Here is a 144,179-nt window from a genome sequence, read left to right as displayed (position 1 = left end):
AGTTGCTACTTTGCTGTTAATTTGTGGTTCTTGTGGTCTGTTAGACACAGGGGTGCAGAGAAGGAAACAGAGAGTTAAATTCCAATGAACTAGTGTCAGTCTGTTGTTCAACCATTCTATTCATTCCCTTGGGTCAGAGAGAAGTATATCCTGTTTGTGTCTGCATGAATAACCCCTTTCCAATTTCCTTCAGCTCACAGCCTGTTTTGAAAGTTATTTAAGAATGCCATGGTTCCTCACAGCTTAGTCATTTTTGTCTGAAAGCCACTAAACTGCCTTTACAATACAACTGGCTGACGCATTTAATGTTGACTTTTTTTGGAATTGCATGCATCCTTGCTGAAGATCTGGCTACATTAGAGTAGTAAAGAAGGGATGCTATATTGCCAAGAGTGCAGTCTTTAGGATGCGATTTAAACCAAAGTCCTGTTCAGCTCATACAAGTTGATTTAAAAGATTCCTTACCACTACTTTAAAGACAAGAAAAAAAATTACCCTCAAGTTTTGGCTATTACTTATTCTTAAACCACATCACTGCAAAAAGTTATTTTATTTGTCACCTTAGAGCAAAGAGTGAGACACACAGTAGCATTGCAGTTAACACGATGCTATTACAGCACCAGCGATCGGGGTTCGATTCCCGTCGCTGTCTGTAAGGAGTCTGTACGTTCTCCCGTGTCTGTGTGGGTTTCCTCCGGGTTCTCTGGTTTCCTCCCACATTGCAAAGACTTATGGGTAGGTTAATTGGATTTAAAATGGGCGGCGTGGACTAGTTGGGCTGGAAGGGCCTGTTACCACGCTGTAAATAAAATCTTTAAAAAATTTTTTAAAAATTAATTATCTGCACAGATGCTACAAGGTGTAAGTTGGTATTGGTATTGGTTTATTATTGTCACTTGCACCGAGGTACAGTGAAAAACTTGTCTTACAAACCGACTGTACAGGTCAATTCATTACACAGTGCAGTTACATTGAGTTAGTACATAGTGCATTGAGGTAGTACAGGTAAAAATAATAACAGTACAGAGTAAAGTGTCACAGCTACAAAGAAAGTGCAGTGCAATAAGGTGCAAGGTCACAACAAGATAGATTGTGAGGTCATAGTCCACCTCATTGTATAAGGGAACTGTTCAATAGTCTTATCACAGTGGGGTAGAAGCTGTCCTTAAGTCTGGTGGTAGGTGCCCTCAGGCACCTGTATCTTCTACCCGATGGAAGAGGAGAGAAGAGAGAATGTCCCGGGTGGGTGGGGTCTTTGATTATGATTAGTTTATTTTGATTTAGTTTGATTTGATTAGTTCCACAGTTTACTAAGATTAGCTAATGTGTTGGTCAGAAATTCTGGTGGGGTTATTTCTATTTTCAAGGTTAGGGTCTGCATGGAGGACAGTTGAAAGAATTCCATAAGCATGGTCTAACTCTTCATACCACAATCATTTCTACCAGCAGTGTACCTGTCAGGAATATCTAACTATTATTCAAGTGACCCAATTGAACTTGACACTGGACAAACTTCCAGTGCTGTTTGGATGCAGGACATAGCATCATGAAACTGGGATCTATTGCCCCCACTCATTGACCTTAAAAAAAAGGGAAGAGAGTATCCATATTTGTCCTTACATATGCTGCTCATACTTAATCACTTTTAGCTCTGTCTTGATAGTACGTTCTCCTGCGCCTCTGTGACCACAATCAAGGTCAAAATACTACTCATTACAAACATAAGGCTGTGAGCCATTGATGTTAAAGTAAATAATCGCCAAATTGATGTTCACGCATGTCAGAAGAAAACATGCGCAATCACGGTATGTTATCAGATATGACTGAAAGATATGGCTAGGTACATCTCCTGAGACCAGATGATGGAAATTATGATTCAATTTTAAATAAAAAGAATAAGCAAAATCAATTGGGTATTTCATCGAATCTTACTGATACCCAAGGATACATTATGATGCTCTTACCCAAGCTTAATTTACAAAGCAAAATTGCAACCACTTTTCTTTGTAAAAAGGAAGCAAATTTGCCTTTAATGATCTTAGGCTTATAATTTACAGTACAGGAGATGAAACGCAATTCTGAATCACAGTTTATCTTTCAAACAGCCTGATGGGTAAATGCAGGTTATCTGCACAATTAGGTGCTGAAATAATTTTAACATTAAATTAGAAATGAGGGAAGTTTATCCTCCAGATTGATATTAGATTCCTGTTATAAATCCAGTGAAAGGAAAATCAGTGATATAGTCATTCTAAATAAAGCAATTGAAAGCCATCATCTAAGGCCTGAGCAAGGAGTTTGCAGATAATTTGATCATAAAAATCCTCCAAGCTAGAGCTTATAAGCAAATGAAGTTCAGAAGAAATGATGATCAGCAAGCAAGGACAGCAACCAATCTGATCGTCTTTATTGCACAGAGGATTACAGTACAAGAGTAAAAACGTTTTACTGAAGTTATTTAGGGCCCTGATGAGAATTCATGTTTGATATTGTGTACTTAGAGCAAAAAGCAAACTGCTGGAGGAACTCAGCGGGTCGAGCAGCATCTGTGGTCGAGAAGGAATCGTAGACCTTTCAGGTCGAGACCCTGCATCAGCACTGAGAGTGGAGAGGGATGATAGCCACTATAAAGAGGGTGAGACAGGGGCCAGTAGGTGATGGGTGGACTGAGGTGAGGGATGATGGAGCCAGGTGGGGGAGGGGGAGACAGAGGCAGGTGGGTGGGAGATGGAAGCAGACAAGGATGGGGCAAGTGGTGGGAGGTGAGGGTGAAGGTGGAGACACCCGCTGGAGGGTGATCAGAGGAGACACAAGGCTTCCAGTGTTCCCACCACTTTGGAGGTTATTCACCACATTGCCGTGAGTGAGGAGTCACATAACGGCATGTTTAGGCAACAGCTGATTTCTTTTCCAGACACACATTAGTAGAAAATAGAAAATCAAAAAACTGTAGATGCTGGAAATCTGCAAGAAAAACAGAAAATACCGGAAAAACCTCAGCTGGTCGGGCAGCATCTGTGGAAAGAGACACAATCAACATTTCGTGTCTGTAACCCTTCATCGGCCAAGGGGTTGCGTTCTGATGAAGGGTCGCAGACCCAAAATATTGACTGTTTCTCCTACCACAGATGCTGCCTGACATAGTGTAGCAGTTAGCGTAACGCTTTACAGCACCAGCGACCCGGGTTCAATTCCAGCCACTGTCTGTAAGGAGTTTGTACGTTCTCCCTGTGTCTGCGTGGGTTTCCTCCAGGTGCTCTGGTTTCCTCCCACATTCCAAAGACGTACGGGTTAGGAAGTTGTGGGCATGCTATGTTGGCGCCGGAAGCGTGGTGACACTTGCGGGCTGCCCCCAGAACATGCTACGCAAAAGATGCATTTTACTGTGTGTTTCGATGTACTTGTAACTAATAAAGATATCTTATCTTATCTTCCAGTGTTTTCTGTTATAATTTCAGTAAACTGGGTGTATTTTTACAACATTCCAATAGCTTCGTTGTCATCATTAATTTTACCAGACTTTTTATAAGATTCTAAGTTATTTTTAACTGAATTTAAAATCAGTAGTTGCCCTGGTGGTATTTGAACTTATGCTTAGATCATTAAGCCAGGCTTTGAATGACTCACCGGGCTGCATTACCACCATGCTACCATTTCTATGCAAGTGAAGACCATCAAAGAGAGCTGATGTGGAAATGTGAATGCTTTCACTGTGTGTTTCGATGTACATGTGCTAATAAAGAAATCTTGTATCTTACTTTAGTTTATGTCTGGTTAACTTAGTTCAAATTTTTCAGAAGGATTTAATTTAGATGGTATTCCTTTTCCTTATTAGCTCCAAATGCTGGTATCAGAAGTTGCTTAGAAATGTCACAAAACATTTCCTTTTAAAGTTGATAATATTGAAAAGGAGAATCTATTTTCCAATTGAAATCACAATAAATACGTGTCAAATTTAAATTATTTTCAACTGGTGACGGATTATTCAATAGCAGCTATTAGTGTGACATTCAGTTTTCAATATAAAGAGTAATGCAATTGGCATGATTTCCATCTTGCATATGAAATAGCAGTTTGCAGCTGATTCAGATTTTTTCACATCCCCCTAATGAACAATAAAGTATTTAATTTGCAGGACGCTTTACCACATTCACATGCTGAAAGCCAACTTTTTTTTAACTACAGCAATAGGAAAATACAAGGTTCTGCTGGAAATGTTATTTTGAAAGTCATTAGCACTTCTCGTGAACAGCAGTCCTAACATTACACCATAACTTTTAATAAGATGGGGTTAATTTTGTCAACAGCATTATGCAGTGACAGTTCAGGGTGGCTCTGTTTTACATGGCAATTCTAATTCACCAAATGAGGCTGCAACTCTGTTGAAGATAACTCCCCTCGTCAACTCCTGTTTCTAGTTCTCTGTTTGATTCTTAGCTATCTTCTGTAGACATTTTGGTTTCTCTCTACCTTTAGGCTGATGGTTGTAAATTATTTTTTAATGTCCAACACCATTATTGGCACCAATGGATTTTTCAATGGTGATCCAGTTACCTTGAAGAAGAGAACAAATGATGGGTTGTTCACCTCTGGGCAGAAGGTTCTGTGTCCACCTGGGTATTTGTACACCCACATCTGCAGACAATGACAGACTTCCTCCAATATACTAGATTAAAATTAGTGCACTTGCTGAATGTTGATCTTTGCATATTGATGGGAGCAAACATACTGATTGAGGGAGGGGGCTTTGTTTTCATGAATGAAGTCAATAGAATTGAAAATTGTCCAAAACGCAGAGTAGGCAGCTGGATTGATATTGCCAGGTTTATAGTATCAACCGAGGTCAAGGTTATCTCCACACGAAACCATTCTTCTCATTCAAGTTATGCAGCTCAGAGGGATTAGTGATTTTCTGCCTTCAGATGTAAGTATGCAGAAAAGACTGGTTCAGCAAATCAGAGGCTTTGTGCCAAAATGCAAAAATGTAGAAAGGGTTAAAAAAAAGTGATGCAAAATACATGTTAAATGCAGAAGAAGATACTGTAAATAATTATGTGCAAAATTGACAATTTATTATTAGTTGAAACAACAGAAAGTGAGAAAGAAACCAAATTGCATTTATATACCATCTTACACATCTGAGATAATTACAGATGAAGAAGGCCATTCACCCCAATGTAATCCACCAACCCAGAAATGCCCACAGTCTCTGCATTGTCTCCCAATTTATTTATTTAATTCTTCTTTATTCTTCTACATTCTAATTTATTCTTCCCGGGTTTTGTGTATGCTGCATATGACTGTGAAGATCCTCTGATGCCCATGCCAAATTTGCTTTTAATTAGAGAATGCAATTCAGTTTCAGGCAATTCTGAGTCTGGCATTCGTTTTATCATTATTGCCTGGCTTCTGTGGCATTATCCATGCTGTCTGCACCCCATGGCTAAAGACAGTTTGCACATGGGAGTGACAGAGTTAACACTCAACACATCAAAACAGCAGTAAATACCTTGCAAGAAGTGTGTGATGAGCGAGAAGTCAGGACGTGCCTGTCTGTGTGAGTTGGAGGCTATCATTGCAAGACTCGGGAAGTTGCATCATGGTGCAAAGTAATTCCCATTCTCTGCCATTAGATGCATAAATTGTAATTTAAAATGGGCATCTACTGGTGGAAAATTCTTTCCAGGACTGAGTGCTCAACACATTTCACACCCAAAGAAAAGCTTGTGTCAGTAACGATAAAGGTGAGAAATGAAACTCCCAAATTGTTATAAAAATTTATTTGGTTCACTGATGGAAGTCTGTCATTGTTACTTGATCAGCCAAATGTGGCTCCAGACTCACCAATGTGGTTGACCCTTAATTGCCCTCTAAATTGGTGCAGGAAGCACTCAGTTCAAGACTATCTGAGGAAGGACAATAAATACAGGCCAAGCCAATGATTCCCACATCCCATAAAAGCAAAATAAATTAACAAAGAGCTTTATAGCCACAACTTGCCAGTTTAATTGAGAATTTAATGCCAAGTAGATTTTCACGTACATTTTCTCATTAAGATATTGGAGGGCAACATATTTTTAAAAGATTTATTTTGCATCATTTAGTCACAATAATAAGGTTTCTTTATTAGTCAAATGTATATCGAAACACACAGTGAAATGCATCTTTTGCATAGAGTGTTCTGGGGGCAGCCCATAAGTGTCACCATGCTTCCAGCGCCAACATAGCATGCCCACAACTTCCTAACCCGTACGTCTTTGGAATGTGGGAGGAAACCGGAACACCCGCAGGAAACCCACGCAGACACGGGGAGAACGTACAAACTCCTTACAGACAGCAGCAGGAATTGAACTCGGGTTGCTTGCACTGTAATGGCGTTATGCTTGGATTGTCTCAAAAAAAAGCATTATTTTGGGCAGATGTATTACTCTGTTTATGGTATGTGTTTGTGGTATAACTTACAGCATGTGAGCCTCATGCAGAGTCCAGACTAACTGGAATAAAGTTACTGGAAGTGCATGCAAATGATAACTCTTTAATGGTCAGCCTCCCCTAATTAAGATACAGGAGCCTGAGGGCACATACCACCAGCTTCTATCCCACTATGATAAGACTATTGAACGGTTCCCTTATATGATGAGATGGACTCTGACCTCACAATCTACCTTGTTTTGACCTTGCACCTTATTGTCTACCTGCACTGCACTTTCTCTGTAGCTGTGACACTTTACTCTGTACTGTTATTGTTTTTACCTGTACTACCTCAATGCACTCTGTACTAACTCAATGTAACTGCACTGTGTAATGAATTGACCTGTACGATCAGTATGCAAGACAAGTTTTTCACTGTACCTCGGTATGTGTGACAATAATAAACCAATAAACCAATAATAACAAAAACAGGTCAGGGAGACAGGTTGGGCAGGATAGGGAACAAGTGTGGTAGGAGAAACAGGTTTAACGTTTCAGGTTGAAGACCCTTCATCACGATTTGAAACATTCCACAGATGTTGCCTGACCTGCTGAGTATATCCAGCATTTTCTGGTTTTATTTCAGATCCACAGCATCTGCAGGTTTTTGAATTTTTATCCTCTTCTAACTGTTTTCCAGTCCCAAGCCTCCCCACCTTAATTGGTCCCTCCTAACTCTGTATTTTAACTTTATTGAACATAAATATTGATCCCACAATGTGGTGGATGAATGATCAGAATATACTGCATACTGTAAATGTCGTTTCGTTTGAACCCTCTGTAAAGGTATGCACCAGAAAAAGATGTTAACAATATGACACTATAGAATTTAGTAAATGCGGATGCTAATGAGCAAGAGCTTGCTGAGAAATCATCCCATTGATGTGGTTGGATGAATTATTATACATGAGATAACAGATTTTGTTGGGCTGTGTAAATTATGGTTGGCTTGACTGCTTTAATGTGGCAGATGTAACATCAGCTGTCAAGTCCTATTTCATTTATGCATAATAATATTTGCATTGCTCCTAATGAGTTACAAAATGACATTCCTATACAGAGCAATAATAAGATTTCATTAAGCATCAAACATTCCACATCACATTAATGAAAAATAAAAGGAAACCATACTACTATCATTCCCTTGTAAATCGGTCTTCAAAACATGTTGTTTTCTGCTTTGTGTATATACCTTAAATACAGGATATTGAACATTTAAATTCCCTTTGAGAAGAACATCTAACAGGCTAAAGGCAGCAGCTTCTGTAAGTCATGTCCTTGAGATAACTGACTGAGAAAGAGCCTTGTTAGGGAACTGGGCTGAAGGTGACTATTACTCAATTTGATGTGTCCCTGACATACCAATCAGTAAGTCTCAGTACGTCCACTCCTTTGCTACCTATTCCTATGTTCTCCGTGGGAGGCCAACTATTCCAGCTGGCCTCTCACATTCCGGCTTCTGTAAACTTGAGCTTACCCAAAATTGTGCAGCTCATAACAAGTCCTGATAACACATCACCTATATGATAGCTGACCTGTATTGATTCCCAGTCAAGCAGTTCTTTGATATTTAATATTTTCAAATCCCTCCAGAGTTCCACTCCTCTATCTCTCATATGTCCTCTGGCCTTACAGTCCTCCAAGATCACTGGCTCGTTGGATTCTGGTCTCACGTGTGCCTCGAATTTACTTCCTCCAATTTCAGCGGCCGTGTCTTCTGCTGTTCAAACACAAAGCTCTAGAATTTACTGTGATCTTACTGAATGTGGCACAGCTAGTAGAGCTTCTGCCTCATAGCTCTAGTGACCCAAGTTCAAGTCTGACCTCCAGTGCTGTCTGTGTGGAGTTTGCACATCCTCCCTGTGGCCACATGGGTTTCCTCTGGGTGCTCTGGTTTCCCCCAACATCCCAAAAATATGTAGGTTGGTAGGTTAATTGGCCACATTAAGACAAGATAAGATATCTTTATTGGTCACATGTACATCAAAACACACAGTGAAATGCATCTTTTGTGTAGAGTGTTCTGGGGGCAGCCCGCAAGTGTTGCCACACTTCTGGCGCCAACATAGCATGCCCACAACTTCCTAACCCGGACATCTTTGGAATGTGGGAGGTAACCGGAGCACCCGGAGGAAACCCATGCAGACACGGGGAGAATGTACAAACTCCTTACAGACAGTGGCCGGAATTGAACCCGGGTTGCCGGCGCTGTAAAGCGTTTCGCTAACTGCTACATAGAGTACCAAAGCAGGCTCTTCGACCCAACTCGTCCATGCCAACCAAGATGTCTATCTGAGCTAGTCAAATTTGCCTGCTCTGGCCTACTGTATATCCCTCTAGCCTTTTCTATACAGATTAAAGGCACAAATTAGAACTATCAAGCCCAGAATACCTGGGCACAGGATCATTCACATGTGTGATCAGTTACTTACCTATTATGACACAGAAGAAGGTCATTCAACCAATTGGGTCCACGTTGAGCCAATCAGGCTAACTCACCAGGAAAGCTTAATCAAGTTTTTATCAAAGGCTGTGTTTTAACAAATGTACTGCAGAAAATTTCAGGTCTCCCACTAGGGAATCTACTCCCACTCTCTCTCCCTCTCCCAGAACAAACATAACTTTCTGCCCTGCTTGATGGTCCAAAGCTTATTTGGCTTTGTTCTGATGCTGCTAATCATGCAGATTGAAAATCAGATGCCAAGGTCCAAAGTATTACATCCTTGCTTTTATATTCTAGTCCTCTTGAAATGAATGCTAACATTCAGTTTACTATTGTCACGTGTAACAAGATACCATGAAAATCTTTTGTTTGCATGCCATCCGGACAGATCATTCCATGCATAAGTACATTGAGGAAGTAAAAGGATAAACATAATGCAGAATATTGTGTTACAGTTTACAAAGAAAGTGTGAAGCACATGGGAATGCTTCACCATATTAAAGACGCTGTATGAATACAAATTGCTGTAATGTTACACCTTCTCCAGTCCTCCTCCCTGGCCCTCTAGGCTGAAGGTCTCCCTTCTCTTTATAAATGTTTGAGGTGAATAACCAGAGAGCTTCCCCTCAACCGACGTAAGGGATGAAGTGGATTCAGGTGCTTTTCATGGGGGGGGTTTGATAATCTGACTTCTGCAAATGTTGGCAAGCTGTTGTCCCTAACTCTTCTCATTCCTTTAGCCATGATAATTTAACGTTTTCTTATCTCTCAGCTTTCTTGCTCCACTCAAGCCCGCAAACACAGCACCTTGTGTCCTCCACTTCTGCACCCTCCTCTGAAAACAGTGCAAACAATGAATTATATTCAGGTGGCACCTCTTCACATCATTTCAATATCTCAAAGCACTTCACATATGAAGAATTGCTTTGAAATCAGGCAACAATTTTGATGCAGAAACCACCATGTGGATATTTTCTGTTGAATGTTTGTAAATTCCCTCTAGGGGGGAACTAAGTATCGCTCCCTTCTGATTATGTCAATGCTGTCAGATTATTTAAGAATGGAAATAAAAAGAATAGAGGATGAACTATAAACTTATCGCAGAAGTGATTACATGGTATTGCCTTATCTGCGCTTATTAGAAAGGCATTAACAAGTTTATCTTAAATCCATTAATGGCTCTATTAAAATGGAAACAATTTCACAGGAATTGCATTAATAATATCACATGACTTTACTACATTAATAGTAATACTGACAAACAAAGCTTAAAATTGATTTTTTGCTTGCCTGCAGTCATCCATTCTGTTATGGCTCACACAAATCAGTAATGGCCAATCACAGAGACAGCCACACAAAGAAAGGCAAATATCTCCATCAATCACATTAATGATAGGGGTGCTGTTGTTCTTCACCGGGTGGTCCATTAAATCTGCTTTTGTTTGCTATTAAAGCTGACACTGCTAATCACCATTAAACACAGTTTTCCTCAGAACTCCTTCTTCAGCCTTTTGTCACTTCCACCTATCACCCGCCAGCTCCTGCTCCACCCGTTCCCCCCACCCTTTTATACCAACTATCTCCCCTCTTTCTATCCAGTCCTGATGAAGAATCTTGACTGTCCATTTCCCTCCATAGATGCTGCTCGACCTACTGAGTTCCTCCAGCAGATTGTTTGTGGCTCCAGATTTCCAGTGTCTGCAGTCTCTTGTGTCTCCTGTGTTTCCTCAGAACTCAACTGTGATATCACTTGTCTGAACTGCAGAAAGAGAAACAAAGGACTGGAATATAGATGAAAAACACGATGACGCTGGAGGAACTCAGCAGGCCAGGCAGCGTCCGTGGAGAAAAGCAGGCGATCAACGTTTCAGGTCAGGACCCTTCTTCAGGACTGAAGATAGGAAAAGGGGAAGCCCAATGTATAGGAGGGAAAAGCAGAGCAGTGACAGGTGGACAAAAGAGGGGAGGTGGGTGGGCACGAGGTGGTGATAGGTAGACGCAGGTAATAGATAGTGATAGGCAGGTGCGGGGGAGGAGGGGAGAGCTGAAAGGAAATAAAAGGTAGGAAAAAGAGATACGGTAGGAAAGGGAAGAAGAGAAGAAGCATGGTGGTGGGGGGGGGGTTTGTGGGGAAGGGGGGTGGGGATGACTTAAAGTGGGAGAATTCAATATCCATGCTGTTAGGCTGCAAGCTTCCAAGACGGAAAACGAGGTGCTGTTCCTACAGCAAACTGAAGAAGGGTCCTGACCCGAAACATTGACCATCTGCTTTTCTCCATGGATGCTGCCTGGCCTGCTGAGTTCCTCCAGCATCACAGTGCTTTTCTCATGTCTGAACTACAGATGTATTTTATATTTCTTACCGCAGCAAAATTATTAGATTTCCACATTTCTGTATGACATTGAGTCCATGCCTGCTCACAGAATAATCCCATCAATCCCATTCCCCCACTCATTTTCCCTCCAAACTATTATCCCCACATTCTCATCAACTCCTCCCAATTTCCACCGCTCACTATCCACTAGGGGCCAACTAACCTATCAACTCGCAATTCTTTGACATGTGGGAGGAAACCAGACCGCCCAGAGGAAACCCATGCAGTCACAGGGAGAACGTGCAAACTCCACACAGAAAGCACCAGAGGTCAGGATCGAACCCAGGTCAGTTGAGCTGTTAGGCAGCAGCTCTACTGCCTGTGCCATTGTTCTGACAAAGGTTCTTTAACCTGAAATATTAACTCTGAATTTCTTTCCACAGATGCTGGCTGACCTGCGGAATGTTACCAGGATCTTCCGGTTTTTATTTGAGGGCCAAGTGTGTTTTTGTGACTTACTGAGTAGCACTTTTGCCTGTGGGATCAGAAGTTTCAGGACTTCAATTTAGATCATAGAACATAGAACAGTACAGCACAATACAGGCCCTTCGGCCCACAATGTTGCACCAACCTTTACACCTCGCCTAAGACTATCTAACCCCTTCCTCCCACGTATCCCTCTATTTTAAATTCCTCCATATGCTTATCTGGTAATCTCTTGAATTTGACCAATGTACCTGCCTCCACCACCGCCCCAAGCAGCGCATTCCATGCCCCAACAACTCTCTGGGTAATAAACCTTCCTCTGATTGCACTCCGTCTTCATGAGAACCAGAAGCTGGACTGACATTTCATTGTGGTGCTGAAGGAGTGCCACATTACTTGAGGTTCCATCATCCAGCTGAGATGTTAAACTGTGGTCCTGTTGGATATAAAGGACACTACATCAATGAAAATCAAGGGAGTTATTCCTGCAATCCCAGCCGTTAATTATCCCTCAATCAACAATACCAAAACAGATTTTCCGATTTTAGCAGACCTTTGAGAACTTGCTGTACACAAATTGACTACGATGTTTGCTGGATTAAAATAACAAGCCCACTTCAGAAGCACTTCACTTACTGTGGAGAGCACTGAAACAAAGTGAAAGGGATATAAAAGGTGCTAAAGAAATGCACACCTCATTTATTTCTTTCCAGTGTAATAGAAGGCTTGAACTTTCTTCAGCAAATAACAATTAATGCTGGGCTAGATATTAGTTTTAAATCTGAGACTCAGAATGGGATGAAAAGATATGGGAAATGGGTAGGAGACACAAGAGACTGCAAATGCTGGAATGTGGAGTAACAAACAAGGTGCTGGAGTAACTCAGTGATTCAGGCAACATCTGTGGGGGAGAAGTGGACAGTCAATGTTTCAGGTCGAGACCCTTTATCTGGACATCTTGAAGGGAGAGTGAGGGACTATGTGGACCACTTTGTGCACCACTTTAGTTCCTGTGGGTCTTTGTTCACTGTAAACACACTGCTGCTGCCTCATCTTTACCTCCCCTGTCTGCTTGACCTCAATCCCTGCCTGCCAGAAATGTTGTAATAATCCAACCAATTAAGCATCAGAAGCTACGATAAAGAAAAAAAATTTCAGAGGAAATTTCACTGCCACTCATTGATTTTTACCTTGTAAAGGGAACTTAACCTAAAAAGCTCTGACTTAGAAACAATCCACTTGGTCCAACTAGTCCATTCTGTTAGTTTACCTGTTCCATTAGTCCAAGCCTCATCTTTCCTGATCTAGAGCTATCAGCATAATCCTCTATTCCATTTCCCCAGCCCAGCCTCCACTTAAGTACATCTATACCATTTGCCTCAAAGTACTGCCAATGGTAGCGAGTTCCACGTTCTCACCACATTTTGGTAAAGACATGTTTCTGAATTCACTATTGGATTTCCTGTTGTACTGATGACTTCATACGCTTTCCCACAGCGGAAACACTCTCTCTGCGTCCACTCTACCAAACCCTTCTTAATTTTAAAGACTTCTATTACGCCACCCCTCACAGCCTTCGATCCTCAGGAAAAAAGAGATCCAGTCTGCTGGGGAAACATTGCTTGGGTTGTGACACACTGATTACATTAAAAGCAAATATGATTGCGATGTAACCAGCAAAGGCATTCTTTCCCCATGGTGAAGGAAATTTCATTAAGGAGCTTGAAAAGAAAGAATGTAAATGGAAAGACAGCCTATCATCCCAAGGGAGAATCAATGAGGTACGACTCACATCTGAGTTGACATAATCCTTCAGTTAGTATTTTCACAGAGCAGTTATTATATGTTATGTATGAACATGGAAACAATTCTGGTTAGTTACTGCTATGACACCTCAGAAGCTGGTTGTGTTAACTTAACTCATTGACTAGTTAATCTGCTGATCTCAAGTTTCCCACTCTTGGCAAGGATTTATTAGGATTTTTAAAAATGGATTTTTTTGCTCCCTTGAGGTTTCCATGAGTGACAGCATTGAGAGGGCCAGCAAATTCCCTGTGCTAAACCACTCGTGACAATACTCATGACCTCTCTCCAGTGGAGCTTTCATTTTCCTGGTCCAAGGTTTGATAATGTTCCTATCCATAGTACCACACGAGAGGTACCTCCAGTGAACTGTTTCTAAGAAGCAATCGGCAAATCAATGTGTAGAGGTGTGGTAGAATCTGGGGAGATCTGATGGGAATGTGGGCAGAATAGGTTACAGGGAAAATTAGTGGGGAATGGGATCGCTCTGTGAGCCGGCATGGACTTGATGGATTGAAATGGACTCCTTTTATGTCAGAAGGAAATATATAACCATATTGAAATCAATCCTCCATTTAACGGAGGATTGATTTTCAAAAGTTCGTTTAAACAAATCCTTTAAAGTAATGGGTGGGAAGTTCAAGGGAGATATCAGAGGGAGGTTTATTACCCAGAGAGTGGTTGGGGCATGGAATGCGCTGCCTGGGGTAGTGGTGGAGGCAGGTACGTTGGTCAAATTCAAGAGATTACTAGATAAGCATATGGAGGAATTTAAAATAGAGGGATATGTGGGAGGAAGGGGTTAGATAGTCTTAGGCGAGGTTTAAAGGTCGGCACAACATTGTGGACCGAAGGGCCTGTATTGTGCTGTACTGTTCTATGTTCTATGTTTATCTCCATAAAGCAAAATGATAACTTGATCCAACTGCTGCAAAGTGGTCTTTACTATTTATAATGAAGCTTGACTGTAGTTCTTTATTTTACACTAGAAAATAAAAGCAAAACAAGTCAACAGTGTATTGGTTTTAATCTCAACATATCACTGCTGATTACTCAGAGGTTTAATGCCAGCACAGGAGGAGATGTATACAGAAGGAGCAGATGTAAGCAATCACAAAAGCAACTCCTTTTATAATATAATAATGAGAATATTTTTCATAACAGCCTGTCTCCAGTTTCTTTTCACTGGGAGAGCAAAAGGGAAGGCAATTGTGATGGCAGTGCATATCACAGCAGTCAAATGGCAAGAAGTCGAAGCAGGAAACCTGACTGATTTTGTCTGTTATTCTTTTTGTGAAGGGGGCGGTAATTTTAAATGAATTTGCCACCCAACAGTTTTTAGCACCTTAATACAACTTTATCTGTGTTGATGTCAACTTCTGTATGTTCTTCACTAATCCAGACTATTCCAGATAATGCATGTCCAGTATAATTGGAAAATCAAGTGTTTAGTGTTGATATTTTTCAGTTTCAAAGTAATTATTGCCAAGGACTATTAAAATGACACTGCTTCTTACATTGTTTATGCATGATTTCCCTTTGAATTAACTGCAATATTACAGTGCACATGCAGTAGGACTTACCCTGCCCCACTGCTAAATTAACTTGGTCAAACCAACAGACTGAAGTGTACAGAATTGCCACCATGCAAGCTCTTAGGAGTCTGACAATCCAACTGGTTGTGCACTGTGGGTCCTTGGGATATTTAAGCATGGCAACAAATGATTAGTGTCTTATTGTGGAGGTAAAATACTACCTCCAGTATCAATGTTAATACTTACAATTTTATAATGTCCAGGGGTAGGGATGGAACTACAGATTGGTAACCACATAACAGTTTCATCAGAATCACGGTAGAAAGTGGTAAAGTAGCTGGCATTTTTTAGTATACAAAGTAAAAGAGCATAGAAATTTGATAGCACCTACTAGTCATTCCAATTTCAAATTACTACCAACATCTCGTCACTGAACTGCTCAAAGCCTTCTTTCTTATTTCAGTACCTCATACAGAGATGCCACAAACCTAATCAACAGCTACCATTTGTTATTTTTGCTGTTTCCACACTGTTTTTCTTCAACATCAATATTTATGACTTCAGAGTTTCATCAAACCTCAAAGAGAATACTCACATCTTCTGCCAAGTGTGTGCTTCTGTCCTGACAGAACTCATCCAAAATCTGCACCCACATTTTGACAGATTGCAAGGAAAAGTCTAGTAGTTAACTGAGAGATAACAACCTTAACTCAAGGATTCAAATCTGTCTCCGTCACTGTCTTTCTTGTCTTTATCTATTTTGTTTATGCTGTTATACTTGTACTTCTTCTTCCAATACTATCAAAATATTATCTTACATCCTTGTACAATCTCCTATTCTTTTCCAACCTTGCATTTCTGGCTGATTTTCAAAAATCATTTGTTATTCATTTGCTATCTTCTTCATCCTGTTTCATTCTTTGCAGAGTTGGTCATGTTTTAAATCATTAGTTTTGGGATCCCAATTTCAAAATACATAAATGGAGATACCTAATTGCAATTTATATATATTTGTGAAGATATTTATATATATCAGTTGATTATTAATTTGATTCATTGATCTGCCTCACTTAATTCTGCACACCCACCTTTCAATTTACATGTCACAGGAGTCTAGCTCACCTGTGATCCTCCCTTTCCCCTAAAAAAGTCAAACAAATAAGGCCCATCTGAATTGAAACATCAGGTGATACTTCAATTGATAAGATATCTTTATCAGTCACATGTACATTGAAACACACAGTGAAATGCATCTTTTGCGTAGAGTGTTCTGGGGGCAGCCCGCAAGTGTCACCATGCTTCCGGCACCAACGTAGCATGCCCACAACTTCCTAACCCGTACGTCTTTGGAATGTGGGTGGAAACCAGAGCACCCGGAGGAAACCTGCGCAGACATGGGGAGAACGTACAAATTCCTGACAGACAGCGGCCGGAATTGAACCCAGGTTGCTGCACTCTAAAAGCATTATGCTAACTGCTACACTACCGTGCCTGCCCTAAACGCTCAATTAATATTATTATAACTAACTACCACCAATTACTCATTGCTTCTTTGTCTGTTTTCCTACAACCTCAGATCTACGCATTGCCCTTTTCATTTGCCTGTTTCCCCACAGACTCATAGATTCATAGAGTTAAACAACACAGAAACAGGCCCTTCAGCCCAACTCAACCATGCCGACCAAGTTTCTACTTGAGCTTGTCCCATTTCCCCAGATCCCTCTAAACCTTTCCTATCCACACACCTGTCTAAATGTCTTTTAAACATTGGAATTGTACCCTCTTCTACCACTTCCTCTGGCAGCTCGTTCCATGTACCCACCACCCTCTGTGTGAAAAAATTGCCCCTCAGATCCCTTTTAAATCTTTTCCCTCTCACCTTAAACCTATGCCCTCTGGTTTTAGATTCCCCTACCCTGGGAGAAAGACTATGACCATTCACCTTATCAATGCCCCTCATGATTTTATATACCTCCATAAAGTTACCCCTCAGCCTCCTATGCTCCAGGGAAAAAAGCCCCAGCCTATCCAGCCTCTCCTTATAGCTCAAGTCCTCCAGTCCCAGTAACATCTTTGTGAATCTTTTCTGCATTCTTTATAGCTTAATGACATCCTTCCTATACACAGGTGACCAGAACTGCACACAGTATTCCAAGTGCGGTCTCACCAATGTCTTGTACAGTTGTGGCATGACATCCCAACTCAATGCCCTGACTGATGAAGGCCATCTATACAAGTCAGTCTTATTATGTATTAAGTTAGCCCACTTACAATCTAAGAGTCTTTTGAATGCAAGGTCATAATTTAAGTGCATTTCTAAAATCAATTCCTTTTTTGTTTTCTCCATACACCACACCTCAGTCAAGACATCGCACATGTGACCTGTCTATGTAACTAAAAAGTTTAAAGCAGGACCTTAGTGCATCAAAAACTGTTGGCCCTAATCTTTGTATTTCCCAATAATAGAAGGTTGCTCTGTGGGGAGCATAAGAAGCTTCAATGGACTCTTTTGCTATAACGTGTCCTGTGTGCATGTTCTAGTGTCCATATCTTAAAACGTTGTGCAATTTTTGGATGTGATGTTTACATTATGAGAATTGAGAAAAGAAAGTGGTCACAATGACAGCCCCACCACGGGCTTCATACAATTAGTTCTTTTTGACTGATACACTTAAGTACAAAGTACAAATAATACCATTGTAGCGGTTGCTACCGTGGAATGAACACAAGACACTAGTCGTAGAGTTTCAGAACAGAACTGGTTTATTTTCCTGTCTTGCGCCGGCCTTTTAAGAGAGCCTGTTCCCGCCCACTCAAAACGGCAATGACGTATACGCCACGCTATCAAACCTTTCCCGCGCGTGGGTTCTCCCTGTCGCTCGGGGAAGACGAAGGCCCACTGCCATCTTGGGCCTCGCCGCTTCAACGACGCGCGACCTGACCACCGAGCCAGTTCGCTTGCTCAGATGGTGAGTCGCTACACAACCCCCCAAAGAACCGGCGATACGGTCTCCAAGGTCCATGGGCTGTGTTAGCCGCTGCTTAGGAGGTCGGCCTCTGCATCGCGGCGCTGGAACCTCGACCGGTTGTTGTAGATCTAAACAGGCCGGTTTGAGGCGGTCCGTCATGAAGACCTGCTCCTTGCCCCCAATGTCCAAAATAAAGGGGGACCCATTATTCCTGATAACTCAGAACGGCCCCTCATATGGTCGTTGCAACGGTGCCCAAGCCCAAGGTGTGCCCCTGCGAACGAAAACAAACCTACAGTCTCGTAGTTCTTTGGGCTTACAGGACGGGGTTTGACCATGCCACGAAGTGGGAATCGGGGCCAAGTTGCCCAGACTCTCGCGCAGTCTTTGCAGGACTGCCGTGGGTTGTTCCCCTTGGTCCTGAAGGGAGGGTATGAAATCCCCTGGGACGACCAGGGGCGCTCCGTACACGAGTTCAGCTGACGAAGCGTGGAGGTCTTCTTTGGGGGCAGTGCGTATGCCGAGCAGGACCCAAGGCAGTTCGTCAACCCAGTTAAGACCCTGCAGGCGGGCCATCAGGACTGATTTCAGAAGGCGGTGGGAACGTTCCACTAACCCGTTTGATTGAGGGTGGTAGGCCGTGGTGGTGTGCAGCTGCGTCCCTAGCACGTTTGCTAATGCAGACCAGAGGCCGGAGGTAAATTGGGTGCCTCTGTCTGAAGTGATGTGGGCTGGAACACCAAAACGTGAGATCCAAGTTGTGAGCAGCGCCCGGGCACAGGAATCAGTCATGATGTCAGACAGAGGGGTTGTCTCTGGCCACCTCGTGAACCAGTCAACGATGACAAGCAGGTACCGGGCCCCTCTTGAAACCGGCAGAGGGCCTACGAGGTCGACGTGGATGTGGTTGAACCTTCTACGGGTAGACTCGAACTGCTGTGGCGGGACCTTGGTGTGTCGTTGGATTTTCAATGTCTGGCAGTGCTGACAAGTCCTGGCCCACTCCCTGACCTGTTTGCATAGGCCATGCCAGATGAACTTGCTGGCGACCAGCCGGACAGTTGATCTGATGGATGGGTGTGCCAACCCATGTATCGAATCGAAAACGCGTTTCCGCCAGGCTGCAGGAACTATAGGGCGGGTTTGACCTGTTGCGATGTCGCAAAGGAGGGTCTGCTGACCAGGACCAACTAAGAAATCTTGGAGCTGCAGGCCCGAGATTGCGGTTTTGTAGCTGGGCAGCTCGTCATCGGCTTGCTGTGCGTCAGCCAGGGCCTTGTAGTCGATACCCAGGGACAGGCTGTGGATGGTTGGTCTGGAAAGTGCGTCAGCAACAACATTGTCCTTCCCGGAGACATGTTGGACATCCATTGTGAATTCGGAAATGTAGGACAAATGTCTCTGCTGACGAGCTGACCAGGGATCAGAGGCTTTGGAGAAGGCTAAGGACAAAGGCTTATGGTCAGTGAAGGCGGTGAAAGACCTGCCTTCCAAAAAGTACCAGAAATGCCGGACCGCCAGGTACAGCGCTAGAAGTTCCCGATCAGAAGTGCTGTATTTCAGTTCGGGTGGTCTAAGGTGCCTGCTGAAAAATGCCAAGGGTTGCCAACGGCCTTCGATTAGTTGTTCCAGTACTCCACCAACCGTGGTGTTGGATGCGTCCACCGTGAGGGCGGTTGGGACATCTGTCCCAGGGTGTACAAGCATTGTGGCATTTGCCAGGGCGTCCTTGGCCTTAACGAAGGCAGCCGCAGCCTCATCATTCCAGGCGATGTCCTTGCCCTTACCAGCCATCAGCGCGAACGAAGGGCGCAGGATACGGGCTGCTGCAGGGATGAAACGATGGTAAAAGTTGACCATCCCCAGGAATTCCTGTAGGCCTTTGACCATGTCGGGGCGGGCAAAATGGCGGATAGTGTCCACCTTGGCAGGTAGGGGTGTTGCTCCATCGCTGGTGATTCTGTGGCCGAGGAAATCGATAGAGTCAAGCCCGAATTGGCACTTGGCCGGGTTGATCGTGAGGCCGAAATCATGGAGACGGGAATACAGTTGGCGGAGGTGGGAAAGGTGTTCTTGGCGGTCACGGCTGGTGATTAGTATGTCATCTAAATAAATGAACACGAAGTCCAGGTCTCGGCCTACCACGTCCATCAGCCGCTGGAACGTCTGCATGGCATTCTTAAGGCCGAACAGCATTCGAAGGAACTCAAAGAGGCCGAATGGGGTGGTAATCGCAGTTTTGGGGACGTCATCTGGGTGGACAGGGATCTGGTGGTATCCCCGAACGAGGTCCACCTTGGAGAAGATGCAGGCCCCATGTAGGTTGGCTGCGAAGTCTTGGATGTGAGGGATGGGATAGCGGTCTGGGGTGGTGGCATCATTCAGCCTGCGATAGTCGCCGCAGGGCCTCCACCCACCAGTGGCTTTGGGGACCATGTGCAGGGGGGAGGCCCAGGGGCTGTCTGACCTGCCAACAATCCCCAGCTCCTCCATGCGACGGAACTCTTCCTTTGCCAGGCAGATCTTGTCTGGAGGTAGTCGTCGTTCTCGGGCATGAAGGGGTGGCCCTGTGGTAATGATGTGGCGTTGCACCTCGTGTTTGGGCATAGAATTCGTAAACTGAGGTGCCAAAACTGATGGGAATTCGGCTAGGAGCTTGGTGAACTCATTGCCGGACAGGAAGATGGAGTCCAAGTGCGGGGCTGGTAGGCTGGTTTCTCCCAGGGGGTAGGTCTGGAAGGTTCTGGAGTGGACTAGCCGTTTCCTCCGCAGGTCGACTAACAGGTTGTGGGCCCGAAGGAAATCGGCTCCTAGGAGTGGTCGGGCGACGGTGGCAAGGGTGAAGGTCCAGGTGAAACAGCTGCCACCGAATTGTAACTGAGGTGTACGGGTACCAAAAGTCCGTATCGTTGTGCCGTTTGCGGCATTGAGTACCGGACCTTGTTGCCTGTTACGAGTGTCGTGGGCGGTCGGGAGCAAAATACTGACCTCTGCTCCAGTATCGACGAGGAAACACCGCCTGGACTGCTTGTCTCAAACGAATAGGAGGCTTTGTCGGTGGCCAGCCACCGTAGCTGTTAGCGGCGGCTGGCGCTGGCGTTTCCTTGACTTGCAGGATGGGCGGCATCGACGGGACTCCGCGCCCCACCTCTGATGGTAGAAACACAGTTGGTTGCCATTGTCGTCGTCTGTGTTTCTGGGGTGTGGTCACCCGGTTGCTGGGCCTGGTTTAGGCGGGCGTTGGGCTCGTGGCCTGGCGATTTGGCCAACGGACGAACTGTGCTCGCGTTTGGCCTTCCACAGGACGTCTGCCCGGGCAGCCACCTCATGCAGGTTGCTGAAATCAGCGTCGGCCAACAGCAGGTGAATGTCATCGGGTAGTTGTTTGAGGAAGGCCTGTTCGAACATTAGGCAGGGCTTGTGTCCCTCAGCCAATGCCAGCATCTCATCCATTAGGGCGGATGGGGATCTGTCCCCCAGGCCATCAAGATGAAGCAGGCGGGTGGCACGCTCACGACGGGAGAGGCCGAAGGTCCGAATCAGAAGGTCTTTGAAAGCCGGGTACTTATCCCCCTCCGGAGGAGACTGGATGAAGTCACTAACCTGGGCGGCTGTCTCCTGGTCCAGAGAGCTGACCACATGGTAGTACTTTGTGGAGTCGGAGGTCATACACCGAAGGTGGAGTTGCGCTTCGGCCTGGTGCAACCAGACGCTGAGACGAAGCATCCAAAAGGTGGGCAGCTTGAGTGCCACTGCATTGGATGCTGCGTTGTCGTCCATTGTGCAGGTCCAAAATCCATTTGGACCGTCGGGGTCACCAATGTAGCAGTTGCTACCGCGGAATGAACACAAGACGCTAGTCGTAGAGTTTCAGAACAGAACTGGTTTATTTTCCCGCCTTGCGCCGGCCTTTTAAGAGATCCTGTTCCCGCCCACTCAAAACGGCAATGACGTATACGCCACGTCATCAAACCTTTCCCGCGCGCGGGTTCTCCCTGTCACTCGGGGAAGACGAAGGCCCACTGAGGTATTGAGTGTAGGAGTCAAGAAGTTATGATGCATCTCTATAGAACTCTGGTTAAGCCGCATTTAGAATATTGCGTGCAATTCTGGTCACCTCACTGCAGGAAGGATGTTGAGGCTTTAGAGAGGGTGCAAAGGAGGTTTACTAGGATGCTGCCTGGATTAGAGGGCATGTGCTATCACGAGAGGCTGGACAAACTTGGGTTCTTTTCTCTGGAGCAGCGGAGGCTGAAGGGTGATCTGTTGGAAGTGTATAAAATTATGAGGCGCATAGACAGGGTAGACAAGCAATATCTTTTTCCCATTATTGAGCAATCCAGTACCAGAGGGTGTGCATTTAAGGTGAGAGGGGGTAGGTTCAGAACAGACGGGAGGGGTACATTTTTTACTGAGAGAGTGGTGGATGCCTGGAATGCATTGCCTGATAGGGTGGTGGAGGCAAATTCATTGGGGCTTTTAAGAGGGGCTTGGATGGGCACATGAATGAGAGGAAAATGGAGGGATATGGGCATTCTGTAGGTAGGAGGGAATAGCTATGTCGGCACAACATCGTGGGCCGAAGGGCCTGTTCTGTGCTGTACTATTCTATATTCTAAGGAGATAGACACAACTATTTTTTACCTATTGAGACAGACCTCATCTGCATCATTGTTGTCGAGTTCATTATAGATGACAGTGATGAATTCAACTCAGATATAATGATGAAGCAAATTTCTTATCGCTATTTTGGTGGGCTCCTCGATATTCTTCTGTGGAGATGGACCTAAACTATCTGATCCTCTGTTTCTTCTGGAACTGACAAGCAGGTGCCTCATTCTGCACTACTGACTACACCTCATGCTGCCCCACTACTTCCAGAAGTGGTTCCAGTTGATAACCACCACCAAGTGCTCCAGCAATCACGGGGCATAGCACAGGTTAGCTGGTGGTTCATACATGATTCCAGTAACCACATGAGATTAATGAGCACAGATTATCCAAAGACCTCAACCTGCACTGCTGGAATGCATTGCTCATTGTATGACATGCAGGCAACCAACAGAACTGCCATTCCTGCTCATGTTCTTAGAATATAGAACACAGAACACTACAGCACAGTACAGGGCCTTCAGCCCACTATACGAGGATAAATTTCTAAGTTCTAATCAATTCCACCAATTTTCCCTGATTTCATTGGAGAAGACTAGAACAGATCAGGAACAGAGCTGAATCACTGACAGTAACATTAATTGACTCATTCATCTATTCAGAATCTATTCAAAAATCTCAGTGTTACTGTCAGGTTCACAACCTGTTAACAAAGACCAGTAGTGGTTCATTACAAATTCAAAATCTAAGTCGATTTGCCCCAGGACTTGGTCACCTGACACAGATCTTTAATCAAAAATTCATAACTTATCATCATTAAAATAACATCAATCAAAGAATCTAGAGTGTGGTCTCAAATTGGCTGAAGAATCCTGAACATTAGTTAGCCATGTCAGTTGCAATTCCAAAAGCTAGATTCCAGTCAATAGGTTTCATTAACCACAGAACACACCTTAAACAGTTATAGGGACTTTCTGGATAAGTCCCTTTAATTTTGGGGGACAGTGTAAAATAAGGGACAATATATGATTTTTCATCTGTCCCAATTCAATTCCTATTGACTTCAGTCTGATTGAATGTCAGAAAAGATGTATAATGGGTGGCCATGCAGATAATCCCCATCTTACATCATGTTCAATGTCAAAATTATTCTTATCAGATATTGTTAATTACTGATGCATCTGTGATCTCCTAAAAGAAACTCAAACTCAAATAATCACAAATAATAACCTGGCCTAGTATCCATTTATTCAATAGTTTTGTACCGTTTCTACAGAACTGTGTGTGTAAATTCATTATTTATGAGTTTTAAAAGTGAACAAAATGCCCTGTGACGTCCACATCATGACTGAATAATTTAAGAATTTGTTTGTTTCAAACCATCCATCAAATAAAAACTGCAACGAAAGCAAGGCAACCAGATGCTGACACCTGTGCTGTGTGCATCAAAGCTTACAAACCCAATGATGTTGTTTGCATCTTGACTTGCAAGTAAGTAGATCATCATCATGCATCATCCTTTATTTTATCTTATAACCCTCAACAGCTGTTGCAGAATGTAAAGGAGTGAGGGCAGTGTGAGAAATGAGACTTCTGTAGAAATTCATGGTGCTCATATTAAACTCGGGTAAAATTATCCAATTTCCTGTAAAATGGAAACTTGTGCAAGAATTTGCACAAACGATGTGGGTTTACTATTGCAATGTTCCTCAGTGCCTTGCTTCATGCCCTTTTGTGCTTGTTGAAGTATGTTGTAAATACCAAGGAAAGGGTCAAAGCATGAGGAGTTCTGAAAGAGTGTTTCCCAGGACAGTTCCACCCAGGTCGTCAGGATGCAAGACTTGGTTCTCCCTCTTGTCATTGAGGTTTGCTCAGCGGTTCCTCTGATCTGGACCTTATGACATCCTGAGGTAATGAAGAGAAGTTCTGTGAACATGGATGCTTGGGAGAGATGTTGCCAGGACTCGAGAGACAGAGTTATGGAGAGAGGTTGAGCAGGTTGGGACTATTCTCATTGGAGCGCAGGAGAATGAGGGGTGATTTTATAGAGGTGTATAAAATTATGAGGGGCATAGATAGGGTGAATGCACACAGTCTTTATCACAAGGTTAGGGAATCTAGATCTCACGGGCATATGTTTAAGGTGAAAAGGGAGGGATTTAATAAGAACCCGAGGGGCAACGTTTTCATAGGCATCTTGGTTGGCATGGATGAGTTGGGCCGAATGGCCTGTTTCCGTGCTGTATGACTCTATAACTCTGTGAATGGTCATAGATCCAAATTAGCACTATTATCATTTGTAGTTTACTTGGAGTGGAAGTTCACCCTTTGTCCCAAGAACCAAACAGACATTACAATATCTGAAATAGACTTGCTGAATGTTTCCAGAATTTTCTGCTTTTATTTCAGGCATTATAATATCAGCTGCCTGTTGTACTGACCAATACAGGTCAATGGGATTGAACATTGGGAGAGGACTGTAATTGAAAGATGGTAACACCAACAAGCAAAGAAATTTCTCGTAGTTTTTTTGTTGGAAACCAGGGTCAGGAACCTAAGCAAATATAGTTGAAAGAAATATCAATTTCAGATTTTTATTCCTTTTGTGTTATGTGATGGGTAAATGGTTTTTCATATTTTCATTAATCATTCCATTAAAGTAGAACTATCTTAGTTCTCCATTCATGCAATAAAGAGAGGTGTTGATAAATGTAGGAGTGAACACTTTCAGGATTCAGCAGTATTTTTGGAATTAGATGGTGATTTGCAGACAGCCTTGCAGTCTCTTGTCAGTCAAATCTAACAGACTGTTCGGGTCACAGGGAATTCATGGATTGACTTCTCCGTGACCCGGATGATCAATTAGAGCTTCTGACAGTCTGCCTGGACCAGTGGGCAGGCAGAAGAGTAAATGATTGAAGTAAGTCACCTACCATATCTGTCAGCCTGCTGCAAATCATCAGACCATTTAATAAAGAGATTTTTTTGTGAAATATCAGATTTCTGCCTGGCTTACATCAATTTCCAATCAGTGATTGAAATGTAAAAGTGGAATTGATTAAAAAATTGATTTCAGGAGAAAAGTGGATTTATCCATCAGTCCAGATGCAATTTTAAGAATAGTTCCATCCCTGCAAAATGAAATGGCTTTGACCATTGTTACAAATGCTGGGAGGCTATTGAGGGAGGGTAGTCATGGAAGTACTGAGGTTAACAGGTCATTTCCATGTTGGGGATCTGTGACTAGTGCGGGGTGCTACAAAGTGCTGGGGCCCCACTGTTACAATCTACTTGCACATCCTACAACTTAGACTGCATCCAATACTCTCAATGTGGGCTCCACCATACAAGGGAAAGCAAATGCAAGTTGGGTGCTCATTTTACATTCTTTCAACCCAACGGGTGAACCCGAGCTTCCAATCGCCTGTCACATGAATGGTCCATCTCAGTCCCAACCTAACCACACTCTCTTTGACCTCCTATACTGTTCCGATGAAACTCTTTGTAAGTTCCAGGAACAGCACTCGTCTTCCAGCTGGGCCATCAGGACTCAACATTGGTTTCAACATTTGAGGGGACTCAGTGAATAGAATCAACTTTGCTAATGATGCAAAGCCGGGTGGCAGTGTGGGTTGTGAAGAGTTTGCAGAGAGGCTTCAGGAGGATATAGACAGGCTAAGTGAACAGGCGAGGACATGACAGATGGAATATAATGTGGAAAAATATGAAGTCATCCACTTTTAAATGGTGATGTGTTGATGGACAGAGGAATCTGGGTGGCTTTGCACACAAATCACTGAAGGTTAACAAGCAATTAGGAAGGCAACAATATTTTGGCCCTTATTGCAAGAGTAAAGTACAAGACTAAAAATGTCTTACCACAGTTATAGAGGACCCCGGAGAGACTGCACCTGGAAAAAGTTGTACTGGACTGGTCCCTAACCAAGGAAGAATATAGTTGCAACAGGGGGAGTGCAACAAATGTTCACTAGATCCATTCTTGGAAATTGAAAGTGCCCTCTAAGGAGAGATTAAGCAGATTGGGTCCATACTTGCAAGAGTTTCAAAGTATGAGAGGTGATCTATTTCAAACACATAAAATTCTAATACGGTTTGACAAAATAGATGCAAAGATGTTGTTTCCCTTGGCTGCATTGTCTCGATCCAGGGATCACAGTCTCAAAATAAGTGGTTGGCCATTCCACCAGAGATGAGAAGAATTTTCCTCACTCAGAGGCTAGTGAATATTTAGAATTCTCTACTCAAGAGGTGTTGTGTTGAGTCAGGAAAGTGATCAATGGATTTTTAGATATTGAGGAAATCAAGGAATATGGGGTTAGTACAATAGCACTAAGGCGGAAGATCAGCAATGATCTTATTAAAAGGCAGAGGAAGCATGAGGGATGAATAATCTACTCTTGCCTCTGCTTCTTATGTTTTTATTTAATGGGTAGAAGACATTGTAATGAGCACAGTTGCTAGAGCCATGCTTGTGCAAGTTGGTCGTTGGTGATTGGTTTATTGTTGTCACTTGTACTGAGATACAGTGAAAAGCTTTTGTTTGCATGCCATCCAGACAGATCTTTCCATACATAAGGACATCGAGATAGTACAAAAGGAAAAAAAAGAATGCAGAATATCTTACAAATGAGATTTAAGAGTAAAACGATTATAATAAATGTTACGAATAGATCTGTTGAAGGCATCTCGCAAAGCGTCACCACACTCTGGTGCTATCTTGGAATTCCAAGCCATCTTGCCATAATCATTCATCTTGGTAGGTAAGTATGCATGCAGCTGAGAAGGTTGTGGTGATAGAGGTGATACAGCAGCAGAGTTGCTGGTCCTGGTATGGATCCTGTGCATCATTGCTGAGTGGCATGCCCTCAGCAGTGGGCTGTGCCATGGCGAGGGACAGCAGAAGGCAGTGATCTTGGGTCAGTGCATTCTGCTGTGGGGAAAGGGTTTGGGGTGTGCAGGGATGGGGAGATAGCTTTCCTTCCGCTCTCAGTTTTTGGGCTCAGTTTCCATCAAGAATGCTTGCCGTGCTATCCTGTGCCCACACTTTGGCAAGGGACATTTAAGAGACTCTTAGATAGACATATGAATGATAGAAAAATAGGGGGCTATGTGGGAGGGAAGGGTTAGATAGATCTTAGAGCAGGATAAAATGTCGGCACAACATTGTGGGCCAAAGGGCCTGCACTGTGCTGTAGTGTTCTATGTTCTAAATCCAATCACCTGGCTGTACTTCTACTCCCGGCACATAGGCATAGACTGAGGACCGCAGCACCAGTGGCAAGGACAGTGAAGGTATGGTCAAGAGAGGTGGAGGAGCGTTCACAGGACTGCTTTGAATCAGTGGACTGGGCCATATTCAGGGATTCATCTTCAGATCTGAATGATTATGCCACAGTTCATCAAGACCTGCGTGGACAAGTGTGTGCCTTTGAGAACATGCCGAGTCTTCCCAAACCCAAAGCCCTGGATGAAGCAGGAGATTCTCAGTCTGCTGAGGCATAGATCTGTGGCATTCAAGACCGGTGATCCAGATTCCTACAAGATATCTTTATTCGTCATATGTACATCGAAACACACAGTGAAATACACCTTTTGCGTAGAGTGTTCTGGGGGCAGCCCGCAAGTGTCGCCACGTTTCCGGCACCAACACAGCATGCCCTACAAGAGCTTCACTTTCCTAGGAGTGAACATCAACAATAGCCTGTCCTGGTCCAACCATGTAGACCCTGCAGCCACAGATTCCAGCACCTGCAGTCTCTTGCTTCTCAACAGGTACCAAAACATCGCTGCAAGAAAATCAGTGGTGAAGGATCCCACCACAGCATCCTGACCATAGAACCATAGAACACTATAAGCACAGAAAACAGCCCATTCGGCCCTTCTAGTCTGTGCCAAAATGTTATTCCACTAGTCCCATTGACCTGCACTCAGTCCATAACCCTCCAGACCTCTCCCATCCATGTATCTATCCAATTTATGCTTAAAACTAAAGAGTGAGCCCGCATTTACCATGCTCGTTCCACACTCCCACCACTCTCTGAGTGAAGTTCCCTCTAATGTTCCCCCAAACCTTTCCCCTTTCACCCCAAAGCCATGCCCTCTCCTACTTATCTCTCCCAATCTAAGTGGAAAGAGCTTGATCGCATTTACTCTGACAGCCCTGAAGTCCATCACAACCAGCACCAGTGAGGAGACCCTTGGCTTCTCTGCCAGGGCTGCCTTGACGAGGGCGACCAGGGGGTCCAGGCGGGGCGGTGAGCAGTTGCTGCTCCTCCTGCCGTGAGGGCGCTCTAGCGGGCGCGGGCGGCGCCGTCCCCGCCGCGCCGGGCGCGTCCCCGTGGGCGGCGCGCCCGCCCGGGGTCGCGCCCGCGCTCTCAGCTGACGGAGAGCCCGGGTAAGATGGCGGAGGAAGCGGTGGCGAGCCCGGTGGGGTCCGGGGTGCTGCAGGAGATCTTCACTAGCCCGCTCAACGTCAGCCTCCTGTTCCTCTGCCTCTTCCTCCTCTACAAGATCGTGCGGGGCGACCGGCCTCCGGCGGACGACGAGGCGGACGAAGGGGAGAAGCTGCCCCGCCTGCGGAGGGACTTCACCCCGGCCGAGCTGCGGCAGTTCGACGGCAGGCAGGACCCGCGGATCCTCATCGCCGTCAGGGGCAAGGTCTTCGATGTGACCAGCGCCAAAAAGTTCTACGGAGAAGGTATCGCCTTCCCCCGATCCCCCTCCGTTCCCTCCCCCGATCCCCCTCCGTTCCCTCCCTCCGATCGCCCTCCGTTCCCTCCCTCCGATCCCCCTCCGTTCCCTCCCTCCGATCGCCCTCCGTTCCCTCCCTCCGATCGCCCTCCGTTCCCTCCCTCCGATCCCCCTCCGTTCCCTCCCCCGATCCCCCTCCGTTCCCTCCCTCCGATCGCCCTCCGTTCCCTCCCTCCGATCCCCCTCCGTTCCCTCCCTCCGATCCCCCTCCGTTCCCTCCCTCCGATCGCCCTCCGTTCCCTCCCTCCGATCGCCCTCCGTTCCCTCCCTCCGATCGCCCTCCGTTCCCTCCCCCGATCCCCCTCCGTTCCCTCCCTCCGATCCCCCTCCGTTCCCTCCCTCCGATCGCCCTCCGTTCCCTCCCTCCGATCGCCCTCCGTTCCCTCCCTCCGATCGCCCTCCGTTCCCTCCCTCCGATCGCCCTCCGTTCCCTCCCCCGATCCCCCTCCGTTCCCTCCCCGATCCCCCTCCGTTCCCTCCCTCCGATTCCCCCTCCGTTCCCTCCCTCCGATCCCCCTCCGTTCCCTCCCTCCGATCCCCATCCTTTCCTTTCTCAGATCCCCCTCCTTTCCTTTCTCAGATCCCCCTCCTTTCCTTTCTCAGATCCCCCTCCTTTCCTTTCTCAGATACTCCTCCTTTCCTTTCTCCGATCCCCTTCCTTTCCTCCCTCCGATCCCCTTCCTTTCCCTCCCCGATCCCCCTCCATTCCCTCTCTCCGTTCCCTCCCTCCGATCCCCTTCCTTTCCCTCCCTCCAATCCCTCCTTCCCTTCCTCTGATCCCCCTCCTTTCCCTCCCTCCAATCCCCTTACTTTCCCTCCCTCCAATCCCCCTCCTCACTCCCGATCGCCCTCCTTTCCCTCCCTCCAATCCCCTTCCTTTTTCTTCCTCCGATCCCCTTCCTTTCCCTCCCTCCAATCCCCCTCCTCACCCCCGATCCCCTCCTTTCCCTCCCTCCAATCCCCTTCCTTTCCCTCCCTCCGAACCCCCTTCTTTCCCTCCCTCCGATCCCACTCCTCACCCCTGATCCCCTCCTTTCCTTCCCTCAGATCCCCCTCCTTTCCTTCCCTCAGATCCCCCTCCTTTCCTTCCTCAGATCCCCCTCCTTTCCTCCCTCAGATCCCCTCCTTTCCTTCCCTCAGATCCCCCTCCTTTCCTTCCCTCAGATCCCCCTCCTTTCCTCCCTCCGATCCCCCTCCTTTCCTCCCTCCGATCCCCCTCCTTTCCTCCCTCCAATCCCCCTCCTTTCCTCCCTCCGATCCCCCTCCTTTCCTTCCCTCCAATCCCTCCTTCCCTTGCTCCGATCCCCCTCCTTTCCCTCCCTCCAATCCCTTCCTTTCCCTCTCTCCGATCCCCTTCCTTTCCCTCCCTCCAATCCCCCTCCTTTCCCTCCCTCCGATCCCCCTCCTCACCCCCGATCCCCTCCTTTCCCTCCCTCCAATCCCCTTCCTTTCCTCCGATCCCCCTCCTTTCCTTCCCCCGTTCTTTCCCACCCCCAATCCCCCTCCTTTACTGCCGCCCCAAACATCCCCCTTTACTCCCCCTATCCACCCTCCGGCTTTTGTCCCCCCAAATCCCTCCCTCCCTCCCCCCCCCCCCCCCGGGCTTTGCTCCCCCCAGTCCCTCCCCCCCCCCGCCCCCGGCTTTGCTCCACCCAGTCCTCCTCCATTTACTTCAGTCCCGAATCCCCTCCTGATCCCCCATCCCTGAACCCCCCTTTGCTCCCCCCTCCCCACCGGATCGACCCTCCCAGCTTTGCCTCTCCTGATTCGCTCTCCTGGCTTTGCCCCCCCCCAATGCAGCCTCCTCCCAGCTTTGCTCCCCCCCCCCAGTCCCTGTCCTCTGCTCCTCCTGCAACCCCCCCCCCACCATCCCTTTCTTTTGCTAACCCCCCCATCCCCCTCGACTTTGCTCTGTAACTTATGGATAGTGTGAGTCTCCTGTATCTAAAACACAAATGGCAGTGTTCCAAAGTAATTCTGCTGTAGGTCAATATGTTTTGTCCTGTAACATTACCCCTGTGGCCTTGAAGTTCTGATAGTTCTAAAGATTTTTCTCCTGTCTAACTTTTGTTTGTCAAGTTCCAAGCGCTGCTTTCAGGATCTGTTCTGTTAAATAACTACAGTGAGCTAAAAATGTGTTCTGCCTTGAACATTGCACAATACTAAAAAAAAATTCATTGGTTGTAATATGGAGTCTTCTGTCATGGAATTTTTTTTCTGGCATCTTTATGGTAATGAAGTATTTTGAACTATTCATATCTGAAATAACTTCAGACTGGAATCTTTCAGTCTGAATGTGGTATATAGGTATGCCAAAACTTGTACAATCTATTGAGATCAGTAGAATGAACTGATCTGTTCGTCATCTAACTTAGCAAAAATAATGTGTAGACATCCATTGTACTAACATGATAGGATCTCAAAATAGAACAATTATAGCAGTTACAGTGGAATAATAAAATCTTTTCATTGCACTATACACCAAATCCTCTATAGTTTGTTGGTGAATAAGCAAAGACGTCTTGAATACATGTTTATCCATTTACCTCAACCATTTAATTTCTTGTTTTTTTTTATTGTGGAGCTAGCAGGATGAATGAATATCATTGATCAATTTCATGAAAATTCAGAGCAAACTCTGCTTTCAGGTGAAGGTTCTGAATGGTCTAGGATCATATTAGGAGTCTCATTAAATTTTATGTTTCCTTGCATCCATTTGGAAAATTGCAAGTGATTTGGCCACTGCCTCAGAAATGCCACTGGAAATATGCAAGAGTAAAGGTGAAACACATCAAGGTAATGGAGGAGCAAAACACAAACAGCTGGAGGAAGTCAGCAGATCAGGCAGCATCTATAGAGGAAAATGATCAGTCGACGTTTCAGGTTGAGACCCTTCTGGATCTGATCTGAGTCCAGATGAAGGGTCGCAACCCAAAATGCCAACTGTCCATTTCCCTCTGCAGATGCTGCCTGACCTGCTGAGTTCCTCCAGCAGTGTGTTTTTTGCTCCACATTCCAGCATCTGCAGTCTTTTGTGTCTCGGAGGTAATGGAGGAGATTTAAGATAACTTTTAAAAGCAAGAGCTTCTCAAACTTTGAGTTTGCCTAACCTTCCTCGACGCCAAGAGATGGGTTAATACATTGAAGTGGATGAACCGATCCAATGTCATTCCTGATATTGGACCTGAAAGCAAAAATACTTGTTGTAAATAAAACTTTCCTAGAAAAATTTCAGAATTTGTTACATATAAATGGATCATCAATTTTATGTGGCTAAATCTAAAGGATTAACTTGACATGGAGCTATTCTCAGTGTTTCAATAGTGGTATTTGTATTGAATGTAATTTGTCCATATTGGGGAAGCATCTGTTTGTATGAAAAACACAAGAGGGCTGATCTCTTTGGGCATTGTTAATGAAAATGGTTTGGCCAAATAGCCCTCAGTGCTTTGCAGTTCGAATATCTATGAATACAAACTGATACATGATGGTAAATGGAACAGATATCACTTTAGAACTAATAGTCTCATTCTCAAAGCAAAAAAAAAACTGAATGGAAACAGAAAATGCTGGAAGTATTCAACATCACCTTTGGAAAGGGTTAATATTTTAGGTCAATGGCCATTCGTGAGGTGGTTTCATTTGGTGGTTTGCCTCATCAAGTATAAAAGACAATTTTTGCTATAAATGTGATGATAGGAATAGACCATTCAAACCTTTGAACTTATTCCATCATTCTATTAGATCATGTTTGCAACTAGAGCAGTTTGATTCTTGGATTGGGATTGGGTGATGCTAGGAGGGTGGAATTTTCCTAAGGGAAGATTAAACAGATTGGGCCTGTACTCTCTGGAGAGTTTAGAAGAATGAGGATGCAAAATTCTTATTCTTAAGGTTTTCGGATTTTAAGGGAATCATGGGTACAGAGTTAGTGGAGGTAAGTGGTACTGAGGTAAAAGATCAGCCATGGTCTTAGGGGAATGTCTTATTCTGTTTCTTATGCTCTTAAAATTCCACTCTCTTTGCCTGCCTTTGGTCTTTATCTTCTGCTTATACCAAAACAAGATCTCAAAAAGCAAAAAAAAACTACAGATCATGCAGCATCTGTGGAGAAACTATTTCTCGCTCTACAGATCCAAAAACACTGAAGAACAATGGTCTTTTGAAGTGGCAGATATATTCCACTTGGCTCTCAGTTTCACATCTTAGTTGATTTCCCTAAAAGAAATCCTCTTAAACTAGATAAGGAACTTGTGCTGTTTCCAGTTAGTGTAGTTATACTCATTTATTGCTAATGCATTGCTTTTGTTCTGAGGTTATTTCATTTGCTCTGTTGGTTTCATAGAGTGTGAAATATCTCTTGAAGGGAAAGACTGCACTAATACATTACATTTGTTTTGTTTAGGTGCTCCTTACGGTGTGTTTGCTGGAAGAGATGCGTCAAGGGGCCTTGCTACATTTTGTCTGGACAAAGAGGCACTGAGGGAAGAATATGATGACTTGTCTGATCTTAATGCTATGCAGTTGGAAAGTCTTCAAGAGTGGGAAATGCAGTTCAATCGTAAGTCTTGGGCATTGATGGGGGTCTGGCATTCCAGTTGTGTATTGCATCCCAGGACATCTGTCAAAACTCATTCAAGGCTGCTAGGTTGGAAGGAATGGGCCACCACACAGAATTAACTTCTGTTCCTTTTCCAACCCTGCAGATTGTCAGATTTTTTTAATGTTTGTCCATAACATTTCTGTGGCTTCAGTTATATGGAATCAGTGCTGTAAGCACTTGCTGAATTCTTCATTGAAATCTTTAAATTTTGATGTTTCAATGGCAGGTGTTGTGCCCTGAGATCTTACTGAGAGTGGCTTACTGCAATTTAACCGAGATAGCACAACCCTATTTATAGTTGGTGACTAACTGTGAGATTATGGGTTAACATTGTGGTGGAAGCAACTATATAAGTACAGTTACACATAGCAGAAATATGTATTTTGGATAGTCAAAACCAGTGTGGTGTATTGCTTCATGCACAATGATTTGATTTTTAATTCATTTGTAAGACTAAAAGTGCAGTTGGATAATAAGCCCGCACATGGAAGGAATAAAGATGCTTGTGCTACAGAGGAGATTATGATCAATGAGAATACTTCATTTTATCAGCTGATGCTTCTGCAATCCTCTGAAAAGTTAACTGACTTATTTTTCTGTTGACCCTAATTGACTAGATAATGTCTATGCAGCTGCCTTGGCTGCTATGTTTTCAAGTTAAAAACTAAATTTGCAGGTGTTGATCACATGCATGTAACTTTTTGATAGTGACACATTTTTAGCATCAGATTTATTATTGAAAATTAGAACTGATCTTTTAAATTTGCTAATATGGGACTGGAATAATATTGTGCTTTGGATTCCTACTCAGTCTTAATTTAAAAAGATACAACCATCTATCCACATGTACTTAAATATGCACATGGTTTTGATTTCAAGCACCAACTTCAGCCTGTTGGATCACACAGTTCAGCTGCAGTCAATCCCAGCCAGTGGAGGTCCATCTCTGACCTTCAGTGCCCCATATTGTAAGGATTACAGGAACCCAGAGAACCCTCTGATTAAAGCATGTCACCCATTTTGGCTGGTATACATATTAGAGACAACCAAGAAAAGGGTGCTTGTGTGGATCTTTCCATTCCTTCACACTGTTCCTCAAGGGAAGCTTGAAGATTTGAAACCTAAAACTAATCCTACTACTCATGAGACACAAGAAATTCTGCAGATGCTGGAATCTGGAGCAATACACAAAAAGTGCTGGAGGAATTTAGCAGATCAGGCAGCATCTATGGAGGGAAATCAACAGTCGACATTTCGGGTCGAGACCCTTCATCAGGACTTGGAAAGGAAGGGAGCAGAAGCCAGAATAAGAAGGTGGGGGGAGGGGGAGGAGCACACGCAGGCAGGTGATAGGCAGGCAGCTCATCTATTTTACCTGAACTCAGGTGGGATAGCTTTTTGGTTGGATTACATGCTGATTTACCAACAATATGCTTATGTGTATACTTAGGATAATCTGTGGATGGGGAGAGGAGGGATTGAATTCTCCCTCTCTTGCCAAGAGAAGACTGGATTAAGGACTGTCCATTCAGATTGCATCCTTTTTGGCCCAAGCAATGGGATTGTTAGTTAATTCTACCAAAAGCTTCTTTGCAGTCACATTTTTACTGATGTTTTTCAGAGAGGTACAACTACATTGGAAAACTCCTGAAGCCTGGAGAAGAGCCAACAGAATACACAGATGAAGAAGATACAAAAGAAGCTAAAGAATTGAAGAAGGAGTGAAGTTCTGCAGTTTAGAGAGATCTATTTTTGTAGAATCGATTACATGACAAGAACATTGAATTTTTGGAGTAAATTTCTTTGGGCCAGGGAGGGCATGATTTTCACAACAGTTCAGAACTCATCACATCGGCAAATGTTTTTTGTTCGGAGTAGCGAGTGAACGTTTGAAGAAGAATGTTAAGTTGTATGTAGGAGGTTTGTCATTCCAAATAACATTGAACCTGAAATATTGTAAAAGCATACTAACACTCGTCATCCCAGTCAAAATAGGGCAGCTCAGTCTAATAATCAAGCTGCTCAGTTCAGGTTTCTCTGAAATGTCTGAAATATTTGGCTCATTTCTTTAAAGTTAGAGGATTCAAGGCCTTTGCTACATTTTGGTAATTAAGTTCATGGAAGTCACTACATGGAAATGGACTACTTAGTCCATCCATTTGATATCAACAATTACCTTTCACGAGAGCTTTTTATGTTACTCACATTCCTGCAGAGCTAATCTATATTAGTTTGATGTTGAGCCTCTGCCTGTGTTGCCAGAGAAATGAGCAACATAAAGCCAAATTACTGTTGTATAGAGTCACTGTAAAACCAGCTGTTAATTTTGTTCAGTGGTGTAATTTTTCTTTTCTTTATGCAACACAGCCCTTCTAATCAGGTGTGGTGCCTCGGTGGCAGTTTGTAACAACTTAACACGATAAGACAGATAATTTCTAAGGGTTGATTTTGCAAGATCTGTCACGTAAGAGTCCATTGGTTAAAACCACGTTTTCTTTAAAATAATGAGCTTATGAACCAAATCATTTTAATATGCGTGCAAAATTATTCCAACAGGATGCTTAGTTACAGTATTTTTTTCCTAATTGAAGGAATAACGATTTTTTATCTGTGTTCTTATCTGATACATTACAGTCATCACATGTAGAAGACTGAAATGTGATTTGTTTAAGGGATTGACTTTTTTAAAAAAATTAAACACCCATGTATCTACTAACAAAATATTATTGAACCTGTTCAAACATATACCAGGTAATACTGGAAGCCTTTCTATCTATTTGTTGAAATAAAGAATGTCGCTTCTTGGAATTCAATTGTAGGTTGATTTCATTATGTAAAAATGGACATTTGGACAATTACTAGGATGCTGCCTGGTTTGGAAGACGTGCTATGAGGAAAGGTTGGACAAGCTGTGGCTGCTTACTATAGAGCAGTGGAGGCTGAGGGGAGATTTGATAGAATTGCGTGAGGCATACATAGAGTAGACAGCCAATATCTTTTTCCCAGGATTGAAATGTCTAGTGCTAGAGGGCATGTATTTAAGGTGAGAGAGGGGGAAAGAACAAAGGAGATGTGCAAGGCAAGTTTTTTTACACAGAGAGTGGGGGGGGGTCTGAAATGCACTGCCTGGGGTGATGGTAGAGAGCATTTAAGAGACTCTTAGATAGGCACATGAATATGCAGAGAAGGGGTAGGGTCAATGTGTAGGGGAAAGGAATTAGATTAATTAGGAGACATTGGTTCAATTACTTTGGCACAACGTTGTGGGCTGAAGGGCCTGTCCTGTGCCGTACTGTTCTATGTTGGAGTATTTTCTACAGAAAGTCCTATCTTTCAGGACTCTCCTTTGGCACAGTTAGTCAGTAAAGTTAATTATCTGGTAGCTGCAGTATTTAACTAAGAACCCAGAGGTAGAGAGTTCATATTCAACTAAGGCGGCTGAGAAAATTGAATTCAATGAGTCACAATAACTTATGAACCATGGGTAATTAACATCTCTCAGGGAAGGACGCCCTCCTCACCCACTCACACCTCCCCATCCACGTGACCTTGCAAACAAAGGTTAAGGATATTCAAATGGACCTTATTACTGATTGCAAACCTTTGTCTTAATGTGTTTTAATTTTAGTATTGAAAATCGGTATGTGCTTAAATCAGTAAATTTTATTTGGGGGAATTTGATTTTACTCCTGCCTATCCTTAAATTACTGTTGGAAAAAGCATATCTGCTAAATATCCTTAGTTGCAAATTATTGCCAAACTATTCATTGTTTTATATATTAGTAGTAGTGAACAGCTAGTGTGTCGACTACCAACTAAAACGAGCACATTTCATTTGCAATACTTTTAACATCTAGCTCAAAATTGCTGATGTCGTTTCATTTTGCAGTGTACTGTGAAAATTGCATTGGGACTGTTGAAGGTAGTGTATTCATTTTGTTATTAGCTTTAGTTATTGAACCTTTTCATATTGTAAATGCACGATGAAACTTGAACCTCTTCACAATTTTATTCCTCACCATTATAAGCCCAGAGTACCCATACTTTGCTTGCTCGGTTGCTGATCAATGGAGATGTTTGGATGCCCAATAATCAGTGTGCAAGCTTAATGGAGCATTGACTCTGAATACCACTCCATTTTTCTTTTTGTCACCACGGGTTTTGTAACAGCCTTTAACCTCAAAGTTGTGCTTAAAGAGCTTGGCTTGAATAACCTCAATTATAGATGGTGTTCTGGGATGTTACCATGTCACGTGGAAGATTAAGTTGCATCAGTGTGTTATGTAACAAGAATCCACTTAGAACATGGCTTGAAGATCAGGATTGGGTAGAAATTGTTTTTCCCCAATTTTAACCTTGCTATTTTGACAATCCAGAAGTTTATTTGGAAATTAAGGCCACAGTGATGGATTCTAATGCTCTGTGATGACTTAGTAAGTCACTCGGGTATTATGGACAGTTGATAGATTTTGCCTTTTGTTTTCATGCAGCCTTGAAGGGCAAGTGAAAGTAATTGCAAGTTTCCTAGTTTTTGGACAGTTTGGACTGTGGAGTTGAACAAGAGGAGTATTGGTGTCAAAATATATGAGGGTTTCAGGTTAACAGCTTTCATAATGGGGGCTTTGAAATGGCCAAAATATGAGGGTTTTAGCATGGGATGGGGCAAAAGTACAGGAGTAGAGGCAGGAAATGTGCAAGTAGGAATACGTGGAGTTTGTGTCAGAATGAATACCAGATTCAAACAGGAATCTGCATTTACTAAGTCTGGTTCAGCCTGAAACCAGATTTATGTTGGGTCTTCCCAATGTTGTAACAGAAGCAGAGAGATTTAGCCAAGACTGTTGGATAAACAATTTGTAAATGCAATCATGTCTAATGAGATTAAGCTGTTCAGGGGTACAAGTATGAAAGTTGACTTGATCAGATAGTGAAGGGTAGGTGTTATAGGGAAATTATAAGCTTGAGAGTTTGAGGAGAAGCTATTTTGAAAGCTGTTACATTTAGGTAACAGGTAACATCTGCACTCATCTCTTTGCCCTTCTGGGCCCCATACACTTTCCAAGTGAAACGATTATTTATTTGATGTATTTTCAGTTTAATGTACACCCTGCTTAGGTACAATGGGGAGATCAAATGCAGATTGGGTGACTGCCTTGTACCACACCTGTTCACTCTGTATGACCCTGGTTTCAGGTCACCTATCAGTTTAGTTTTCTGTCCCAAACTCACTCTGACTTCATTAGGAGTTTGAGGAGATTTGGTACGTCACCAAAGACTCTCATAAATTTCTATAGATGAACGGTGGAGAGCATTCTGACTCATTGCATCACAGTCTAGTATGGAGGCTCCAATGGACAGGATCACAAGAGGCTGCAGAGGGTTGTAGACTCAGCCAGCTCCATCAGAGGCACAACCCTCCCCACCATCGAGGACATTTTCAAGAGGCGGTGCCTCAAGAAGGTGGCACCCATCATTAAGGACCCTCACCACCCGGGATATGCTGTCTTCTCGTTACTACCATCAGGGAGGAGGTACAGGAGCCTGAAGACCCACCCTCAACGATTCAGGAACAGCTTCTTCCCCTCCGCCATCAGATTTCTGAATGGTCCATGAACCCATGAACACTACCTCGTTATTCCTTTTTTTGCACTATTCATTTATTTTTTGTCATTTATGGTAATTTTAGTTTGCACTGTACTGCTGCTGCAAAACAACAAATTTTACGTCATATGTCATTGATAATAAACCTAATTCTGAATTCTCTATCCTCAGCCTCCTGTTCCAATGAACATAAACTCAAAGAATAGCACCTCATTTTGCAGACTCAGTGCTGCGTTCAACGATTTCGAATGGTTTTACTGTCCCATTTACTCCTCTTGACCCATCTTTTATTTCTTGTCACCATAACCATGCTTTTTATTGTGTAATCCCCCGCCCCCCAATCCCTTCTTTGTACCTTAAAACTGGTTTACCTTTAACTTTATTGGCCCTGAAATGTAAACTGTTTTTCTTTCCATTGATAACTGCCTGATTGAGTCTTTACATTTCTATTTTAACTTTGGATAAATGACACTGAAGCCAACTCATTGAACTAGACAGCTGTAAGCAATTATTTTGGTGCATTGATAATTGTGCATTAATAAACAAAATTAATCATAATCAAATAACAGCAGATGCTGGAAATACAAAATGAAAACAAAGCATGCTGGAAACATTCAGCAGGTCAGACAGCATCAATGGAGAGAGAAACGGATAATGTTTCAGGCTCCTGATGTTCATCAGAACATTGAATAATGTTAACTGCATTGAACACAGTGAAGTATGTTCTGATTTGTGCCTCAATACTCAACAAACTCCCAAACTTGGCTGAACGGTGTGAAGTTGGATGAGTGAATCTGCCTTCTACTACTCTCTGGGATGCAGTGTAAGTACTAACATCATTGTTTTTTTTAAATTCATGGAAGATTAGATATAGAAGTAGAAACACTTAGCAAATTTCATTTGAGAAACTAGCTACATTTTGAGAGCTCAAAATATACTGTTACGAGTCAGGTTGCTATTTGGTGAATGTCCCTTTAAGGCACCTGGACAGTAGTGGTGCATGTGTGTGGTGTCATCAAGACAGCAAGATTATAGCAATGTGCTGACGGTTTTGCTCAAGTGAGTCAGAGGGTAGAGCGAGAGACACTGACCGCTGGTCTCTGTATCAATGGATGAAGAACAATAGCTGTGTCTGTCACTACAATCCATGTATGGATCTTTGGAGCAAACAAGTGGAGTCCACTTTGTCGTTAACCTGTAGTGGGAAACAGGTATTTCCGTGGGCGGCCATGTATCGAATGCCTTCGGGGTGGCAGATACTTCGGAACAAAGCAGTGGAGATCATCGGAGATTGAGGTATCGTATGGGTTCCATCAAGGAACATGTGGATTTTGTAATTTCCCTCTATATTCTCTCTACATTTTCTCTTCAGTCAACTGTGGTTTTGCAAAAGCCTTTGTTCACGTTTCACCTGATGACTTGCTGAACTGAACTTTGAGAACTATTCCTAAACTTGGAGTTTGGGAATTTGCCACACACACGCTTTGAGTTTAGTTTTGGGGATTATGTTTGATATCTAATGTTATACTTTTCTTATTATTACAAGTAGTTATTAATAAAATAGTTTTTAACGCTTGTACATGACTCGGTGTGTTTCTATTGTTGCTGGTACGTAACAATACCAGTAAACCAAGTTGGAGGGAAAGTTCTTAAACAAATCCAGTTTTATTTGTGCCTCAATCACTATCAATACACCTATTCCTCATTTGGTTGTTACCACTGTTGCACCATCACCTTTGGTTCATGTCTTGTCGATATCTGAAATAAAATTGGCCACAGCAAGTTATATATTTTTTAATGTTCTGTATCACAGTTCTCCAGCCTTAGTGCATTCAGGAGCTGCAGTAATTCAGTATTGGCATTTCACTGGTTCATTCCAATAGCTAATTGAGTGTGCTTCTTGTCTATCAACAACCCTGACCTAAATATCTTAACCAGAAATAATGAAAGTCATTCAGTGTTGTTTTCTGAATCCAAATTGCATCAGATATTTTGTAGCATGCTCATTGGATACTCATCATTTGAAAGGTAAATGACCAATAAACACTTGACACAGTTGTAAGCACTGTATATAATCTGTAAAAGGGACAGAGCAATGTAGTAGAGTTACCAGTCAACCAGGAGGCATGAGTGCAAATCCCACCATGGCAGCAGAGGAATTTAATTTCAAGTAATTACATAAATTTGGAATAAAAGGCTTTCATCAGGAATATTGACCATGAAACCTCTAGATTGCTGCACAAATGCCTTTTGAGGAACGAAATCTGTTGTACTTACATGATCTGGTTAATCTGTGACTAGTAGCAATGGGGTTGACTCTTAGCTGCCCTCTGAACTTCTGGCTTTGTAATTCGAGTATAATAGGGATGGACAATGTTTCCACCAAAACTAAGATATTGCAGATGCTATAAATCTGAAATAATCCCTTCATAGATATCACCTACTCTGCTAACTATTTCTGGCAATAGATACTAGCCCTTGCTAGAATCACCTACATCTCAAAAGCAAATAAAATTCATAAAAGAACCATATGAAATGTGTGATACTGACTGCTGGAGGATATCATCTTTCTGGTATGTTTCCCTCTGAATAGTCTGAAATAGCTACTTTAATTTTAAAAAATGGATTTGGGAACATTTTATCAGTGAATCTTTAGATGATTTGGAAAGAGCAACAAATGATTAAGTGTAAAATTAATCTTTTAATTATAAATTTTGAAACTTGACATTAATTACTACCTATTGTTTGGAATATAGAATTTTCCAGCTCCATTAACAGACGCAATCATCTCAGTGATTAATTGATTTTCTTTCCATCATCTATATGCCCTGAACCACTTATTTTAACGTCAAGCAACATCCAATGGAGAGTAACAGAGTCAACATTTCAGTGCAATGATCTTGGAAAAGCGAGAAACGGGTGTTGTTGAAATTGGAGAAAGGGAGATCATTGGAGAGAACAGAGGGAATGTATGTTATAGGGTGCAGAGCAAAGCTGTTAAGGTAACTATTATTTTAAGTACCAGCAATTAGAAACAGAAGAGATAAGAAAGAAAGGAATAACCTGAAACTTATAAATCCAGCAACACCAATGGAGAGATAAAAAACTTGTTACACTAAATTGTTGATTCAGTACATTATTGAGTCCAAAGGACAACAACATACCCAGATGGAAGACACAAGAGACTGCAGACAATGGAATCTTGTGCAACAAACAATCTGCTGGAGGAACTCAGGTTTCAACACAAAACGTGGACAATTCCTCTCCCTCCACCCCCCTCTCCCCACACATACGCAGATGCTGCTTGATCCATTGAGCTCTACCAGCAGCGAGAGCTGTACGTATATCCAGGTGGAGATTGGGGTGCTGATCCTTGAGCATATGTTGAGCATCACTGAAGAAGTACAATAGGCTAAAGACAGGTCAGGGTGGAAGTGGGATGGAGAGTTAAAGTGACAGGCAACAGCAAGCTCAGGATCACCCTTGCGGACGGAACAAGATGTCCTTCAAAACAATCATTCAATCTGTGTTTGATCTCTTCAATGTAGAGAAGGTCACTTGTGAGCACCAAATGCACCGCACTAGATTGGAAAAAGTGCAAGTGACCCAAACTGGCTTTCCAGATGAAGCAGTGAGTAAAAGCCAAGTCAAAGTAGACCTGCAGTGCCTTTCAGTCCACTTCAGGGTCTCCTAAAGGACTCTGGAACCAATTAAGTTATTTTGAAAAGTAATCACAAGCTTCCAAAAGCAATAACGTGGTAATGGCTAGATCTGTTTAGTGAGGTTGATTGAAGGGCACAAGCAATAACTCCTCAGTTCTTCTTAAAAATGAAGAAGCTGAGAGGACCATATTTTTATGTTTCATTCAAGTGCCAAACTAGATTTTCGTGGCAATATTTCTGGTGTGGGACTTTGAAGCTATAGGCTTTGGATTCACTGCTGAGACTGCTCCTGACTGTGCTAGAGCTGATGGCTTTAAGCTGCATCCAGTGGAGGGAATTCCACAAGAGAACGGCCAGTCTTAAATAATAATTGAACAATAAGCTGTCTTTAATTAGAATGCAGTAGGAACTACTTTCACATCATAAATCCTTGGAGTTTTGTCACTAATATCATTATCAGCAGTACAATGTTACATACAGGATGAACGGATAAAAGATTTTTTACAGGAAATAAACACAGTACCTCTTTCCCTTTACACTTAAGGAACAAACAGGAGATATTGCAAATGATAGCACATAAATACAGTCATAATCAGGTGGATCTCAAGGAACTTTTATCTTACATTACTTGTGGTACAAGTGCAACATATTTTTTTTGAAGTTCCCAAATATTATGTTTTCATGGTCTATTAGAAAACGTTATCAACCAGCAAGTAGGTCTTCAAATATTAGGCAGAATTCCACCTAAACATTGCAAGTCTGAATCATAGCTGGGCTTTGCTGATACCAACACAACAGAAGTATTTATCCGTTTATAATTCACAGTGAATGAAATCTACTTCGGGAAAAGTTTAACTTTAAATATTCTGAATTTGAATTTTAACCTCCCAAACAAATCAGAGTTTGAAGCTGGAATGTGATGTTCGAAAGCAGATTTCCTCTTGGACTTGTGAGTGGATTAAAATATATAATCTATATAAGTACTTACATTATTATAAATTCTAATTTTACCACAGCACCTGATTTGAATTTGGTGCTACTCTAGATTGCTGGGTGATTGGGGGTTGGGGGTGTTTACGGGTGAGTGGTATCAAATATTTGGTGTAAAACCTAATTGCACACTTGTTCTGGTTTTCATTGAGAGGTTTAAAAAGGGGAACCTTCAGCTTGAGCCTAATAGAACCTCTGGGCAATAACTCGCAGTGCCTAATGCAAATCACCATCCATTGTAGAAACAGAGAACAGATTAGAAATTAAATACCAGTCACTGTGGAGATTAGACAAATGTTCCAAATTCAAATCACTGTTACTTTAGCCAAAAGTGGACATAAGCTGTGAGTAATGCTCATGAAATGCTAGGATTCTGAGCCAAATCTCTACATTTCTATTTCTTCATCTGTTTGTCTCCGTTAGAAATGCTGCAGGATACTTATAAACATTTTACAGGAACAATTACATTTATTTGACAACCTAAAACTAAATTTTAAGCACAAAGATTCAAACAGTGCAGATTAACCTTTGAAAACTGAACATTATTTGAAACTTGTTAATGCTGAAGATGACATCTCTTACAAAATAGATTAATAAGAGATATTTTAACTGGAAAAAAATGACATGGGCTAAAGCAAAGAACAAACTAAGACTGGGAAAACAATGTTGCTAGGGATTGGAATTAAGGATAGGTCATGTTCATTCACTGACTCATCAGAGCTTATGTGGGAGACCAGAACATAATCGTAATTGAGGCTCTGACTTCGGTTTCAGCTTGCTGCATCTTTGACTTTGTTGCAGAAAGAACAAAACCAAATTTAAGTAGCACTTCCCACATCCTCACACTGCCATAAAATGCATTAGTCAATGAATTACCTTGTCATCGGTGTAATTCAGACCAACACGGCAGTCAATCTGTGCACAACACGATCCCGCGAACAGCAATGAGATGGCAGGCAGGTCTTGTTTTCTTCAGTCATACTGACTTGGGAAAGTGAAAGGAGAAGGCAGTTTACCATTTATTTAATGGAAACACTTGTAAAGTATTTCCTTTTTCCGACAGTTGCAAAAATTCTGGGAAGTACTTTTACTCTTGTGTGTTGACTCTCTAAAATATAGATTTGTTTTCTTAAATCAGTTCACCAAGAATGAAGATTGTGGGTCAGCCAGAGAGGTGATACTTTTGAATTTACTCAACCAATATTCATACCTAAGGTACGTTTAGTTTTCAAATCAGTTAATTCAAATATTTTGGCTTAGAAAAACACCATAGTATTTAACTGCATTTTCTTACCAGATCAGATGGAAATTTTTACAAAGTTAGGTATTTAGATGAAAGCTGATCATGTTACTAAATTATGGAGGATGTAATGCTGAGTGACATTCATTGTACTCAGAACTCCTAAATGACTTTAATTGTAATCCCCCTTTGTTCACTTGGAGTGATCAAATTTGCTCATATCAACTTCATACTTTTTCATCTTTTGATCACATACATTAACATCAAAAAGTCTGTGGTCACTAGCAAAATGCTTGTGAAAATATGTCTGGGTTCCATTTGCTCCTAAATTGAGCCCAAGGTCTCTTTCACCAGACCAATGATCTCCACGCAAAGCAGGATGAATAGCAAAACCTCTCTCAGAACTGCAATTGTTATCTAAACATTCATTCTTCATGTTTTTCCAATGAGTTTTCAAATCCCTGTTAGAATTCATAGGGCGGTGTATTTGTTTATTGTTCTTGTCTTCAGGAATTATTTTGGTCTTCGAGTTCTTTCTTTGCTTTTTGTGCTTTACTTCATCACTGAAGGCTTCACACAGTTGATTAGCCAAGACCAACTCTTTTCCCAGGATATCCCCTGAACCTTTCCCATTCCATAAATCTTTCCTCGGGTGCCCAATGCAAGGTTTGTTGGGATGGTTAAGTTCTTCTTTGAATTTGCTTTCGCTTTCTTTCCAAGAATATTTGAGGTCGCTCCTGGATCTAGATGGAACAGGCTTAACATCATTATTGTTTGTTTCAGACTTCTGGTCTGAGGCATCTTGGTGAAAACCTGACTTGCAGTTTGACCAATGGATGTCAGCACCAAACTCGCAAACACTTCCTTCATGCATACGCTTAACTTTTCTATTCGACCTACTCCGTTCATTCATGCTTTCTTTGTTGGAACAATCTGGTTCAGCCCTGCACTGGGAATTCAATTGACTGCTGTGGTGGTTACTTGCATCCTTGCATTGATTACTGTCCTTTAGTCTTGGCTGAACCAGGTCATTCTGAGAGTTTGTAATTGAAACTTTCCAGTTGGTAATGGGGTTTCTCCATGGTTCCTTGGAAGGTATCCATGGGTTCTTAATTTCTATTCTTGGACATTCAGGGTGGCTGATCAACTTCCCCTCTTTGCAACCCAAGACAGCACTATCTTTTAAGTGTAGTTGGTAGGCACTAGCAAAATCTTCCTCAAAATCCATTTGACTGCCTGAATCCTTCCAGTGCACCTGGAATTCTCTGTTGCATTCTTTCAGCTGATGGCTGGTGCTGCTGCAGAAGGCTCTTTGTTGCACCCCAGACTCACTAACTGTGATTGTCCATCTATAGTTGCAGTCACGGTCATAACCTGACCACCTGTTGTGCCTTGCGGTGCTGGTCCCGATACAGAGGGGGCTCGACTTGTTCCTCAAATCTATTCGAAAGCTTTTCCCATTGTCAGAGACCGTCCTACGCCAGTCTGAGTGGTCCTCAGGGTTGCTGGCACTGTGGAAGATACTTGCATGGTTGGAATCTAAAGGGCAAACATGCTGACGGTAATTCAGCAAACAACTGAGAAAATCCTCATACGCGTAAAGGCGATGGCGGATCTGGTGGTCTACAGTGGTAACCTTCCGTGAATATCCATTGCACAAGCAGTTATCGTGGCCAACTGCATGCAAGTTATGCAGGTGTGCACTGCAGTCTTGTGTCACAGTAATTTGCAGTGACTCCGATTCATAAGGTGTTGAGACTTTTTCCCCGGCTGGGTTCAGACTGGGAAGTCTATGCTCTTCCATCAATCCAATGGGAGGCAGGGAGGAAGTGGCAGGAAAGTTGGGGTCTTGGGAAGACAAAGGCTCCATTGATCCAGTCAGTGATTTGCGCACCTTCCCATCAATGTCTTCAACAGGCACCTTAATCTGCCTCCACATTTCTGACTTCACCCTTTGAGAACCCTTATTCCCGGTTGTATTTTCATCAGGTTTCTTCAGTTCACTGTCCCCTGCACGCTCACACCCCCCCCTCTTCTGGTCACACTTCACTGTCTCTCTCTCAGGAAGGTGGCTCCTCTGGACCTTTATTTCCTTTTGCAAACAAACACAAATAGTAAATAATTATACAGCTGAAAGATCATGATGAATTGTCCACCCACCGTTGAGTTAGCTTCCCAACCTCAGAATGTAGGCAGCTTTGGCAAACCCAGTGTTCATTGCCCTCTCCTGATTTCCCTTGAGAAGTGCTTATTGAGCCTCCTAGAGCCAGCACAGTCTATGTGGTGAAACTACTTCCAGCAATAGACAGGATTTTGACTGTAACAATAAAAGAAAACCAATATATGTCCAAATCATTATGGTTTGTAGACACAAGACACTGCAGATGCTGGACTCTAGAGTGACAGACAAGACGCTGAAGGAACTCAGTGGGTCAGGCAGCATTTATGGAGAAAAATGGACAGTCGATGTTTTGGGTCGAAACCCTTCATCTGGACTGAAAGGTAGAAAGGAGCTAGCCGGTAAAAAAAGGTGGAGGGAAGGGATGGAACAAGAGCTGGCAGGTGATAGGTGGATCCAGGTGAGGAGGGGTGATGGGCAGATGGAGGAGGGGAAGACTGGAAAGAGCGCCAGATGCTGGGTGGTGATAGGTGGAAGTGACAAAGGGCTGAAGGTGATGGAATCTGATTGGGCAGGAAGGTGGAGCATGGAACCAAGGAAGGTCTGGGCCTTGCGATTTGGAAGTACATGTGTTCCCATGTACTTACTGCCCCTCTGACGGAGGAGTTGTTCAAGAAGCCTTGCTGAGTTGTTTCAGAGAACTCCAAGGACAAAGTGAAATTGGGGACGCAGGGACAAACGACCAGGTTCCTAGATGGTAGGTATCAAGCGGGCTTATTTTAAAGAATCTCAGAAATCTGCAACACAGGTCAGTTAAGTCCATTATCTCCATGTTTTATCTCCACATGTTTCAGGAACAGCTTCTTCCCCTCCACCATCAGATTTCTGAACGGTCCATGAACCCATGAACACTACCTCATTATTCCTCTTTTGCATTATTTAGTTTTGTAACTTATAGTAATTTTTCTGTCTTGCACTGTACTGCTACCATAAAACAACAAATTTCACGACATGTCAGTGATAATAAACCTGATTCTGATCCTTTCCCCTTCTTCCTCCGTAGCTTGTAAGTTATACCACTTCAAGTGCATGTTGTACGAATATGTCCATGAGGTATAATCTTGCAACTATAAAATGGAGACAGTTGAGAAGAGTGCTGGGAAAAGCAGCTGACATAGAAGCTACATCTGAAATGCTGACACATTTGTGCTGCAGTTTATGGGGAAAATAATTCTTAATAACTAATGTTAATATTTTCATAGACGGAGAGTCAGTTTGCAGGAACATCACATCTTTCACAGAAACAGTGAGAATGAAATAATTTTTAAGGTCAGCTCTGAAGGGGAAAGGAAGTATAAATTTAAGGGAGAAATGCAGCTGTTTAAACAGCTAAGAGCCAAGCAATGATCTATGTCCGAGAGAGATCCTTGCATGCTGGGGTCTAACCTCATGACCAGACTAAAAAAGAGACCCTCCCTTCAGCTTGCCAGACACACGGGAAAATTCAATCCTGATAAATACTGTCATCAGGTAACACGGTTGAAAATACATCTCAATGCTGATAACTGTGCCTTTAACATTCATGCGTTTTAACCTAATGTGGACAAATAAAATTAACTATTCTGCCTTAGGGATCATTCATTGAATGTCACATAATGTCAAATCTAACAACATCCAATAGCTTTTTAAATGCAATGAGTGTTTCTGCCTTGAATACTCGTTTAGTCAGTCAATTCCAGATCCCCATTTCTTTTTGGATGAAAGAAATTTCTCCAAACCACCTCTAATTGTTCTACCAATTATGTTGGATCAGTTCCATCCGTTATTGACTGTTGGTTAAGGAAAACTGATTTTACCCATTTACTCTGAACCCATTATGAACTCGTGCATCTTGATTAAATCTTCGATGTTTAAAAGAAAACAACCCAACCCAGGCAATTCTTGTCCAATTCTGGCAACTTCCATATTAAACTCCTCTGCACCCTCTCTAGTGACATCACATCTTTCCATTACTGGGGGAGCCAGAACTGTACACAATGGTCTAACGAGAGTTCTGTATCGTTGAAGCATAACCTCCCTGCTTTTATATTCTTGGCCCTTATATTCTATGCCTCAGATGGCACCAGATTTCTTGAATGTTTTTAGTTGCACCCATCAGAGCAACTGTCACAATCCTTTCACATTCCAGGTCTTAGAAGGTCACGAGTAAGCTACCGTGACATCGAACACCTATCCTCTGACCTGCTTTGGTAGCCATGACATCCTTGTGGTTGGGCCAGTTGAGTATCTGATAGGATAGCCACTCTTTGGAAGTTGTTAGCTGGGTGAGTTGGCAATGGTGATACAGGTGGTCACAGCACAGCACTGTGCAAAATGAACAATTTCAATTTATTTTTTGGGATCTGGGTTTTGCTGGAAGACCTAGCATTTACTGCCCATACCCAACTGCCATTGTAAAGTTGGTGGTGAACTGCCTTCTTCAACCACTGTAATTCTGGTGAAGGTACACTCCCAGTGCTGTTGGGTACAGAATATAGACCCAGCAACGATAAAGGGATAGCAATAAGTTTCCAAATCAGGCTAGTATCCGACTTACAGTGTCCTGCAGAAAGTACACTCTGCAGCCAACAGTGTGGCAGTGCCGGGAGGAACGCATGTTGAGGGTGTGGATGGGGTGCAAAGTAAATGGGTTGCTTCATCCTGGATGGTGCCAAACTTCGAGTGTTGGAGCTGTACTCATCCGGGCCCTTGGAGATTATTCTGTCACAGTCCTGACTTGTGCCTTATAGATATTAGAAAGGCTTTGGAAAGTTAGGAGGCGAGTCCCTCACTGCAAGACATCCAGCCTTGGAACTACTTGTGTTGTCACAGTTCTGATGAAGCTGGAATAGCAGGTTGCCAGAGTGGAAGGTTTACCAGACCGATTCTTGGGATGGCTGCCCTGTAATGAGGAGAGATTGGGTCGACTACACCTGCATTCACTGGAGTTTAGAAGAACTAGATGAGATCACGTTGAAGCATACAACATTCTGACAGGGCTCAACACACTGGAGGATGTTTCCACTGACTGGGGAGCCTGGAATGAGGGATCACAGTCTCGGGATATGGGGCAAGACATTTAGGACTGAGATGAGTAGAGGAAGGCCAACCAGTGGAACTCTCTACCACAGAAGGCAATGAACGCCAAACTGCTGAATATGCTTAAGGAGAAGGTAGACAGATCTCTCAACACAAAAGGTATCAAGTGGGATTGGGAACTGAGACAAAGGATCAGTCATGATCATATTGAATGGCAGAGCAGCTTTGAGGGCCAAATGGCTTTCTCCTGCTCCTATTTTCTACATTTCTTTCTATGAAAATGCTGGAAGTACTAAGTACATCAGGTGGCATTTGTCATGAGAGACCATCGACACTAATGTTCGCTCTGCTTCTCTCTCCGCAGATACAGACTGACATGCTAAGTGCCTCCAGCATTTTCTATTTTTATTTCAGATTTCCAGCATCTGTAGTATTTTGCTTTTAGATTTATGTAGCTGTTTTAAGTTCCAATGGTGACATCCCAGGACATTAATGGTGCAGGAATCAGTGACAGTAATGTCATTGAAAATCAAGGTAGTCAGCTGGACTCTCTTTTATCAGACCATTGTCTAAGATCTTTGCTGCTTGCAGATATGGGCCACTTCATTTGCTGAGGAGTTGCTGAAAATTGTTCTGAGATTTTTTTTTAAGAACACGATAATGAGCCAATGTATTTTAGCAGGTTACAGTGGCAGTTCAAACAGCCAGGCTATTCTCAGTGATGTTGTCCAATGCAGAATGTAAAGTATGAGGCAGAGCTCTGGATTGGAAAGGCTTTATGCGTCCATTTGTACAAGGCTTTCATAACATAGCAACAACTCAACATTCCACAAAGGTGAATCATATGATATCTGCTCTCATGGTAACACAGGCAAACATTTACCTCTCTCGAAGTGGATCTGCATGAGAGCTGACGGAAAGAAAGGACTAATAGGAGATTCTTAAGATAATTCTTTGAATTGTCCTCTGAATAAAGCAAGACACGTATCACAGACTCTTCTGTGATGCTAGATCGTGATTTAATTTCTTTGATTTCATTTTTCTTCAGTAAGGTTCACTCAGAATTTTAACAAATATCAACCATCATGTTTGTAAGGCCAATTTGCATCAGGCAATTGGAGACACACAGGAGACTGCAGATGCTACAATCTGGAGTCAAAAACAAACTGCTGGAGGAACTCAGCGGGTCAAGCAGCATCTTTGGAGGGAAGGGGACGGTCGATGTTTCAGGTCAAGACTCTGCATCAGGCCTGACGTCTCAAGTTGAGACGTCAACCATCCCTCTGCCTCCACAGCTGCTGCCTGACCCACTGAGTTCCTCTCGCAGCTTGTTGTTTGTTACACAAGACGATAACACGTCTTATAAAACTGGGCAGGGAGATAAATCACATTAGCGTAGTTAAATATCATCGGTGACTCTGAGAGAAAATATTGCAAGATATTTCTGGCTCACTGGCAGGGAACATGACAGATGGGAGGACACTTTGATGCTAATTTCAGAGCACAAGGACAATAGCAGAATGAGGTGAGCTGCCCTTGCAAGCTTCAACATGATTCCCAAATAGGGTAACCTGGCACAGGTCGAGAACCTACAGAGCACACTCCAGATAATGTGCTGCTCCTACAGTCGCACAACACCACTCAATTCCAGTGAGAGAGACTTAAAACCAAAGAGGAGCGAGGTGGTTACTGACCAAGTGACAGAGAGATAAGATAAAATATCTTCATTAGTCACATGTACATCGAAACACAAAGTGAAATGCATCTTTTGCGTAGAGTGTTCTGGGGGCAGCCTGCAAGTGTCACCACGCTTCCGGCGCCAACATAGCATGCCCACAACTTCCTAACCCATATGTCTTTGGAATGTGGGAGGAAACCGGAGCACCCGGAGGAAACCCACACAGACACGGGGAGAACGTACAAATTCCTTACAGACAGCAGACGGAATTGAACCCGGGTCGCTGGCGCTGTAATAGTGTTACGCTAACTGCTACACTACTGTGCTTGCCCACCATGCTGAGGTTCCATTACACAGCACCTCACAGGATGCCTTATGCTCTGTGTTCACACAGCACTCTTATCTCCACCTGCGGCTTCCACATTTTAGTGTTTTTATGCATAAACATTTCACCTTTTCTGGAGAAAACTCAGCAGAAGGTTGCCCTTCCGCACTGCTCTACTGCAGTCATGTGTTTAGTCATGTGCTCTACTGCAGTCATTAGTACCATCTGCTCCACAGTATTCAGGAAGTGGTGGTGTCCCGGTAGTGTAGCAGTTAGCGTAACGCTATTACAGCGCCAGCGACCCGGGTTCAATTCCCGCCGCTGTCTGTAAGGAGTTTGTACATTCTCCCCATGACTGCGTGGGTTTCCTCCGGGTGCTCTGGCTTCCTCCCTCATTCCAAAGACGTACAGGTTAGGAAGTTGTGGGCATGCTATTTTGGCGCTGGAAGCGTGGCGACACTTGCGGGCTGTCCCCAGAACACTCTACGCAAAAGATGTATTTCACTGTGTGTTTCGATGTACATGTGACTAATAAAGAAATCTGATCTTGTTTTATTAGGAAGCCCATGGGGGGCCATCACCCATCTTTCCCTGGCTCCACTTAGTACCTTGGCATTTCCTTCAGTGTCCGCTCCTCCTCATCTTCCGTTCCCCCCCCCCACCAAGGGACCCGACTTGGGCTGCCTCAGCCACCACATCAGGGGAAGGTGTGGAGACAACCTCCACACGGTAACAACACTTGTCCCACTGCACTCACCCGGGCATTTGCTGAGCCCAGCATCAAGAACTGGATCAGACAGCACCTCCTGCAACACAGGATCTCACTTTCTGTCTGACACCAGTGTACAGGCACATCTTTTCTCTCGCATCCCATTAACCCACTGCCACTCAACAGCCCTCATCCCACCCACCCCAAGCTCCTACCCCGGGGTAGTCAGTCGGACGTTTGTCAGTGGCAGAGTGTTGACCGATCAGCAGACCTTGTCCTGGCTGGGGGTGTGGTTCCCTGGCATTGGTTTAAACTTGCCTCAGTACCACGGTCAAAGGGTGACACCCACCCAGTGAGGGGTGGACAATTCCCTTCACTGGGACTCAGAGTGGGCTGAAGGGCCTATTTCCATGTTGTTTGATCCTATAACAGGCAGGAAAGCAAGTTGTGAGTGGACAGAGAGTCTGCAAAGGAGTGCAGGTGGGTGGACAAGGATTTGGCAGTTGGAATATATTGTGGGGAAATGTGGAATTATCCAGTAACGTAGGAAGGAATGGAGACTACAGAATGCTACAGAGGGTCTGCGTGTCTTAGTACCTGAAACATAGAAAGTTAGTCTACAGATTCACCAGTTAGTTAGAAAGGCACTTGGAAGAATGACCTTAAATGTAAGGAGGATGGAATAGAGTCATGGAGTCAATTGATCATCAAGCACCCACTTATACCAATCCTGCACTAATCCCATTTTATTCTCTCCACATTCCCATCAACACCCCTAGATTCTACCCCTCACCTACACAGTAGGGGCAATTCACCGTGTCCAATTAACCTACCAACCTGCTCATCTTTGACGACGTGGGAGGAAACTGGAGCACCCGGAGGAAACCCAAGTAGTCACAAGGAGAACATGCAAACTCCACACGGATAGCACCCCTGGTCAGGATTCAGTCCAGATAGCTGGAGCTGTGAGGCAGCAACTCTACAACCGCACCACTGTCCAGCCCAGTACAATACAATAAAAAAGGGACTCTTGCTACAACTGTACAGGGCGTTGGTGAGACCACACAGACAAAATGCTGTAGGAACTCAGCAGGTCAGACAGCATCTATGGAGGGAAATGAACAGTCAAAACTGGGACTGGACTCCTCGGGACTAATGAAGGGACTCAGCCCGAAATGTTAACTGTTCATTTCCCCCCGTAGATGCTGCCTGACCTGCTGAGTTCCTCCAGTATTTTGTGTGCGTTGCTCCAGATTCCAGCAACTACAGTCTCTCTTGTGTCTCCACAGGTGAGACCACACCTGGGATACCGCGTAAAGTTTTGGTCATCTTGCCCAAGGAAGGATGTCCTTACGTTTGTGCTATTTCATAAAGAGTTCACAGGTTTCCTTCTTGGGTCGATATGTACTATGAGGGAAGGTTGAGCTGTTTGGGACTATACTCCTTGGAGATTGGAAGAATGAGAGACGATCTTATTGCTGCTTATCTGATGCTATGTGCCTGTGATGCTGCTGCAAGTAAGTTTTTCATTGCACCTGTGCATGCATGTGACAATAAACTCGACTTTGACTCTGAACTTGAAAAGTTCTGAGGGTTCCGGACAGAGGGTGAGGAAGTGTTTCTCCTCATGGGAGAATCAAGAACTAGGGAGCAGCCTAAGACAGAGATGATGAGTGCATTTCTTCTCCCAGGTCGTGAATCCTTTGGAATCCTCTCATTGACCTGTGTAGGTGGAGTCATTTCCACTAGTCCTACATTAATCTTATACGATGAGATGGACTCTGACCTCACGATCTACCTTGTTGTGACCTTGCACCTTACTGCACTGCACTTTCTCTGCAGCTGTGACACTTTACTCTGTACTGTTATTGTTTTTACCCGTACTACCTCAATGCACTCTGTACTAACTCAATGTTACTGCACTGCATAATGAATTGATCTGTACGATCGGTATGCAAGACAAGTTTTTCACTGTACCTCAGTACAAGTGACAATAATAAACCAATACCAATACCCCCAGAACCTACCACTCACCTACACACTAGGGGCACTTTACAATGGCCAATTAAGCTGCCAGCCTGCCCGTCTTTGGGATGTGGGAGGAAACTGGAATTCCCAGAGGAAACCCACACGGTCACGGAGAGAACGTGCAGACTCCACACAGGCAGCACCAGAGGTCAGGATTGAACCTGGGTCTCTGCAGTGTAAGGCAAAGGATTTTGGACGACAGGGATTTTCGGGTCATGGCAGCAGACAGGAAAGTGGAGCCAAGGCCAAGATCACCCTGGATCTTACTGAATGACAGGCAGGCTCACAGGGCTGAATGGCCTCCTCTTGTTCCTATTTCATTTGTTCTTATTTTAGCAAAAGATTTTCAACGGCAGCTGGAATGCTCCACCTTGTGGCCTAGCAGAGAACTGTTATTATGCATTAAATCCAAATGCAACAAGGTATCAAAGTTTAGAGGGAAAAAGGGCAGACTTGCATTTATGTAGCACCTTCCACAACCTTTTCAGGAACACTTCAGAGACAAAGAGGACTTCTGTTTTTAAAGGCTGGTCAGTGTTGTAACGTAGGAAACAGGGCACCTGATTAGAACACAGGAAGCTCTTACAAACAACAAATGTGACAGTGACCAGTTAAGTCTCACTTAGCAATGATGTGTAAGAGGTAAATAATCAGTCAGGGTACTGGACATGACTCCCCTGTTCTTCAAAAATAATGTCTTTTATTATATCTGTCTGAGGGTGTTTAACTTCTCATTTTAAAGATAGTGCAAAAGACAGTCAATATTTCACTGGAGTGTCAGCTTGGATTTTTGTGCTCAAGGTTCTGGAGTGGCATTTGAACCCACCACCCTCTGATTCAGAATTGGGAGTGTAACTGACTATACCACCAGATGGAAGGCCATAAAATACTTAATTCTGGTGCTATTCTGCCTCTATCCTCCTAGGTCTGTGCCATCTCCACTGATGCAGTAATAGGTGCGCTGCTTCAGGAAGACTAATAGCATCATCAAGGATGCCCGCCACCCTGGACATTCCCTCTTCTCCCTTCTACCTTTGGGGAGAAGGTACAGGAGCTTGAAAGCCCGGGCATCCACATTTAAGAACAGCTTCTTCCCCACTGCGATCAGAATGCTGAACCAATCGCCTCTTTCACACTCCTTTCCATGATCTCGGACTCTTAACTCTACCTCACTTGGTTATTCTGTTCTGTCACTTTAGCATTTCTTTTTGCACTACTTTAGAGTGCACTACAATCTTTGTACCATTCTACTGTGACTGTCTTCGTTGTATTACTACCATGTATCCTGTTCACTCTGTGAGCTTCATGCGAACAAGGAATTTCATTGCACCCTGGTGTATGTGACAATAAACTAGTCGAGGTTACTTTACACTTGGTCAGCTCCATTGGACAGGCCACATCATTCGCATGCCCCATACCAGGCTTCTGAAACGCACACTCTATTCCGAGCTCTCTCGTGGGGAGAGAGAACCAGGTGGTCAGAGGGAAATGAACTGAATCCGAATCTGAATTTGAACAACCCCACAGTCACCTGGGAACCTCTGGCTCATAGAACATAGAACAATACAGTACAGCACAATACAGGCCCTTTGGCCCACAATGTTGTACCAACATTTAAACCTCGCCTAAGACTATCTAACCCCTTCCTCCCGCATATCCCTCTATTTTAAATTCCTCCATATGCTTATCTAGTAATCTCTTGAATTTGACCAACGTACCTGCCTCCACCATCGCCCCAGGCAGCGCATTCCATGCCCCAACCACTCTCTGAGTAAAATACCTTCCTCTGATATCTCCCATGAACTTCCCTCCCATTAAAGCCATGCCCTCTTGTGTTGAGATCATGATCCCTCTTGTATCACGACAGCTCAAAGTGAAGAAGGAACATTTGGGATGATACTGAGAACCGTGTCCTTGTATCGGGAGCACACAGAAACCCTGCGTGTGGTAGAAGGAGTGGACCATCTCATGAACTACTCACCCATCTGTCCCGTCACCCACCTCCTGCTCCATCCATGGGGCAATCTGCAGTTCCCACACTGGTCACCTCAGGGCCACAGAACCGGAGGGAGAACAAGTCAAGATGCCAAGAGACTGCCTCAGAAGTAGCTGTGATTCTGAGCTGTACATTCTGGGATGTTCACTCTGCCACCGCTCCCTCTCCTGACTGCTAATCAAATTATCCCTCACCAAAGAAAGAAAAACATGCAAGTGCAGACACTGGTTGTGTAACAGGATCCACAGCTGACAGCTCAGTGTGGGGAAAGGCAAGGCGCGGTAGTGTAGCAGTTAGCGTAACGCTATTACAGCGCCAGTGACCCGGGTTCAATTCCCGCCACTGTCTGTAAGGAGTTTGTACGTTCTCCCCGTGTCTGCGTGGGTTTCCTCCGGGTGCTCCGGTTTCCTCCCACATTCCAAAGACGTACGGGTTAGGAAGTTGTGGGCATGCTCTGTTGGCGCCAGAAGCGTGGCGACACTTGCGGGCTGCCCCCAGAACACTCTATGCAAAAGGTGCATTTCACTGCGTGTTTTGATGTACATGTGACTCATAAAGATATCTTATATCTTAGAAGGGAGGATCAGAACCTGGCAAGGGTCTGACCCTTTCGGAGAACCAAAGGGAAGGAAATGGAGGGAGGTCGGTGGTGCACTTCACTTAAAGAAATACTTACTTTTGCACCATTTAAAAGAACGGTGAGCAGCCTGTAGGAATCCAGCTTTCTCTGTGCCAGCACCAGTTTTCTCGCCTCCCATGCACTGGCCTCTCTCTTCTCCTTTTCACTCTCCACTTCTACCTTCCACAGCTTACGCAGACGACGTCTGTCTTCACACTCTTTCTGCCTGTGCTCCCTCCTCCTCAGCCTCTCTTTCCGCCTCCTCTCCCTTTCCCGCTCTCCTTCCCTGCGTTTTCTAAAGACGACAGTTCAGGAAACGGATGTCAGTTTACACCACTTCTGGCCGTTCTGGCTTTATTTAAAACTTATCACATCACCAAGTTAAAATTCACAAGGCTCCCTCTCAGTGAAATTACAATTATACAAGGCTGTTTTAATTTGCTTCCAAACACATCACACGTGAGATAACGTAGCAATTATAGTTGTCATTTAACCAGCAATGTGGAGGAAAATGGAATTGTTGCTATACCAAGCATCTCTATTACTCCACATCTGAATGTTGTCAGGGAACACAGCGACTTACTTGTACACAGAAAGATCCCACAGACAGTAAATCAGATAGTGAATGTTTAGCCAGAGGGTGGTGAATTTGTGGAACTCCTTGCCACGTACAGCAGTGGAGGCCAGATCAGTGTGGGCGTTCAAGGAGGAGATAGATAGATATCTAAATAGTCAGGATATCAAGGGATATGGGGATAAGGCCGGTAATTGGGATTAGAATAGTTTTTTTTCTTCTTCTTCTTTCCCCATTCCCCATTTCTCATTTCTATTTCCCTTTCCTTGGAGCAGACTCGACGGGCTGAATGGCCTGCTTCTGCTCCCTTGTCTTGTGATCTAGTGATGAATGTAATGACCTCCGGCCAAATATACTCTACTTTCAGTCTGACTTGCTGCTGATTTTTTCCGTTAAAAATTAGCAGAACATGTTATGGAAAATTGACATCATTTCTGTATAAACATGTTCACCATACTTTAATATATTCATTAATACACATTTCATAGATTTAGCCATGAAATTTAGACACAATTAAGGTAGTTATTAGCAGCGTTGGTAACCTAGTGAACTTATGTTCAGAAGAATAGGCCACAAACATTTATTATTCACTGTCCTCAAATGTACTACAAAATGTTGGACATTGTAGTCATCCACAGGAAGTGTTATGTTCAAAAGTGATTCAGGGATGGTTCCCAAATTTGGCCTGAAAGTGTCAGGCACCAGAAATATAAGTGATATGAACAACTAATCAACTCAGCTATTGCCTGAAAATTACAGCAATTTGGATTCTGCAACATCTTATTATAATTCAATGCCGAAATCAGTAAAATCACCATAACTACACTGTCAAATATTAATGAGAAGGATTCAGCATTAATGTTACCCAGGAGCTGAATGATTAAACTAACAGAGGTAATAAATGTTAAGGTACAAGAGCCCAAGATTCTGGCAGGCAGCAGGAGGGACTCCTGACCCACTCAATAATCCCAATCCTTTCGACCATCCTCTTAAAAGAACTATTCTCTAACACAATCCAATTATACCACCCAGTTCAACCACCTTCACTGGGACAGCAAACTATTCCTGCAGAATCCATACCCGCAGGGCATGCATTTAAGGTGAGAGGGAGTAGGTTCAGAACAGACAGGAGGGGTACGTTTTTTTACTCAGAGAGTGGTGGATGCCTGGAATGCGTTGCCTGATAGGGTGGTGGAGGCAAATTCATTGGGCGCTTTGAAGAGGGGCTTGGATGGGCGCATGAATGAGAGGAAAATGGAAGAATATGGGCATTCTGTAGGTAGGAGGGATTAACTATGTCGGCACAACATTGTGGGCCGAAGGGCCTGTTCTGTGCTGTACTGTACTATGTTCTTAATCCTCTCCTCACTAATTTCCAAACTTCTAATCTTGATTCAGCAGGTTAATGGCCTGGAATATCCTGCTGGAAACAGTTGCCTGTGCTTGCTGCTGACCTACCTGACAAGTCCAAACTGACACAAGAACCCGTGAAACACGTTCGTCATACTTTAATCGGAAGTTAGCCTCCACGCCTAATACACAGATCATAATCCTACATCCCCTGATTCCCTTACATAAAAAGTTTTTTTCTTAAATATACACACAGTGACTGAGCCCCCACAGCCCCTCTAAGGTAGATAACCCTCTGGGTGAAGAAAGCTCTTCTCTCCGTCCTGAATGGCTGACCCCTTACTTTGAGACTGTGATCCCCAATTGTAGACGAGCCCAGCTAGGAGGAACATCAGCCCCACATCTACCACATCAAGCCTTGTAACAATGTTATACATTTCACTAAGATCATGCCCCATTAGACAAGTACAGGCCTAGTCTATTTAAATTCTTCTCACATAGAATCAGTCTGACAAACCTTCACTGCATCCCCTCTGTTGCAAGTACATCCTTCTGTGCACAATGTTCCAGATGAGGATTGCCCAGGTCTCTACATTTACAGCAAGATGTGTCTACTCCTGTACATGAATCCCTTTGCAATAAAGGCCAACAAATTGTTTGTCTTCCTAACTGCTTGCTGAACCTGCATATTCTAGCAACTTTGCTGATCTGTTTTTATCAACCTGCATTCTCAAGACAGCCCAGTCCTCAACGACAAGGCTCTGATCCCACCATATGGAGACCAGGGCACATCAAGACCTGAGTATGAAATAAGCAGAAGTATTCTGACAGCCAGCTAAGTCACGTCCATTGCAGAAAACATTTAATGTTTCTGAACAAGTTCAAAAACATGCAAAAATTATTTCTAAAAATAAATATATTAAAATTATAAATCTTTAAAAAATAAACACCAGAGTCATTTTAAACAAGGGAAAATATTTAGCAGTTCAATTAATTCAAAAAAATATATAAATTACCTATTACTTACCTTGTTCCCATGTGGCCTCTCCTCTCTTTGCACAGTTCCTCTATATTCAAGTGAGCAGAGATGTTTTTGGGTGCTGGGTCTACACAAGTCCATGAGAAACAGTGACCAAAATGCTTTAGACAGGTTAAGTGATTCCCCCTTTCCCCTTACCCCAGCCATTGGTTTGGTAGGAAGCTCTGTAATCCCAGAACATGGTGAATGATCAAACAACTGATGGTGACAAAACAAAACACATCCTCAACAATAGTGGACCCCAAAAACACAAGGGAAGTGCCAGAGACAAGGTTGAAGCACTGCAACCATCTTCACCCAGTAGCTCTGAGCAGATCCAAATTAATAGGTAATTTATATTTTTTTGAATTGATCAAGCTGCTAAATGTTTTCACTTGTTTAAAAGTATTCTGAAGTGTTTTAAAATGTTTATTTTTTTAAAGATTAATAATTTTAATGTATTTATTTTTGTAAATAATATTTGCATTGATTGTGGACTTCAGGAAGGGGAAGTCGGGAGAACACACATCAGTATTCATTGAGGGGTCAACAGTGGAAAGGGTGAGCAGCTTTAACTTCCTGGGTGTCAACATCTCAGAGGATCTATCCTGGGCCCAACTCACTGATGCAATCACAAAGGAGGCACAGCAGTGGCTCTACTTCATTAGGAGTTTGACGAGATTTGGTATATCACCAAAGACTCTTGCAAAATTCTATAGATGTACGGTGGAGAGCATTCTGACTGGTTGCATCACCACCCGGTATGGAGGCTCCAATGCACAGGATTGAAAGAGGCTGCAGAGGGTTGTAGACTCAGCCAGCTCCATCACGGTCACAACCCTCCCCACCATCAAGGACATCTTCAAGAGGTAGTGCCTCAAGAAGGCAGCATCCATCACTAAGGACCCTCACCATCTGGGACATGCCCTCTTCTCATTACTACCATCAGGGAGGAGGTACAGGAGCCTGAAGACCCATACTCAACGTTTTAAGAACAGCTTCTTCCCCTCCACCATCAGATTTCTGATAAGTTATTCCTCTTTTGCACTATTTTATTTATTTTTTGGTAATTTACAGTAATTTTTATGTCTTGCACTGTACTGCTGCTGCAAAACAACAAATTTCACAACATACGTCAGTGATAATAAACCTGCTTCTGATTCTCAGCCTCCTCCCGAGAGCTCCACTATTACAGGAGCCAGTCTTCAACCAATTCAATTCTCTCCAAGTGACCTGCCTGAGAGCAGTAGCTGTGGCAAAGGTGACCAGACCAGACAACATTCTGGCTGCAGTGCTGAAGACCTGTGCTCCAGCCATGCCTCCAACCAAGCAGATGCTGTCCTGCTAAAGACCAGTGCATGGGAGCACTTCCACATCACATACCATCCCGACTTGGAAATATCTCAGCAGTCATTCTTAACCACTGGGTCTACCTGCCACCCCAACAGCACTGTGGGGGTACCTTCACCTGAAGGACTGTAGTGGTCCAAGGAGGCAGCTCACCATCACCTCTTCAAGGGCAATCAGGATTGGGCAATAAATGCTAACCTTGCCAGTGGCGCCCCATCCCGTAGGGCAGGCACAGTAGTGTAGCGGTTAGCGTAACGCTTTACAGCACCAGCTACCTGGGTTCAATTCCGGCCGCTGTCTGTAAGGAGTTTGTACATTCTCCCCGTGTCTGTGTGGGTTTCCTCCGGGTGCTCCAGTTTCCTCCCACATTCCAAAGACGTACGGGTCAGGAAGCTGTGGGCGTGCTATGTTGGCGCCGGAAGCGTGGCAACACTTGCGGGCTGCCCCCAGAACACTCTACACAAAAGATGCATTTCACTGTGTGTTTCGATGTACATGTGACTAATAAAGAAATCTTATCTTATCTTAAACAAATAAAGAAGAAACTTCTCCAGCATCTTGCAGGGAAGCAGACTGCAAACATGGCACTTTGTTATTGTGGGATAGTTTCCTAGTTTTGGAATACTCTGAAACCAGTAAGCCTGACGTCTCAAGTTTATCAGAAGCAGATTCAGTGTAGCTGCCGGTCTTTGTGAAGCAGTCTGTCTGCAGAACACACATTTTCACCAACGCTGTCAACAGAAAGCAACAAAAAAAATACTTGGCCTCAGCTACCCAGTAATTAAGCAGTTACGCACCAGCGCACCAAAGCTGGACAACATTGGGGGTCAGTCCGACATTGTACAGCTGCCTGATATATATTTCTTTGTAGCTCCAATGCTACAACAGTTAAACTCTGAGTACCCTACTGCAGCAGGCAAAACAGATCACTCCGCACTAGAATCTATTACTAGAGAAACTAGTAGCCTCCTTTACATTGGTGAGACCAAACGCAGACTAGGTGACCGTTTCGCAGAACACCTGCGCTCCGTCTGTAACCGCGATCTGCACCTCCCCGTTACCAGTCACTTCAACTCCCCCTCCCACACTATCGCTGGTATGACGGTCCTCAGCCTCCTCTGCTGCCAGGAGAATTGCAAGCGCAAACTGGAGGAACAGCCCTCATTTTCCATCTTGGAACCTTGCAGCCTAACGGCATGAACATTGAATTCTCCCACTTTAAGTAATCCCCACCCCCCCTTCCCCACAACACCCCCCCCCCCCCCCACAATGCTTCTTCTCTTCTTCCCTTTCCGAGCCTCTCTCTCTTTTTTCTACCCTTTTTCCCCTCTCTCTCCACACCTTTGACCCAACCCCCAGTGGATCTGCTCGCCCCTCCTCCCCCGCACCTGCCTATCACTATCTCTTACCTGCATCTCCCTATCACCACCCTGTGCCCACCCCGCCTCCCCTCTTTTGTCCACCTATCACTGCTCTGCTTTTCCATCCCATACAGTATATTGGGCTTCCCCTTTTCCTAGCATCAGTCCTGAACCGAAACATTGACCACCTGCTTTTCTCCACGGATGCTGCCTGGCCTGTTGAGTTCATTGTGTTTTCATGTAGAAACTATTACTGTTGGGTTGGATTCCTATTGTCGAGGAAATAAGGCAGATGTTAATTTTCTCCTGTGTGGTTTACCTTCTGGTTATGTTTTAAAATTATTATTTCTATCTCTGACATGTAAAATTAAAAGGGATTTATTGTGAATCTCCAGTGGCTGTCTAAACCCAGCCAGCGAACTGGGAAAGAGGGGTGCAGTATTACCGTTCAACTTCCTTCGAATGCTCTTCCTCGTCCCGCCGCTTCTGCTCCTCTCGCTGTCTCTCCAGCTCCTGCAGCTTCAGTCTTTCAAGGTGCCGCTTTTCAATGGCGGAGTCACTCAGATGCTTGGTTGTGTCAAAAGTCACCTGAAAGAAAAGGACAGAAGGAAGATTGCATGCAAGAGCTGCAACACCTTCAAAACAGCACATGTTAGGGATGTTCATCGTTAGGTGACACCAAGATATCAGCCAATTAACATGGAGTCAAATTGATCATGTCCCTTGATATACAATGTACAGAAAAAACAAATTAATGCAATTAAAGGAAACCACAGCCATTTGCAGGGATTGTGAAGCTGACGTTCCTTTCCTCTGGCTAAGGATTAATTAGCCTCTGCCATGCAGATGAGAGCATTGGAAAGTTCTTTCTAAGCAAAAAAACAAACTGCTGGAGGAACTCAGCAAGTTAAGCAGCATCTGTGAAGGCAAAGGGATAATCGACAGGGTGCTGCTCGACCCGCTGAGTTCCTCCAGCAGTTTGTTTCTTGTTCCAGATTCCAGTATCTGCAGTCTCTTGTGTTGGGAAGGGTTTTTTTTAAATATATACACCGATGCTGGCTATTTATTCAAGAGCAGGTCAGTGAAACAGGAGGATGGTCTACACTAACCACCTGTAACAGTTTACGTTCTACTTGCCTTTCTGTAGCACCTTTCATATCCCTTCCTGGTCACCCAAAAGCATTTTGCAGTCAGTGAAACACAGTAAAGCTCCAAAAATCTGACCCCCCTCGGGACTTTTGGTGGTGCCTGACCGGAAGATTTTCTGAACTTTTGGATATCAGCACAACACGCTTTTTCCAAGTATGTTACTCAACAGCACAACAAATTTTCCAGTGAACCAGGTGAGTTTAAAGGGAGCTCAGGAAACAAAGCCCAGTGATCTTAAAAGGAACGTAGAAACGGACCCAGTGCGTTTCGAGGGAGCGTAGAATCCTTCAAGGGAGCGCAGGATCCTTCAAGGGAGCGCGGGCAAGAGGTTCCCGGTGAGTTTAAAAGGAGTATGGAAAGAGGGCCCCACTAAAATTCAAGAGATCATGGGAAACAGAGGTCTGATGAGTATTTAGAGCGCAGAAAACAGGGCCTTGGTGAACTTGTGTAGTGTAGTGTAGCGGTTAGTGTAACGCTATTACAGCACCAGTGACCCGGCTTCAATTCCCTCCGCTGTCTGTAAGGAGTTTGTACGTTCTCCCTGTGTCTGCGTGGGTTTCCTCCAGGTGCTCCAGTTTCCTCCCACATTCCAAAGACGTACGGGTTAGGATGCTGTGGGCATGCCATGTTGGCGCCAGAAGCGTGGCCATACTTGCGGGCTGCCCCCAGAACACTCGATGCAAAAGATTCATTTCACTGTGTGTTTCGATGTACATGTGACTAATAAAGAATTCTTAATCTTAGTTGTAATCTTAAATGTGGAAACAGAGCCTCAGTGAGTTTAAGGGGAGTTCAGAACGAGGCCCCCTTAAGTTTAAAAGGAGTGTGGAAATGAGGCTCCGACAAGTTTAAAGGCAGTGAGTTTGTAGGGAGTGTGTGAAACAGAACCAGATGAACCAGATAACAGAGCATCGGGATTTCCAAAAGATTGGATATTGGATTACTGGAGTTTTACTGTCATTTCAGTGTGTAATGTAGGGACCATGGCACATAGTGAGCTCCACAAGCAGTAACATTAATGAGCAAATAATCTACTCGTAAGCTATTAGTTGAGAGAGAGATATTGGCCAAGAGGCTGAGATAATTCCCTTTAAGTAGTGTTGTGGGATATTTCACATCCAGCTGAAACCGCAGGCAGGGCCTCAGTGGCACACTAGAGTGTCAGCTTACATTTCTTTTATCTAGAATGGGACCTGAATCTGTGGGCTTCTGGCTCAGATATATGGCTGCTACCCACAGGCAGTCTCAGCTGAAGCATCCGTATTCCTATGCATCAGATCCAAGTATTTTAAGATCATACCTTTATGTTACATGCCAGAGCTTTTCCGTCATCTCCTTTGTGCACCAACTTCATTCCCCGCAAAGATGCCATAGCTCTCTCAAAGCCGGCACACTCCTGGTACTGGATATAAGCCTCAAAGGTAGGAAGGCCACCAGTGCTAAATGTATTGAACTTCTTTCCAGTCATCTCCTCTCTATAGGGATCCAACATGGGAATGTCTATGTTTCGAATCTCTCCGAATCTTCCAAATACCCTTTGAAGGATCTCTTCCATGGGCTTTTCTTTGTTGAGCTGCTTCGAAGAAAGCCACTTGCAGGGCAGCCCTTCCATGTGAATGGTGTCTGGCCTTTCACCGGGAACAGCGTCGTTCATGGTCTCAGCAGTCTTGAAAAAGGACTCCCAGTCAGATGGGCTTGGAAAGTTGACTTGGCTCACAGCTGCCAGAACCCTTACCATCTCATTGACTCCATTCACCTTGATGCTCTTGTTGTTAAACTTTTCCCACACAGTTTGCACCAGGTTCTTATTCTCAACCTCCGCCTCAAAGCGTATGAATTCCATTGTGCTTCGCGAGACTCTGAGTGATGTAATCTGCTCCGGGTATGCCATTTTCTTCAGGGTTTCCATCAATTCCCAGTTTGAAATGAGCTTTGGGGAGACCTTGGAATCGGGGAGCATCACACTGATGGTCAGCCTGGCAATCGGCTTCAAGTATAGACACTGAGGGGCAGAGAGCTCCACGGCATCTGAAGTATCAAACAGCCTTGTAACAGCCATGGCAACCTGAGGCTCTGGAGTGGAAGAAAAAGGTTAGAAATAGAATTACGCATCTCTGATATAAATTAGAATTACTAAACTTGCCCAGAAGTGATGAAATAATAAAGGAGTAAGAATAGAAAATGCTAGATACACTCAGCAGGTCAGGCAACATCTGTGGAAAAATAGTTAACGTTTCAGGTCCAGGACTCTCCATCAGGGATCGTTCGATTTTCAAGTAACAAAGGAGATTCTGTTGCCCAGTGAAAGAAAATCAAGTCGGCAGAGACCAGAAATTTGAAATGGGAACACAAAATGCTGGAAACACTCAGCAGGTCAAGCAGAATCCGTGGAAAGAGAAACAGTTAACGTTTCTGATATCTCTTTCCCAGTTCTGAAGAAGGACCTGAAACATTAACTGTTTCTTTTTATACATCTGCTGCCTGATTCAATTGGCTCTGTGTCTAGAGATTGTATAGGCATAAAACCTCTTCTGTAATAACTGTAGATTTTGAACCAGCATTTTGCCTTCTTTCATGCTTGAAAATGTCCAACCTGGATGTGATGGCTGAACAGCCTCCCTCCACGTCCACAGGTTTATAGGAAACATTGTTATTGAGCTTCCCCATCCGAAGCAGCCAGTGATGTGTAAAGCATCACATTGCAAAAGATGTCTGTCATCTTATTCCTCCAGGAACAATGTTCAACTCAAGGCATTTTAATCGCCAATGCTGGCTGTGCAGAGGTCAACCCCAGGGCAGAAGCAAGTCAACCCATGCATGTGTTAAAAGAATACAATGGTATGATCTAGATTTCTGCACACACTCTAGTCAAAGGATTCAACGTGTGAGCAACTCTTAAACTTGCGCAACAAAAAGATGGAGAACAAATGAAGGAATTTTGAAATAAATACTTGAAACACACAGCACATACAAAAGGCAAAAAGGAGGTTCAAATTTAGGGTTTGGGTCATTCATTAGAATTCACCTGAGGCTTACAAATGGCAATAGAAACAGAAGATGCTGGAAACACTTAACAGGTCAGGCAGCATTGTGGAAAGAGAGACAGTTAACATTTCAGATCTGGGATCCTTCAGTAGAACTGGGAAAGAGAGAAAACAAGGTAGTTTTAGGTAGCAAAGAAGATGGGGGAAGAGGGATGGGTAGAACAAAGGGATTATCTCTGATAGGGTGAGACCAGATGACTTAATGTGACAGTTAAGTAGCAGATTAATTGTCTTTGTCTGTGTGACGTGTTGGTGATAGTAACGCTGTGGGACATACTCAGTAGGTCCCACCCTTTGCCTTTACAAATGGCAAAGTAAGTTTTCCATTCGCCAGCCTTGCACCATCCCATAACCCGTGACACTGACCCTACCTGCAACTGGTCACCCGGGTCAGTATTCCTCCCCCCACTGCAGGGAAGTGTTTGCCTTTCAGCCGATACCTCCCTCAAGAACGCCAAGCTGATGCCAGAGTTCAGGTAATCCCATCGAGCTTTCTCCAGCCTTCCTCTGCCTGCTGTTGTACATCAAGCGTCTGCTTCATGAGTCGTTATCAAACCTTTAAACTAAAATCTCGAGATTTAATTTTCTTCCTATTCAATCTGCCATGTAACAAAACACATAAACAAATCCGTAAGGGAATTGAGGAGAAACAGTAACCTAACCAAGTGGAAGTAAAGTACACTGACAAATTTAGGGGAAGTGAGATAACAGAACAGAATGGTATGCTAATAAGGTGAGATAAAGAAGGGTGGGCGGAGGGTGAATGCCAGCATTGATTGATTGGGCTGAATGGCCTATCTCCATGCTGCAAATTTTAGTAGACGGGTATCTGTATACCATATTGCTACAACAAAACTATTCAACATTGGTCAGCATATGTTATATGAACACACGAGTTAGGAGTAGGATTAGGCTACCCTGACACTTTGAGCCTGCTCCACGATTCGTGGCTGATCTTCTACCTCAATGCTGTTTTCCTATACAGACAGTTCTGCTATAACACAATAGTCATGTTCCTAAGAAACCTCATGTTATAGCAGAACAGGCTGCAGCTGCCTTCAAAGCATAGAATTTAACAAGTTTTCCCTACCGTACTATAACCCGTGCAGCCTCAGTAATGCAAATAGTGTTCCCCAATCCATCAATTGCGTTATAACCTATTCATATTACAGTAACATGTGTTAAAGCAGAACTACCTGTACTATAACCTTTGATTCCCCTAATATCCAGGGGATCGTTGCTTGGAATGAACTCAGTGACCAAGTCTCCACAGTCCTGTCAGGTAGCGAATTCCACAGATTCACCAGCCTCTATGAGTGAGAAATTTCTCCATAACTCAGTCCTAGTTCTGAGACTGTGATCCCTGGTTCTAGCCTCCTCACTTGAGATGAGTAAGATCGTTGCTTGGAATGAACTCAGTGACCAAGTCTCCACAGTCCTGTCAGGTAGCGAATTCCACAGATTCACCAGCCTCTATGAGTGAGAAATTTCTCCATAACTCAGTCCTAGTTCTGAGACTGTGATCCCTGGTTCTAGCCTCCTCACTTGAGATGAGTAAAGGCTTTCCAAGTTTCAATGAAATCACCTCTCGTTCTTCTAAACTCCAGAGAATACAGACCTTGTCTACTCTCCTTGTACGGAAAACCCACCATCCCAGGAACTACTCTGGTGAACCTTCACTGAACTCCCCCTATGGCAAGTACATCCCTTTTCGGATAAAGAGACCAAAACTGTACCTAATATTCCAGAACTGCAGTAAGACATTTTCTCCTGTATTCAAATTCTCTCACAATAAAAGCCAACAAACCATTTCTCCTGCCAACTGCAAATTTGGATGCTAATTTAGAACAATATTGTAACTGGAATTTATTAGTCACAGGATCTGCTAACTTAGCTGATCTCAGTAGGTCTCTGTAACTCACCTCAAGCCCAGAACCTCCACCCTATCCTGAACACAGGGGGCAGGCACGGTAGTGTAGCGGTTAGTTTAACACTATTACAGCGCCAGCAACCCGGGTTTAATTCCGGCCGCTGTCTGTAAGGAGTTTGTACGTTCTCCCCGTGTCTGTATGGGTTTCTTCCGGGTGCTCCGGTTTCCTCCCACATTCCAAAGACATACGGGTTAAGAAGTTGTGGGGATGCTATGTTGGCGCCAGAAGTGTGGCGACACTTGCGGGCTGCCCCCAGAACACTCTATGCAAAAGATGCATTTCACTGTGTGTTTCGATGTACACATGACTAATAAAGATATCTCATCTTATATACCTCTTCCCCACCTCCCTACAACTTGTGCCATGGAAGCAAAAATAAAAGCATTTCTTAAGCTCTGTCCACATCCCTTTCAGACATCCCAAAGCACTTTAGAATAAGGAACTATTTAACTATTTATTGACAGAATAGTCACCATTGGAACGTAGGAAGCATGCTAGCCATTCTGGGCACAGCAGGATCCCACAAACAGCAATGCAATAACAACCAGATATTCTGCTTAATCTTGATTGATTGATGGTTAAATATTTACTAGAACACATGGAATAACTCCCCTGCCTTCTTCTAGGTAGAGCTACAAGAATTTTCCACCTCAGCTCAAAACGTCAAGCAGGATCTCAGTTTAACATATCAAATATAAGACACCTCTGACAGTTTTAGCACTGTTTGCCTACACTGTTGTACTAAAAGTATTAGGAGCCAGGATTGGCGATATCTGTCGCTGGGTGCGGAGGACACTGAATGACTGGGAACTGGTCTCAGTTCCAATGGTAAAACACTGAGCGCATCTCCAGTAAAGAGAAGTGACGGGGAATGAGCTTGTGGATTGTTAGAACTCCCGAAATGGTATCACCGCATCCATCAGAACAGAAGCAGACATCAGCAAAAAGAGACAATCTGGTTTAATTATGGCCCCATCACAAATTATTCCAACAAGAACAGATTCATGGGCAATTACAGCACAGGGATAGGTCATTTCCCTTGATCAAAACCTAATCGCATTGTCCTGCCCTCTTGCCACTGTTCTTCGACCCATCCGAAATATTTAGCTTGATTAAAATGTTACGGTGTGTTGAATCTTTTTCATTTAAATTGTGGTAAGTCTCCACGCAAAAGACATTTCTTCTTCTGAACTCAAGTCCCTCTTCTGAGGGAAGCCTCGTTAGTGAAAGTTCAGCTAAATTTTGTTTAAAGTCCAATGTCTATCGAATTCAGCAGATAGTCAGTGCTGCTCTAGAGATCCCAGAATCTCTAGATTGTAACTAACCTTTCATTTATTGTGAATGATACAAAAACAAAATCAGTGCACAACCTAACAAGATAAGTGTATATTTTCAAGAGATACTCTGGGTAAAAATTCAGATCAAAATAGGATCAACTCAGAAGCCTGGAACTCCCAGTACAGATGTAACAATAAGTTACTAACACCATCTCCTGCAAGGAAGCAAGTTATCAAAAATCACAGAATGTACAACAGGAAGTATAACAGGATGTCAGGCTCAGTTGTAACACTTTTAACAATGCTAAGCATTTCAAAAATCTATACAACATATACGGAATTAAACATATGGAAATAATTGGAGCTTAACCATATCTCATATTTCATAAGTATAGCACCTCAATTGGTTTTGATAAGTTTCCGTAGGCTGGAAAGTAAATGTACAGATGTCTTCCATTGGTAAGTTCGACTGCATAGTATGCCCCCAACCTTCATAAAAATCATTTGTTTTCATTTGTTACCACTCTCATTTCAGTAATTTCAGCAGTGAATTGAAATCCAATTTAAGATTTGATAAACCAAGGTAATTTGTACTGCTCCATGCAAAGATCTGTTACGAAGAAATCACATTACCTGCCTTTTAAAAAAATGAATATAAAAAAGTAAATTTTATTGTGCTTATTTTAGCTTTTAAAACTCTATTTCAACAGATAAAATCCATAGGTTTCTGACACAACTATTTAATCTGTGTTTCTCCAGGGAACAAGAGCCTGAAGACCCACACTCAACGATTCAGGAACAGCTTCTTCCCCTTTGCCATCAGATAGCTGAATGGTCCATGAACACTACCCCTTTATTCCTTTTCTTTGCACTATTTATTTTTTTGGTGATCTATAGTAATTTTATGTCTTTGCACTGTACTGCTGCCGCAAAACAACAGATTTCACGTCATCTAAGTCGATGATAATAAATCTGATTCTGAAACACACAGAACCAGAACCATAGAAAGTACAGCAAAGAGAGGTATTCAGGCCATTAGACCTGTACTAATCCTACTTCTTCAGCTGAAGGCATCTCCAGCTGTACTTGAACTAACATGTTAAACTGTTGCTACTACAACTCTCTCTCTCTGTAACCATAGGCTACCTCAGGAGGCTAAAGAAATTCAGTGTGTCCCCTTTGACTCTCACTAACTTTTATCGATGCACTATAGAAAGCATCCTATCTGGATGTATCATGGCTTGGTACAGCAACTGCTCTGCCCAGGACCGCAAGAAACTGCAGAGAGTTGTGGACACAGCCCAGCGCATCATGGACACCAGCCTCCCCTCCTTGGACTGTCTTTACCTCTCGCTGTCTTGGTGAAGCAGCCAGCATAATCAAAGACCCCACCCACCCAGGTCATTCTCTCCTCTTCCATTGGGTATAAGATACAGGAGCCTGAAGGCACGTACCACCAGACTTAAGGACAGCTTCTACTCCATTGTGATAAGACTATTGAACAGTTCCCTTATACGATGAGATGGACTCTGACCTCACAATCTACCTTGTTGTGACTTTGCACCTTATTGCGACTTTGCACCTTATTGCACTGCACTTTCTCTGTAGCTGTGACACTTTACTCTGTACTGTTATTGTTTTTACCTGTATTACATCAATGAACTCTGTACTGACTCAATGTAACTGCACTGTGTAATGAATTGACCTGTACGATCGGTATGCAATACAAGTTTTTCACTGTACTTCAGTACATGACAATAATAAACCAATACCAATAACTTGAATATCATTAAGAACACGAGAAAATAGGAGCAAGAACAGACCACTCGGCCCCTCAATCCTGCCCCACCATTCAATATAATCTTGGCTGATCTGCCCCTGGCCTCAACTCCTCCAGTTGCCCATAGCCCTCAATTTCCCGATCTCTCAAAACTTCATCTTCCTCCTCTTTAGATAGCTCCAATGATCCATCCCGCTGGGACAGACAATTCCAGAGATTCACCACCTTCTGACAGAAGAAATCCCTGCACACTCAGTTTTAAATAATCACTTTGCACTAAAATGGGCTTTCTTTGTTCTAATTGTGCTCTTCCTCACAAAAAAAATTGTGAATAGTTTGTTTTTCTTGTGAATGCTGCCTATGTGATACTATGTGCCTGTGAAGCTGCTGCAAGTAAGTTTTTCATTGCGCCTGTGCATACATGTAGTTGTGCACATGGCAATAAACTTGACTTTGACCACCCCCTTAGAATTTTACATATTTCAGTAAGATCGCCCCTCGTTCTTCTAAACTCCAAAGAATACAAATCCAACTTATTTAATTGCTCATGATAAGACAACCTTCTCATCCCAGGAATTAGCCTAGTGAATATCTTTTGGACCACCTCCAATATTAGTAACATCAGTAATATCCCTTCATAAACAAAACTGCACAGTACTCCCGGTGTGGCCTCGCTGTCAGCCCGTTCACTTGTAACAATACTTCCCCATTACTAAACCCGAGTTCTCTTACAATAAATGCCAATATATGCCATTGGCTTTCTCAACCACTCACTGCAGCTGCCTACTAACTTACTGTCATTCCCGCACAAGAGAACACCTAGATTCCTCTGTACTTCACTCATTTGCAATCTCTCTCCATTTAGATAGTAGCCTGCCTTTTGATTTCTCTTTCCAAAGTGCACAACCTCACACTTTCCCACATTAAACTCCATTTGCTAGGTTTTTGCCCACTCTATCTATATCCTGTCGCAGAATCCAACATTCTTGTCACAGCATTATGCCCTTCCATCTATTGTACTGTCATTGCCAACCTTAGACACCTTACACTCTGCTCTCTTCTTCAGATCAATGCAAGTAGTGATTAACATTATTTTTAAATTATCTGATGCCAAACATGGTGCCTGCTTTTTGCAGCTGTGAAGTAACTTTTCCTCAACTGCATTAGTTCACCCCACTGAGTAACCACTTAACAGACTTCACTCTGCCACTAAATGTGATGACCATGTGCAACAAGAGAATAACCTGCTAAACACTTGAGGGGAACTGCATTGCCGAAGGGGGCTCAGTCACTTGCTAAACCAGCTCTCCCTTTTCCCTGGTCTTCACCCTGGTTCCCCAGAGACCTGACTCCCTGGTACTCAGTCCACGTTGTACATTTGAGTTTGCAGCTGCAGGCAAGGAATTCAAGAGTCAACTTCTCTCTACCCACTCACCGGGACAGCAATCGGGAGTAGGAACCCAGTTCACCCGCATCTCTTGCCCTCCATCGCCAACATGGTAAGATCAGCCTCTTACGGTGAAAAGCCTCCGGGTACCTACAATAGAGCAGGCTGCGAGATTTTCGTTCCAGAACGATTCTGCTCTCCAATGCACCAGCCCCAATCCACCCAGGGGGATCGGTGCGCGCACACACACACACACACACACCGTCACCGTACGTATGTGAAACTTGCCTGGAGAATACAGGCGTGGCAATAACACCCGGCAGAACAACTGCCCCCCGTTTACTTTGCACGGAAATCCCAGAACTACTCAGCATGCCCAACTTCGGCAGCTCGACATGTTCACGCCGCCCACCATCAAACGACCCGCAGAACTGCCAGCGCTGTAATGAGAGGGAAAGGACTGAGTCAGTGAAAGGTCAGGCGATGCCCAGGGGGCAGGTCCGGTTGGTTCCCAGCGGCTGCGCTGCAGATCCCTGGCTCTCTCGGCCACTCCTGCCCTGCCAGTGCCTTGCAGTGCCCTCCGGCGGAGTGACAGCCTCGGCGGCGGAGCCAGCAACCGAGAGGCAGCAGGAAATCGCCAGCCGCTGGCCTTGCCACTGCGCACGGACTGAGCAGGCGCGGGCGTCTCCTCTTCCTGCTCCAGTGTCGGACCCGCCGTGGCCGGGACGGGCATCTCCACGCCCACTTCTCCCAGAGCCAGCAACCCCCGGCCAAGAGCACCAGTGGTTGCCGGCAAATTACAGGACAAACAAACTATTTTCATTTGCAAAATCAGTAACGATTAAGAAATGCAAAATGTGTGCACAGATGCTGAGTGTTTGCAGCATTTTCCAATATATTTTTGAATCCATAATAATTTTACTTAATAAGATTTCTTTATTAGTCACATGTACATCGAAACACACAGTGAAATGCATCTTTTGCGTAGAGTGTTCTAGGGGCAGCCCGCAAGTGTCGCCACGCTTCCGGCGCCAACATAGCACGCCCACAACTTCCTAACCCGTACGTCTTTGGAATGTGGGAGGAAACCGGAGCACCCAGAGGAAACCCACGCAGTCACAGGGAGAAAAGACAAACTCCTTACAGACAGCAGCCAGAATTGTACCTGGGTCACTGGCGCTGTAAAGCGTTACGCTAACCGCTACACTACCGTGCCTGCCCATCCAACAATACCAACTGTCTTTTACACAGAACATAGAACAGTGCAGCACAGGAACAGGCCCTTCAGCCCACAATGTTGTGCCGAGCTAGTTAAGCTGATGACACCTGGACCCTTAATGCCTGCACATGGTCTATATCCCTCCATTCCCTGCACATTGAAACCTACCGGATACGGAAAGGCCAACAGGCGTGGACGTGGAGAGGATGTTTCCATTAACAGGAGAGTCGAGGATCTGAGGGCACAGCCTCAAAATAAAGGGGCGCGCCTTTCAAACTGAGATGAGGAGGAATTTCTTCAGCCAGTGAGTGGTAAATCTGTGGAATTTGTTGCCAGAGGGGGCTGTGGAGGCCACGTCACTGGGTGCATTTAAGGCAGAGATTCTTGATTAATAAAGAGTTTATGAGGAGAATGGGGTTGAAAAAATTTAGCCATGATTGAGAGCCAGAACAGACTCGATGGGCCAAATGGCCTAATTTTGCTCCTATATCTTATGGTCTTATATTTATGGCATGGTAGTGTAATGGCTAGCATAACACTATTACAACGCCAGTGACCCGGGTTCAATTCCCGCTGCTGTCTGTAAGGAATTTGTACATTCTCCCCGTGTCTCTGTGGGTTTCCTCCGGGTGCTCTGGTTTCCTCCCACATTCCAAAGATGTACGGGTTAGGAAGTTGTGGGCATGCTTTGTTGACGCCAGAAGCATGGTGACACTTGCGGGCTGCGCCCAGAACACTCTACGCAAAAGATTCATTTCACTGTGTGTTTCAATGTACATGTGACGAATAAAGATATCTTATCTATGAGCCTCTTAAATACCTCTACCGTATCTGCCTCTACCACCGCCCCTGGCAGCTCATTGCAGGCACCCACCACACTCAATGTAAAAGAGTTTTATTAACAACCTTTAAAAGACACTTGGACAGGTACATGGATAGGAAAGGTCTAGAGGGATATGGGCCAAACTCAGGCAAATGGACCAAACGCAAGCTCAGATGGAAATCTTGGCCAGCATGGAGCAGTTGGGCTGAAGGGTCTGTTTCCATGCTGTATGACTCTGTGACTCTAGGACTCTTATGACATAGAACATCGAACAGTACAGCACAGGAACAGCCCCTTCACATATGACATCTGCACCAAACACAATACCGAATTAAATTAAATCTCTTCTGCCTGCACGTGATCCATATTCCTCCATTCCTTGCACGTTCATGTGTCTAAGAGCCTCTTAAACACCAGTATTGTATCTGCCTCCACCACCACCCCCGGCACCCCACCCCAGGCACCCATCACTCTCTGTGTAAAACAAACTTGCCCTGCACATCTCCTTTAAACTTTCCCCCTCTCACCTTAAATACATGCCCTCTAGTTTTTGACATTTATACCCTGGGAAAAAGATTTTGGCTGCCTACCCTATCTATGCCTGTCATAGTTTTATAAACTTCTATCAGGTCTCCTCTCAGCCTCCCCCAAGCCTCTTTATACAGCATCTTGTCCCTTTTTGCTTCCACTCCACTTCTGTGTGTTTGTAATGTGGTTGATGAGGCCAATGTGGGACTCAGGGGAGGTAGACGACAGAGACACCAGAGACCACAGATGCTGGAATCTAGAGCAACACACAAACTGCTGCAGGAACTCAGCAGGTCGGGCAGCATCTGTGGAGGGAAACGGACAGTTGCTGTTTCGGGTAGAGACCCTCCATCTGGACAGGGTAAGAGACAGGGTGGGTTGGTTGTTTTGCGAGTTTCTGCACTCCTTCCACAAGAAATTGGAGAGAGTTGTAAACACAACCCAGGCCATCATTGAAACCAGCCTCCCCTCCATGGCCTCTGTCTACACTTCCTGCTGCCTCGGGAAAGCAGCCAACATAATCAAGGACCCCTCCCATTGTGCAGAAGATAGGAAAGCTTGAAAGCACGCACCCCTAGGCTCAAGGACAGCTTCTATTCCACTGTTATAAGACTGTTGAACAGACTTCTTGTACGAGAAAGATGAACTCTTGACCTCACAATCTACCTCGTCATGGCCCTTGCACCTCATCATCTGCCTGCACTGCATTTTCTCTGCAACTGTAACACTTTATTCTGCATTCTGTTATTGCTTTTCCCTTGCACTAACTCGATGTACTGATGTAATGAAATGATCTGTATGGATGGCATGCAAAACAAAGTTTTTCACTGTACCTCAGTACGTGACAATAATAAACCAATTACCAATTTTCACTTGGCCTCTGCACACTGCCATCAAGCCACACAGACCCTTCCCAGTTGCTCTTTCTCCATTTTTGAGCAGTCACAGACAGGAATTCCCACAGCGGATGTTGCACTTGTTCAAGGAGAACATCTTGAAGTCTCTTCTCTGCTCTCCTGGAACCCTCTCTGACAATGACAATGTTCAGAGTAAGACATCCATTCTGGGTGTGTGTGTCAGGGATGGAAACATTGTGGCCCACCCATCACAGACAACAGTGGAATGAGGGACTGGGAAAGGATATGGTTGCTGGTTGTATGGGTTAGGAAGTTGTGGGCATGCTATGTTGGCGCCGGAAGCATGGTGACACTTGTGGGCTGCCCCCAGAACACTCTATGCAAAAGATGTATTTCACTGTGTGTTTCGATGTACACGTGACTAATAAAGAAATCTTATCTTGTCTTATCTGATATTGAGCACATGTTCAGAGCTGACAGTGTTACCAGCTGAACTGTGATTGGAACTTTTAAAATGGGGGGAAGATTTTAAATTCGGTACACTAGAGGTTACAAGGTATAAATTTCAAAGTTACGCTGCAGTTGTTAACCTCACTGCATGTGATCCTACTCTCAGTGTATTCAACACCTGATTCAGTGGCAGCCCACTGTCTGTGCTGGTAACTTTGTATTCAGTGGCTCTGTAGATCTTACCATTGAGCTAGAAGATTGTGGGTTCAAATTCTCATCCCAGTAACCTAAGTACAAGGGCATACTGCAGTACAGATGGAGTACTGCACTATCAGTGGTACACTATATAGAACAGTACAGCACTAGACAGGCCATTCGGCCCACGATGTTGTGCCGATCTCGATGCCAATTTATACTAAATGTCCTCTTCCTGTGTATCATCCACATCCCTCACTCCCTTCATATTCATGTGTCTTATTAAAAGCCTCTTAAACTCCACCAAGCTGCCTGCTTCCACTACTACCCCTGGTAACCCACTCTCCGTAAAAAACTTCCCCCTCACATCACCTTTAAACTTCCCCTCTCTCTCACCTTAAAAGGATGTCCTCATCCTTCTGGATGAGGAGCTAAGCCTAGGGTCCATCTGCTCTCTCGGGTGGAAGTGTTTGGGAATGTGGTCACCTGGACACCAGCATAATTATCCCTCGGCCAACATTTCATTCAACTAAAACCGATTATCTGCTTGCTGTGACATCACTGTTACAGCAGGTCGTGTTCCTGTGACAGTGACTCCGGTTCAACAGTGGTTCATTGGCCGTGAAACACTTTGAAAACATCTGAAAAAGACACGGGAGTCTAACAGCACATTGAAGAGTCTGAGCAGTGGAATGAGGGTAAATGGTAAGTGAACAGCGGCAACACCAGGACCGTGGGTGTCGGGAATGGGCGATGGTTACACAGACAACATTTCAGGCTATGAACTTTCACTGAACCAGTTTCACAGTTAGGACATAGAACACTAAGGGCAGGCACGGTAGTGTAGCGGTTAGTGTAACGCTATTACAGCGCCAGTGACCCAGGTTCAATTCCCGCCGCTGTCTGTAAGGAGTTTGGACGTTCTCCACATGTCTGTGTGGGTTTCCTCTGGGTGCTCCGGTTTCTTCCCACATTCCAAAGACGTATGGGTTAGGAAGTTGTGGGCGTGCTATGTTGGCGCCGGAAGCGTGGTGACACTTGCAGGCTGTCCCCAGAACACTCTATGCAAAAAGATGCATTTCACTGTGTGTTTCGATGTACATGTGACTAATAAAGAAATCTTATCTTATACTACAGCACAGTACAGGCCCCTTGGCCCACGATGTTGTGCCGACATTTTATCCTGCTCTAAGATCTATCTAACCCTTCCCTCCCACATAGCCCCCTATTTTTCTATCATTCATGTGTCTAAAAGTCTCTTAAATGTCCCTAATGTATCTGCCCCCACAACCTCTGCAAGCAGTGCGTTCCACACACCCACCACTTTCTGTGTAAAAAACTTACCCCTGACATCCCCCTTATACTTTCCTCCAACACCTTAAAGTTATGTCCCCTCGTGTTAGCCATTGTCGCCCTGGGGAAAAAAAGTCTCTGACTCGACAGTGGACAGTTGGTGTCAGATCCGAAGTATCGCTCTTGAGTGATGACACACTCAAGTACGTACAGCCCCGGAGTTTCAAATCTGTTCCGGGCTCCTAGTCCAACCCCCGCGGCTCTCTCGTCACTGGCTCGTTGAAACCCGCCCGGGTCTGCATCGCCGGGCGCTCGGTGTCAGACCCGTCCGGCAGCTGTCGGGAGCAGAATGGCGGTGGGCAAGCGAGACTCCAGGATCACCTACTGTCAAAGTCTGGGCTGCGGGGCAGTGGCCGGGGTTTTCAGCCGTTCCCTCACATGTCCGCTGGACGTCGTGAAGGTCTTGAGCCAAGTGGGGACCTTCCACAGCAAGCAAGGCTTCCTCGGGACTTTCAGGCTACTTTGCGAGGCCGAGGGACTGCGGGCTTTCTGGAAGGGGAATACTATCGCCTGCCTGCGTCTCTTCCCCTACAACGCCACTCAGCTGTCCGCTTACAACAAGTAAGGGCGTCTTTGGCTGCTTGTTTATTTCACCGCGAAACATACATGGCTACAGCTGAAGTTAGAGCCAGCTCTCTGCATGCAAGGGACCCGCCGGTATCAAATTAACACAATAAGATACATTTGTGCAACTTTTTGCAACAATGTTTCTTTTAAAGGAGCGCTTTTAAGTAAATGGGGGCGTAGGTTCCAGGATAAGATAGTTCTACCTTTTCTGGACCAGTTCTCAGGTTGCAAATGTTTGGGAAGTCGGGTTATGAGCGGTCATGTTACTGAGGCACTCCGTGCTCACGCCTTCCTCTGGTAGCCAATCCACAGCCGCCCGCCAGTCAGCACACACTGACGCCGTGTAATTGGAGAACTTCCGGGTCCCATGTCAGTTTATCACTGAGTCAACGGTGGGGTAGATTCGGGGGAGGGCAAGGAATGGGTTAAAGTTTCAAGAGCAGCAAAAAGAAATTGCTGAAAATCGAAAGCAAAGCTTGCAGATGGTGGAAATCTGAAATAAAAGCTTGCAGATGGTGGAAATCTAAAATAATAACAAAATGTTGGAATAGTCAGTATCTGTGAAAGAGAAACAGAGTTAACTTTGCAGGTTGAAGACCCTTCATCAGAACTGCGAAGAGAACATAAGCTTTGTTAAGGGGGCAGGGGGTGTCTCTGAAAGGGTAAAACTGGGGTATCCAAGGAATACGCTGTAAACAAGGTTATCTATTGGTATTGGTTTATTATTGTCACTTGTACCGAGGTACAGTGAAAAACTTGTCTTGCATACCGATAATACAGGTTAATTCATTACACAGTGCAATTACATTGAGTTAGTACATAGTGCATTAAGGTAGTACAGGTAAAAACAATACCAGTACAGAGTGAAGTGTCACAGCTACAGAGGAAGTGCAGTGCAGATAGACAAGAGGTGCAAGGGCCACAACAAAGTAGATTGAGAGAACAAGAGTTCATCTTTATTGTACAAGAGGTCCATTCGAGAGCCTTACAACAGCAGGAGAGAAGCTATCCTTGAGTCTGGTGGGACGTGTTCTCAAGCCTTTGTTTTCTCTGCCCGATGGGAGGGGGAGAATGTAGGAGCTGCAAAGTGCAGATCAGGAAGTTGTGCCCAGCAGATCAGGCAGGAAATGCCCTCCACTCCCAGGGAAATAAAGAGAAAGAACAAACAAGCTGACCCACTATCACAGATGGACAACTGAATACAGACTGAGAAATGGTTACCTAAAGTTGTAGAACTCAGTGCAAGTCCAGCAGGCTGCAACATACCGAGATAGAAGATAAGGTGCTGTTCCTTAAGCTTATAGAACATATAGAACATTACAGCACAGTACAGGCCCTTCGGCCCATAATGTTGTGCCGACATTTTATCCTGCTCTAAGACCAATCTAACCCTTCCCTCCCACATAGCCCTCCATTTCTCTATCATTCACGTGCCTATCTAAGAGTCTCTTAAATGTCCCTAATGTATCTGCCCCCACAACCTCTGCCAGCAGTGCCTTGGGATTCTCCTTAATCCTACTTGCCAAAGACATTTCATGCCACCTTTTAGCCCTCCTAATTTCTCGTTTAAGTTCTTTCCTGCTTCCTTTAAATTGGTTTATTACTATCACATGTACCGAGGTACAGTGAAAGACTTTGTTTTGCATGCCATCCATGCAGATCATTTCATCACATCAGTGCATTGAGGTAGTACAAGGGAAAACAATGCAGAATAAAGTGTTACAGTTACAGAAAAAGTGCAGTGCAGGCAGACAATAGGGTGCAAGTCACAACAAGGTAAATTGTGAGGTCAGGAGGCCATCTTATCGTACTAGGGGACCGTTCAATAGTCTTATAACAGTGGGATAGAAGCTGTCCTTGAGTCTGGTGGTACGCGCTTTCAGGCTTTTGTATCTTTGGGCGTCATTGTAACATGCGGGAGGTCACAGACCGATAGGTCGGAGTGGGAAGGGGATGAAGAATTAAAGTGGCAGGCCACGGGAAGCTCAGGATCACCCCTGCAGACCGAACAGGTCTGGGCCCAAACTACGCCTGTCTTTTGCAGCAAACAATCTGCTGGAGGAACTCAGCGGGTCGATCAGCATCTGTGGGAGGAAAGGAATTGTTGACGTTTCGGGTCGAAACCCTGTGTCAGAAATGAGAGTGGAGAGGCGGGGGTGGCCAGTATGAAGAGGAGAAGGCCACAGAGGAGAAAGGAGAGAGGTGGGGCAAGTTTTAGTCAGTTGCTTTAAAATGCCATAAAGTTAGAACTGGGAAATGTTAGTGCAAGACAAGTGTTAAGGGACAGAATAAGCAGGAAGGGGAGAGGGAATTCTCCTGCAATCTAACCTGACTCTCCTTCCCCTTTCCCTGCATTTTAAGGCTTGCCTTTCTCTATCTTCTCCAACTTCTGATGAACTTTGTCTCTCCCCACAGAAGGTGTCTGAACCTGATCAAAACTGCCAGCATTTTCTATCTATGCGCTAGATTTTACCCACATGTCAGTTTACCAACCTACAGACGTGATGTTGACTCCAGGGTCCCCTCTTGACACGTTGTCTGTTTATTTCCCAGGTTTGTAAACCTGTTCATGGACGATTTGGGCCATATCTCCCATTGTGCCGCCATTGTAGCAGGGAGCCTGGCAGGAATCGTGGCTGCTGTCCTGACCTACCCGACGGAACTGATCGAGACGCGCCTGATTGTTCAGCACAGCAGGGCACCCACCTACAGAGGAATCGTGCATGCTCTCCTCACCATCTACACCAGGGAGGGATTCCCAGCACTTTACCGAGGGGCCTCACTGACAATACTGGGTAGGTACGCACAGCCAGCAGAGGAAGTTTGAAGCAGGATATTTATTGCTGAATATGTTCATCACCTAGCAACTTCCAAATACTTGTGAGGGCTTATCCTAGCAGGACGAGGAAAGTTGAACTTATTACTCTGAATTAGGGATGGAAATATCAGCTGATGCTCCTCAATTACCACCTATTGTAAGGGCAAGTAGAGTTTGGTAGCATAGTGATGCTGTTAAAAAGTTCTACTGCACTGACCATATTCCCTCTAAATTTGCCCTTTATGTTGGAAGATATTTTTAACTGTTTCCTCTCCTCAGGTACTTGCCCTCTCTTTATGCCGCTTGTCATTTCCCCTCACAAAAAAAAACCCTTGATCCTTTCATTTTTGCAAAGCATCATCCCAATTCAAACCTCCCTTTCCTCTCCACAGTCCATGAATGTGTTTTTACCTCCCAAATTTGTGCTAATCTTACCTGGAACTCCTTGTCTGAATCCCACCTGTCACTTATGCATCTCCGTCATGATACCAAAATGCTCTTATTAAAGTCACTACTAAAATCCTGTGCAATTGTGACAACAGTACCTGCTTGTCATCAGAGCGAGGAATCATGAAGGAAATCCCAGGAGGACGGAGAGTTACCTGATTCCAGGGAGTTCAAGTCAACTCAAGTTAAGTTTATTGTCATGTGCACAAGTACGGTGAGGTACAGATACAATGAAAATCTTGCTTGCAGCAGCATCACAGGCACGTAGATTCAGACAACACACAGCACATAAATTATATGTGCAGAACAAGACGTTAGTGGAAAAACACAATCAGAGACAACTCCATGGTAGTGCAAGAGGTGGTCCGTAGTGTTCTGTTGCTGAGGTAACATTGGGGTTGCGCAGATTGGTTCAAGAGCCTGATGGTCATAGGAAAGTAGCTGTTCCTGAACCTTGTGGTGTGGGACTTCAGGCTTCTGTACCTCCTGCCTGATGGTAGCAGCGAGAAGAGAGACATAGCCCAGTATGTGGGTTCTTGATGATAGATGCCACCTCCTTGAGGCAGCATCTCATGTAGATGCTGTCAATGGTGGGGAGGGCTGTGCCCATGATGGACCAGGCTGTGTCCTCTACTCTCTGCAGCCTCTTGTATTCCTATGCTTTGGAATTGCCATAACGGGCCATGATACAACCAGTCAGGATACTTGCTATATTGCATCTGTAAAAGTTTGTTAGAATATTTGGTGACATAGAGTAATAGAGTCAGATAGCACAGAAACAGGCCCTTCAGCCCAAATGGTCCATGCTGACCAAGATTCCCATCTAGGCTACTCCCATTTGCCCATGTTTGGCCCATATCCCTCTAAACCTTTCCTATCCATGTACCTGTCCAACTGTCTTTTAAACATTGTTAATGTAGCTGCCTCAACCACTTCCTCTGGCAGCTTGTTCCATATACTCACCAGCCTCTGGTGAAAATGTTGCTCCTCAGGTCCCTCCCCTCTCACCTTAAACCTACGCCCTCTAGTTATTGTTTCCCCAACCCTGGGGAAAAAGACTGTGTGCACTGACCCTAACTATGTCGCTCATGATTTTATACACTTCTATAAGATCATCCCTCATTCTCCTACACTCCAACCTGCTCAATACATGATACTCCATACATGATACATGCCGAATCTCCTTAAGCTTCTAAGAAAGTAGAGGCACTGGTGCACCTTCCTCATGATTATGTCTATGTGCTGGACCCAGGACAGATCATCCAAGATGTTAACACCCAGAAATTTCAAGCTGCTGATCCTCTCCACTGCCAACCCAATGAAAACTGGTACGTGGGGCATTCACTTCATACAGAGTGTCTCGTGAACTCCAGAACATTTATCTCTATTGGGTTTATTACTAGTTCTGTTGGTGTAATAACAACCAATATGTCTTTTAACAATGAAAGCACATTTTGGAGTGTGAAGCTAACATTGTTTTTTCAGTATTTAAGTAGGGACAAAGTTGGAAAAATCAGCACCTGGGCCATAGCCCAGAACACCCCATCTGCACCCTCGAGTTAAATATGTGCTCCAATCCTTGCACAGCTTATTTCCTCTCTTTCTCAGCAATCTCCTCTCCCCCTGTGTTCATTCATTTCTGACTTCCTCAAATGTTTCCTGTTCCCTTTACCTCACCATTGTAGGCTGTACCTTTAGCTGCCTCAACCCTAACTTCCCTCCCTAAACTTCTGTGTCCTTCTCTCCTCCTTAAAACCTGCCTCTTTACCTAAGTATTTGTTAATCTGCCCTAATATCTCCTTCATTGGCTCAGTGTCATTGATTACACTTTTGGATGCATAAAAGTGTCACATTACTTGGTAATTGATTTATTATTGTCACATATACCAACATACAGCAAAAAACTGTGTTTTGCATGCCATCCATACAGATCATTTCACCACATCAGTACATCAAGGTAGTACAAGGGAAAAAGCTTATTGTCACAGCTACAGAGAAAGTGCAATGCAGGCAGACAATAAGGTGTAAGGGCGTGACGAGGTAGATTGTGAGGTCAAGAGTCCATCTTATTGTACAGGGGAACCATTCAATAGTCTTATAACACCGGGATAGAAGCTGTCCTTGAGCCTAGTGGTACGTGCTTTCAGGCTTTTGTATCTTCTGCCTGATGGGAGAGGGGAGAAGAGAGAATGTAGGAGTGGGAGGAGTCTTTGATTATGTTGGCTGCTTTTCCAAGGCAGCGAGAAGTGTAAACAGTCCATGGAGGGGAGGCTGGTTTTCATGATGTGCTGAGCTGTGCTCACAACTCTCTGTAGTTTTCTTGCAGTCCTGGGCAGAGCAGTTGCCATACCAAACCTTGATGCAACCGGATAGGATGCTTTCTGTGGTGCATCTATAGAAATTGGTGAGGGTCAACGGGGACATGCTGAATTTCTTTAGACTCCTGAGGAAGTAGAGGCACTGGTGAGCTTCCTTGGCCGTGGCGTCCATGTGGTTGGACCAGGACAGGCTATCAGTGATTTTTACACCTAGGAACTTGAAACTCTCAACCAGCTCCACCTCAAAACCTCAACATTGATGTAAACAGGAGCAGGTGCACCGCCCCACCCCTAAAGTCAATGACCAGGTCTTTTGTTTTGCTGACATTGAGGGAAAGGTTGTTGTCATGTTAACGTGTCACTAGGCTCTCTATCTCCTTCCTGTACTCTGATTCATTGTTATTTGAGATACGGCCCACTACAGTGGTGTCATCTGTAAACTTGTAGATGGAGTTAGAGTAGAATCTGGCCACGCAGTCGTGAGTGTATAGGGAGTAGAGTAGGGGGCTGAGGGCGCAGTCTTGTGAGGCGGCAGGGAGGACAAAGTAGTTGGCAATGTGGAGAAAAACGAATTTGTATCAGAGTTTTAAGAAACTCCTCTCTGGTGGGATTCTGTGAGACCCTCTCTCACTGCGTCCCCTCTGTGATCTCTGCTGCTCTCCAGCTCTTCCACCATGTGCTCACCCATGTAGCGGTTAGCGTAACGCTATTACAGCGCCAGTGACCCGGGTTCAATTCCAGCCATTGCCCGTAAGGAGTTTGTACGTTCTCCCCGTGACTGTGTGGGTTTCCTCCGGGTGCTCCGGTTTCCTCCCACATTCCAAAGACATACGGGTTAGGAAGTTGTGGGCATGCTATATTGGCACCGGAAAAGTGGCGACACTTGCGGGCTGCCCCCAGCACATTCTCAGTAACGCAAAAAGGTGCATTTCACTGTGTGTCTCGATGTACACGTGACTAATAAATAAATATCTTATGGTCCACTGCCCTCTCCTACCGGATTCCTCCTTCTCCAGCCCTTTGCCTCTTCTACCTCTCACCTCTCAGCTTCTTACATCACATCCCTCCCCCACCCACCTACCTTCCCCCTCTCACCTGGACTCACCTGTCACCTGCCAGCCTGTCCTCCTCCCCCTCCCCGGACATTCCAGCTTCTGCCCTCTTCCTTCCAAGTCCCAACGAAGGGTTTTGACCCAAAACGTTGACTGTTCATTTCCCTCCATAGATGCTGCCTGACCTGCTGAGTTCCTCCAGCAATTTTGTGTGTGTTGTTTGGGAAGCAAAGCAGGCTAGTGGCATTATCTGTAGTTGCCACCAGATGGTGCTCCAACAGAGGTTTTGCTTTCTGTATCCACCACAATCCACAACATACAGAATCCATCTCAAGTCGTAGGCTCAAGCCCCATTCTGGAGGTAAATGCATAATCTAGCCTGATACTCCCGTTGCTGTACTGATGGAATGCTGCACTACTGAAGGTGTCAGCCTTCAGATGAGACATCTATTCTTTCGGGAGGTTGTATAAGATCCCAAGGCTTTAAATTTTTTTTCAATTTTTAACATTTTATTTACAGTGTGGTAACAGGCCCTTCTGGCCCAACGAGTCTGCGCTGCCCATTTTAAACCCATATTAACCTACCCGTACATCTTTTTGGAATGTGGGAGGAAACCGGGGCACCCGGAGGAAACCCACGCAGTCACGGGAGGGCATACAAACTCCTCACAGACAGCGACGGGAATCGAACCCCGACCGCTGGCGCTGTAATAGCGTCACGCTAACCGCTATGCTACCGTGCCACCCCTTTCCTTGAAAAGTTCTGCCCAGTGTATGACCAATTTTTATTTCTCGAGCAACATTGCTAAAATAAATTAGCAGTCATTATCACAGTGCTGTTCCTGTGAGCTTGCTGTGCACAGGCTGCTGTGTTGCCCAGATTTGAACAGTGACTCCACTTCAATTTGCCTGTAAAATATCCAGCTATCAAAGTGCTATTGAAATCCAGTAATTTCCTTTCTTTAGAAATTTACTTGAAACTTGTCATTCAAATCCCCACACATATATTTTAATTTGTTCTAAATATTACTTCCACAGTAATCCATTTCTACCAATAACTGACTCCTGCCATTAAAAGTTTCAGAATACAGTGATACATCAGCCAATAGGACGGTGTACAGTCGTGTATACTGCCACACAGCAGTGCACGGCAGTAGGCAGGCACAGTAGTGTAGCGGTTAGCGTAACACTTTACAGCGCCAGCGACCCAGGTTCAATTCCGGCCGCTGTCTATAAGGAGTTTGTACATTCTCCCAGTGTCTGCGTGAGTTTCTTCTGGGTGCTCTGGTTTCCTCCCACATTCCAAAGACGTAGGGGTTAGGAAGTTGTGGGCATGCTATGTTGACGCCGGAAGCGTGGCAACACTTGCAGGCTGTCCCCAGAACACTCTATGCAAAAAAAAATGCATTTTACTGTGTGCTTCGATGTGCATGTGACTAATAAAGATATCTTAACTTATCTTATCTTATATAAGCACGGCACCTATATTCCACTTGGATTTCTGTATCATCTGTTCGGGTTTAATTGACAGTTAATTTATAATTCCTGTATTTCCTTTTCCAGGAGCAGTACCTTTCTCTACAGGTTCTTTTTTAGTGTACATTAACCTGGATAAACTCTGGAATAAGTCCAGTGTGAAATTCACGCCTCTCCAGAACTTTGCCAATGGTTGCCTGGCCGCTGGTGTTGCCCAGACTCTCTCCTTCCCTTTTGAAACTGTGAAAAGGAAGATGCAGGTGAGTGCTGTGAGCCCTGTGAATACGTAGCCGTACAACTGTGTGTGTTGCTCTGAGCTGTACCTGTGTACCTGCAACCATCTCTCTGGACCCGTCATAGTTATGTGTACACAAGGTTACCAGGAAAGGTCTGTAAATCCTCTTTGCACTAATTCTTCATCTTCTAATAGCCATTAATTATTAACTCCTCTAGAATCTCACTGTTTTGTGTGTTTTCCAGCTCTTTTGGTCACTGTCCTTTCGGAAGCCCTTTCAGCTGTTTTGATTTGTATTGAACACAGCCCTGTGACATTTTATGAATTAGTCACTTTTTAAGTCTGAGAAAATGAGAGTTCAATGAGCTGAGTCATTTTGTGACGGGTTCCGAATCAAGAGCATGTGATAGCAAGCTCGAGGCACTTCCTGCAGTCAGCTGGCCTGATTAAAGGGTGTGTTGAAGGTCAACTCGTACCTGTCTGACAGCAGCCAGTTTGTGTCTCCTGAGCCTGTTCTTGTATATTGTGTCTCACCTCATTAGTGGCTTTAATGCTGGCACTGAGTGAATTTTATTCTAAGTAAATCCACTGTTGGATTTAGGACTGTTGGCTTTGTTGAACTTGCTCTCACCTTGAGTGGGTCTGAGCCCTACTCCCGTGACAAAATAAAAGTCTGGGCTAACATTCCAGTGGGGTACTGAGGGAGCGTCGCACTGTCGAAGGAGGCATTAACTCTGGCCCCACCTGATGTCTCGGGTGGACATCACAGCTTCCAAGGTATTATTCTGAAGAAGAGTGGGGGAAGCAACATTATCCTTTCATCAATGCTACATAAACTTTATCTTTTATCGTTATAACATTGAATGTGGTGGGAATTTGCTGTATACAAATAGCTTGCTGTATTTCCAATATCACATGAAACAGTTTTTTCAATAGATATAAAACTTCAGGACAACCTGAAACTGTGAAAATACCTCTCCCGTGATTTTCCATTTGGTATTGCTGGTTCATGGTGCTAGAACACTTAGAACAGCCAAGTAGGGCAGTGAAGTTTTTAATAATATTGGGGAAGGATCATGGCTGGTCAACTAAAGATGTATTTGAAGCTTTTCTACAGTAGTGCACGTATATCATTTTTATCCCCTTTGCAAGTCAAGTCAAATCGAGTTTATTGTCACATGCACAAGTACGGTGAGGTACAGGTACAATGAAAAACTTGCTTGCAGCAGCATCACAGGCACGTAGGTACAGACCACACACCATAGAACCATAGAAAACTACAGCACAGAAAACAGGCCATTCGGCCCTTCTAGTCTGTGCTGAAACATTATTCTGCTAGTCCCATCTACCTGCCCCCAGCCCATATCCCTCCAGACCTCTCGTCCATGTATCTATCCAATTTACTCTTAAAAGTTAAGAGCGAGCCCACATTTACCACATCAGATGGCAGCCCATTCCACACTCCCACCACTCCTTGAGTGAAGAAGTTCCCTCTAATGTTCCCCCTAAACCTTTCCCCTTTCACCCTAAAGCCATGTCCTCTCGTACAGAATATAAATTATACATAAAATTATACCATACAGTGAAATAAAAGTCTTTACAAAAGCAAGACCTTAGGGCAAAAAAAAAACACAATCACTACAAGTCCATGGTAGTGCAAGAGGTGGTACGTAGTGTTCCATTGCTGAGGTAGGGTTAGGGTTGTGCAGATCAGTTCAAGAACCTGATGGTTGTAGGAAAGTGGCTGTTCTGAACCTGGTAGTGTGGGAATTCAGGCTTGTATACCTCCTGCCTGACAGTAGCAGCGAGAAGAGGGCATGACCCGGATAGTGGGGATCCTTGAAGATAGATGCCACCTTCTTGAAGCAGCACCTCCTGTAGATGTTGTCAATGATGGGGAGGGCTGTCAATGTGCCCATGATGGACCCGGGCTGTGTCCACAACTCTCTGCAGCCTTTTAGACATTTACAAGTACCGAGAGCTTTAAAATGTTCAGCTCAACATAAATAGGTTAAGCTAGCAAGTTCCGAGTTAAAACTTGTCTCTGAAGTAGTTCAGTACCAGCATGCATAACTGTGGCAAGTGAGAGGTGAAGTGTGCATCATTTTGTATGCAGCTTGTTACTAATAATGAACTAAAGTGAAACAAGCCAGTGATCCCTAATGCACCATCTCTGTACTGTAACACTAATTTAATCAGCTTTATAAATCAGAATAATTTCCATCTGACAATGATCATGGCCTAAGCAATTTAATCATCTCCCTAATTCATCCAAGAAGTCGTTTACGTTCACCTGTTTCTGGCACAACCTCATCCAACCTGATACTGAAATCCTCAAAAGTTACACCCAGACTCAGCGACGATAGCCAGTCTTACATCATCCAGCATCTGCAACCTTGGTTTATCCAAAGGCTTGTAACATCCCATCAACCCTGTGCATGCTGGATTACACAGGACCCTGTTTCAACGGTGTTTGTTAAATCCTCTCCCCTGTCTATCACAATCTTTCCTTGACCAACCCCACCCCCAGGCTCTGTAATTTCCAGCATTAGAACCCTCCAAGATATCAGCACCCCTCTCACACCTCGCTCTTGAACATCCCCTTTTTAAATAGCTACACCAATTACAACTGCACCTTCAGCCACTAAGGTCCCAGGCTCTGGCTCCCTCAACACCTCTGTCTCTCATTCCTCCTTTTAAGAAGCTCGACCTTTTGGTGATGGTCTTATTCCTGCTCTTTGGCCCAGGGTCAGTTTCCTCCAGTGCAACACACTGAGGCATTTTATTACATTAGAAACCCTTTGTAAATGCAAGTTTTTGCAAACTCATTTTTGGTAATCTGGCGTTAAGTGTGTTCACTTCTGTATCTGAACTCTGTCTCTTTCATTGTAGGCACAAAGTCCACTTCTTCCTCACTATGGAGGTGTTGATGTTCATTTTACTGGTGTCATTGACTGTTTCAAGCAAATTGTGAAGACAAAGGGTTTTCTGAGTCTATGGAATGGTCTCTCTGCCAACCTGCTCAAGGTAATCACCGCCCCCATAAAACTAGCAGCTGCTGGGTGGACAGATAGCTGGAGAAATGCATTGATTGTGCTGCAGACATTACAATAACCCTTGATTTCTGTGTGTGTTCAACCAAACACTAAAGCTGAGTAACATCAAAAGATTTTCTTCTAGAGGATCAACTGTTCAATTGTCAGAAAAGTAAATTGTTATTGTTCAAATTGGCCAGGAAATGGTAGAATGGTGGTTAAATTACTAGACTGGTAATCCTGCCCAGATCGTCTACAAACATGAGTACAAGTATCACCGCAGCAGCTGGGGAAGATTAATTCTGTTAATTAACTAATCTGGAATAAAACGCTTGTCTGGGTAATGGTGATTATGGAAGTTTCAGATTATTGTAAAATGCCAACTGGTTCACAAATGTCCTACAGGGAAGAAAATCTGAAGTCCTTATCCAATCTGGCCTCTGACTCCAGATCCACACAATGTGGTTGGTTTTAACTGCTCTCTGAAACAGCCTAGTAAACCACAAAACCACCCTGTTGATACATAATAATACAGACAGTACATTCACCACATGGACTGCAATAATTTAAGAAGGTGCTTCACTGCCCGTTATAAATTGGCAATAAGTGCTGGCTCTGCAGTGGTACCAACCTCAGCTGGGAGAATGCAAATGTTGAGCTGTTATCTAGTTCCTGCTGGAATCACACAGATTGGCTTTAAACCTTCCCAACTTTCTCTTCTTTTAAAACTCCTGAAAACATACCACATCACTAAGCTTTTGACCACCTGCCCTAATATCTCCCTGTTGTGTTTCATAAGATGTCTTTATTAGTCACATGTACATCGAAACACACAGTGAAATGCATCTTCTGCGTAGAGTGTTCTGGGGGCAGCCCGCAAGTGTCGCCACGCTTCCGGCGCCAACATACCATGCCCACAGCTTCCTAACCCATACGTCTTTGGAATGTGGGAGGAAACCGGAGCACCCGGAGGAAAGCCACGCAGACACGGGGAGAACGTACAAACTCCTTACAGACAGCGGCGGGAATTGAACCCCGGTTGCTGGTGCTGTAAAGCGTTACACTAACCGCTACACTACCGTGCCTCCTGTCAATGGCTTCTGATGTTTTACAACATGTAAATTGTTATAGTTATTTTCCTTTAAAATTCACAACAGTAGTTTTAAAAATTCAACAATTTATAATCAATTGGGGTGGAGTTTATACAAAGATATCACGTTACTTTTGCGAGGTTGAGTTCCTCTTTCCAGCAAGAGACGCAGTTCCACAGACAGGGAAGGCTCCTTTTTGGTTGCCACTAAAGGAGTTCAGCAGAGGCTCTCTTGTGATGGGTATCAGTTGTGCACACATCCAGAGTTACAAGAGCAGACCAGAAAGCTGGGTATCCAGTCATCACTGACTCACCTCTTCACTTATCAAATCCTTTCCACCATCTACAAGGCATTTTTCAGGAGTGCGAGGGAATATTTTCCACTTACTTTGTGGGAGTCCCTTTATCACACAACACTTAAGTCTTTCAATAGCTGCCTCCATCTATCGTTCCCCTGCCTCCGTCTTCCAACCCCACCCCTACCTCCACCGACCTGGCTTGACCTGCCCATTATCCTTCACCCCTCCTCAGTCCACCAATCACCTTGGGCTCCTGTCTCACCAACTCCCCTCTCTTTAGATTGACCATCTCCCTTCTCCTACTACTCTCAGTTCTGATGCAGGATTTCGACCCTAAACATCCACAATTCCTCTCCCCCCACAGATGCCGCTCGACACGCTGATTTCCTCCAGCATATTGTGTGTTGGACTAAATCTTCCAACCTCGGCGCTGAAGATCCTGGCTCGAATTTTAATGTTTTTTTTTAGACCTGCCAACAGTGATCAATTTTAGGCCCATTGGACTGACAAATCACCACCAGGACATGGGGGCAAAATGTGTTGCTTCCAAAATCCACCTCATATCCCTGTAAACCACACTCAGGGCTGCAGTGGTGTCAAAGGGATCCTTATATGTAGTCAGTTGCCTGAAACAGACAGAGCCTCCAGCTAAGATTAGATCCCCATTAAAAGGTGGTAGTGGCTGGAATGTCAGGGTGATAAGTCAAATGATCCTATAATGAGGCCTCTGCTGTGAAGTCAGTTTGCCTCATTATGGTGATGGGTGAGAAGGGAATATTAATTGTAGAATTTAAGAAATCAAGACTAATCAAATGTAAGATTCCAATAGAAGTAGGGAGCATCAGAAAAGTAACAAGCATAATCAAAGACCTCTCCCACCTCCCTCCTTCCATTAGGCAGAAGATACAAAAGCTTGAAAACACACGCACCCCCAGGTTCAAGGGCAGCTTCTATCCTGCTGTTATAAGACTATTAAATGGACCTCTTGTATGATGAGATGGACTCTTGACCTCACAATCTACCTTGTTATGGCCTTGCACCTTATTGTCTGCCTGCAGTGCACTTTCTTTGTAACTGTAACACTATATTCTACATTCTGTTATTGCTTTTCCTTTGTACTACCTCGATGTACTGATGTAGTACATCAGTATGGGTGGCATGCAAAACAAAGTTTTCACTGTACCTTGGTACATGTGACAATAATTTACCAATTACCAGATAATGGGGCATAGTGGCCCAAGAATCTCCAAAAGTGTAATCAGAGGGCAATGACACTGAGCCAATGAAGGAGATATTAGGGCAGATTAATAAATACTTGGTTAAAGAGGCAGGTTTTGAAGAGGAGAGAGGGGTACAGAGGTTTAGGGAGGGAAGTTAGTGTCGAGGCAGCCAAAGGTTTTTCACTGTATCTCGGTACATGTGTTGGTTTATTTTTGTCACTTGTACCAAGGTACAGTGAAAAACTTGTCTTGCATATCGTTGGTACAGATCAATTCATTACACAGTGCACTGAGGTAGTACAGAGTGCATTGAGGACGGACAGGGTAAAAACAATAACAGAATAAAGTGTCACAGCTACAGGGGAGTTATAGTGCAGGTAGACAATAAGGTGCAAGGTCAAACAAGGTAGAATGTGAGGTCAAGAGTCCATCTCATCGTATCAGGGAACCGTTCAATAGTCTTATGACTATTGACGTGTGACAATAATAAACCAACTTGAATTCCAGTATAAATGTCACAAGGTGAGAGGACTTGATATTGCTATATGACTAGGTTCCAAATGTTTATCCGTCTGGAGTAACCAAATGGAGCAAGTAGAGTCTTCAAACAAAAAAAACTCTTCTTACTCCTGTAAACAGGATGTGAATACCAGGAAGCCGTTACAAGGCTCCCTACCTTTGTATAAAATGTCCACTGAACTGGTATGTGCTCTACCATGGTCATTTCATCCTTAACAGCACCTGCTGGCAACCTACAGGGCCGGGTCCAGAAAGGAGCTGAAAGTTGGACCAGCAGTTTTGATGATAATATTCGCAAAAGAAAGGTTTAGAGTGACAGCTGCTACAGATACAACCATAGATCAAAAGCTTTATTTGTATTATCTCTGCATGAAACCTCTTTATAATCCCAGGGGTGTTCTTAGTGCAGCAGTTCCCCTTTCTCTTGTCTCTCAGTGTAGGATTGAATTGCTTTATATCCTACCTGTTGGAGCTCTCTCTCTATTGGACAGGGTGTATAAAATGTTTGAGTCTCAAGTACACTTATTGGGAAAACCTGTCATGTTCATCTTTAATGCTTTGCCTTCTTGTCTGCCTGTTATAACCACTGCTCTGAATTAATTTTCAGATTGTTCCATACTACGGTTTGATGTTTAGCACGTTTGAATTCTGTAAGCGGGCTTGCCTGTACAAGAATGGCTATATTGTCTCACCTCTGAGCTACCAACTCAGCCCAGGAGTCGACCAGAGCTTGAGGGCTGAGGAGCTCCAGGAACTGAAGAAGTTGATCAGGGGAAAGAGCTTTGAGACTGACCGATCCACACTGGGCAACAAGTGGTGGGGCTGAGAAGCTAAACTGAAGGGATCTGTGATGAGACCCTCGTAAACCTCAAGCACGGACTGTGACTGGCTGGTCAAAAAGAACCTTTCTCTCCAAATACCTCACGTTGCACGTTACACAAAACGTTGATGGGTTAAAAGCAAAGGTGAATAGCGGGTGATGCTGATTATTGAGGTGGTTTGCGTCTGTTATTCAATGAATGGGACAGCTCAGTAGTAACATCAGATATCCTAAACTTTGATAGCTCCTCTTATAATTAATTAGATTTCCAATACACAAATTAGTTTTCAATTTGCTGCTTATTTTCAAGATGGGTACAGTGACATGTGTGGGTTCCGACTGTGTCCATTAATATGCACAGGTAATGTGAAGCAATGGCATCATGACTGTAGAAACATAGGTGCAAGATGACAGAGAAATTATTTGGTAAAAGCTTTCATTTTATATTGTGCCTTTTCCTTAAAAATGAGCCAAAAATCTCCCAAAGAGAAAATGGATGCCCAAACCAAAGAAAGAGAGTGAAGAGAGATGGCCGTGTTCAACCTCACACTTAGTGTAGAAAGTTATCGACTGTATTTTTGATTCTGGGAGAAAATCAAAAAGCATAGTTTTATAGTCAGAGTTAGTACTTAAAGCAAAGCAGTTCGGTGACACAGTCATACAGAGGAGACACAAGAGACTGCAGATGCTGGAATCTGGAACAACAAACGATGTGCTGGAGAAACTCAGCGCATTAGGCAGCATCTGTGAGGGGAAAGAAATTGTTGGCATTTTGGGTCAAAACCCTGGTATCAAAATCTGAAGGTGATTATTTTTTAGTAGTTATTTAGATACCAGAATCCACTTTATGAACCTACATAAAAATAAACTTGATTTATAACCCATTTATTAAATTCACGGCAACATATATATCAGCAGCCTTTTTCTCTTTGTAACAAAATGACTCTGACAGGGGAATGTTATCACAGAAAACTTGATGCCAAGGCTCATCAGGTAATATTAAGATAGTGAGCAAAAGCTTGGCCAAAGAGAAGGCTTTAAGAGAAGTAGCTAGAGAAAAGGGTTTCAGTAGAGGTTGGAGGAAATTTCTGCAGCACTGGATGTTGGCAAGCATTCAGTCACAGTGAAGGGATGAGAGGGTTGGGGTCTTGAGATAGAGCTGGAAGTTGTCGACAAACGTGTGGAAATTGCTGTGATTTGAGATACAGTTGGTGAGGGGTAATATGTAAGGTGCTAAACTGAAGGATTACATTTTGAACCAATGGATTAACTTTCGAGCAAGTATTCACACCAGTCAATGTCCTGGGGTAGCTCTTAACAAATCACAGCCCAATTTTTTTATTGCACAAATTGGAAAGGTTAACTTTGGTCTTTCTTCTTTCCTTTGTTGTAAATTCTGTTTTACTATTCTCTTTCCAATAGTGAAACAGAATTTACAGCAAAGGAAGGAAGGATCAGGAAAACATAATTTACAAAACATTTGCCAATACAGACTGTTTACCTATCAGAGTTTCGCCATTTCCAAGTATTAATACTACAAGGTGCTCAATTGGGTAAGAAATTTATTCGACTTTACACTTCAATTCCATACCATTTTTATGCTTAATGTGGCCAAAGATAGAAATTCTTCTGATCATCTCACATTTTAATTGAAAGTTTAAATTATATGTTTGTTACATGTATAATAAACATGTAAAGATAACTAAAATGCTTGTTGGAAATTTGTTGCCTCATGCTGCAAACTGTCTCGGTATATCGGGTAAGGTGGTTCAATAATTCATCGATAAGGTAGATGATTGATCAGGGTGTGGCATTCCAGAACAGTTCCTGATATATTTGGAACGTATGTAGTATGAACTTTCTCCCCCTATTTGTCTGATCATCTAAACCTCGTGGTTACAGATGTCAGTCCCAGTGTTAACCTTAAGGTAGAATTTTAAATGTGATGCTGACAGAACCATTGGGTTCCTTCCAATGGTGATCACATGATGGGTGGAACCAGCCAACAAAATGCTGGCATGTGAAATTTTGGCTTCCCGTCTCTGGCTCTTGCAGTTTTACTTCAAACAGTTGCTCTGACCTGTCTAAGTGACTGCATATTTGCTAGTGCTTTGGATATTGGAGCATTTCTGCAAGGTACATTTGGTTTGTACAGCAGGGGTTTAAGTTACCTAGGTGCTACGATGCACATTTCCATCAGTGAGGAATCGTTCTTATTCATTTATGGAATGCAGACGTCACTGACAAGGCCAGTATTTATTTTCCATCTGTAATGTAAGAAGGTGAGTCACCTTCTTGAACTGCTGCAGTGTTTCTGGCGAAGGAAAGAAACTAAAGAAACTGACAGAACTATTAGGTATGGAGTTACAGGATTTTAACCCAGCAACAATAGAAAATAGAGCATAGAACATAAAAACAGCACAGGAACAGGCCCATGATGTTTTGCCCAACTAATTAAGCTAATGACACTTAATAAGATAAGATAAGATATCTTTATTAGTCACATGTAAAAGAGGAAACGTGCCTGGAGTCGGAAGAGATGAAGGAAAGGCTGGGGATGTTGTCTACATGGACTTTAGTAAGGCCTTTGACAAGGTCCCACATGGGAGGTTAGTTCAGAAGGTTCAGACACTAGGTATCCGTGGAAAGTTGTAAACTGGATTCGAAATTGGCTGTGTGGGAGAAGACAGAGGGTGCTAGTGGATGATTGTTTCTCAGACTGGAGGTCTGTGACTAGTGGTGTGCCTCAGGGATCTGTGCTGGGACCATTGTTGTTTGTTGTCTATATCAATGATCTAGATGATAATGTGGTAAATTGGATCAGCAAGTTTGCTAATGACACTAAGATTGGAGGCGTTGTGGACAGCGAGGAAGGCTTTCAAAGCTTGCAGAGGGATCTGGACCAACTGGAAAAATGGGCCAGAAAATGGCAGATGGAATTTAATGCAGACAAGTGTGAGGTGTTGCATTTTGGAAGGACAAATCAAGGTAGGACATACACAGTAAATGGTAGGGCACTGAGGAGTGCGGAGGAACAAAGGGATCTGGGAGTTCAGATATATAATTCCCTGAGAGTGGCATCGCAGGTAGACAGGGTTGTAAAGAAGGCTTTTGGCATCCTGGCATTCATAAATCAAAGTATTGAGTATAGGAGATGGGATGTTATGGTGAGGTTGTATAAGACATTGGTGAGGCCAAATTTGGAGTATTGTGTGCAGTTCTGGTCACCTAACTATAGGAAGGACATCAGTAAGATTGAAAGAGTGCAGAGGAGATTTACTAGAATGTTGCCGGGTCTTCAGGAGTTGAGTTACAGGGAAAGATTAGGACTTTATTCCTTGGAGCGTAGAAGAATGAGGGGAGATTTGATAGAGGTTTACAAAATTATGAGGGGTATAGACAGAGTAAATGTGAGTAGGCTCTTTCCACTGAGATTAGGAGAGATAAGTACGAGAGGACATGGCTTTAGGGTGAAGGGGGAAAGGCTTAGGGGGAACATTAGGGGGAACTTCTTCACTCAGAGAGTGGTGGGAGTGTGGAACGGGCTGCCATCTGATGTGGTAAATGCGGGCTCATTCTTAAGTTTTAAGAATAAGTTGGATAGATATATGGACGGGAGAGGTCTGGAGGGTTATGGATTGGGTGCAGGTAAATGGGACTAGCGGAATAAAGTTTCAGCACAGACTAGAAGGGCCGAATTTCCTGTTTCCTGTGCTGTAGTGTTCTATACAAACTCCAAGGAGGAGTACAAGGTAAATGGCAGGATTCTGGGCAGTGTAGAGGAGCAGAGGGATCTGGGGATTCCTATCCACAGATCACTGAAAGTTGCCTCGCAGGTGGATAGGGTAGTTAAGAAACCTTATGGGATGTTAGCTTTCATAAGTCGGGGGATCAAGTTTAAGAGCCATGAAGTGATGATGCAGCTTTACAAAACTCCGGTTAGGCCACACTTAGAATACTATGTCCAGTTCTGGTCGCCTCATTATAGGAAGGATGTGGAGGCGTTGGAAAGGGTGCAGAAGAGATTTACCAGGATGCTGCCTGGATTAAAGAGTATGGATTATGAGGAGAGACTAAAGGAGCTGGGGCTGTTCTCATTGGCGAGAAGGAGGATGAGGGGAGACATGATAGAGGTCTACAAGATATTGAGAGGAATAGATAGAGTGGACAGCCAGTGCCTCTTTCCCAGGGCACCAATGCTCAAAACAAGGGGACATGGCTTTAAGGTATTGGGTGGGAAGTTCAAGGGTGATGTCAGAGGGAGGTTTTTCACCCAGAGAGTGGTTGGCGCATGGAATGCGCTGCCTGGGGTGGTGGTGGAGGCTGATACATTGGACAAGTTCAAGAGATTGTTAGATAAGCATATGGAGGAATTCAAGTTAGAGGGATATGTGGGAGGAAGGGGTTAGATAGTCTTAGGTGTGGTTTGAAGGGCGGCACAACATGGTGGGCCGAAGGGCCTGTATTGTGCTGTATTGTCCTATGGTTCTATAGTTCTATGGTTCTAAGGTAGGGGAGGTCCTTAATGAATACTTTGCTTCAGTATTCACCAGTGAGAGAGACCTTGACATTTGTAAGGATGGCATGCAACAGACCGATATGCTAGGGCATGTCGACGTGAGGGAGGAGGATGTGCTGGAACTTTTTGAAAAACATTAGGATAGATAAGTCACCGGGGCCGGACAGGATATATCCAAGGTTACCACAGGAAGTGACGGAAGAGATTGCTGTGCCTTTGGCAATGATCTTTGCGTCCTCACTGGCCACAGGAGTAGTGCCAGATGATCGGAGGGTGGCAAATGTTGTTCCTTTGTTTAAGAAAGGAAGTAGGGATAACCCTGGGGATTACAGACCAGTGAGTCTTACTTCAGTGGTGGGCAAATTACTGGAGAAGATTCTTAGAGACAGGATTTCTGGGCATTTGGAGAAGCGTGGGCTGATTAGAGACGATCAGCATGGCTTTGTGAGGCACAGGTCATGCCTCACGAGCCTGATTGAATTCTTTGAGGATGTGACAAAGCACATTAATGAAGGTAGAGCAGTGGATATGGTGTACATGGATTTTAGTAAGGCGTTTGATAAAGTTCCTCATGGAAGGCTCATTCAAAAAGTCAGGAGGCATGAGATCCAGGGAAACCCGGCTGTGTGGATTCAGAATTGGCTCGCCCATAGAAGACAGAGGGTGGTGGTAGATGGAGCGTATTCTGCCTAGAGGTCGGTGACCAGTGGTGTTCTGCAGGGATCTGTTCTGGGAGCACTGCTCTTTGTGATTTTTATAAATGTCTTGGATGAGGATGTGGAAGGGTGGATTAGTAAGTTTGCAGACGACACGAAGGTTGATGGTGTTGTGGATAGTCTAGAATGTTGCTGCAGATTACAACAGGACATTGATAGAATGCAGAGCTGGGCTGAGAAGTGGCAGATGGAGTTCAACCCAGATAAGTGTGAAGTGATACACTTCAGGAGATCGAATTTGAAGGCAGAATACAAGGTTAGCGGCAGGACTCTTAGCAGTGTGGAGGAATGGAGGGATCTTGGGGTCTACGTCCATAGATCCCTCAAGGTTGCCGCGCAGGTTGATAGGGTTGTTAAGAAGGCATACGGAGTGTTGGCCTTTATTAGTCAGGGTATTGAGTTCAAGAGCCGTGAGATAATGTTGCAGCTCTATAGAACTCTGGTTAGACTACACTTAGAGTATTGCGTTCGTTTCTGGTCGCCTCATTATAGGAAGGATGTGGAAGCTTTAGGGAGAGTGCAGAGGAGATTTATCAGGTTGCTGTCTGGATTGGAGAGCATGTCTTATGAGGATAGGTTGAATGAGCTAGGGCTTTTCTCTTTGGAGAGGAGGAGGATGAGAGGTGACTTGATAGAGGTCTACAAGATGATAAGAGGCATAGATCAAGTGGACAGTCAGAGACTTTTTCCCAGGGCAACAATGGCTAACACCAGGGGGCATAATTTTAAGGTGATTGGAGGAAGGTATAAGGGGGATTTCAGAGGTAAGTTTTTTTACACAGAGAGTGGTGGGTGCATGGAACGCACTGCTGGCAGAGGTTGTGGGGGCAGATACATTAGGGACACTTAAGAGACTCTTAGATAGCCACATGAATGATAGAGGAATGGGGGGCTATGTGGGAGGGAAGGGTTAGATAGATATTAGAGCAGGATAAAATGTCGGCACAACATTGTGGGCCAAAGGGCCTGTACTGTGCTGTTATGTTCTATGTACATCGAAACACACAGTGAAATGCATCTTTTGCGTAGAGTGTTCTGGGGGCAGCCCACAAGTGTCGCCACACTTCCAGTGCCAACATATCATGCCCACAACTTCCTAACCCGCACGTCTTTGGAATGTGGGACGAAACAGGAGCACCCGGAGGAAACCCACGCAGACACGGGGAGAACTTACAAATTCCTTACAGACAGCGGCGGGAATTGAACTTGGGTCACTGGTGCTGTAATAGTGTTACGCTAACATGCCATGAATATAAGACCATAAGATATAGGAGATTTATTATCAGTGACTTACGTGAAATTTGTTGCTTTGCGGCAGCAGTACAGTGCAAAGACATAAAATTACTATAATTTACAAAAGTAAATAAATAGTGCAAAAAAAGGTAGCATACAAGCATTCATGGACCGTTCAGAGATCTGATGGCAGAGGGGAAGAAGCTAAGAGCCTCTTAAATTTGTCTATTGCGTCTGCCTCCACCACCACCCCCACATCTCCTTCCAGGCACCCACCACTCTCTGTGCACATCTTCTTTAAAGTTTCCCCCTCTCACCTTAAATGCATGCCCTCTAGTATTAGACATTTCAATCCTGGGAAAAAGATACCAGCTGTCAACTCATTCTATCCCTGTCATAATTTTATAAACTTCTATCAGGTACAATACAATGCAAGACCTGTGCCAACACTACTTCGTGCCTATGGTCATGCAATCAGCTGAAACTGAAGGTGACTCTGCTAGAATCCATCACATTATACAAAGAATTTACAGAATGCAAACAGGCCATTGAGCCCAACAGGAATGTACTGGAGTTTATGCTCCATAAAGATTTCCTCTCAACTTGATTCATTTCACCCTATTAATGTATCCTGTCATTCAGTTCTTCCTTGTGTACTTATCTGGCAGGTTTGCTGCTGTTTGCCTCAACTCTGTGTCCCTTATTCTGACCATTCTGGGTGAATTTCCCTTTGGATTTTATAGTGACTTTGTAAATTTAATGACCACTAGTTTTGAACTTCCTATAAGTTGAAATTCTTCTTGACCTTGCCTGATTAAATCCTGGCATAAAGACTTCTATCAAGCCACCTCTCGGGCCCCCTCTTTTCTAGAGAAAAGGGCTCCCAATCTGTTTGGTAATTCCTGATAGTTAGATTTGCTATGAATCTTGGATTTAGTAAGGCTGACTAAAACATAACATCCTGTGAACATAGAACATGGAACGGTACAGCACAGGAACAGGCCTTACGGCCCACGATGTCTGTGCCGAACACACCAAGTGGGCGGGGTCCTTGATTATGCTGGCTGCTTCCCCAAGGCGTAATCAATGACCCCACCCACCCAGGTCATTCTCTCTTCTCTCCTCCCCCATCAGGCAGAAGATACAGGAGCCTGAGGGCATGTACCACCAGGCTCAAGGACAGCTTCAATCCCACTGTGATAAGACAATTGAACAGTTCCCTTATACAATGAGATGGACTCTTGACCTCACAATCTACCTTGTTTGACCTTGCACCTTATTGTCTACCTGCAATGCACTTCCCTGTAGCTGTGACACTTTACTCTGTATTCTGTTCTTGTTTTTATCCTGTACTACCTAAATACCCTGTACGATTGGTATGCAAGACAAATTTTTCACTGTACCTCGGTACAAGTGACAATAATAAAACAATACCAATACAATGCCAAATTAAACTAATTCCTTCTGCCTGTACATGATCCATATCACCCCCCCAACCCCCACCAGTCCCTGCATATTCATGTGTCCACCTAAAAGCCTCTTAAACACCACTATTGCATCTGCTTCCACCACTACCCCTGACCAGGCACCCACCACTCTGTGTAACAAAACTTGCCCTGCACATCTCCTTTAAACTTTCCCCCTCTCTCCTTAAATGCATGTCCTCTAGTAGTTGACATTTCTACCCTGGGAGAAAGATTCTGACTGTCTACCCCATCTATGCCTCTCATAATTTTATAAACTTCTATCAGGTCTCCCCTCAGTCTCTGACGCTCTGGGAAGTAATCCAAGTTTGTCCAACCTCTTTTTATAGCTCATACCTTTTAATCCGGGCAGCATCCTGAAACATGACACATTCTCAGGATCTTTCCCCTGTTAGTTCAGTCTAAAATAGGGGTCCATATTTTTAGAATAATGGACGACCCATTTAAGAATGAAATGAGCAGGAATTTTATTTCTGAGAGTTACAATCTTCGGAATTATCTGTCCCAGAGAGATATTCAAGGATAATTGGACTGTTGGGAATCAAAGGTTGCACTGATTGGATGGGCACGTTGAGAGCAAAGGTTCAGATATGGCCTATTCCTTCTCCTATTACTTACATTCTAATGGTGAATCCCACCGGTTCACATATAACATCCAGGTGTTGGGAATTGATGATCTTGAAGAAGCTTCAGACAGCTTCCAAACAACCACACTTGGTTTGAGTTTGAAAATGAAATTAGCATAAGAAATCCTATTGCTTTAGCTCACTTCATTTACCCTGACCTTGGTTCTTACAGCTGGCATTGCACCCCAGCTGCTGAAAGGTGAAATTTCAACGTTCTGGTCTGTTCAATGTTTTATTGACCATGTCCTTTGAACCATCAGTTATTTCATAAGGAGAAAATGTCAAAGGACATTGTGAAAAGACAGATCTGTGGGATTGCCTCATGTAGAGTAAAAGTCAGGCAAAAATGATTGGACAAGTCATCTGCTCCTGTCCTATAAGATTCCACAATTCTGTTTAATATTTCTATGAACATATTCTGTTTGGAGTCAAACCTTACCAAAATTATTACTTTAGCCTAAGGGTAGAAATTGATGTTCCAAGTTCCTGGCACCCTCATTCATTCCTGTTGTAATTCTGATCTGCCTTAAGCATCTTGAGCAATACACAAAAGGTGCTGGAGGAATTCCGCAGGTCAGGCAGCATCCATGGAGGGAAACAAACTGTCGACGTTTCGGGCCAAGACCCTTCATCAAGACTGGAAAGGAAGAGGGCAGAAGCCAGGATAAGAAGGTGGGGGAAGGGGGAGGAGCACACGCAGGTAAGTGATAGGTGAGTTCAGGAGATAGGCGAGTCCAGATGAGGGGGGAAGGTAGGTGGGTGGGGGGGGTGGAAGTTGTAATACGCTGAGAGGTGAGAGGTAGAAGAGGCAAAGCGCTGAAGAAGAAGGAATCCGGTGGGAGAGGGCAGTGGACCATGGAATAAAAGATAGGGGAGGAGAGGAGATGGGCAGGTCATCAAGGTGGGGGAAGGGAGCCACAGGAATAAGGGAAGACGGGGGGGGGGGGGAGGAGAAAAAGATGGGGGGGGGGGTTACCAGAAGTTAGAGAAATCGATGTTGAGGCCATCAGGTTGGAGACTCCCAAGGCGGAATATGAGGTGTTGTTCCTCCAACCTGTATCTGGTCTCAACGTGGCAGTAGAGGAGGCCATGGATAGACATGTCAGTGTGGGAGTGGGATGCGGAATTGAAGTGGGTGGTCACCAGGAAGTCTTGGCTGTTGCAGCAGATGGAGCAAAGCTGCTCAGCGAAGCGATCACCCAATCTGCATCGGGTATCACTGATGTAGAGGAGGCCGCACCGGGAGCACCGGATGCAATAAATGACACCCTCGGACTCACAGGGGAAGCGCTGCCTCACCTGGAAGGATTGGTGGTAAGGGAGGAGGTGTAGGGATAGGTGCCGAGGGGGGTTATCAGTGAGGAAGGACGAGTGGACAAGGAAGTCACAGAGAGAGGGGGTGAGGGGAATATCCCTGGTGGTAGGATCCCATTGGAGGTGGCGGAAGTTGCGGAGAATGATACGGAGGCTCGTTGGGTGGTAGGTGAGGACAAGGGGAACCCTGCCCCTGTTATGTCGGGGGGGGTGGGAGGGGGTGAGGGCAGACGTGCAGGAAGTGGAGGAGATACGGGTAAGGGCAGCATTGATGGTGATGGAAGGGAGACCCTGGTCACTGACGAAGGAGGGTACCGAGAATGGAAAGCTTCATCATGGAACAGATGCAGCAGAGGGGGAGGATTTGTCAACAGTTACAAAAGCATTGCAGTAGGGATAAGAAGGGTACAAGTGCGTCCCAGACACCACATTGTGACCTTCTCCTTGGTTGCCACTGGCCCATACTCACCCACATCACCCACTGTGACATATAGCTTCAGATATTTTAACGGTCCACCAGGAGGCATATGACATTAACTTATAGATCTTTCAAAATCTGGAATTATTAAAACATTGGAGGAATTCCCATTCAACTATTCCAATGCATTTTCCTGTACGTTTCCCCTCACTCAATCCAGTTGAAGAGTTAGTATTCCATCACCCCCCCCCCACCAACATAAACCTTATCACAAGTCACTTTATGCATTGGGCTTGGCCAAGCCACGTGGGACTTCATTGTATTTTAATCAGGGTAAGTGTGAAGCTTCTTTTGGTGTCCAAGAATGGCCTAACACATCGGCATTGTGGAAACACTGCATGTCCAATCCTGCAGTGAAATACGAACATAGGAGCAGGTATAGGCCATTCAGCCCTTCAAGTCTGCTCCATTCACTAGATCATGACTGGGCTTCTACCTCAGCACCATTTTTCTGCACTATCTTCATATCTCTTAATTCCTTTGATATCCTGAAGTCTATCCATCTATCATTTTAAGTACATACATGCCTTTTGAGAAAACAACAGCACAGATGCCTTTTCAAAATAATTGCATCTTTCTCTCCTTTGTTTGCAGTCCTGAAAGTTTTTAGGTATGGAATTCTAGGATTCAGAACCAGCGAATATATATGTGTATATGTATTGTGTGTGTAAATTCGGCCACTGTCTGTAAGGCGTTTGTACGTTCTCCCCGTGTCTGCATGGGCTTCCTCCGGGTGGACATGCTGTGTTGGCACCAGAAGCGTGGCGACACTTGCGGCCTGCCCCCAGAACACTTTACACAAAAGATGCATTTCACTGTGTGTTTCAATGTACATGTGACTAATAAAGATCTTATTGTATATATGTGTGCGTAGATAGATAGATAGACAGACAGACAGACAGACAGACAGACACACACACACACACACACACACACACACACACACACACACACACACACACACACACACACACACACACAGCATGCAGTATAGTGTGCAGTTCTGGTCGCCCCATTATAGGAAGGATATGGGGACTGTGGAGAGGGTGCAGAAGATGTTTACCAGGATGCTGCCTGGATTAGAGGGTATGAGCTATGACAAAAGGTTGGACAAACTCAGGTTGTTCTCCCTAGAGTATCGGAGGCTGAGGGGAGACCTGATGGAGGTTTTTAAAACTATGAGAGGCATAGATAGGGTAGACAGTCAGAATCTTTTCCCCAGGGTAGAAATGTCAAACACCAGAGGATATGTTTTCAATGTTAGAGGGGGGAGGTTTAAAGGCAACATGAGGGAGGGGCAAGTTTTTTTTTTAAAAAAACAGAGTGGTAGGTGCCTGGAATGGGTTACCAGGGGTAGTAGTGGAAGCAGGCAGTTTGGTGGAATTTAAGAGGCCTTTAGATAGACACATGAATATGAAGGGAGTGAGGGATGTGGATGATACACAGGAAGAGGACAGTTATTATAAATTGGCATCAAGATCAGCGCAACATCATGGGCCAAATGGCCTGGCCAGTGCTGTACTGTTCTATGTTCTATTTCCAAGGCAGGATGGCATGTGACTTGGAGGAGATCCTACAGGTGGTGGTGTTCCCATGATCCCCTGCACTTGTCCATCCCGGTGGCAACGTTTGAGAGTTTTGGAGGTGCTGTTCAAGAACTTTGCTAAGTAGTATTTAGTGGATTTTAATCCATATTTCATGTTATCTTTCCTGATTTTAATATCTCCATTTAGTTTGTTTCCTTCTCTGCTGTAGTTTGGTATCACTGGTTGTGTTTCCTTTGGAACTCTGGATGAGGTGGTGGTATCAGTATTGGATTCTGACGAGCTGATTCCCCGTTACGTAGCAGTACTTTACAGAAAGCAAGACCACGTTGAGAAGAAATCATTATTGAATGTGAAATATACCAGTCTACAATAAGTACATCATATCTGCAACAAAAAATGTCAGGATTATCATATGAACAAACTGAGTGTGAATTCAATGGAGGTGAATTCAATGGAGAACTAATTTTCAGGGACAGGAGAGATAAATTCCACCCCCATTAAGAGTTGTCCTCTTAGTACAATATTCAATTGTTAGGTTTAATGAACATCTCTTTCATTCTACATTAATTATCACAAGAAATAAGTAACTTTCAGTGTAGCATGGTATATATTTTAAAACAAATTGCAGTTAATTTTAAAGCCTTAGAAGTCCGTCCTCTAATGTTTGTTCAAATCAATGAAATAAGGTTGGTTACCAAAGAAAATAGGAGCGGGGGTTGGCCATTTGGTTCTTCAAGCCAGCTCTGCCATTCAATACGATCATTGCTGGTCCTCTCTCTCAATACCATGTCCCCATGCTCTCCCCATACCCTTTGATGCTTCTTGAATCTACAAATCTCCTTCTTGAATATATACAGAAATTTGGCCTCCTCACCTTTCTGTGGGATAGAATTCCACAGGTTCACCTCCATCTGAATGGAAAAAAAACATCTTTTCATCTCAGTCGTAAATGCTTTACCCCATATCCTGACCCATGGTTCTTGGCCTACCAGCCAGCAGAAACATCCTCCCACATCACCTGTCAAGCACAGAGAGTTTTCATTCCTCTATATTCTTGTGAACACAGGCCAAGTCAACCCAATCTCTTATCCTACATCTTATTCTGCCATCCTAGGAATCAGTCTGGTAACATTTGCAGCTGTCCCTTGATGACAAGTATATATTTTCTTAGGTAAAGGAACCTAAGCTGCAAATAATACTCCAGCTGTGGTCTCACCAAGGCCCCATAGAACTGTAGCAAGACATCTTTGCTCCTATACACCTTGTAATGAAGGCCAACATACCATTTGCTTTCTTAACTGCTTGCTTCACCTACACATTTGGTTTCAGTGACTGGTGAACAAGGATACCTAGCTTCCTTCATACATCAATGTTTCCCCAATCTATCACCATTTAAAGAATAATACTCTGCCTCTCTTTTTTCCCTGTCAAAGTGTATAACTTTTACCTACATTATACAGCATCTGCTACATTTTTGCCCACTCATTCATTTTGTTTAAATTGTCTTGAAGCCACAAATAATCTGCTGGAGGAACTCAGGAGGTTGAGCAGCATCTGTGGGAGGAAAGGAATTGGCGATGTTTCGGGGTAAAACCCTGCATCAGGACTCAAGACTCTTGAAACTTCTTTGCATTATTGCATTATCCCTCCAACTCATAATCCCACCCAGTTTCATGTCATTGGCAGTGTTAGAATTATTATACTCAATTCCCTCACCCAAATAATTGGCATAGAACAGTACAGCACAGGAACAGGCCCTTTGGCCCACAATATCTGTGCTGACCATGATGCCAAATGAAACTAATACCACAAAATATAGATTGCGAATACATGGGTCACAAGCACTGATTTCTGTGGTACTATTCAGTGCCTACCAACCAAAAGAGATCCATTTCTCCTTATTCTCTAGTTCCTGTCCGTAAACATTAATGCATTCCAGCATACCCCCAATTCCATTTTTCACATTAACCCCTTATCTAGGTCCAATGCAGGATTTCAACCCAAAACATTGACAATTCCTTTCCTCCCACAGATGCTGCTCGATCCACTGAGTTCTTCCAGCAGATTGTTTGTTGCCTCAGATTCCAAAATCTGCAGTCTCTTGTGTTTCCAAATTGCTCTTCCTGACTGAAGAGCAAGAAAAAAAACTAATTTTTTTTGAAGAAAAGCAAATATGTTTTTTGGGGGGGAAAAAAAGCTTCAGACAATGGAAATCAGAACACTCCAATCATAGGTCAGCGACCCAAAACATTAGTTCTGTTTTGTTTGTTCTCCACAGATGCTACCTGACCTGTTGAATATTTTGGCTTTTTGTTGTATTTTTTATTGGTTGGCCTCACCATCCTACATCTGCAGCATGATCACATGCAAACAATCCACAACAGAGTCAATCTCAGTGCAGACAGGTATTAAGCAAGGCTGCATATCAGTGTCAAACAGAGTGAGATCACAGAGAACCCAAATGCAGAACAGCAGTATGAGACTGGAGTTGGGATGTTTCCTCAGAACCAAACATAGGCAGCAACCAGGAGGAATCTTGCCTTGGGGCTCAGAGGCAGAGTCCCAACACAGAAACCAGGACTGCTTTAGAGTGGCCAGCTCTAAGCAGCCAGGAGCCAAAGTACACTCAAAGATTGACCAATACTCTAGCAACTAGTGCTAGTGGAACCAGGGTTCTAATACTAGTCTCCTGACGGAACTCAGGATTGTGTTATTATGCAATTAGTAGTGCATGGAAATCATGTGCTGCACAACAAGGCATCATCAATGGGGCAGAATCGAGGGCCAGCACTCCGAACCATGACACTGCATCATCATCCACAACACTATATTTTTTCAGGCTTCCTCACAGCAATAATACCCCTCACCACCAACAGGCTATCAGCTGGGGTGGAAGTAATCTACAGAACAAATGGAATCACTCTTCTTGTTTTCCACTCCAGAATCAAGGTTACTCAATTTCAGTCACTTCTCCTCTGCACCTTGTTGAATTTTTTTTTATTTGGAAATTATGTCTTAATTTGGCATTTCATCTGAAAGACTGCATTGGACACTGTAGAAATCCTAGAGTGCAGCACCGAGTGATCTCTCACATTATGCGATCGAATCTCCAGCATTCAGTTTAAACTCACAATCCTCTTACTCACACCGTCTACTATTTGGCTATCATTCACACCTAATACCTTGGGATTTTTTTAAAGGGGAATACGTCTTAAGAACAGGAAATAAAATGGCATCGTCTGCACTCCGATATAATTAACAGTATGTTTTAAATCCTATTTTAGATCTGGATCATGCAACTTTACCACTCAAAAGCAAGACTGCGATCAACTGAGCCATAAAAGATGCAGAATCATATAGAGAAACAAAAGACTCGCATGTTTCTCTTAATAAGAAGGCGAGATTGCCCGGGAACAAGGAACAGCAGCATGGAACAGTAAAGGATAATGGAGTGAAAGAGGGTCTTGGCCACTAACACGAATTGTCCTAAAACAGAATAAATCCACTGTGAAACTTAAAAAAAAATTCAGCAATATATTGCAAGGACTCAAAACAGAAACCACTCTCATTACCTTCTTGGATGACCCTTGAGTCGGTTACTATCACTAAATTAGTAATGCATTGACCTTAACTTTACATTTAGTGCAACACACTGAGTACTGTATTTTCTTCGTCCAACTCGGTTTTGCACGAACCCTGCACTAATTTTGTATTCTGTATATACTTTTTTTGCACTATTTGTACTTGAATTTTTTTTTTGTCTGCGTTTATTGTATGTCCTCTATTCTATCTATGTCCTCTGTTGTGTGAATGTGGGGGAAACGACATTTCGTTCCTCCATGTGTTTTGCAGCATATGGGTGAATGACAAATAAAGTATGACTTGACTTGAAATCAGCGGTTCGACTGATGGGGAGTATCATATGCAAGAGAAATGCAACCAAGTGACAATGTGACCTTCAAGGATTTGGATGTGTTGCTGGTTCCCTCTCCACACAAATGTGGCGATTGGTTTGATTTGGGGGGTTGCTGGGCAGGGGCAGGGACAGGGATGGTTTGATGTGGGGGGTTGGTGGGCAGGGGCAGGGACGGGGCAGGGACGGGGCTGGTTTGATCGGGGGGGGTTGCTGGGCAGGGACGGGGCTGGTTTGATCGGGGGGGTTGCTGGGCAGGGACGGGGCTGGTTTGATCGGGGGGGTTGCTGGGCAGGGACGGGGCTGGTTTGATCGGGGGGTTGCTGGGCAGGGACGGGGCTGGTTTGATCGGGGGGGTTGCTGGGCAGGGACGGGGCTGGTTTGATCGGGGGGGTTGCTGGGCAGGGACGGGGCTGGTTTGATCGGGGGGGTTGCTGGGCAGGGACGGGGCTGGTTTGATCGGGGGGGTTGCTGGGCAGGGACGGGGCTGGTTTGATCGGGGGGGTTGCTGGGCAGGGACGGGGCTGGTTTGATCGGGGGGGGTTGCTGGGCAGGGACGGGGCTGGTTTGATTGGGGGGGGTTGCTGGGCAGGGACGGGGCTGGTTTGATTGGGGGGGTTGCTGGGCAGGGGTAGGGACAGGAACGGGGGCGGTGCAGCGGGGTTGGTTACTGTTGCAAAGCGCGGGCCCGGGGCTACACTTGGCTACACAGTTGCCCCGCGCCCGCCCGGGACAATGGGTCGGCGCCCGAGCCTCCCGGGGGCCACGCCGGCCCAGCCAATCACACAGCGAGGAGTGCCGCCGCCGACCAATCAGCGGCGCCGCCGCCGCGCCCCGGGAGCCGCTCCTGCGCTCTCGCGGTAGCTTCGCCGCCTTAAAGCTCCACTTCCGCGGCGCGATCGGCCATTTCATCGGCGCCGGCAGTGGCTGCAATTAGTTTTTTGTTGGTCAACAGAACAAAACCAATTAAATCCAATAATTTGCAAAGAAAGGAAGCAGAGGGAAATTAAAAATAAACACAAAATGGCGACAGACAAGATCGTAAGCTTTGCTAAGGATTTCCTTGCCGGTGGCGTGGCTGCTGCTATTTCCAAGACGGCCGTGGCTCCTATTGAGAGGGTGAAGCTTCTGCTGCAGGTAATTCAGGGCCTTTTAATGCAGTTTCGGCGTTGCCAATTGTTGCTTTTTTTGCCGCAGTACTAGAAACAAACTGCTAGTTAGCGAACTGTCCGTGTTGCATTCCAACCGTAATGGTTATACATGGGGGAAAACTGGCTCCAATTAAAGGTATTTTCTTCCATTGGAGCGGTGTAGACGTAAAATGGAGCTTCGTCCTTAGCCCACCCCATTCCTTCACGAAAATGAATGTGATTTACTCAATGCGGGTAATGAGAATCTGTTCTGCATTAATGTAAAAATATGCATTGTATATTGGGTCCATTGCATTGATGTGTACGCTATCCGTAGCGTTTTCTTTTAAAAAAAATACATTTTTAAAACGTGACTTGCAAAGCAATCAAGGTCGTAGCAAGGAGAAGGAGCGCGGCCTATTGGACAAGGCCGGTTATCGTTGATGGAGGAGGCGCCAAGGGAGGTCTAAACTCTGCAGTCGCCGCAACCTCCGTTTCCTCCTGTGGACCTTGGGGGTTGGAAGAGATGCAAGGGGAACAAATCCAATAAGCGAGGGGAGGGGGTGTAATTAGCCCGACGGGGGGATTTTTAGCATATTTTATCAGTAGAAGTTGGCCAGCAATTGTTTGGGGAAGTGGGAGGATTCACAGGAGGAAGCGGTGCCGGGCCCGGTCTGACCCTATTCATTGTCCCGAAGGCCGCAGTTGAGCATGTGCATTGTAGGGGGGGGGGGGGGGGGGAGAGAGGAATCAGCTGGTGGGATCATCAGCACTTCAGTGGTCCCATCTGCAGGGGATTACGTCGTCCTGACACTGGAATCTGGGTACTTTGTGTCTGCCCCTCCCCGAAGGTGTTTCCCTGCTGCTGTTTGCACGGTGACTAATTTCCCCTGGACTGCCGCTGTGCAGCAGCCGTGATTTGCCGGCTCGGTGCTGCACCAAAATTGGCGGAATGGTTGGAGCTGCAGTACACCGAGGCCGCATCGCTTCCCCCCTCCTTGGGTCTCCCCATTGCGGCGTTTAAACCCCCCCCCCCCCCAAACTCCCGGCGCAATAACGCGCCGGATGCAATGCATCTCCAGCCCTGCCGGAAACGCAAAACGTGAGCCAGAAAACCGTGCAGTAGGAAGGTCAAACCTGTCTGGCCACTTAGAAGTCGAATCAGGGTCACCTTAACGCTTGTGGGCGGGCTCAGTGCGTGAGCGTGACTGTACAAACCAGTTTGATCGTTGCAGGCGATCAAATCCAAAGGGTGTTTAAACATCGCTTTGGATCTCACTCCTGGGCCACGGGCTTGATTTAATGACCATTTTGATGGCCCGACTAATTTGAATTTATCCATTACAGGTGCAACATGCAAGCAAACAGATAGCAGCAGAAAAGCAGTACAAAGGGATCATTGACTGTGTTGTACGCATCCCCAGAGAGCAAGGTTTCCTCTCCTTCTGGCGTGGGAATTTGGCCAATGTGATCAGATACTTTCCCACCCAGGCACTCAACTTTGCTTTCAAAGATGTGTACAAACAGATCTTCCTCGGTGGTGTTGACAAGAAACAGTTCTGGCGTTACTTTGCCGGTAACCTGGCTTCTGGCGGTGCTGCCGGTGCTACGTCCCTCTGCTTTGTCTATCCGCTTGACTTTGCCCGAACGCGTCTGGCTGCTGATGTTGGGAAATCTGCTGCAGATAGAGAGTTCTCGGGTTTGGGTAACTGCCTTGCCAAGATCTTCAAGTCAGATGGTCTGAGGGGTCTGTACCAGGGCTTCAATGTGTCCGTACAAGGCATCATCATTTACAGAGCTGCATACTTTGGCATCTATGATACCGCCAAAGGTAAGCCTCGAGACACTTTGTTCATGCATTCGTGTCCAGGAGTTGCTTCCCACCCATCTTAAATGTGTTTCCACTCTCCTTTCCCCCAGGAATGCTCCCAGATCCTAAGAACACCCACATTGTGGTCAGTTGGATGATAGCTCAGACTGTAACAGCTGTTGCTGGTGTGACTTCCTACCCCTTTGATACCGTACGTCGTCGGATGATGATGCAGTCCGGTCGAAAAGGAGGTAGGTTTTCCATTGTTACTTGGGAATGAGCACAAGTAGAATATCTTGTGTGGCTGTTGGTTGGACTCATTGGTATGTTCAGTACTGCATGCTTAAAACACTGGTGCATCTAACTGGTAGAGGGTATGCTGCTGCTTTGCTATCCAGCCTGAATGCAGAGGTGCCAACATTGGTTATGGGAGGGTGGGAGAAGGTGATGCACAACAGCAAGATCCTGATGGTGCTTTAAACTGCTTTTCTTGGCAGCATTGTTCAGATGGATGCTTGTCACTCTACTAAATGAAGTTTTATGATGAGTAGCTGTATTGTATAGGATATCACAAGCTTGCTACTTTGGGTGTAGCAGATAAATGTTTGAAGCTTTGTTTAGAAAGAGGTTGAGTTAACTTTTTCAATTCTGCTTCCAGCTGATATCATGTACAAAGGAACAATTGACTGCTGGAGGAAGATCTTTAAGGATGAGGGTGGCAGAGCTTTCTTCAAAGGTGCCTGGTCCAATGTGCTGAGAGGAATGGGTGGTGCTTTTGTGCTGGTCTTGTACGATGAATTCAAGAAGTTTGTTTAAATGGTCACAGACGTCAATGTTGTGTGAACCAGTGTTGTACTTGTAACATATCTTGTACATTCATGGACTTTATCAAATTACACCTATTTATAGGGCCCCATCTGGTAAATATCTACTGGTTTGGGTTATGAAGCAACCATGTTAAGTGACCACAATCATTCTCTGTACACTTAGTATCATTCCATAATGATGGGACTAAATCACTTCATCCAGCCGGTCTGCTCTTTTTAAATTACTGTAACTAAAAATAAAATTGACAGTGTAAATGGCTGCAGTCTTTATTAATGTTTCATTTCCACACACTTCTGAGCAAGACTTTGTACATCTTTTCATAGGAACTCTGTGCAGAGTTAATAACCGAGCATATTTAGTTGTACATTGGCCTAACCTTGTATAGCAGTTGATATTCAATTTCCAGAATCCAGGGATGAGCCTTCACTATTTTATCTGAAAGAGTTCACTGACAAAATGCTGCAGACTACCCATCTCCCTGTTCAAATGGCTATTTTGTAAGACTGGCCACTAAATATTAGAGTTGTGATTCTAGTGTTAAGTACTCCAGCTATCTTATGTGAGCAGCTGCCTGAATTGCAAGGTATGGTTTGAACTGTAAGGAACATTTATCTTTTTTTGCTTTAATATACAGGCCATCTAAGCAAGTTCTGTTAACCTGGGCCCAAGATGCCTTTTACATAAACATTTTATTCTTTATCATTATCTACAGCTCCTGGTCTCCTACTTAGACTTTCCCTGGCCTTTATACACCCTGCTTGTGTACCAAATGATGTGCATTAGATTGGAACATGTTTTAATGTCTGGTCATAAATCTGCATACTCATATCTTCTTTACAGAAGATTTAAGTATAGCTGCCAAGAGGACATGCTGACAGCTGTATTTTGGATTAACTTGTAGCAGGTTGGAATGGTGTGAAATTCTGGATGTGCTGCTACCTTTATTACTGTGCGATGTCTTTCAAAGTAGCTATTTGATCTGCCCAGGCAATGTTTGCCTCCTAATATATTAACTGTTTGTTTTCATTTGAGGTACAGTTCTTGTAAAGCTAAATAAATCTTTAGTATTTCCAAAACTGGATGTAGCTGTGTTTGTCAGCTTCCAGTACCTTTTTTTCATTAGTTGATACTGCAACAGTGAGATCACATTTGATTGTCAGTCTGTATAAACTCACCCTGTAAAGTCTGAATGTTTGACAAGAAAGTTATTGAATAATGTTATGATCTTGTAACTATACTTAACAAGAGTAGGCTATCAAATCTGATGTTTAAAGATTTTTTTAAAATTGGATTACTTCAATTAAATCATGCTGCTTAAGCAATGAAAATGGCCACTCATTTTGTTTCTATCAGCTTACTTAGAAACTTCATGCCTGTATCAAAAGTGAGGGGAATGGGTAAGGTCCCTGCCTGTTGGGTGAATAAATGAATTCTCTTTTAATTAAGAGCCAACTGATCTCAGCAGTGGTAGTTTTAATGATGCTTTGGTTAACCCCAGCATTCTTGGGTGGGTAAGGTAAATGAACGCGCCTGCATCTCCAGGAGAGGCATGGAAACCACAGCTGGATGATATGTGGGAGCAAGACATGGAGAAGCATCGGCTTTGCAATGACAACTTCACAGAACCAACGTGCAAGATATTAGAAGCTATTAATAATTACAACAATATTCTGTCTTAAAGCCATAAGTTTTGACAAGATTGATGGATTGATTTAGCATTAGAAAAATACATTTGTTTCTCATTTCAAAATTCATGAAAGATCGCTGACACCAGAAAAGTTGGCTGTCCGCTCAGATGCTGCCTGACCTGTGATTTTTCCAAAATGTTCTGTTTCTAGGGGATTATTGTTGGATTAGCTGCCTCTTGTAATCAAATACTAAATGGAATTGGATCACAATAAATTTAACTGCTTCAGTGTGCTGTTTGGCAGGAAAGATGATCTTGAATTTGCATCTTGACTCACAACTGGTAATTCTGAATTTGGGGTTTAAATTTTGTCCTGCAGTTTTCAGATTGTATATTTACCTGGTGGATGTTTTTATAAATTGCTAATTAAAATTAACATCTAGAATATTGTATAGCAGTTTTCACCCTCTTGCTTTCAAGGGGAAGGGCCAACATACTCTTAAGTAGCAATAGAATTGACTTGTAGAACTTGTCATTTCAGAATTAGTCTATTGAGATTCAAGTATTAGGGTGTCATCACTTGAAGAGAATGTTTTTAGGTGTTGAGAACAAAGGAATGCATCTAGTGATTCTCAGTGCAGACATTGGGCCAAATTGCCTCTGCTGTATTCTGCTTTACAGTTAGTGGATCACAAGAATGTGACTTTCTGGTTTGTACACATTTTCCTGTATGAAAAGTGCTTATTTTAAAAAGATCTTGAGTCCATGAAATCCCTCAAAATAATAGTATTGAGTGTTTGCATGTTGTTTAGCTTATTTGAGGGAATATAAAAGTGTTGAAGTAATAACTTCTTGAAATTTGCATTTTTCCCCACTGTGGTGTTCCTGTCTTAATAGTTCCCATTGTTTAATCTAGAGCTATAACAAAGTATCTAATCCATTTTGTGGTGTTTATGCTCTGTCTTGCCTAATTTGGTTTGCATTGTCATTATGGAATTGTATTCATACTGCAAATTTCCACCCAGCTTAAATGAGTAGTTTCTAATTTGCCTGCACATTCCTTATGGTAAAGCTAAAATAAATTTTTCAGGGCTAATTTCATAGAACATTACAGGGCCTTTGGCCCGTGATATTGCACCAATATTTTGTCCTGCTCTAATGTCCATCTAACCCTTCCCTCCCACATAGCTCCCCATTTATCTATCATTCATGTGGCTATCTAAGGGTCTCTTAAATGTCCCTAATGTATCTGCCCCCACAACCTCTGCTGGCAGTGCATTCCATGAACCCACCACTCTAATGTTTTTTTTAAAAACATTGTACCCCTGACATCCCCTTTATACCTTCTTCCACTTACCTTAAAATTATGCCCCCCTCATGTTAGCCATTTTCTCCGGGGGGGGGGGGGGGGGGAGGGAGGGAGGGAGGAAGTAGAGAAAGTATCTGACTGTCCACTTGATCTCTTCCTCTTATTTTGTCACCACTCCTCCTCCTCCTCTTCAAAGAGAATAAGCTCACTCAACCTATCCTGATAAGACATGCTGTGCAATCCAGGTACCATCCTGGTAAATCTCTGCTCCCTCACTAAGGCTTCCACATCTCTCCTGTAATGAGGCAACCAGAACTGAACACAATACTCCAAGTATGGTCTAACCAGAGTTCTATAGAGCTGCAGCATGACCTCATGGCTCTTGAAAAGCAAAAGCTCACCGCTAGATTTCAAAAGTAAACTACTGGTATGAACAATGCAGGGGATATTTGGATCTGAAGTGGCAGAGTGTGTTTGTTTCATGGTGTTAACTTATTTTGAATCTGATTTTTTTTTCTTCCCCCACCACCCCCCCCCCCCCCAATCTTTTGAGACACTATCTCAGATCCAAACCACTGAGTTTTTAAATCACTCTTAGTTCTTTGCCAAGCAATTTAAATTTCTGCCCTGAGGTTCTCATTCCTTCCATCAATAGCTATTTATTTTCTTCAAGTGGACTATGTGCTGGATAATTTCCTCTTCCATCATTTTGACTGGTTTGAAACTTGTTCTGATACAGATTTTTAGAATTAAGCATGTGTGTAAGGTGATGATTCTGTTTTCAAAATAAAAGACTTTTTTTTTTCCCCCAGTTCCACTAAAGGGACGAGGACCCCAAATTTAAGTATGCCAACTTCCTTTCTACACAGTCTGGCCAGTGTTTTGAAGCAACTTTTTTTTAAAAAGAATTGTAATTTTGGTTCACAAGTTAACGGTTCAAATTGTCTATGATACAGAAATGCAACTTGAACCAAATCCAGTGAAAATGATAATTGAGTGTGATGCACAGTGTCAATTAAATTGAATACTATTGCATAGGTTTTATGGCCCACCGTCTTCACCTGTTTTGTGCTTTGAGCTCAGTCCAATAACTCATTATAGGAGAGACCAATTTGTAAATTTAGATCAATTATCTACCTTTTGAACTGCCATGTAATACTAATACTCAAGATAGAAATTAAAGTGAATGGAAAGATGGCACTGATTTTGGATTTAGTCCAAATTAGCAGAGTTTATAAGATATCTTTTAGTCACACATACATTGAAACACTGTGAAATACATCTTTTTGTGCAGTGTTCTGGGGGACAGCCTGCAAGTGTCACTGCTTCTGCCACCAAGCTAGCATGCCCACAACTTCGTAATCCCTACATCTTTGGAATGTAGGAGGAAACTCGCGCAAACATGGGGGAGAATGTACAAACACCTTACAGGCAGTGGCTGGAATTGGACCTGGGTTGCTGATGCTGTAATAGCATTATGCTAACTGCTATACTACTGTGCGTGCCCAGTAATCAATTACAAGGGTTCATTTTGAGGTTAAAATACAAAACCAAAAGTTTTAAAAAGGTACCAGGAAGCATGTTTCAGCACAGCCCTTCTGCATATGCATATTGGAATGCAGAGGTATGGAATGTACAGGAGGTCTGACTCTTACTGCTCTTGGGAATGACTTAATTGAGCCTAGGAGTGGTTCTTTATGGTGATTAATATAGAACTGGGTCCACATTTTATGTGGACCCTCTGTGGTCCCATTCATTTGAACAGGTGATGATTTGCATGGCAAAGTTTAGAGATGAGTGAGGTTTTCCTTTTTCAAAAAATACACAAGCCAGCCCCAGGTAATGAACAGGTTCCATTTTTTCCTATAGATGTCCATAAGTAGGTTTCATCCATAAGTTGGAAAATACACATATATCACTCTATAGTGACCATACCTTCGCATTACTGTAATGAATAACATTAAAAGCACATAAGAAACAATAATTGCTAAACAGAGAGAGAAACCTGATTCTGCCATTCAACAGAGTGAACAAATGTGTGAATGTCTTGGATTTCATAATATGGGAGCTGGTTCGTATGTATGGTGTCTGTAAGTCAGGTGTTTGTAACCCAGGAATGGCCTGGAAGGAGTTGGCTATTTCTAGAAAAGAAAGCAAGAGGCTTTGATAACACAACTTGTTGGAAGACTAGCTATTTTGGATGCAGGACCTTGGTTTGCATTGCCTGAGGTCTGGTTGCTGATAAAATATCTTTATTAGTCATATGTACATCGAAACACACAGTGAAATGCATCGTTTGTGTAGAGTGTTCTGGGAGCAGCCCGTAAGTGTCGCCACACTTCCGGTGCCAGTGTAGCATGCCCACAACTTCCTAACCTGTATGTCGTTGGAATGTGGGAGGAAACCGGAGGACCTGGAGGAAACCCACGCAGACACGGGGAGAACATACAAACTCCTTACAGACTGTGGCTGGAATTGAACCTGGGTCGCTGGCACTGTAAAGCGTTATGCTAACCGCTACGCTACCGTGCCTGCCCGAGGGCAGACTCAGCTGTGAGCATTGACATAAGCAAAAAGCGCAAGACTGTATGATCTACAGAAGGCAGTGGCCAAGCATAGCCCAGGGTACGTTTGATCTGACCCAAGCTGATGACAGGAGGGTGAAGTGCAAATGCTTAGTCATAAATACAAATGTCAGAAACAGACCCAATTGTGGAGACCAAACATACATTTCAGCATTTCTGTTGCAACTTTAATTTTTCATAAACTTGGTTATATTCAATATTTGTACAAAAGGCCAGGTACAAGCTCCAAACCTGCAGCATTTGATGTATTACTGAAGTAACGGTTTTCCTTGTGTGGCTGGCAATAAGATTGGGGTGTTACATATAAAAAATGGTGGGGTTATTTTAAATATGTATAGATTAGGAAAGGTTAGCACCTGCTTGGAACTTTATTCTTTCCCACAGGTCTACCATGAGCAAACACCCTAAACCTTGGCTGAAACTTAGTATCACTTGTGAACATGCAACAAGCATGAGATGTGAGAGTGGTTGCTGACTAACTGGCTGTTGTCAAGATTCAGCACTCAGACTGAGTTACATTATTTGGCAGCCATCCTGTGAGCCAGAAGCTGCCGGAATATTTGACATTCTTGGTGAGTGAATCAGGGCTACTCTTTAATTCAACTGCTCTGTAGCACTCGGTTGCAGTGGATCAGTGTAAGAGCACTGGGAGTATGTGATGAAGGTAATAAACAAATATTTGGCAAGTTAAAGCACTCGTGCCTGTATTTGAGCTGGGGAGGCAGTGTGCACAGTGGCATGTCCGTCCCATTACAGCTTGCTGCCTCTCTCCAGCGACGGTCAAATTTAGTTGTTATCTCCGTTCCCATGCATACACAGTACACAGCTGGCATTCTGCTATGGTACGGGGAGGGAGGAGAAGAATGTTACTCCTGGGTTTTATTTCAGATGGAATCTTTACTGATGTCTTGCCTGCTGCCTAAAGGTTCCTATGACTCCATTTGGATGAGTAGAGTGCTTGGCAAATAGTCTCTCCAGTGTGCTTGGCAAATATTTTTCTCTCTACCAACATCATTCGACTCTGGTGTAACTTACAATGCATTTGTGAGACCTTGCTATATACCTACTAGACTGTGCTCCCTGCATTAAGACAGCAATTCTAATAAAGGTTATCAGTGAGATCTTGGATAATGTGGACCACTTCCCTTTTCTCAGGAGCAACCCCCCCCCCCCCCCCCACGATGATGATGATGCTGATGATGATATTTAAACCCCCACCACAGACTTGGTCAACTGAGGAAAAGAGCGAGACCTCAGAGCTGGCTCAAAGCTCATGGTCCAATAGGCAGCAGTGATCCCTGTCCTTATTCTGAGATCTGAACTACCCCCAGCCAGCATCTCAGGGCACTGGAAAGAAAGCACCAATACAGTCTCCACAAATTCATGGGAAGGACAAGTGAACCAATGTTGCTGTCCTCATCCAGGCCAACATCCCAAACATTGGGGCCCTGGTTTCTCTCCATCAGCTACATCCGGGAAGATTGTTGGGTTCGTATGCCCATCACCAAATTCCCCAAAGTAGTTTCCCTGACTAGGAATCGACGAAAAGACTTGAAGGATAGTCTCAAAGCCTTGAAGAAATACAGCATCTCCACTGTCTCCAGGCAAACTCTAGCCAGTGTCAGCTCAAAGTGGAGAAGAGGCAACCAGGATAGTATTGAGGCCATTCAGTGGAAGCACGGAACATGACCTCACAAACCACCCACCACCCCGTGGGCCACTTCCTGCCCCCCCGTGGAAGAGTCTGCAGTTCCCACCCTGGCCTCATCAACCACCTCAGAACCCACGACACCAGAGTGGAAGTTAGTTATCCTTGATCCTGAGGGACTGCCAGGTGCAATTAAATCACTTGATGGGGTTTAAAGCCTGTTGAAACGTCGAGGTGTTGAAAGGCACTCTTGTCAGTTCAGAGTTTGTCACTGAGCTAAATCAGGATGGGAATGGGAGAGAGAGCGTTGGCTTGGACAAGGGGGAGTGCTTCTGACCGGCAGTGACCAATGTGGTTATCTTTCCAGGGCTTATTTTTACTTCCTGCCAGCGGGGCGCTGGTTTTCATGGAGTGAAGGGGGCTGCCTTTCCCGCGCTGTGGGGTTCTCTGAAGGAAAGATCCTTTCCACGGTCATTTCAATTCCAACAGAGACAACACGTCCGCCCACTTCCTCCCCACCCCCAAATCAGCAACAAAACCGCGCTCCTGCCGCTGCAAGTTTTACGCCCGCAACAGTTGACTGAGCATGCTCGGCAGGGAGCCACTGCGGAATTGCGAAAAAAAGTTGGGAAATGTCACTGCAGAGTGAGTCATTTCCCCAGGCAGTGCGGTCACCTCCCTCTGCACGCCTTCCGATGATGCAGTCCCCTTCACCACCCGCGCCCTTCATTGCATTCAGATCCCCTGGATGTGACGAGCTGGAGACTGGTTGCAAGCCCAGAGGTGATGACTAATTTTTAGTTCCTGATGATATAAATGAAAGGGATTCCTCACTTTTCACCATTCCTTTAGAGATATTTAACCATGCGAAAGGACTCAGTTCATCATGGCCTTACCAAAAGAGCAGTCCAGCTCAATCCTATATTCAAACGAGAATAAAAACAGAAAATCCTGGAAATACTCAGCAAGTCAGGCCGCACCTGTGGGAAGAGAAACAGTCATCGTTTCAGGTCCAAGACCCTTGGTCAGAAGCGACAGGCGAAGTGCGGAAGGAACTGAGCGGGCCAGGCAGCATCTGTAGAGGGAAATCGACAGTTGATGTTTCAGGTCGAGACCCTTCATCTAGACTGAAGGAGTAGAGGGGAGAGAGCCTGTTATAAAGAGGTAAGGGGAAGGGATGGAGCAAGAGCCAGCAAGCAATTGGTGGATCCAGGTGAGGACGGGCAATAGGCAGATGGAGGAGGGAGTGGAAATAGGGACTGGGAGTTGATAGATGGAGGGGGCAAAGGGCTGAAGATGATGGAATCTGATAGGAGAGGAAGGTGGAGCTTGGAACAAAATAAGGGAGGTGGGGAGGGGCAGGTGGGAACAGTGGGGGAGGGGACCCAGTGGGAGGGGTTTGTGTGTGTGATGGGCAGATTGAGTGCTTGGAAGAGGGGGAAGAAACAGGGTGATGTGGGGCAGGGGTGAGCGTGGGAGGGGCTGGGTAGATTGGGAAAAGGGACAGAGGGGGACCTTAAATTGGAGAACTCAATGTTTGTGCCATTGGGTTGTAGATTACCTAGGTGGAATACCAGGTGCTGTTCCTCTAGTTTGAGTCCAGCCTCACCCTGGCAGTGGAGGAGCCTGAGGACAGACTTGGTGTGGAAATGGGGAGGGGAACTAAAATGGCTGGCAACTGGGAGCTCCAGACGGCCAAGTCAGTTGGAGCGCAGGTGCTTGGTAAAACAGTCACCTAGTCTACGCTTGGTCTCACCGATGTAGAAGAGGTCACATCGAGAGCAAGTTCAATGGTTTGAATAAGTTCAAACTCTGACTGCTTGGAGCATGTCCAGAGAATTATTTATTAATATGCTAATGGTTTCTGTTTCCACCTCCCTTTTAGTCAATGAGCTCCAGTCCCCCCCCCCCACCCCACGGTGAAACAATTGTGCCAATTATTTCACTTCTGAGCCCTCTGCTTTAATGACCTTTCTGCCAAGGGAAACAGATCCTTCCTAGGCCTCGCAGAATGTTGTGCAGTTTAATTGCCTCCATTCCAAAATAAAGAACACCAGCTGAGCCAATCATTCTCTGGCAAGGATCCTCAATCTCCCTGTATCCTCTCCAATGTCTACACACCCTTCCTAGAATGTGCCAACCAGAACTGTGCGACTGTTCTGTAGCCAAACCAGTGCTGCAGGATTCTGGCGTGTTCTTCTTTCTGTATTGTGTGCCTCAAGCAGTAAAGAATCCTGCCTGTTTTCTTCATCACTTCCTCCACTTGTTCTCCTCCTTTCAGTATGGACCTGCACTCCAAGGTCTCTGGTTCCCAGTTCTTCACTCATTTCGTAATCCTTCTAACATATCAACCCTCCTCCCAGCTGCAGTTCATTGATGAATCAGTAAATTGATTTATTATTATCACATGTACTGAGGTACAGTGAAAAACTGTTTTGCAAGCCATCCATACACATCATTTCATTAGACAAGATATTTATTTATTAGTCACATGTACATCGAAACACAGTGAAATGCATCTTTTTGCGTTACTGAGAATGTGCTGGGGGCAGCCCGCAAGTGTCGCCACTTTTCCGGTGCCAACATAGCATGTCCACAGCTCCTAACCTGCACAGTGAGAATGTACAAACTCCTTACAGACAGCAGCAGGAATTGAACCCGGGTCGCTGGCGCTGTAATAGCGTTACGCTAACCGCTACACCACCATGCCACCCGCTACACTACGACTAGGGGAATCTTGATTTACAGGTAAGCAAATCACTAAAAGCAACTTCTCAGTTCAGCCATACAAGTAAAATCTCAACAAAGTCCTACAATTTATCCTTGGAATTGGAATATTATTGTCACTTGTACTGAGGTACAGTGAAAAACTTGTCTTGCATACTTCATTACACAGTGCATCAAGGTAGTACAAGGTAAAACAATAACAGAATGTAGAATAAAGTATAACAGCTACAGAGAAAGTGCAGTGCAGGTAGACAATAAGGTGCAAAGTCATAATGAGATAGATTATGAGGTCAAGAGTCCATCTTATTGTAGTAGGGAGCCATTCAATAATCTTACAACAGCAGGATAGAAACTGTCCTTGAGCCTGGAGGTACGTGCTTTCAGGCTTTTGTATCTTCTGCCTGATGGGATGGGGGAGAAGAGAGAATGTCCGGTGTGGGTGGGGTCTTTGATTATGCTGGCTGCTTTCCCAAGGCAGCGAGAAGTATAGACAGAGTCCATGGAGGGGAGGCTGGTTTCTGATGTGCTGAGCTGTGTCCACAACTCTCTGCAGTTTCTTGTGGTCACTGGCAGAGCAGTTGCCATACCAAGCCATGATGTATCTGGATAGGATGCTTTCTATGATGTAGCAATAAAATATTGGTGAGGGTCAAAGGGGCAATGCCAAATATCTTCAGCCTCCTGAGGAAGTAGATATTACAATATTGTAATGTCATTCCTCTCTATTTCAATTGAAAACCCTGTAATCTGTAATGCTGAGCTGACACTGCTACCCCTTCAGCATTGTTTAATAGTCTCATCATGATGATATCTGTGTCCTCAACTCTGCTTTACCCCCAAGACTTCTTGCAGTGAAGTATATATTGTGAAGTGCTGCCATTCTTACTTTTGTCCACTTTCAGCCTTCCACACTCACTCTTGGGTCACTTGCCTTCCAGCTGCAGGTTTGTCTCCCAGCTGAACCTCCCCAGAATTGGTCCCAAAGCCTCAAAAGTCAATACCCTCTCCCTCCAACCGCATGTTCATCTGCACCATCCAGTTTGTATTCACTGGGATGTAGCATTAATAGTAAACTAGAAATAACTACCTCTGAGGTTCTACTTAATAATTATTTCCTGGGGCAGGACCTCATCCCGCTTTCTGCCTAATTCATATGGACCAAAACTTCTAACTGTTCAATCCCCTGTGCCAGAAAGTTCTGTAGCCACTCCCTTGATCCTGGCACAATGGAGTCAACATATTTTTGTGGAGTCTCATTGGTATTCAACAGTGAATTACAATGAGAGTGCGAAGGACATTACTAATTAACAGTTCTCCATGTTGAGGATTATAATATATTCTCTCACTGTTTACATGCTTTAAACCTGCATGGTTAACACCTCCGATAAAGATGTTATCCTTGTAGCCCCAGGCATCAGAAATGCACTGTGGCAGCTCCAGCCAATGTTCATGCTTGAAGTATCCAAAGCTCAAATGGAGAAACAAAAGACTGCAGATGCCGGAAATCTGGAGCGACACACAAAGGAGCTGGAGGAACTCAGCAGGTTAGGCAGCATCTATGAAAGGAAATGGACAGTTGATGTTCTGGACTGGGACCCTTCATCAGGACTGAATCCAAATATCCAAAGCTTAAACTCCCCTCTCTCCACATTTCTAGCACATGTGGTTGCCTGGGTCAAGAGAAGCATCCTGGACTTCCTGTGTGACACAGGATGTGTACAAAGCAATCTAAAATGTCCCAACATGTCTCTATGATACTACTAACAAGACATAACTGAAATCATAGAGTCACAGGGCAATACAGCACGGATACAGGCCCTTCGGCCCAACCAGTCCATGCCGACCACGGTGCCCACCCAGCTAGTCCCAATTCCCTGCGTTCAGCCCATATCCCTCCAAGCCCCGCCCCTCCATTGTACCTATCCAAGTGCTTCTTAAATTGACCTTCTGTTCAATCAGGAGCCAAAGACTTGTTCCTAAATCAATCAAACCTCTGTGGGAACACAAGGAAAGGTAATAACTTCGAAAATACATCTGTCACAAGGTAATTGTGACCACTGATAACAACAATCCTATTGGGTACAAATGAGCTTTGAATTTAATTGATTGGTTGAATCACAGGGATACTGACGAGGGGTATGGGTCTGATTGGTCAAGGGGTAATAGTTAAATGTTTGGAAACTGGTTAAGAAAATATGATTTGTAATTTTCGAATTGGATGATAGGTCACATACATTTATTGTAAGGGTATAACAATCATGGTATAATTTGTGGATTTCAAGTCATCTCAGAAATTTGTATCTGAGTGACATCCTTACATATAATCAAATAAACACATTAATGACTCTTGACTGATTACAGGGTGTATAGAGTGTAAATGGCTCACACCTCAGCATTTAGACTTTATTAATTCATGGCACATGGATTTTAGTGGCCTGGGCTGCATTAATTGCCCAACTTTAATTGATACAGTGAAAGTAGTGATGAGTCATATGTTCAAACCCATGCCCATCCTTCAGGGAAGATACTCCCACAGTGATGTTAGCAACAGAGCAGGGTCACTGATATATTCAATTTTCTGGTTGGTGGGAGCCATGGAGGGAGGTAGTTCTTTTCCTACATACTAGGTGCCCTTCCTACAGATAGGGGTCTCAGTTTCTGTCAAAGGACTTTATGGAGTAACTGCATTGCACACTTGTTTAGCAGCGATTATGTTTTGTGTAAATGGCGGAGGGAGTAAATGTTTTAAATGATGGGTGAGCTATCAAAAATATGAGCAAATTTGTCCTAAATAACATGGAGCTCTTTGACTATCTTCAGAGCTGTGCTCATCTAGGCAAATAGATTTTATGTGACACATAAATGTAAGATTTTCGCTTAATCGAGACAAAAAATGTAGAAGACACACAGCATGGCTATTGTAGATAGGGAAACTATATTAAAGGGTATGGCTAACTTTTAAAGAATTTATATGCAGGTAATAACAATTGATGTATGTACCCAGAAGACAAAAGACAAGTTATTTCAGACTTACAGCACCTGTAATTTTTGTTTTTCAGTTAGTTTTGGAAAGCAATCAAAGATTGTCACAGTAAGAACATGCACTGAATGGTGTCTTTTCCCTGCTGTAACTTGTGGTGATTCTATTTTCATAGAGGGGAAATGTTTAAATAACTTCCCTCCTAATCTCTCAACTAAACACAAAAGGGCCCATGGCACTCGTGCGAAGAACTAATGTTGTCCTCCCCAGTATATTAGTTATCAGTTAACTAAAGATTAGCTGCTCATTAGCACATTGTTTGCAGGAATGTGTGTATATTGGTTGTTCTACTTCCTATATTACATCAGTGACTATGCTTAAAAAGTTAGCTTTAAAGCACAGTGGGATGTTGTGAAAGAATGATGAAAATTACTTTATGTAGTGTAGATAAGTTCAGATTTCCTTGTAAGTTTATCCCCAAATAATTTTCAGATAGAAAACAGAATGTTGGAAGCACTCACCATTTTTTCCGTTCTGATAAAGGATCTCAGACTTGAAGTGTTAATTCTGTTTCTCTATCCACAGATGCTCCATGACCTACGGACTGTTTCCATCAATTTCTGATTTCAGATTTACAGCATCTGCAGTTTTGTTTTGATTTTCAATTCTCTGAAAATATTGGCCCAGATCTTACTGGACTGTGGCATTTTGCAGAGGCTGTAGTTAGACTTTTCCCTCAACTTTCAGTTCCAGATAGTTAGAGTCAGAGTCACAGAGCAATACAGCATGGATAATACAGCATTGACAATAAGTACTCCTGCTTGAGTACTGTTGGGGGAGACAGCCTACCTGGGGAAGCAACAGTGGCAGTGCCTCTGGCACAGAGTCCAGCCCTGTGGCTCAGATGGGTAGGGAAGGAGTGAGGAGGGCACTAGTGATAGGGGACTCTATAGTTAGGTGGGAAGACAAGCGATTCTGTGGACGCAGGAAAGAAACTCGGAAGGTAGTTTGCCTCCCAGGTGCCAGGGTCCGGTATGTTTCCGATCGCGTCCAAGATATCCTGAAGGGGGAGGGAGAACAGCCAGAGGTCGTGGTACATATTGGTACCAACGACATAGGTAGGGAAAGGAATGAGGTCCTGAAAAGAGACTATAGAGAATTAGGAAGGAAGTTGAGAAGCAGGACCTCAAAGGTAGTAATTTCTGGATTACTGCCTGTGCTAAGCGACAGTTGGTATAGGAACAGAATGAGGAGGAGGTTAAATGTGTGGTTGAGGGATTGGAGTAAGGAGCAGGGATTCAGTTTTCTGGATCATTGGGGCGTCTTTTGGAGCAGGTATGACCTGTTCAAAGAGGACGGGTTGCACTTGAATCACAGGGGGACCAACATACTGGCAGGGAGGTTTGCTAAGGCTACTGGGGAGAGTTTAAAGTAGAATTGTTGGGGGATGGGATCTGTACTGGAGAGACTGGGGAAGAGGTGTTTGGCTCTCAAATAGAGGGAGGCTAGGAGTAAGTACCATAGGCACGTGATAGAGAAGGGATGTGTTCAGACAGGCTTGAGATGTGTCTATTTTAACACAACGAGTGTTGCGAACAAGGCAGATGAGCTTAGAGCTTGGATTGATACTTGGAGCTATGATGTGGTGGCCTTTACGGAGACTTGGATGGCTCCGGGGCTGGAATGGTTGATTCAAGTGCCGGGTTTTAGATGTTTCAGGAAGGACAGGGAGGGAGGCAAGAGAGGTGGGGGAGTGGCACTGTTGATCAGAGATAGTGTCACGGCTGCAGAAAAGGTGGACGTTGTGGAGGGATTGTCTACGGAGTCTCTGTGGGTGGAGGTTAGGAACAGGAAGGGGTCGATAACGGTGCTGGGTGTTTTTTATAGGCCGCCCAATAGTGACAAAGTTATTGAGGAGCAGATAGGGAAGTAGATCCTAGAAAGGTGTGAGAATAACAGAGTTGTTGTGATGGGGGATTTTAATTTCCCAAACATCGATTGGCATCTCCAGACAGTGAGGGGATTAGATGGGGTGCAGTTTGTTAGGTGTGTTCAGGAAGGGTTCTTGACATAGTATGTAGATAGGCCTACAAGAGAAGAGGCTGTGCTTGATTTGATATTGGGTAATAAACCTGGTCAGGTGTCAGATCTCTCAGTGGGTGAACATTTTGGTGATAGTGATCATAATTCTATCTCCTTTACGTTAGCACTGGAGAGGGATAGGAACAGACAGGCTAGAAAGGTGTTTACTTGGAGAAAAGGGAATTATGAGGCTCTCAGGCAGGAACTTGGAAGATTAAATTGGGAACAGATGTTCTGTGGGAAAGTTACGGAAGGTGTGTGGCAAATATTCAGGGGATATTTGTGTGGAGCTCTGCACAGACATGTTCCGATGAGACAGGGGAGTCATGATAGGATACAGGAACTGTGGTGTACAAAGGCTATAATAAATCTAGTCAAAAGGAAAAGAAAAGCATACAAAAGGTACAGAGAGCTAGGTAATGTTGGCGATCTGGAGGAGTACAAGGCTAAAGGAAGGAACTTAAGAAAGAGATTAGGAGACCCAGAAGGGGACATGAGAAGGCCTTGGCGGGCAGGATTAAGGAAAACCGCAAGGTGTTCTACAAGTATGTGAAGAGTAAGAGGATGAAATGCGAAAGGACAGGGCCTATCAAGTGCAGCAGTGGGAAAGTGTGTATGGATCTGGAAGAAATAGCAGAGGTACTTAATGAATACTTTATGTCAGTATTCACCACAGAAAAAGATCTGGGGAATTGTAGTGGGGACTTGCAGTGGCCTGAAAAGCTTGAGCATGTAGATATTAGAAAAGAGGTGGTGCTGAAACTTTTGGAAAGCATCAAGTTAGATAAGTCACTGGGACCGGATGAGATGTACCCCAGGTTGCTGTGGGAGGCGAGGGAGGAGATTGCGGAACCTCTGATGATGATCTTTGTGTCGTCCATGGAGACGGGAGAGGTTCCGGAAGATTGGAGGGTTGTGGATGTTGTTCCCTTATTCAAGAAGGGGAGTAGGGATAGCCCAGGAAATTATAGACCGGTGAGTCTTACCTCAGTGGTTGGTAAGCTGATGGAGAAGATCCTGAGAGGCAGGATTTATGAACATATGGAGAGGTATAATATGATTAGGAATAGTCAGCATGGCTTTGTTAAGGGCAGGTCCTGCCTTATGAGCCTGATTGAATTTTTTGAGGATGTGACTAAGCACATCGTTGAAGGGAGAGCAGTAGATGTGGCGTATATGGATTTCAGCAAGGCGTTTGATAAGGTACCCCATGCGAGGCTTATGGAGAAGGTGAGGAGACATGGGATCCAAGGGGACATTGCAGTGTGGATCCAGAACTGGCTGGCCCACAGAAGGCAAAGAGTGGTTGTTGAAGGGTCGTATTCTGAGTGGAGGTCGGTGACCAGTGGTGTACCTCAGGGATCTGTACTAGGACCCTTACTCTTTGTGATTTTTATAAACGACCTGGATGAGGAAGTGGAGGGGTGGTTTAGTAAGTTTGCGGATGACATGAAGGTTGGGGGCATTGTGGATAGTTTGGAGGGCTGTCAGAGGTTACAGAGGGACATAGATAGGATGCAGAGTTGGGCTGAGAAGTGGCAGATGCAGTTCAACCCAGATAAGTGTGAAGTGGTTCATTTTGGTAGGTCAAATATGTTGGTGGAATATAGTCTTAATGGTAGGCCTCTTGGCAGTGTGGAGGATCAGAGGGATCTTGGGGTCCAAGTCCATAGGACGCTCAAAGCGGCTGCGCAGGTTGACTCTGTCGTTAAGAAGGCATATGGTGTATTGTCCTTCATCAATCGGGGAATTGAATTTAGGATCCGTGAGGTATTGTTGCAGCTATATAGGTCCCTGGTCAGACCCCACTTGGTATTGTGCTCAGTTCTGGTCGCCTCACTACAGGAAAGATGTGGAAGCCATAGAGAGGGTGCAGAGGAGATTTACAAGGATGCTGCCTGGAATGCGGAGCATGCCTTATGAAAGCAGGTTGAGGGAACTCAGCCTCTTCTCCTTGGAGAGACGGAGGATGAGGGGGGACCTGATAGAGGTGTATAAGATGATGAGAGGTATTGATTGGGTAGATAGTCAGAGGCTTTTCCCCAGGGCTGAAATGGTGGCCACAAGAGGACATAGGTTTAAGGTGCTGGGGAGTAGATATAGAGGAGATGTCAGGGGTAAGTTTTTTACTCAGAGAGTGGTGAGTGCGTGGAATGGGCTGCCGGAAACGGTGGTGGAGGCTGATACGACAGGGTCTTTAAAGAGACTGTTAGATAGGTATATGGAGCTGAGTAAAATAGAGGGCTATGGGTAAGTCTAGTAATTTCTAGGGTAGGGACATGTTCGGCACAGCTTTGTGAGCCGAAGGGCCTGAATTGTGCTGTAATTGTTCTATGTTCTATACAGGCCCTTCAGCCAACGAGTCCATGCCGACCATGGTACCCACCCAGCTAGTCCCAATTTCCTGCATTTGGCCCGTACCCCTCTAAGCCCCTCCATGTACCTATTCTAAGTGCTTTTTAAATGATACTATTGTACCTGCCTCAATCACTTCCTCTCGTTCCATATACTCACCATCCTCTGCATGAAAAAAGTTGCCCCTCAGACCCCTTTTAAATCTTTCCTCTCTCACCCCAAATCTATGCTTCCTGGTTTTGGACTCCTCCACCCTGGGGAAAAGACTGTTACCACCCACCTTATCTATGCCTATAATTTTAAACATTTCTACAAGGTCTCCTACACTCCAAGGAATAAAGACCCAGGCCGGCCAACCTCTCCCTATAACTCAGGCCCTCTAGTCCTGGCAACATCATCAAATTTTTTCTGCACTCTTTCCAGTTTAACCATGTCTTTCCTATAACAGGGTGACCAGAACTGTACCCAGGCACTAATGCATCATACAACTGCAACATAATGTCTCAACTCCTAAATGCCCTGACTGATGAAGGCCAATGTGCTGAGTGCCTTTTTCACCACCCTGTCTACCTGTGACACCACTTTCAATAAACGATGCACTTGTTCCCCCAAGTCCCTCAGTTCCACACACTCCCTAGTGCCCTACCATTCATAGTACAAGTCCTATGCTGGTTTGACGTTCCAAAATGCATCACCTCACACTTATCTGTTTTGAAATCCATTTGCCGCTCCTCAGTCCTCACAAAACATCTCCACTTGTTTCCCTTATCTCTTCAGCAACCACGATTTTCTCTTCAGTAAACACCAAAGAGAAATTTTTGTTAAAAATACCACCCATCTCCTGCGGCTCGAGACATAGGCAGCCTTGCTGATCTCTCAGGGGACCTACTCTATCCCTAGCCACCCTTTTACTCTTAATATAGCTAAAGAACCTCTTAGGAATTTCCTTAACCTTACCTGCCAGATCAATCTCATAACCTCTCTTTGCCCTCCTGATTTCCCTCAAGTGTATTCTTAATCCTTTTATAGTCATCAAGGCACTTGCTCAATCCCAGCTTCCTAAACCCAATGTATGCTTCCTTCTCTTTCTTGACCAGAGCCTCAATATCTCTCGTCAGCCAAGGTTAATTGAACTTGCCAGGTTTACCCTTCAGCCTAACAGGAACATGCTGCTCCTGCACTCTTGATATCACTCTCTTAAAATACTCCCACTTGCCATTCATTCCTTTCAAACAGGCTCACCCTATTGAACCCTGCTAGATCCTGCCTAATTCCCCCCAAAATTAGCCCTGCTCCAGTTTAGGACTCTAACCTGTGAATCTGTCTTATCCTTTTCCATCACTACCTTAAAACTAATAGAATTATGGTCACTAGAGCCTGAGTGCTCCCTGACTGCCACCTCAGTTACTTGCCCTGCCTCATTCCCTAAGAGGAGGTCCAGTATTGCACCCTCCCTGGCAATGCTCCCCATATATTGACTCAGGAAACTCTCCTGGACACATTTCACAAATTCCACCCCATCCAGGCTCTCAACACTCTGGGTGGCCCAGTCAACACTGGGGAAATTAAAATCTCCCACTAATCCAACCCTATTATTCTTACAACTATCAGCAATTTCTCTACACACTTGTTCCTCAAGTTCCCGCTGACTACTGGGGGGTCTATAATACAGCCCCATTAAAGTGACCCTCCCCTTGTTTCTAAGTTCTACCTATATGGCCTCACTGGATGATCCCCCAATAATATCATCTCTAAGCACTGCTGTTACATCCTCCTCTATCAAACAAGCAACACCCCTCCTCGCTTACCTGTACCTGTCACACCTGTAGCATCTGTATCCTGGAATATTGAGCTGCCAGTCCTGCCCTTCTCTTAACCATTTTTCTGTTATGGCTATAACATCCCAGTCCTCAGAACCACAATCAGTTCATCTGCCTTACTTGTTAAACCTCAAGCATTGAAATAAATGCAGTTTAACTGAGTATTCCCTTCCCTGCCTTTACTGTGCCCCTGGCTTTCCTGATTACTAGGCTTCCTCTCACTGGCTACTGTTTTATCCCATGACTTGCTCCTGCTCGAAGTCAAACCCCCCTGCCAATCTAGTTTAAACCCTTCTGTGTAGCACTAGCAAATTTTCCTGCAAGGATATTGGTCCCACTCTGGTTCAAGTGCAACCTGTCCCTCTTGTGCAAGTCACCTCTATCCCAGAAGAGATCCCAATGGTTCAAAAATCTGAATCCATGCCCCCTGCACCAGCTCCTCAGCCACGCATTCATCTGGCCTATCCTTCTATTTCTGACCTCACTAGCACATGGCACCAGGAGTAATCTGGAGATGACTACCCTCAAGATCCTACTTCTTAACTTCTTACCCAACTCCTTATACTCATTCTGCAGGACCTCATTCTTTGTTCCACCTATGTACATGCTGGTACAAATGACAATGACCTCTGGCTGTTCACCCTCCCCCTCAAGACATCCTTGACCCTGGCAGCCAGAAGGCAACACACCGTCCTGGCATCTCTTCTGCAACCACAAAATCTCCTGTCTGCCCCTTTCACTATTGAGTCTCCTATCACTATCACCCTGTCTGACTGCACCCTTTCCCTCTGAGCCTCAGAGCCAATCACAGTGCCAGAGACCTGACTACTACTGCTAGATCCTGAAGAGACATCCCCCTCAATAGTATCCAAGGGGGTATACCTATTAATGGGTGTTGTGGATGTTGTGGACCACAGCTGAAGTACTGTGTGCTGTTGTGTCACCACACAGGAGGAAGGATGTGATTGCACTGGAAAGGATGCAGAGGAGATTTGCAAGGGTGTTGCCTGGGATGGAAGTGTATAAAATGATGAGGGGCATAGATAGAGTGGACAAGCAATATCTTTTTCCCATTATTCAGCGATCCAATACCAGAGGGCGTGCACTTAAGGTGAGAGGGGGTAGGTTCAGAACAGACGTGAGGGGTACGTTTTTTACTGAAAGAGTGGTGGATGCCTGGAATGCGTTGCCTGATATGGTGGTGGAGGCAAATTTATTGGGGGCTTTTCAGAGGGGCTTGGATGGGCACATGAATAAGAGGAAAATGGAGGGATATGGGCATCCTGTAGGTAGGAGGGAATAGCTATGTCGGCACAACATTGTGGGCCGAAAGGCCTGTTCTGTGCCGCTTTACAGCACCAGCGACCTGGGTTCAAATCCAGCCACTGTCTGTAAGGAGTTTGTACGTTCTCCCCATGTGTCTGCGTGGGTTTCCTCCGGGTGCTCCGGTCTCCTCCCACATTCCAAAGACGTACAGGTTAGGAAGTTGTGGGCGTGCTATGTTGGCGCCAGAAGCGTGGCGACACTTGCGGGCTGCCCCCAGAACACTCTACGCAAAAAGATGTATTTCACTGTGTCTTTCAATGTACATATGACTAATAAAGATATCTTATCTCATCTTCTATGTTGCAGTCATGAGGAGAGATGGCATAGGTGGGTTTGTTTTCCTTGGAGCAGAGGGAGCTGAGGGGAAACTTGATGGAAATATACAAAACTATGAGGAGCATAGATAGGGCAGATAATGAGAAACTTTCCCCCTTAACGAAGATGTCTAAAAGCAGAGGGCATGGGTTTAAGGTGAGGAGTAGAAGGGTTAGAAGGGATCTGAAGATTGTTTCTTCACCCAGAGTGTGGTTGCAATCTGGAACACACTACCTGAATGAGTGGTGGAAGCAGATACTTTCACAGCATTTAAAATAATATTAGTATGAACACTTGAATTGCCAAGGCATAGAAGACTATGAACTAAGTCCGGTAATAGGAACAATATAGCTGGTACTCGATGGGCAGCATAGATAGATAGATATCTTTATTAGTCACATGTACATTGAAATACACAGTGAAATGCATCTTTTGTGTAGAGTGTTCTGGGGGCAGCCCGCAAGTGTCGCCACGCTTCCGGCGCTAACATAGCATGCCCACAACTTCCTAACCCATATGTCTTTGGAATGTGGGAGGAAACCGGAGCACCAGGAGGAAACACATGCAGACATGGGGAGAACGTACAAACTCCTTACAGACAGCGGCAGGAATTGAACCCGGGTCACTGGCACTGTAAAGTGTTACGCTAACCACTACACTACCGTGCCTGCCCACACAGTGGAATAAATGGCCTGGTTCTGTGTTGCATGATGCTGTAGTTCCATGAAATATTAACCAGCAAGCGTCTAGAGTAGGATTTGAACCTATAATTTACTAATTCAGAGCCGCTGCTGCTGAACTAAATTTGAAATCTATTAACTTATTATTTCAACGGTTCTCATGACTGCAACATAAAATCTTAATTTTAGTTACATAAGGTTTGTTAGATAAATAATGCCAATTAAATGTGTTGTAGAACCAAAGAAAGAACCCTATCCATTGGTGGATTTAAATCTGGCAGTGTGGTTGACTGAGGGGAGAAGCTTTAGACTGTCGGTTGACATAGTGAGTCTGGTCAATAGGGAGAAAAGTAGTAACAGGAATTCAATCGTGATGTGCAGGGTAATGCATTAGAGGCAGGGGGCAAAAGGTAGTTTTTTCCCCCAATTGGTACAAAAACGATGGGCCAAATAACCTCCCTGTGTGTCATAACTTTTCTGTGATTCTACCTTTTAAAAGCTATTCAGCAAGCGTGGCGCCGGGGACTGGATCCTTTTCAAATGACAGATCATCTCTTACATTCAAAGCGGAGGCTTCCTGAAGTGCCAAATGTTTGGTAATCATGACAGCTCAGTGGCACCTTTCCCCCTTAATTACATCACACAAGGGACTTCAACGCTGTGTAACGAATTGACCTGTACGATCAGTATGCAAGACAAGTTTTTCACTGTACCTCGGTACAAGTGACAATAATAAACCAACACCAATTAAAAGACATGAATCGACCTAAGTTCTTAACAAAGCAGATACTTAAAAGTAAATGTGCCTATCGTTATACATCGCTATGGAAGTGCTCCATTTTGACTTCGTGTTACGCATCCACAGAGGGCAAACAAGGTTATTCAAATTCAATCAATGCTGCTGATGTGTCAATGAAACAGTGCCCTTGACAAGTGCACAGGCTGCTTTGCAGCAAATCAATTTGAAAAAGGCCGCTCAATCCCCTCTCTGTCACTGCGGATTATTTACAGAGACTCTTTCGATAAACAGAGACGCCTTGTGCATCTGCTGAAGCAGCAGCGGGAGTGCGCCAGCACAAGCGGCTTCGGGTCTCACTGACGCTCGCAGACTCCCGACAGCCCATCAGCTGTCCCAGATATTGTCACGTCAGGGCGCTGAGACAGATTGACCCCCAGACTGTTAACCACTGGTAGTTAATGGGGAATAAATACATAGCTGGGAAAAAAAAGGTATGCTGATCAATGCGGATCACATTTGCTTTCTGCAGGTAAACTGAAGCAAGACTTGCACTACAGATGGAATATACAAAGGGGGAGGGGAGAAGTGAGTCTTGGAGAACAGCTGAAGGACACTTTACCACGTGATAATCCCCGTTATTCACCTGCGCTTGCGATAAAGGGCAGATTGTATTTTGCAACATTAGCCGTGCAGATTTTCTTTACCTTACAAGGAAAGTTGTAGTGTTTTACGTCAACCAGGAATTTCGATTGGAGTTAAAAATTCAACAAAGGCATCAGGCATATTGGAGATTCTGCAGATGCTGGAATCTGGAGCAACGCACACAAAATGCTGGAGGACATTAAGGCGCTTAGACATTCTTTACAGAGGCTGAATTTGTTGCAAACAACTCGATCTGAGATACGCTTCAAGTCAACGGCTCGATTTCTTGAATGAAATAAAAATTATTTCTGACCGACTGCCCAGCTGCACAAAAGCTCTTTGTGCTCCACGATGCATCAATATCTGGAGACTCAAACACTGGATTAGATCCGTTCATCCTGGGCAGACTGAGGAAAGAAAAGCTGGTGTTTGTGTACTACCTTTTACAACTGCACGACATTCCAAGGTGCTTTATTGGTATTGGTTTATTATTGTCACATGTACCGAGGTACAGTGAAAAACTTGTCTTGCATACTGTTCGTACAGATCAATTCATTACACAGTGCAGATACATTGAGTTAGTACAGAGTGCATTGAGGTAGTACAGGTAAAAACAATAACAGAATACAGAGTAAAGTGTCACAGCTACAGGGAAGCTATATGAAGTATTTTTGAACTGTAGGAAATGCTGGAGCCCCTTCCTGCACAGTTATAACAACCAGTTATCTGTTAGTGATATGGGTGAAGGCCAATAATTCCAGGGCACCAGAGAGAACTGTCTTGCTCTTCTTTGAAATAGTTACGTGGGATCATTTATCCACAGGATCTGGTTTAACTTTCCCATTCCTGTTTGCATCAGCATCAATCTGAGAGCAGCATAAGCTGATTTAACATCCCATCCAAATGCATCATCTCCAACAGTGTAGCACTCCCTCAATACTGCACTGAAGTGTCAGCCCAGAATTTTTGCTCTGGTCTCTGAATAGCAGTCTCGAACCCACAGCTTCTGACTCAAAAGAGTGTTAGACACTGGGCCATAGTAATATTCTTCACCCTGTAAAATTATCACACAACACTTCCTGCTATTAATTATTTTGAAACATGCAGATGATTAATATTTAGCCAAATGCAGCAGCTAATCTACAGTAATCTCTGCAGAGAGCACTGGAGTGAATGACCAAGTCATTATTCCTGTGGTACTGCATGTGGATCACAAAACTGTGTGCAAGTTGTCCGTTCTGTTTTAGATAGTTCACCTGAACCATCTGCACAGCTAGGTGGAGCCTCACTGCAAAACCACATCTATTGGATATACACTGCAGTGACTCTTACTTCACCTGCAGACAGTTTTATATAAATCATTGGAAAATTTAGTGCTGAACTGTGAAAAAAATCCTGACAATTCTCAGTATTCCCTAATTTCTGTAGCACTGGAGATTTCGATATCTTTTAAGAAATTGTAAGATGTTGCTGTGCCAATGTAAATGCCATTATATGACTTAATACGGGAAGTGGTTAAAGTGTTACCTAACAAATCTTACACTGTTACGTCCAACTAATGTTTAAATCTTTATAAGCTGACTGCTTTGCTAGTTCTGTATATTAAAGTACCAAGTGGATGATACCAAGTGATGCCAAATGCATTGAAAACTTTTCTCTCCCACCACCTTCATATCACAACTGGCAGTTCATCCATCTCCCCTCCACTTGCTGGTTTGTTTTGGTTCCAGGTACGGCAACAGCTCAGGTTTAAAATTCTGATCGAATGAAACTGAATTAGGAGATGAAGTATAATGCCCAGCCACTACAATATTGCATGTTAAGCAGGAGTAACGAAGGATGAATTTCTACCCTAATCTAGTCAATCACTTTATGGAATGAAGCTGTGTGCAACTTAACTGGAACATTGCTTATATTACAACCCTTCAGTGGAGGGAGTGGTGTGTTATTAGAGCAGCTCTCTTTCAAATATAATGTTTAACTAAAGTCCTGTGTGCTCTCTCAGATGGCTGTAAAAGATTTTATGCAACCATTTTTAAAATGAGGAGGAGAGTGTTCCCTGGTGTATTGATCAATACTTATCTTCTCCCCGCCCAATGTATTGCCGTTATCACAGTGCACTTTACCGTAAAACACACAGACCGTTCTGAGATCATGTAAGTTCTATAAACTGCAAGCCCGCCTTGTTTCTTGAACTTCAGACATGAATATGATTTTAATACAAAACACCTCAATGAAACTGTAACATAAAAGCAGAGTCCCAATACCAGCTTTTCAGCAGCTAAATCTGGGGAGCTGCTGGGTATTTATTCCGGATTTTGAGTCACTGCTGTTATTTTAATCTCAATCAGATTTTACATAATAATGACATTTAACTGTAGTTCATTGGCCTTCTGTTGACCTTAGACAGACAAGAGATGGTAATGATTTCTATCAGTGGTTACATCCTGCAGCTTGATGTTTCCTCTTTCCACCACCTCATTTTCAGGAAAAAGTGGAAAACTCTTACGCAGGATTACGAACCAAATGTCAGGAGGACCTACCCAGTCATGTTGTGTGACCACTTAACCAACATTGCCTGTAAATCATGATTGTGAAACTCAGTGACAGAGGACAGGTGGGTCTAAAATCCTATTGCAAATTTTCTTTGGAAAGAATTCATGAGAGAAAAAGGAAGATTTGTATATATAAATTGCCTTCCACAATCTACAGAAGTCCCAAAGTACTTAATCAGAATCAGAATTATTATCACTGACAGATAACCTGAAATTTGTTGTTTTGCCGCACCAATACAGTGTAAAGACATAAATTTACCACAAATTACGAAAATAAATAAATAGTGCAGTGTAAGGGCAGGCACGGTAGTGTAGCGGTTAGCATAATGCTATTACAGTGCAAGTGACCCAGGTTCAATTCCCGTCGCTGTCTGTAAGGAGTTTGTACATTTTCCCCGTGTGTCTGCGTGGGTTTCCTCCGGGTGCTCCAGTTTCCTCCCACACTCCAAAGACGTACGGGTTAGGAGGTTGTGGGCATGCTATATTGTCGCCGGAAGCATGGCGACACTTGTGGGCTGCCCCCAGATCACTCTACGCAAAAGATGGATTTCTCTGCTTCAATGTACATGTGACTAATAAAGAAATCTTATCTAAAATAAAGAAATATCAAGGTAGTGTTCATGGGTTCATGGACCATTCAGAAATCTGATGGCGGAGGGGAAGAAGCTGTTCCCGAAACGTTGAGTGTGAGTCTTCAGGCTCCTGTACCTCCTCCCTGATGGTAGTAATGAGAATGGCCAACGAAGGTAAACACAGGTGTAATGTGAGCAAAGTGGCAACCAACTCGTGTGAACAAATAATGATGTTAAACAATCAAATAAATTTGCATTGATCTGAAAGGCAAACAGGGCCTTGGTTTAGACAACACCATGGTGCTGCTTTGATATTATATTGGGGCCCAATACTAAGCTTGTGGAAAAGGACTTGTATCCATAGCTGTTTACCTAGAGGCAAAAATGCTGCTCATAAAGGCACAACTAGTTATCATCCCAGAGGAACATAACATAAGAAATAGAAGCAAGAGTAGACCATCTGGCCCTTTGAACTTGCTTTGCCATTAATCAATAACCTTTCCCTCAATGTCAGCAAAACAAAAGAGCTGGTCATTGACTTCAGGAAAGGGGGTGGTGTACGTGCACCTGTCTACATCAACGGTGCTGAGGTCGAGAGGGTTGAGAGCTTCTAGTTCCTAGGAGTGAACATCACCAATAGCCTATCCTGGTCCAACCATATAGACGCCACGGCCAAGAAAGCTCACCAGCACCTCTACTTCCTCAGGAGGCCAAAGAAATTTGGCATGTCCCCTTTGACACTCACCAATTTTTATCGATGCACCATAGAAAGCATCCTATCTGGATGCATCACGGTTTGGTATGGTAACTGCTCTGCCAAGGTCCTCAAGAAACTGCCGAGAGTTGTGGACACAGCCCAGCGCATTACAGAAACCAGCTTCCCCTCCATGGACTCTGTCTATACCTTTTGCTGCCTTGGTAAAGCAACCAGCATAATTAAAGCCACCACCCACGTGGGTCATTCTATGTTCTCTCCCATCAGGCAGAAGATACGGGAGCCCAAGGCTCAAGGACACCTTCTATCCCACTGTGATAAGACTATTGAACGGTTCCCTTATATGATGAGATGGACTCTTGACCTCGCAATCTACCTTGTTATGACCTTGCACCTAATTGTCTACCTCCAATGCATGCTCTAAACCTTTCTTTTGTGAATATTATCATCAAAACTGCTGGTCCAACTTTCTGATGATTTCTGGACACGGCCCTGTAGGTTGCCAGCAGGTGCTGTTAAGGATAAAATGACCATGGTAGAGCACATACCAGTTCAGTGGACATTTTATACAAAGGTAGGGAGCCTTGTAATGGCTTCCTGGTATTCACATCCTGTTTACAGGAGTAAGAAGAGTTTTTTTGTTTGAAAACTCTACTTGCTCCATTTGGTTACTCCAGATGGATAAACATTTGGAACCTAGTCATATAGCAATATCAAGTCCTCTCACCTTGTGACATTTATAATGGAATTCAAATTGGTTTATTATTGTCACACGTCAATAGTCATAAGACTATTGAACGGTTCCCTTATTCGATGAGATGGACTCTTGACCTCTTAATCTACCTTGTTTGACCTTGCACCTTATTGTCTACCTGCACTGTAACTCCCCTGTAGCTGTGACACTTTAATCTGTATTCTGTTATTGTTTTTACCTGTACTACCTCAATGCACTCAATGTAACTGCACTGTGTAATGAATTGATCGGTATGCAAGACAAGTTTTTCACTGTACCTCGGTACAAGTGACAATAATAAACCAATACCAATACTGTGGTTGACCTTCTTTCCCAGCTTCATTTCTCCACTCATATCCCCACATCCTTTGATTCCCTTAAATATCCAGAAATCTATTGTTCTCTGTTTTGAATTAACATAATAACCGGCCTTTACAGTCTCTAGGGTCCAGGATTCCAAAGTATTGCTACCCTTTGCATGAGGAAATTTCTCCTCATCTCATCCTACTACCTAATACTAGAGAGTATGCATTTAAGGTGAGAGGGGGAAGGCTAGAAGGAGAGGTGCAGGGCAAATTTTTTATACAGAGAGTGATGTGTGCCTGGAATGTGCTGTCAGGGATGGTGGTAGAGGCAGATAGGATAGAGGTATTTAAGAGGCTCTTAAGGGCACATGAATATGCAGTGAATGGAAGGACATGGACCATGTGCAGGCAGAAGGAATTAGTTTAATCAGGTATCATTACCTTAATTAGTTCGACACAATATTGTGGGCTGAAGGGCCTGTTCCTGTGCTGTATTGTTCTACGTTCTTGTTCTATGTAATGGTCTAGCCTTTATTCTGAAACTGTGCCCTGATCTTAGATGACTTAGAAACCTCTTCCCTGCATCTAGCCCGTCAAGCCCTTTCAGAATTTTGTAAGCTTTGATGAGATCACCTCTCTATTTTCTAAATTCTAAAGAGTTCAGTTCTGTCTTCTAAACTCTAAAGGATACAGGATCCTTGATAAGCTTGGGTCTCAGCTGTTTGTGAGATATGGATTTTAAGATTATTTTTCACAATTGACAAGCCACAATTCCTGCTCTTAATCTCTGCCCGTCGACAGGTCAATATGTTTCTAACTGGGCCATGTCCCTTATGCCCTTCCACAAGCCCTGCAGTCATCTGCCAATACTCACTCACAAAGCTAGTAAACAGATGGTGGTTCCTCTAACTGTGGTACCAGAGAGTAGTCAATGTCTGTGGAAGTGTTCAGCAGAGGAAGAGAGGAAAAACTAAATGGAAAAACATGTGTTCAATGTCCTTTTGGATTTCTGAATTACTTACGTAAAATATTATATCTGATCATTGCATATAAAATCTAACCAGTAATCTACATGTCAGAATAGATACAACCTGGTCTAAATAGGGGAGATTTCTCTTTTTGAACCTTGTCCTATCCAAATCCCTCCATGGGTTAATTCGTTGTCTTTGTCCATGGCCCCTTTGAGTCCTTCCACCTTTAAAGACTCTGTGACCCTTTAATCCCTCTACTTGCATCTTTGACTTCCTTCTCCTGGCAAAGGTGACTCTGCCT

General features: G+C 44.2%; 4 protein-coding genes across 7 annotated transcripts; 3 read left to right on the top strand and 1 right to left on the bottom strand.

The window, feature by feature from the left end:
- The first annotated feature begins 29,012 nt into the window (after positions 1–29,012).
- LOC127573336 (membrane-associated progesterone receptor component 1-like) lies at positions 29,013–36,815 on the top strand. The gene is made up of 3 exons (XM_052021421.1): positions 29,013–29,351; positions 33,810–33,965; positions 35,629–36,815. Exons 1-3 carry the CDS (start codon positions 29,054–29,056, stop codon positions 35,730–35,732), a joined length of 558 nt encoding a protein of 185 aa, XP_051877381.1. The 5' UTR covers positions 29,013–29,053; the 3' UTR covers positions 35,733–36,815.
- Positions 36,816–43,667: 6,852 nt separating this feature from the next.
- Positions 43,668–79,837, bottom strand: LOC127573576 (A-kinase anchor protein 17B-like). Of its 3 annotated transcripts, XM_052021934.1 has the most exons (6): positions 79,690–79,837; positions 74,322–74,713; positions 66,155–66,927; positions 64,151–64,293; positions 58,110–58,347; positions 43,668–47,592 (listed from the first exon to the last, which is right to left on the bottom strand). In XM_052021934.1, exons 2-6 carry the CDS (start codon positions 74,359–74,361, stop codon positions 45,694–45,696), a joined length of 3,093 nt encoding a protein of 1,030 aa, XP_051877894.1. In that variant the 5' UTR covers positions 74,362–74,713; positions 79,690–79,837; the 3' UTR covers positions 43,668–45,693. The 3 variants fall into 3 exon arrangements, with proteins under 3 accessions (XP_051877894.1, XP_051877893.1, XP_051877895.1); XM_052021933.1 differs by lacking the exon at positions 79,690–79,837 and having other exon boundaries at positions 74,322–74,944; XM_052021935.1 differs by lacking the exon at positions 79,690–79,837 and having other exon boundaries at positions 74,562–74,944.
- A 62-nt stretch (positions 79,838–79,899) lies between these two features.
- Positions 79,900–110,817, top strand: slc25a43 (solute carrier family 25 member 43). Of its 2 annotated transcripts, XR_007956784.1 has the most exons (6): positions 79,900–80,259; positions 82,819–83,060; positions 88,464–88,636; positions 91,504–91,638; positions 95,382–95,739; positions 110,796–110,817. XR_007956784.1 is itself a non-coding variant. In XM_052021936.1 (5 exons), the coding sequence occupies exons 1-5, from the start codon at positions 79,988–79,990 to the stop codon at positions 95,598–95,600; spliced, it is 1,041 nt and encodes a 346-aa protein (XP_051877896.1). In that variant the 5' UTR covers position 79,987; the 3' UTR covers positions 95,601–97,288. The 2 variants fall into 2 exon arrangements, 1 of the variants encoding a protein (XP_051877896.1); XM_052021936.1 differs by lacking the exon at positions 110,796–110,817 and having other exon boundaries at positions 79,987–80,259; positions 95,382–97,288.
- Positions 110,818–112,326: 1,509 nt separating this feature from the next.
- Positions 112,327–115,449, top strand: slc25a5 (solute carrier family 25 member 5). The gene is made up of 4 exons (XM_052021698.1): positions 112,327–112,561; positions 113,902–114,385; positions 114,475–114,615; positions 115,023–115,449. The coding sequence occupies exons 1-4, from the start codon at positions 112,448–112,450 to the stop codon at positions 115,178–115,180; spliced, it is 897 nt and encodes a 298-aa protein (XP_051877658.1). The 5' UTR covers positions 112,327–112,447; the 3' UTR covers positions 115,181–115,449.
- Positions 115,450–144,179: the final 28,730 nt, after the last annotated feature.

This window comes from Pristis pectinata, chromosome 8 (genome assembly GCF_009764475.1).
Source record: "Pristis pectinata isolate sPriPec2 chromosome 8, sPriPec2.1.pri, whole genome shotgun sequence".
NCBI classification, from domain to species: domain Eukaryota; kingdom Metazoa; phylum Chordata; class Chondrichthyes; order Rhinopristiformes; family Pristidae; genus Pristis; species Pristis pectinata.
Note: the sequence above shows the minus strand (reverse complement) of the source record. Positions and strands in the feature narration are given on the sequence as shown.

Coding starts and splice junctions, on each gene's coding strand:
- LOC127573336 (XM_052021421.1), top strand. CDS start 29,054: ATGGCGGAGGAAGCGGTGGCGAGCCCGGTGGGGTCCGGGGTGCTGCAG. Junction 29,352..33,809: donor CAAAAAGTTCTACGGAGAAG/GTATCGCCTTCC, acceptor TGTTTTGTTTAG/GTGCTCCTTACGGTGTGTTT. Junction 33,966..35,628: donor GTGGGAAATGCAGTTCAATC/GTAAGTCTTGGG, acceptor GATGTTTTTCAG/AGAGGTACAACTACATTGGA.
- LOC127573576 (XM_052021934.1), bottom strand. CDS start 74,361: ATGCGGGTGAACTGGGTTCCTACTCCCGATTGCTGTCCCG. Junction 58,348..64,150: donor CATTCGAAGGAAGTTGAACG/GTAATACTGCAC, acceptor TGTCGTCTTTAG/AAAACGCAGGGAAGGAGAGC. Junction 47,593..58,109: donor TTCTTTTAAATGGTGCAAAA/GTAAGTATTTCT, acceptor TGTTTGCAAAAG/GAAATAAAGGTCCAGAGGAG.
- slc25a43 (XM_052021936.1), top strand. CDS start 79,988: ATGGCGGTGGGCAAGCGAGACTCCAGGATCACCTACTGTCAAAGTCTG. Junction 83,061..88,463: donor GGCCTCACTGACAATACTGG/GTAGGTACGCAC, acceptor TTCCTTTTCCAG/GAGCAGTACCTTTCTCTACA. Junction 91,639..95,381: donor TCTCTGCCAACCTGCTCAAG/GTAATCACCGCC, acceptor ATTAATTTTCAG/ATTGTTCCATACTACGGTTT.
- slc25a5 (XM_052021698.1), top strand. CDS start 112,448: ATGGCGACAGACAAGATCGTAAGCTTTGCTAAGGATTTCCTTGCCGGT. Junction 112,562..113,901: donor GGGTGAAGCTTCTGCTGCAG/GTAATTCAGGGC, acceptor TATCCATTACAG/GTGCAACATGCAAGCAAACA. Junction 114,616..115,022: donor GCAGTCCGGTCGAAAAGGAG/GTAGGTTTTCCA, acceptor TTCTGCTTCCAG/CTGATATCATGTACAAAGGA.